This window comes from Carassius carassius, chromosome 11 (assembly GCF_963082965.1).
Source record: "Carassius carassius chromosome 11, fCarCar2.1, whole genome shotgun sequence".
NCBI lineage: Eukaryota > Metazoa > Chordata > Actinopteri > Cypriniformes > Cyprinidae > Carassius > Carassius carassius.
The window spans coordinates 25,116,022-25,237,917 of NC_081765.1; the positions used below are offsets into that span (position 1 = coordinate 25,116,022).

The 121,896-nt window shown below is 36.4% G+C and overlaps 1 protein-coding gene across 4 annotated transcripts; it reads left to right on the forward strand.

Annotated features, from left to right (window-relative positions):
* The first annotated feature begins 47,366 nt into the window (after positions 1-47,366).
* LOC132153080 (zinc finger protein GLI2-like) lies at positions 47,367-118,547 on the forward strand. Of its 4 annotated transcripts, none has more exons than XM_059562261.1 (14): positions 47,367-47,789; positions 61,999-62,120; positions 88,493-88,595; positions 95,267-95,469; positions 97,813-97,992; positions 107,545-107,746; positions 107,851-108,049; positions 108,828-108,938; positions 109,902-110,030; positions 112,398-112,547; positions 113,712-113,876; positions 114,001-114,282; positions 114,834-115,170; positions 115,274-118,547. In XM_059562261.1, the coding sequence occupies exons 2-14, from the start codon at positions 62,006-62,008 to the stop codon at positions 117,418-117,420; spliced, it is 4,323 nt and encodes a 1,440-aa protein (XP_059418244.1). In that variant the 5' UTR covers positions 47,367-47,789; positions 61,999-62,005; the 3' UTR covers positions 117,421-118,547. The 4 variants fall into 4 exon arrangements, with proteins under 4 accessions (XP_059418244.1, XP_059418245.1, XP_059418246.1 ...); XM_059562262.1 differs by having other exon boundaries at positions 97,816-97,992; XM_059562263.1 differs by lacking the exons at positions 47,367-47,789; positions 61,999-62,120; positions 88,493-88,595; positions 95,267-95,469 and adding an exon at positions 97,037-97,275.
* The last annotated feature ends 3,349 nt before the right edge of the window (positions 118,548-121,896 follow it).

The window sequence follows — 121,896 nt, forward strand, 5'->3', positions numbered from 1 at the left end:
AGACACATTGGACATCCAAACCGTGAGTAACAAAATAACAAAGGATCCAAAAGTAGGGGTTCACAGCAATGCCATGGAAGAACCATGCTGGGTTACCCAACAAACCTTTCAGTAAGGGAGTCTTTACTTTTCTTTTTTTTAAGAGACTAAGAACCCTTTTACAATAAACAGAACACTTTGTGCAACTGACAAGTTCCATGTATGTTAAATGTTTTACATGGAGATACCAATAAAGACCTCTTATTTAAGATATATCTTTAAGTGGCACTTATGAAATTTTATAAATTAATAAATAAATAAAACTTGTAAATAATAAATAAATCACCTCAAAATCGATTAACATAAAGGAAGCAAATAACAAATAATACTATTTAACAAATGTTTCAAATTCAAAAAGAACATTTCAGAAATTGGTACTATCATACATGTTTTCTGGTCCTGTAAGGAAATAATAAAATTTGGGGAAAATATACAGAAGTTTGTCTATACTAATTACATGTAACACATTACCAGAGTTTGGAAAAACAAAAATAACTGTATTGACCATTGTTTCTTATTGTGCAAGAAAACTCATATTGCTTCTTGATTGATTATAAAGATGTAGTCTAGTCAAATGTGAATGCATAGAACTTTAAATCCTGGAAATCACTTCATATGCTATACAGGATCATCAAGAATAAACTGGACCAACCAATCAAATGAACCCAAAACATTACAGGAGGAACAGTCCACTCTTTTACTCTGACAATGGCAGGTGATTCATTTTTTATTTCTAAGTGCCCACTAGAGACCAATCTGTGTTTGGCCCAGCCAAGGAGATATCGCTGGCTAAAAATAAATTATGCAGTATTCTTTCATGCTCTTTTCTCCCCTCCGGGTAATTTTTCAACAATAAGCTCTCCTGCGAATAACAGAACCTCCTTTGTGGTAAGGCTCCTGGGAGGGCCCAATTTCTGCCAAAACAAACAACGGCTCAGTGCTCAAGGCTGGTAAAAACGGAGCAAGGGCCTCACAAGACACTAGGGCTGCATAGCACACAGCAGGTACCTGGTTGCATGCAGCCCGACTGTGGTAATCAAGTCATCAATCAATATTGCACACAGACAAAACAAAAGACCGTTACTTCAAATCAAAATGAATCAGTTATAGACTTACACAACTATCATCATGTAATCATTTGCTCATACCTAGTTTGTTCCAAACCTGTATGACTTGTTTTTTTCTTTTGTTGAACACCAAGAAGTTTACAAAAAGCTGCTCTCTTGCATACAATGAAAGCAGATGAGGCCAACTGTCAAACAAACTCCAAAGAAAGTCTATAGTTGTGCATACTATTCAAAGTCTTATGAAGCAGTTATTTTAGTATATATTTTTAGCGTATTTATCAATACATTAGATTTCATTTTAGTTTAAATTTTATTTAAAGTTTTAGTAAATTTTGTGTTTTAAATCATATTTATTTCAGTTATTAGGCTAGTTCAGTTATTTAAAGGGGGGTACAATGCTGTTTCATGCATTCAGAGTTGTTTACACTGTTAAAGTGTTGGATTCTCATGCTAAGCATGGACAAAGTTTAAAAAAACAATTTAGACGTATGAGTATTTTTGTGCCAAAAATTTTACTTCCGGGTTCCTATAAGTTTCAAGGAGGGTTTTTTTTTTTTTTGATCATGGCTCTTCATGACATAGAGGAGGGTGGAACTCCTTATATGGGCATTTCTCCCAGAAAAACAAGCCGGCGCATGCATCGACCAGGGGTGTGTTTCCCAAAAGCAACTATGGTCACAAGTTCTGTCATTACCAATAGATTTCAGTGGAACTGACTACCATAACCATAAGCACTAACGAAGCTTTTGGGAAACACACATCAGAGTGAGATTGCACCCACCAATGTGCTTCATCCAGTGGCAGTGCTGCACGGGAATCACTTGGGAAGAATGTCTCCACAGAAGTGTGTTTTTGGTAGTAAGAGAAAGATAACTTTGTTCAGCTTCCTAAAGAACGCAGCGGTATGTTAACAGTGGATACAGTTTGTTTTTCCAGGGCAGCAATGGAGTTTCATAAGTGTGTTTGTTGACGAACGCTTTATAAACAAGGCCGAGATCAACACTGCCTTTATTACTGTGCTATACATTTAAAAGAAATGTCTTTTAGATTTCTATATAAATGTATATACTTGTTTTTCATTAATTTATTTTACAACAATACAATGAGCAATGTGTAACATTTTACCAGATTTTTAGATTTTATTTGTAAATAAACTATTTTACTAGATTTTTCTAGAGTATCTTTTGCTGCTGAACTATCCACTAACCTAATTTATAATAGTATTTTTGTCATAGATCGTGATTATATATTTTTTTCATTTGTTATTTTTCATTCAAATTAAGTTGTCTATATGTAGCAGATTGTGTTTAACACACAAAACCTTTTAGCTATTTAATAGATCAATTCTAAAACATCAATAACCAATCTGTTTCAGTGTCTGTATTTCCTGTACTTTTTTATGGGTAACAGTGAGGCTTGTGCACACACTTTCATTGACACAGCAGGTAGCTGAGAAACTCAAGAACGAGCCTCTTTAAATGAACGGTTCTCTCTGTGCACTTATTTCTGTATTGGCTTGTAAAGATCAACAGGGACTGTGTCAACACTTTCCACTGTTCTAATGTGTTGAGTTTTACAAGCTAATTTTATGCCATTTTGCACCATTTGCCTTAATAACAAAACCTCAGCTGGAAACAACAGCAAATCCTTCAAATTAATCACCCTGGTGCTGCAGGCCGGCAGTCAAAGGCTTTTTATTACAATGCTTTTTGTTAATGCATCTGGAACATGGCCTTCAGCAACAGGGCGCATTCCTCTCACATTCCTGTGCCCTCTGACACTGCCTTGACCATATCGGGGTCACAACACTGGACATGCTTGTGTCCACACAGGTCAATGACAAACACAAAGTGAGTGTCAATAGGTGTGCATTATCAGTGTTAGTTCCTGACATGGTTCACTATCACTATCTAAACAAAAGAAAGCCAAAATAATGTTTACAACAAAATATATCGGGAGCGTTGTTTTTTTCCCTCATAATTTTAAGGTTGATAATGATTTTGCTATTTTAAAGAGTTCATTGATGGAGTATGGATCTCTTGAGTATCCATATATCAGTATATCCAACAAATAATGGGAAACTATCGCCATCTGTATTCAAAAAAAAAAAAAACACGCCTAAACTTTCCTGACAAAGACTTCTTTAGTCATGGTTTTGTCAAGACACTTCTTAATAGGACCTGAAAGCTCCCCACGGATGCCTGTTTAGTTTCAAGGTCTCTTATTCCTACATAAGGAGCAGAAAATATAATAATGACAGACTCATATATGACGCCCTTTTATTAGAGGACGACAATGTCATAAATAGGATTAAAACAGGCCACCGTCTGCTACTGGAGCCTTGCATCCTGCTTTATGTAAGGCCTACTGTATCATGGTTAACCACATGTGATACAATAGCCAAACCACATGTGAGGGAGCATGTCAATAAAAGACGCATTTATCAAACGCTGCAGCTCTGTGTTGTGTTTGCTGAGGTTTTCAGCATCTAAATGAGATATATGAGGAATATAGGTGAGGTTTGGCTGAAAGAGACATACGACATAGAGGACTTCTGTAAAACACTCCCATAAATCATACATCTGCATGGTGTTTCATAGCGAAGACAGTGAGGAAATGTTTCATTAATGATTGAAGAGGAAATTACACTGCATTTTAAGGCTGCTAAACATTCCACTTCTCTTACAATGAGGACTTGTGTGGAGTACTATTGTATGTCAGACACTTCTAAAGCACATGTGGTCTTGACCATGCATATTTTTGACCATAAACTCTCCCTTGATCTTTCCATGATGATGTGGATCCTGGGGGTGCTAACAAACCCAGGTGTGATTAAGAGGGACTGACTGAATAGATGCAGAAAATAACCCTCATGGCCCACATACAACAGGCTTTCCGAGGTAGCCAACACCTGGTTTATTTCTCCTCTATAGATATGTGTGCTTTGACCCAACTTTGAACTCTGCAACCTGCCCAACACCACTGATCTCTAGTTGTTTATGAATGGCAGTTGGTCTTTCTTCATTGTAAAGCCTGGCGGGTGAGCAAATGGAGTTTATCTTCAGAGGAAGGATCCTCTGCTCTTTGCCCAGCCCCTATGATGAGTCTTGATAACAACAATCTTTTTACACGTGGCATGATGTTGCTGGCAAAAGTAATGTTCCAACCTCAATATCTTTAAAAATGGATTCTTAAAAATCTCCTCTTGTTTCTCATTCGCAGCTTTATGTCTAAATGGAGAGAAAATTGTGATTGTAGCCAGTCTTCTGCTTCTCACATTTTTCTCCCTAAAAACTGTAAAAACGTTTTATGTCTCTCATCTAGACTTTTAGAAAAGATCTCAACAATGACTCACACTTTGCTCAGATTTGTCAAGTCAGTCAAATCTCATCGTTTTCAATATTAATTCACTCACTTATCATAAGTCCTTCCATTATCTGACATATGCTGTCAACATTAATCGGAGAAACAGTTAATTAAGTTGATGATTGCACATATCTGAGTTCTGAAAATAAAATTCTGCTTATTACATTTTCCTCTGGACAATATTATTTGCTTATGCTTCCAAAAATAAATCTACTTTGTGGCAATTGTAATGCAGCTTCAACCAACCAGAATTAAAAATTCAATGATGCCTTGAGCATGATTTATAAATGGCTTTAAAAGTTATCAACTGGACACAATTTTCTTCAATCTTCATTATTTTCAGTTGCTCTATATTTCTATTGTTCTACATTGAATTTGAACCACTATTGTCTCATATGAGCTGAACAGGCAGAGAGGCATAAAGTACAAAAGTAAACTGCCTGTTCAAAAGAGATGAAACACCACAAACACTGACATCTGGATCCTCTAAGGGTTTAATCGTATAAGGTAAATGAGCATTTTCAGACTTTAGGATTAGCACTAAATTGAGGGTCTGGACACTTTGTTGCCTATCATTATTTTTTTCCAATACTACTTCTTTTCCTGTTTTTTTTTTAGCTGCAGTGTTTATTTAGTTTGTTCAGTTATTTACTTTATTTAGTTATTAAGTTCAGCTCTATTCATGATATTATCAAACAACAAGCCATTCACTAGTGCTAATCGAACACCATGAAACAGCCATTCATAAAAAAAACACATTATAGTTTGGTCATTATTAGTCTTGCCTCCTTGCCTCCTATGAACTGGAGAACAAGGTGAAAAGTGTGAGGATTTTCTGAAAATAAGAAGACTAATTTAGGAATGCTAGCCACTTTCATTCCGTTTCAGCTCTAGGGGGAATGTGGCACTATTTAAAAACACAGAGGATGGGAACAGGGCAATGTTCGAGAGGAGGGACAGAGGGAGGGGATATCACACAAAACAGTTTGTATGACCTTGCTGCAGTATCATAACCTCAGACACATGGGGATACAAAGTGAATATAAATAAGTTATTTTATATACGTATCGGATACTACTGGGCTAAAGGCCCCCTGGGGTAAAGGTCTTTTGCTGAAAAAAATTCTCACAGCACTAAATAGCAAGAGAATCCATTATAGCACTTTCTAAACAGCAGCTTGTCACTATGCGCTGCAAAATCATCTTGGTCCACAAGCTTATCACATTGCATGTCTAAAAGTACTAATATTTTCATACCATTTGTGCTGCTCCATCAATATTCCAGTAAAAAATTATCAAATAATAATTAAATAATTGAATAATAATAATAATAATAATAATAATAATAATAGTCATAATAAATAAGCAAATAATAAAAATAATAAAAGTAAGTAAAGATTTTTTTTAATGTTGTTGAAAGAAGTCTTCTATAGTTCACTAGTGCTGGAATTATTTGATTAATGTTATTTTATATATTATAAAATGTATTCCTGTGAAGGCGTAGCTGAATTTACATCAGCCATTATTCCATTCCTTGATCATGATCCTTCAGAAATCATATTAATATGAAGATTTGGTGCTCTAAAAACATTTCTTACAATTACAGTATACCAGTGTTGAAAACAGTGCTGCTTAATATTTTTGTGGAAATCGTGTTTTATATATTTATTTATTTACAAAAGAACAAAAGAGCATTTATTTAAAATCATTATATATATATTCTTTTAATGATGTAAATGTCTTTCACTTTTGATTAATTTTATTCTTTTCTGAATGAAAATATTAATTTCTTATGAAAGGAAACAAAAGTGTAATGATGTTAAACGTTTGAATGATACAACACTGTTTTACATTATGAATCCCCAAAAAATATGTTTAAGCTATTTTTGCTTTGTTTATATTTCCGTCAAGGCAGCTAAAGGTAGAGAAATATGACCAAGTAAACTTGTCAAGCTTGTACGTTTAACAATCTATAAGCCTGAAGGTTACTTGTAAGAAGCTGAGGCTATCCAAACAACTATTATAAAATTACAATCCATAACCCAACAGTGAACCCCCACACTGAACTGCAGTTAAAACAAACATGGGGACACACAGGAGCAAGAGAGCAAGGGTATAACACAACCGCTCCTTTATGAAGAACGAAAAAAAGGCACATACTATAAACACCATCTGACATAATAATAACAAGTTGTATATGGCAATAACTGTTCAGTTTCATGCATGCTGTCCACCCAACACTCAAGAAGCACACAGAAAAACAAACAACAGCTTAGAATTGTGTTCCTCTAAGTGAACGTTTGCAGCACGTTTAATCATATAAAGTACAATGCCACAGGTTCACATGTTTCACAAGCTCAAAGAAGAGACTCAACCAGACCCAAAGAATGCAGCCCTATTTAGTGGTCAGCCTTTACATGTTAATTTGCTTTAGATTCTTGAATAAATTATTCAAATAAGATGAAAATAATGAATGAAATAAAAGTGGCAGTTATAATGTATTACAAGGTGTAAAATTTCAGATGGATTACAGAATTAGTAGGTGCATTGCTTTCTTAGAAATCCCTCTCAATTCCTAAAGCTCTATCTCAAAGAGTAGTAGGCAGATTACTTTTTTGAAAACAGTTTTGTATTAAGAAGCCTAAGCAGTAGTCCTCAATGAATGGCTCAAAGCATTTGCACAAATGCCTTTCAGTTTACCTTGGGGCTTACAGAAATGGTGATTTAACAAATCTTATATAAACTCAACATGCCTTTAACTGCCCCTTTGTTTAGTTAACCTCACCAATATCAAAACCTATAGGGGGGGATAAATAATTGTGAGGAGTGGGGCGGGGCTGAGAGACGTGGGAACAGAGCGAGGCCGGTGGAGTGATTGGAGATGAGCGACACCTGTTCGACCCACCGGTCTCGAGTCCCACGGAGGAGATGGAAGGATATAAAACTGGAGCGACGACAGTGAAGGACGAGAGAGGACCAGGCCTGGGTTTTAGCTTGTGTTTTGATTTTTATTCGTGCGCGTCAGTCGTCCGTCCGTGTTTTGTCTTTATTTTGATTATTAAAATATCATTTGATTGTCCACCGGTTCCCGCCTCCTTCTTCCCGATGATTATGAAGGTTTTTATCGTTACAATAATAAATAAAAGTAAAATAAATACTGATTGTCACACAACCTATGAATCGGCACGGAGCAGTGTATTAACCCTGATCAGAGTTATTTATCAGTAGAAGCAGGTCACTGTTGTACGTGGTCATTTCCCTGTTGATTGTCATGAGGAGTCGAAGAACATAAGCCACTCTGAAGAGAACAAAGAACATGACTGAACAGGACAAGCCATCAGCCCCTCACTCTATTCAAGACACTCCCTCTCCTTTCTCTCTCTTTCGCTGTCCCTGTTCCCCAATCAGACCCTCCTCCTCGCTAACATCTCTTGGTTTCAATGCATATGATGCTAAATTCCCAGGGTGAACAGGGTTGTTCCTTCCATAAAGTATGAGTAACAGTCATGACTAGATAATTCAGTGATGGTAAGTATAAAAAAATAGGGATTGTTTTCAAACAGGATTCAGGTTTTCCCATTGGTCGGCCAAACAGACAGTTTTGATCCTAAGTCATTTTATTGATAATAATATGTGACCCTGGACCACAAAACGAGTCTTAATGAATAAATAATATTTCCATTGATATATGGTTTATTAGGATCGGACAACATTTGGCCGAGATCTGAGGATCTGAGGGTGCAATGCAAAAAAATTTTAAATACTGAGAAAATCGCTTTTAAAGTTGTCCAAATGAAGTTCTTAGCAATGCATATTACAAATCAAAAATGAAGTTTTGATATATTTACATAGGAAATTTACAAAATATCTTTATGGAACATGATCTTTACTTAATATCCTAATGATTTGTGGCATAAAACAAAAATCGATAATTTTTTACCCATACAATATTTTTTTGGGCTATTGCTAAAAATATAGCCCAGCGTCATAAGACTGGTTTTGTGGTCCAGGGTCACATACAATATAAATCTATGCTCACCAAGGTGACATTGATTTGATCAAAAACACAGTAACAACAGTCATTAAAAAACAGGTGTGGGTGCTCAATATTATTTTTCTGGAAACCATGATTTTAATATTTATGTATGTATCTCTCTCTCTCTCTCTCTCTCTCTATATATATATATATATATATATACACACACACACACAAACCAGTTAGGCTACCAGTTATGTCATGTACTATGCAATGCTGAGCTATGTTCTCACAGTGTTATTTTCCAGCATGTTTTAACAAGACATGATATCGCTGTTTATGTCAGCCCTGAAAATGTCTGTTTGTGTTCTGTATTATCATAAGAGACAGCAGGCATGTTTGAAGCCCAGATCATATATTTCAAAGGGGATTACCAATATGTTGATAGCTATAGGGCAAGATCGTGTAGTCTTGTATGACTGGTAAACCACATTGAATGAACAATGAGCTAAGTAATTGTTGTGGCGTATGCCAGGGATAACAAGTGAAGTATTACACCTTTGATATGGAAAAATACTTGGGCTTAAATTACAGTCAGGTTTTGAACATGAACATGATTTTTTTCTCTCACTCGTTAGCTAATGACTTAAAAGTCCTAAGAGCTAAAGTAAAATCCGTTTGCCTAACAACCACCATTGTGATGAAAACCATTTTTTGTCAATAGAACAGGTTTAAGAGATTTCAAGCCTTGTCACAGAGGTGTCCTGAATTTATTCAGTGACCTAATCCTATGAGCTCATACTCTGTGTGTTCACTTGTGAGTTCTGCATGACTGCTGCTGCCCTAAGAGATGTAGGCTCCGCTAGTTCCCTCTTCGACACTGACCTCATTCACATCATCAGTGTGGTGTGAGAGAGGTGAGCTCTCCCAGTCTAATCCCTTGACCCCCAGTGCATTAAAGTGACCGTTAGTGGACACGCAAGGTCGATCTGCCACCCCAACCCCCTCAAAACCTGGCTAGCGGTGGGGATGGGACCATGTAAGTTGGTGTGGAGGGGTAATGGAGGCTGACATGAGGCATAGCATGGCCAATGAGTGATGTGGGAGTCTGTGATAGTGCTCATTTCGGGAGGCCTGCATCTTGAGCAACTCACACACCTCAATATCGCTTTCTGATCCCTGCGAAAGCAAAGACCTTTCTTGTTGATTCACTTCCAATGCACCGAGTTGATTTTACATGCTTCAAAGAACATAACCGATGTATTTCATGAACGGCATTTTCTGCCAACATAAACAAATAAAAAAAGGTAATTGTGACTTTTGATTTAATAATTCAGATCTTTATTCCCTACAATTATAAGTTAATATCTCAAAATTCTGTTTTTTCTTCACATAATTAGAAATATAGTCAAAATTGCAAGGGTACAAACTCAAAATTGTGAGAAATAAATTCAGAACTGCAAGATATAAACTCAGATTTGTGAGATGATAACTCACATTTGTGATATCTTGGAATTCTGACTTTTGGTAAAAAGTGGCAATTACCATTTTATTTTTTATTCAGTGGCAGAAAAAAAAATCTGAATTGCGAGATGTAAACTAGAATTAAAGGGGGGGGGTGGGTCATAACTATGAGATTTAAACATACAATTGTGAAGAAAAGATTTCAGAATTCCAAGTTTATATCTTGCAGTTCTGACTTTTGTTGAATAAACTTAGAATTGAGTTGGGAGATGAAAAAATAAAAAAATTAATTAAAAAAAGGTTAACAGAAATGGGCTTCCAAAGAATTTCAAGGAGAATTCAATGCATAAACATTTATACAGTACCTTTCCTATTCCATTTCTTAGCATTTAAAGGAGTAGTTCAGCTGAAAAATTAAACTCTATCATGATTTCATCATCCTTGTGCTGTTCCAAAGATTTTTTTTTCCAAAATAATATATTTTGAAGAAATGTTTTTGTCTACACAATGAGGGTCCAAAACATTATTAGACCTGATTGACTTTCATTATATGAACAATGAAACTTTCATTAAACTAAGAACAACATGTGGGTAAGTTTTTGAGTGGACTATCCCTTTAAGGCCTTTTATTTTTATTTTAAATCTTCTGAAGCTTGTGAGACATTTTATGTGGTGGTAAAGTGCTCCAATAAACTATTTCCACAATGTGAAGCTCTTTTAGCGGTGTACTCATTGTTAACAATAGTAAACAGTTGGAAGCCCCTTTCAAAGGGGATTATATCAGGTCAGGTGCATTTGGACCTTGATTACCCTTGACATATGTTTGACCATTCTGTTACTGCTGCAGAATCAAGACTTATTAGGGGCCAAGGGGGGAAAAAACAAACAAAAAAGAGGTCAACAAGGCCAAGACACTCGTAACTTCACAAGCAAACAATCCTCCGGTTAGACCAATGACTGCTTCCTGTTTTTCAGACAGAAGAAGCTGCAACTGACACATGAGGATTCACCGAATGCATGTGACAATGTCTATTATCAACATCATACTTATGATTAGAGTAGGATTTTAAAATTTAAATGACTTATTATTCACTCTGTGATTATTCAGATATATGGAGATGATGCTACATCAAAAGTGTGAATAACATGAGGAAAAAATGATGTCAAAGGCAAAAATAAATGAAAATATTAAACTAGAGCTGTTAGTTCATCTTCATGTAGTTTAAAAACTGTATGATTATTTTATTATTATTATTATTATTATTATTATTATGATTATTATTATTTTTTTTATTTTTTTTGTGGAGCAGAAAAGAAGATATGATACATTTCTCAAAACATCTTTAATTTTCCACAGAAGAAGAAAAGAAAGTCATTTGGAATGACATGAGGGTGGGTGAATCATGAGATGATTTTTATTTTTGGTGAACTATCTCTTTAATTCCCTGTGATTAATTACTGTTTTATTTATTTATTTATTATTATTATTAAAAATCACTTATTAATGTAAAGTGCCACCTTAAAAATTATTTGCTCACAAGATCTGAAGATGCTGAAAAACAGCAAAATGTGATTCTTTGGCTAAAGATGCCGATATGATTCATAAGTATATAGAGCAACAATTAAAAAAAAAATGTGCTGACAAAATGCAAGAAGAAGATTGTGATTTTTTTTATATATATATAAATAAATTAACACTTTTTTTCAGCAAGGATGCATGAAGCAGAGCAAAAGTGACATTTTCATTTAGAAATATAATAATATATAAATAAAAAAAGTTATTTAAAATGTGTAATCATATTAAACAATGTACAATTTTACTATATATTTGATCAAATTAATGCAGCCTTGGTGAGCTTAAGAGATTTAAAAAATCTTACAAACTTTTGAACAAAATAGTATACTGTATGTTCAATTATTTAATAAAGAAGAAAAACACAGTATATTGACTTCAATCTTGTTTTCATTTGGCAGCTTTTCTCTGCAAATATTTATAACTGATTCATAGACAACACATTTGATTAATTGATCAGCACATTATGTGATTAAAGCACAGCCCTAGTTTAAACTCAAGTGTCTGGCTCAGATAATGCAGTGAGTAATTACAGAGAAGCGTTCATGGGAAGTTTAAGAGAGTGGCAAGAGGCTCAGAAAGAGTAAACAGTCTGGAAGACCTTGACATCACTTAACCAGCTGGGCCAGGTGGACTTTTATGAAGGCTTAAAACAAAACCAGTGCTACAGGTGTGCCACACATTATCTCAATGACATGAAACACAATCACACAAGACTTGCAAAATGCTGTATTCTCTTGTCAGAGAATGAGGCATTACACTTGTTTCTTATCTAAACATTCAATATGAGGCGTGGGACATAGGGAGTAGAGCCAAAATTAACTAGATTATACATTGTATCTACATACATTGTATCTACAGTTGTTTTCAGCCTTGTATCAATTTTTTTTCACTGTTCTTTAAAGCTTTAATATGCAAGACTATTGTATTAGATCTGAGAATGAGAAGATAAATGCTCCTCAAGGTCTTGTCAAGACATGTGAGCTATCTAGAAAATTAGCATAATGTTCCTTCACATTAATCACAAGTCGATGAGTCACTGCTTGACATGCAGGCAAGGGTGTACAAGGGTAAAGATGGCATAAATAACATAAAATATTGGTATGGCCCATTTAAAGCATATGTAAATTGAATCATCTTTAATGTCTCAACAGGCAACCAAAGTAACAAATGAAATACAGCTGAAGTAGGGCACACGAGCTACACGAGCGTTTGGGTTGCTTAGAAAATTAATACGGGCATGAAAATTATTTTCTTATGAAAATGTAGTATTTTTTTTTTACATAATACATAACCATACAACCAAAGACAAATATAAGAAGAGAATAGAAGTGCTCAAAAAAGGAAAAGTATAAAATAAAATAAAGTAAGTAAACTTAAATAAATACAATTTTTCATATTACTTAAAAATATGCTTAAAAAAATAAAGAAAGAAAAAACGAATTGGCTAGGGGAGTTAAAGACAAATAAATATTAAAGGCTAGAATCACTGTACAGTAATTCAGGCCACTTTTTCACAAATCTATAGCTGCTGTTATGTCCATTTAAGACACAGTCAGAGTCAATGCTAAATTAATTTCAGTTATCCATAAGTGAACCTCTAAATTATATTTCAATACATCAACTGAATAAAACTTCAAATTCCATATGAAATGTGCTATTCATTAACTATGGCACACATGGGGCAAAATAACAAGTGCTTCAGATGTACACTACAGGCTTTTCTTGACACATTTTCAGAAATGGTTTGACGTCACATATGCATTTGACACTTTCTTAAACCCCTCCTGATAGAGAATACAACAGCCTGCTTTGTGTAAAGCAGTGGAAGGAAAGACTAATTCAAAGATTTCACAAGGAAACTATAACTCTACAAGGTCAACAAAGAAGAGCTTTATGTACAGTACACACATACACACACAGAACAACAACAGAGCATCCATGTCTGAAGTACTGTAGAAGAACCCCATCTTGTCAGTTAGAATATTTTTGTTTTTAAAAAATTAACACTTTTTGCAGCAAAGATACATTAAACCGATCAACTGTGACAGTAAAGACATTTATAATGTAACCAAAGATTTCTATTTCAAGTAAATGCTGTCCTTTTGAATTTTCTATTGATCAAAGAACCCTCGAAAAAAATTTATCACATCACACAAAAATATTAAGCAGCATATCTGTGGTCTGCATTGATAATAATAAGAAGTGTTTCTTGTGCATCAGATCAGCATATTAGAATTTCTCAAAGGATTTTGTGACTAAAATTAAAGCATAAATTGCATTTTAAAATACATTAAAATTGAAAACAGGTCTTTTTTTTATTATTATTATTTTTTTTTTTTACAAATCTAACATGTGCCAGATGGTTTTCCAACAGGGCAGTATAATTATTTATTATGCGTTTTATATGCATTTGGTTTTATTGCATTGATGAATAAGTTCAAAAAAAAGGGAATTTCTACGGCTCTGAATTCAAGGGAAAGAAAATAAGTTTCTTTCTACCCAACTCCCATATTGCAAAATGATTGTATAAAAAAAAAAAAATGAAATAGAATAAAAAGTCAAAAGAACATTTATTTAGTAGGTACATTTTATCATCAAACTACAATAAAAAAAGGAAATATCTCACACTTCAGACCCAGACATCACTATATATATATATATATATATATATATATATATATATATATATATATATATATATATACACTAAACAACTTTCAATAATGCTGTATAAAGGCACCTCTTGTGTTTTCAGCAGGATGTTTTCCAGATTTCTTTTTAAAAGCACAAGTATTTTCCAAAAATCATAAAGACTGCAGCAAACCACCCCAAATCATTTCTAAGATCTGTTCAGAAAGTCAAAGAAATGATGTCAACAGAGATGTTCAAACCAGTGCACATGAAGAGAGAGGACACTGGGCGCAATGGGGCCTGAGATTCCCGCTGCAGTCACAAGACTAATCTTGCAGGCATGTGGCAGGCAAATAATGACTGCATGCCATCAGCTTGCTCATTTCTACAACGGGGCCATCCGAGGACGCAAATCCGACGCGCTTAGCTTCTGCAATCTCTGACCCGAAAGCCTGAGGATGCAGTCCAATTACAGCCTTCTGATGACATCTGATGACAGTATTGAGCTTTCCTGTGTGCAGCTTATAATACAGTAAAGACATATTGCTGGCGCTGGCGCCTCTACTCCGTGCCAGATTGGCCACCTCTCAAAGGGCTCAAAATCCCATAGTTCTTTTTTACCACTTTCTTTTATCTCTTGATCTTCAAGCTGTCCCCGTATATCCTTTTCCTCTAGGTGCCTCAATTCAGCCTGATTAATCCTGTATAATGTACAGTCTCTATTGACGTGATAAATGACAACTGAAAAGTGAAGGTTCTGACCCCGACTCTTTCTCTTCCTTTGGAGATGGATCGGATCAGGGCCTCCCAAGGTGGCAGTCTTTTTTATGTCAGGTTTCATGAAGGCGTATTCAATGATAACGGCCATCAAAATGACAGGAGCCTTTATAATAAGTGCGTCCCGCCCAACGTTGAATAGATGGACAGTGATAGCGATGCTCATTGTTAGCACACTGGCGGAGTAGTATATCCTATAGAGTGGGTGGAGCCTGCGAGACACGACGCTGAATAGGCGTGTAGGGTGTCCATGCCCTTTGGTGCCCTTCCAGGTGTGGGAAACACAGGGCAGAAAGCACCTGCAGGGCCTACACGCTAAATCGCATTGTATCGCGTGCCAATATGGTGGATGATGGTGTGATATTCTGAGCCCGGAAGAGTCTCGTTTCATTCATCACATTGTCCGTGAATGGTCCGAGAGATTCCACCTAATACACTGACAAAGACGCGGGTGCACATCATTCAAAACCTGCCTGTTCAGTGGGACAATGAGCAGGCTCCTTAGATGCATGAGATAGCATTTACACAGAAAGCCAAATGAGAATTTATCTCTGCCACATGTCCCAAGCATTAAACTGTGGCATTAATCATTATGTTTATTTAGAGCACAGAGTCGGCAGCGATGTTTGCTTTGCTATTCCTCACATTCCACGAGGAATCCTAAACAGGACAATTTGAAATGTTTTCAACACTACATGGCAGCATTCCTCAAGACAAGTTTTAACAAATAATACAGCTAAGGTTACATAAGCATCATTAGATATCCTGTAATTAGCACCTATAAGGCTTGAGCTTACACTTAAAGGGATTGCTCACATCAAAAACCATCACTTACCTTCAAACCAGCAGGACTTTCTATCTTCTGCAGAACACAAAAGAAGATATGTTGTTGAACTACTTTGGCCCATATCCCCCCAAAACATAATTTCACCCAATTTCACCTATAGTTCACCCAAAAATCATAATTTATGTGCCTTCAAACCAGCATAATTTACTTTGGTAGAATGACGGTGAGTAAATGTTGACAGATTTTTCATAGTTCACCCAAAAATAATTTACTCACCTTCAAACAAGTAGGACTTCCTTTTTTTCTGCATAACATTTTAACTATTTTTGCACATACAGTGAAAGACAAAAAGCTCCAAAACAACTCTAAACCCCTTTTTCTACATGACAGAATTTTCATTTTTGGGAGAACTACCCTTTTAAGAGTCATTTCAGGGGGATTTTATCAAACCTTAAACAGTAAATTTGGGATATATTGTACATACAGTGGCATTTGATTGAAGGGGATGAGGAATTTGATCTGTTGTGCATCTGACAAAGGGACTAAGCATAAGCTTTGGCTTTGTAAGCCTTGCACAAACCACAATGCATTTGTTGTTCTAGGCCATCCGCCATGCTGTACCCTTTCTCCTTGCCACCTCTGCCCGAATTTAACCTCAAAGCAATAGAAAAGCATCCTGTGGGGTTATTTTCCTGACCAGAACAGAGGCAATAATTGACTACAGAAGGGCAAATCAGACTTTTTCACATTTTGAAAGAGTTGCAGTCATGCAAAACCTGTGCTGAGAACAAACGACTATCGTTAAAGAAAAATGTTCACTAACATTTGTAAAAGGCTGAATGTCAGTGACAATTCTGCGTCAGGAGAATATTCCTGTATAAACAAAATTTTTAAGGATGAAAATATTTAGATAGTGGGATGTAGTACTGTATCATTCACATCGACATCAAATTAAAGAAAATAAGTCATTGCCATGACTAAGTGCTTTCCCAGATGCACAGACTTCCATTCAAAAAAACATGCAGATTTGGTAGCCTATATTCATAGCACTATGCTGATTTTTTTTTTTTACATAACTCTTCCTGACCTATTTATCCATGAGCAAGAAAAGATGTTTGGGATGTCATTGAGAGTCTTTATCTCTGTTTTTAGACTCAATTTACTGTCGAACATTGCAGAGTGGCTGAAATATGCTAATCTCTGTAATCTGTTAATTTGTTTGTATATAAATCCAATATATATATGAAGTTTTTCGAAACGCTCTTACAAACAAACATCCACACCCTGAAACAAATGATGAGAGGATTTGCAAAACCATCTGTTGGACAAAAGCCCTTCAAAAGAACACTAATATGGACTTAAGATATTATATTTTATCCACAGGTGGGAATCTACAGGCCTAATCAAGTAAATGAACAGATATATTACAATATTTGATTATTACAAACAATCAAAACAACAACTGAGACAATGCTGAATATATTCAGGTTTAGGAAATTTGCAAATCATATTGTCTTACTAATTCTCATTTAATGACCCTCCCCCTCAATCTGAGATAATAACTAATTAGATTCCAGGAACAGCAGTCTTTAGAGAACAGAATGAGGCATGTCTGTTGACTAAGGTGGGTGGTATAACCAAAATGTTGTGTGACCAAAATTATTAATTTCATATTCCGATAGAAAGAAGTATATCTCACTATATAATTATTGCAGCTGGAATTTATTATATAATACATACAATACTGCATATACCATATACCATATGAATAACCATGTGCAAATTCCCAATTTTGATTTTTTTTTTATTTTAGGGGGAATTTGATAGAAACAAACCAAAAGATAGGATCTTTCATAACAAAATACGTCTGGCATCAGTGCAAAAACAGCTGCTTCACATTATGCAGCATTTGAGATAAAAACAGTAAAAACTAACATAACAGATTCGGTTGACAACAAAATAAATACAAATAGTATTTAATATCTAAAATGATGTTTTGACTCAATATTAATTATTGAATGAAGTCTGTTCAATCCCAAATGATATCTAAAATATAAAAATGTAAAAAACAAGCAAATAAATAAATAAAAACTTCAGACTGAAAATCTCACTGAAAAAGGGGCATACAAAATGTAATGGATTAATTCAGCTTTGTTTCCTGATGGTGCAGCTCTTGATGCTTAACAGGAGGGGAGGGAAAAAAGGCTCTTATGAGATTAATTGCCAAAACATTAAGCTATTACAATCTTATCTTCAAATGAATCATTTAGAGAAGTCCCGGAATTTATTCATGCTCAATAAAGGGGATTAAATCCCAATTAGCAGTCTTTGCTTCCATCAGATAGGAATCGGTCTGCTGCATGGGTCTGAGCATGTGGAGGGGCCTTACAGAACCTAAGACTCCTGCGGTTTTCCTGATTAGCTGTGTCCTCACTAAAGCTGACGGTTATCCTGATGACTTTCAGTAAACACCAGATCTCTACATAACTAAACTTGACAGATGCTATTTTTCTTTTCAGACCCAGAATTTTATAAACCTAATTTCTATAAACACAGGAGTCAGCAGTTTACGTTCAATTTAGGATCATCCTTTCGAAAACAGCCTTGTACTACAACAGTGCAATTCATACCAATATTATCGTTTTCCCTTTCATTCATTTTTTTTGATTGGTTAATCGTTTACAGATTCATCTGCAAATTGACAAACCATTTGGATTTGTGGATGTTTATAGAGGGATCAGACCAAACTTAATCCACTGATGTGTCCAATGTTTTTACTTAAATTACAAACCAGAAGTACACAACCATCTTTGCTCAGTGGATAACAGAACTTTATAAGCCAATCAGCTGAGCTGTCGGTGACATCAGACTAATCACCATCTGAGCTGCAGCAAAATGATGTTATAATAATGCCTATCATAATGTGTTGTCAACATTAGTTAACGGCAAAACATCTTCTAATAAGATTGATTTCATTACAGTATATTGCCAATTTTGAATGACTGTCAATGGAGAAAGATGCATTTTGGCAGCAAAAAGTTGTAGTTACAGCTTCTACCAGTAGAGGCTAACTGGACCATGCAAACCAGTGTAGACTAAGCTACAAGCCGGCAACGTGACATCTAGCAAAGTAAAAAAAATTACCAAAGATTTGTGTATAACAGCATGACTGTGATTGGTTATAATCCTCAACCGCTACACCAAAACATTACAAACTTTTGGCACAACTGAAGTAGACCTAAATAAAATGTTACAATTTTCACAATTATTCAAAACACTGCACATACAACTACAAGCTCAGTTAATGCATTTGAAGTATAAGGTTCTCTTGTCAACTTCAAAGCAATGTAAAAAGTAAAGGGACGATGACACTAGATCTCCAAATAAAGCTGGATGATTGAGGGGATGGAAATCGATAAGGTGTACACATTTGAAACCCAGCCAAGTATCTGTAAGAAACAGAGTGTTCTGCAGGTGTTTTTCCCACTGCTCAAGCTCTAAAGAGCCAGTGTCATGATCAGGTGTTGCTCTGCTGATGACTGTGTTGTTCCAATGCCCATTGATGGTGACACAGTTAGTCACCTTCCAAGGCAAGAACTGATACAATTATAAATGATATAGCCAAAAGTATGCGGACACCTGGAGACTACACTCACATGCGCTTGTTGAACATGTAATTTTCTAAACTACTGGCATTAATAGAGAAATTTGTACACAGGGCTATTCTCATGCTGGAGTAGAAAAAGCCCCTTCTTCAAACTACTGCCATGAGGTTAGGAGCACACAAATCTCTAGAATGTCACTGTATGGTGTAGCATTAAGATAAAGGAGTTGAAACAAACCCGTTAATTAGAAGGGGATGCTCAAATACTTTTGGTTGTGTAGTACACTTCAAAGACATCTTAGGTGTTCCATTTGTTTTTCAACTTGACAATGACTTGAAATAAACCTTAAAAGTGCACAAGGACTCTCTGGTGAACAAGAAACACAAAGCATTCTGCAGATGTTTGTTTTGCAAATAACCAAATAGAATGTACTTGTGAAGCTGTTAAAATGATGGAGCCAATTGAGAGAAATTTTAGATACCTTTGAAATGCTATTATAACTCATTTTAATTTTATCCATTATAAGACTTTTCTAAAACAGCACATTCTGATAGAAAGTCTTTATGTCCTAAATATGCTCTGTTCTCTACTGTTTGGTCCAAGATCCAAAAACAGAATGCCAGTCACTGTAATGCAGGGGGAAAGGACAGGGCAAGCAAACACAAGCATGCTCTTACTTGGCTTTGACTCTGATTTCAATTGTGTGAGCCGGTTTTTTTTTGTTTTTTGTTTTTTTGATGGTGGTAAATATATAATGTTCACATTTTTTGGGAAAGACCCATAAGTCTTGCTTGAGAAACTGACTGAATCATTGCCATGAAGTAACTGAAGATGGGACAGTATCATACACTGAATAAATAGTTATTTTGTCAGGGGGATTTTCTATCTATCTATTCTAACTATTGCTCAATTTGTTTTTAAAATTTCCTAGCTTTAAAAATGGTGTGTATGTACACTGCTGTTCACAACTTTGGGGTTAGATTTTTTTATATGAAAGAAATAACTATTTTTTTATTAAACGATGAAGGATTAAATTGGTTACAGTTTATTACATGGTTACAAAAATATCTATTTCACTTTTTTTCTTTTTTTTTTTTGTATTCATCAAAGAAGCCTGAAAAATACACATATATAAAGGTTTCCACAGTATTATTTACCAGCACAACTGTTACCAACAAGTTTCTTGAGCAACAGATCATATTAGATTGATTTCTGAAAGAACATGTAAGTACTGGTGGCTGAAAATTCAGCGTTGTCATCAGAGGAATAAATTAAATTTTAAAGTATATTAAAATGGAAAACAGCTATTTTACCTTCTTAAAGAGGCAAACATATGCAGGAAGTGCTTGTAATACCAAGTTTTAGACATTGTTCAAATAAGTACAAGCTAGAAAGAGAAGGAATAAATAAAGATAATTAATATATCTAAAAAAAAATTTTTATGATGACGTCAAGTAGCTTCAAAAGAGAAAGTTTGAAGAAAGAGAAAGTTGTCAGAGATTCCGCATTTTGGTAAGGGGTAGGAAGATCATTCCACCAGCCAGGAATGGTGAACGAGAATGTTCTGGAAAGTGATTTTGAACCTCTCTGTGATGGTACCATGGCATCGCTCACCAGCGGTTCTCAGACTTCTGGAGGGGATGTAGATTCATAATAGTGGAAGTAGGAGGATGCTGAATCTGTGGCTGTTCTATATGCAAGAATCAATGTCTTGAACTTGATACGAGACGCAAGTGTGAGCCAGCGCAAGGAGATAAACATGGGCTCTTTTGGGCTCGTTAAAGACCGAGTGCATGCCGGTGCATTCTAAATCATTTGTAGAGGTTTGATTGTGCTTGATGGAAGTCCAGCCAGAAGAGCATTGCAGTAGTCCAGCCTAGAAATGACAAGGGCCTGGACAAGAAGTTGTGCAGCATGCTCAGTTAGAAAGGGCCTGATCTTTCTGATGTTGTGCAATGCAAAGCTGCAAGATTGAGCAGTCTTTGCAATGTGGTCTTTGAAGGTCAGCTGGTCATCAAAAGATGCACCAAGATTTCTGACTGAAGTTGATGAGGTAATTGTAGAAGAACCTAGCTGGATGGAGAAATCATACTGTAGAGTTGGAGTGGCAGGGAAGACAAGAAGCTCAGTCTTTGTGACTGTGTCCACCAGGCAGCCTGAGATCCGTGCAGCTACCGTTGGATCATCTGGTTGAAATGAAAGATAGAGCTTTGTGTCATCAGCATAGCAATGGTAGGAGAAGCCATGTGCCTGTATGATGGGACCCAGTGATTATGTGTATATGGAGAAGAGGAGAGGTTCAAGAATTGATCCATGAGGAACCTCAGTGACAAGCTGATGTGCTTTGGATAGCTACCCTCCCCAAGCCACACTGAAAGACCAAACAGTGAGATAGGATTCAAACCAGCGAAGTGGAATCCCTGTGATGCCCAGTGATGCGAGGGCAGACAGGAGGATCTGATGATTGACAGTGTCAAAAGCAGCAGATAGGACCAGCACAATCCGCAGGGCTTCCATGAATGACAGTAGCGCAGTCTCAGTTGAATGGCCACTCCTGAAACCTGACTGGTTAGCATCCAGTTTGTTGTTCTGTGAGAGAAACAATGATATCTGGTTGAAAACAACTCTTTTGAGGGTTTTCGCTATGAATGGAAGGAGAGAGACAGGTCTGTAGCTATCTGTAAGTGAAGTGTTTAATGTAGGTTTTTTGAGCAGTGGGGTTACCCAAGCCTGCTTGAATGCAGTGGGGAAGGTGCCTGTGAGGAGAGATGTGTTGATAATGTGTGTGAGTGCTGTTAGTGTGGGAGAGATTGCCTGGTGGAGGTGTGAAGGGATTGGGTCTAGATTTTTTAAATTGTAAAAATGTTTCTTAATCTACTACTGTTTTTACAGTATTTTTCATCAAATAAATGCGGCCTTGGTGATCTTTTTTTTTTAAACCATTATAAAATCTTACTATGCCCCTAACTATGAATGGTAGTATATTATTTTACAAGTTTAAGAACAGAACCATAAAGACACCTATCTAAAAAAAACAAATCAAGGATCAAACCTAGCAAAATATTGCAAAAAGAAGCATTCTTAAAAGTACACAGCCGACACTCCCAGCAAAGGCTTCTGCAGGCCCAGCTACAATTTTCCCTTTGCCCTGCAGCCAAACAAAACGAAACTCTTAAAATATAATGATTATCCCCTTCAAAGCAGGAGGGATGAACTTCGAAATTTCTAAAAGTGGCTATAATGGTTGCTACGCCCCTGCGTTCTCTACATCCCAAGCACATTTGATGACAGAGTTTCTCACGTAACCAGAAGACTGACACTATTCTGTTACGAGACATGCGCAAACATGTATGAAAGTCATGAACACATGCTCACACTTACATGTTGCACACACAAATACTCTCATGCTTTGACATGCTCCAGATTTGTCAGCATTAAATTGCATCACTAAGATGTGGTGGGTGACCTTTCAGCGGACTTAGCTGCTTGAGCTGCTGCTGCTGCTTTCATCAAAGTTATATGAGGAGGGGCATGAAATTGGATATAGTGGGCACTGAGAATTACTATCAATGGCTTATTCACCAAGAACTACGCAATGTTGGGGTTTTCCCTTTGTTTTTTGAACAATTAGCAAACAATGAGCCATCCAAGGTGGATTGTTCTTTAAGATTTATCTAAGACTCATGAGTCAAGTCAAACATTCTTTTACCATTTACTCACCCTCATGTTATTTAAAAAACTTTTTCCTCCTTCAGTGGATCACTAAAGAGATTGTTACCATGGTGGCTATAAGCCATGATGTACTGGCTGTAAATCGGTACTTGGAAAAAGTTGTCAACGCGTTTGAAAAGTTCCACTAATGCTTTTACATTCAACTACACATCAAATAATGTGTAAAAGCACATCAGAACAAACCCATGCTGTTTTTACTCACTGCCTTTCAGAAAGACAGCATAACCACCTTAGTCCTCTAAAGCAAAAAAAAAAAAAAAAAAATCAAAGGAAAAAGCAGTTATCTGAGGTTATCAGATTTAAAAACAGCAATAGTGCTGCTGAACAAAACACGCTACATGTGTGCACACGCATAAACACACAGCAACACGGACACGTGAAGCAAATGCTACAAAAACAAGAGACGGGGAAGGAATGCTAGCACAGATAAGGAAAGTCTTTTAATGGATTTTTGTTGGGCGAATACATTTCTACAATTTTAATGGGCCATTTAATATATGCTTCTTAATGCAGCTGTGTTTAAAGGCACCAAATTAAAATGTAAAAAATAATGACTTATTCTAGACATCCCTGTCATTGGTGGGCCAAGCAGATAGTTCCGCCCCCAAAACATGTGGAGACACAATGTATACAGGTAGGGAAATTACACTTTACTATTTAAGATGCTTTATGTTTTAGGCCCCTGGAATCCATTTATTGCTGCACAGCAAACACTTACATGTATAAGTGAGCAATTATTTTCTAAAGCAAAGTGTAGGATAATCATAATGCCATCAGTTCTAGTTTGCTAACTTTAAATAAAAGCCATTGATATAAACAGTTCATCACTGTTGCTTACATATGAAATCAGCTTTAACCGGCTTGATCTTTTTCTCGTTCTTTTTATCCTGAGGCGTTTCTTCCTGACTTCTCAAATTTACAAACTAAACCACAAAAAGTTTCTAAGTTTCTAATTGCTGACATATGCAATTCATTTAATAAATCAAGTGGGATGTCTCATGGACTGATTCACAATGATTTTTCAGATTATCCTGATGTTTTATATTGAAAAAATACTAGTATCGTACTAGTGGGGTAAAACAAAAGAGGGTGGGTTTTTAAAAGAGATTATGTTGATTATACAAATACAGTGTCTTATGACTCCAAAATGCCTTGCATTGAAAAATCACTAACTTGAGCCCAGTATGTTATGAACAAATAAATTAAAATTGTTTTTGCACACTAAACTGGGACAGAAAAAAGTATTTTGCCATAAAAATGATCAACATCACCTTCAACAGCAGAACAGGTATGGCTCAGAGCTATTTTGATATTAAATTGGTAAATTCCCCAGCCAATGGCATATTAATCTTATATATTAATCTTATCTTAACTCCACATATTCTTAAGGGTCCAACAAGATGAGTTGAAACATGCTTGTTCTTGCGTGTTTGTTCTGTTGTTCTGCTTAGTTATCTGATTCCACACCCCACACGTTCTCCTTGATAGACATACATAAGCTACAGACTTGAAATGCCTTCAAAGATAAATTACAAACTTCTTGCACTGACTTAACGAGCCATGGTAAGGTTTGACTTTATCTGATTTTGAATCTTGTTTCATGAATACATATTGCCCTAAAAAAACGCATATTTCATTTAATTCCTTAAATGCTATGAGAGTAAAATAACGCTCAGAAGACATATCAGCCAATGTGTAATTCATAAGTCTCAGCTGTTGACTCCACATGAGCTGTGCACTGGTTCTGGTTATGTTCCAGTTAGAGTAAAAAAAGTTGTCTAGAAACTCCTGAGGGGGAAAGAGAGAAAAAAGACTAAATAAGTTTATTGTCAATTGAGCTAGTTAAACAGCCAAGTATACTTCCCAGCATTCCACCATATGAAGCAGGCAGCAGAGAAAGGAACATCGCAATTGTGGTGTCTAAAAATGGTTGAGACATATCCGAGTCTTTGAAGTCGTTTCCTGCTCTCAGGCAGTTCCCGTTCTTTCAATTTGGGTTTCATTCCAACAGGTCCATGTTCTTGCTCCTCCTTCCAAATATCTTATTGTTCCCTCCTCAGTTTACTGTAAAGTACTCCACAATATCCCTGAACAACAGCAAAACCACCATCCATTGAACCAATTTGATAAATCGCAGATATTTAGGAATCGGCTTTTAAAAATTTGCCTTTTGTAAGCCACAGGCGGCAACCTCACATTCCAGTTACAGGAAATACAACAACATGAAACCACTTTAAGATGTCTGACCCAATTTCAGAATGTAGAGCGTAAACCATTTGGTATATTCGCCTATATTCTATAAACATCTGAAATGTGCGTCTAGCCACATTCTCGTTAAGTTGTCATAGCAAAAGTGGGATGTTTATGAGGTAATTTTCTAACATGTTTACACGTTTAATAAAACGTTGATGGCTGATTTCAGTCTGAGAACAGCTGCAGAGCAAACGTTAACTTCTTAATCAGCAGAAAACTATTTTATAAAGACCGTTATTAAAAATGTCTGATGTGGGAATGTAAATTCTGTGATACAGAGACAAAATGTGCCAGAATATGATGATGATTAAAGGAATCAATGTAAAACGAGGTAGTAGGGACCATGAATGCATGGTAAACCATTCGTGGTTACCTTTAATGGTTGAAGTGTATAGTTCATTGTCACAGGGTGTAACAGAGAGGAAGAACAGAACAGCACATGCTATTCCTACAGTCGTTATAATTACAATCTCACTTTGTATTAAATTAGCAAGGTGCATTTAATGGAAAGATAAATATTATTTCAATTATCCAACTAGTAACTTTAAATGTAAAATTAAAATGTAAAAAATAATGACCTATTCTAGACATCCCTGTCATTGGTGGGCCAAGCAGATAGTTCCGCCCCCAAAACATGTGGAGACACAATGTATACAGGTAGGGAAATTACACTTTACTATTTAAGAAGCTTTATGTTTTAGGCCCCTGGAATCCATTTATTGCTGCACAGCAAACACTTACATGTATAAGTGAGCAATTATTTTCTAAAGCAAAGTGTAGGATAATCATAATGCCATCAGTTCTAGTTTGCTAACTTTAAATAAAAGCCATTGATATAAACAGTTCATCACTGTTGCTTACATATGAAATCAGCTTTAACCGGCTTGATCTTTTTCTCGTTCTTTTTATCCTGAGGCGTTTCTTCCTGACTTCTCAAATTTAAACTAAACCACTTGTAGCTAATGAACTTATTGTCTTCGTTTTTTAAATGCTGTTTGAGTTACAATTATTAACACTATTACCTGTGATTTCATGGCTGGGATTGGGATTGGGATGTCTGTGGATTTTATTTAAATGGGAGTGGCTGTGGACCTCAATGTGGGTGTTACGAAGGCCATGTGCTCTGGATGTGTGCATCACAAAACCCAATGAAACAACATGAAATTACTCATGTAATTAAGGGAAGGCTCTTCTGGATTTTTAGTTTCTATCGCATCTTTTTTTAACAATACATAACACAGAGATAACAGTATATTAATGCTTTGTAAATGGAAAAACTAGTTATATCCAAACAGGGCTTAAGATTCTAAAGAATTTTTTTTTTAATTGGGACTGAGCATCCTTTTTATTTTAATACATTTTAAATTCTAATTTATTCCTGTGATGGCAAAGCTTGTGTCATATGATCCTTCAGAAATCATTCTAATATGCTGATTGGGAGATCAATAAATATTTCTTATTATTGTCAATGTTTAAAGCAGTTGTGCTGCTTCCACTGGAAATTGTGATACATTTTTACAAAATTATTAAAGTTCAAAAGAACAGCATTTATTTTTTATATAATAATGTAAAAGTCTTCACTGTCACTTGGTCAATGTAACGCATCCTTGCTGAATAAAAGTAAAAATTTCTTGTGAAAATGAAAGCCAATAATCAATCAACAAGTGTACATAGAACAAACAATAAAAATACTACTAATAATAATAATAATAAAAAGAAAAATCCAAATACAAGAACGCCTTCTGTGCAAACTGCTCTCAAGTCAATATTTACATTCAAATTTATTCATTAAGCAGATGCTTTTAACTTGAAAATAAAAAACAACACAAGCTATATCTCACAGGAAGCAAAAATATTTGCAGTACAAAATGCTGCTACATCAAACAGACTAATAAACTCAATTGCAAAAAGGATTGCTGTGGGCAAGTGATATGCTAATGTCCAATGATATGAAAACAATATATTGAATTCTATATATGTATATTAATTCATTAGCATAACATGTATTTCAATCAAAATTTAATCGAATGACTGTCCTAATATAAACACACTAAAGCATCAGGTACCGCCCTAAATGATGCAAGAGGCATCAATGAAAGCTCAACGGCAGCTGCTAAGACTGATAAGAGCAGAGAGAAAAGGAGGGAAGCGGAGAGGCTGCAGAGGGTGAGCTGAGGCCGTGCAGGCGTACAAGGGCCCCAGCTGCCCAGGTGTCAGGGTTAGTGGGACTTGGAAGCAGAGAGATAATCAGCTTTATTATTGCTGCTAAAACCAATTTAGGAGCAGACTCAGGGGATCAGACGGGCCAGCTGTCCACACCACCCCCACTCACTTCTCATTACAACCCTGTTTCAGTTCATTCAAAACACAACCCAAAACAACAGGTATTAGAATTCAATTAATAAGCTTCAGTTCATCCTTCTATTATAATTTAATAATAAATAAAAGAAGAATTCTTGCACAATTGTTGTTACAAAAATATTGTACCAGTTACATAATGAGTACACAAATGCTAGCCATTTTGCGAGCTAAAAACAATAAACAACAAAAAAACGAATTCATAGATTTAGCATTCCCTGTATGTAGATTTTAAAGAACCCAGAATGTCAAGACAATATGTGACCCTGGACCACAAAACCAGTTTTATGTCACTGGGGTATATTTTTAGCAATAGCCAAAAAAACATTGTATGGGTCAAAATTATAAATTTTTCCGTTATGCCAAAAATCATTAGGATATTAAGTAAAAATCATTTTCCATGAAGATATTTTGTAAATTTCCTACTGTAAATATATCAAAACGTCATTTTTGATGAGTAATATGCATTGCTAAGAATTCATTTGGACAATTTCAAAGGTGATTTTCTCAGTATTTCGATTTTTTTGCTTCCTCAGATTCCAGACTTTCAAATAGTTGTATCTCAGCCAAAATATTGTCCGATCCTATAATAAACCATACATCAATGGAAAGTTTATTTAGTCAACTTTCAGATGATGTACAAATCTCAATTTCTGAAAAAAAATTGACACTTAAGACTGGGTTTGTGGTCCAGGGCCACATATACGTAATCAATAGTGAGTGTGATGACATAACAGCATTCCCTTGACTGGTGTCTGCCTTGTAATTACACAGTCGAAAGGAAATGGTGGGGGGGGGGGGGGGGGGGGGGTTGGAGGTGAACCCAAAATGAGGCCGTTGTCGTCTTAGAAAGAGAGGCTGAATTTCCAAGAGTCTCGTGACGAGGTGGCCTAGACAGGCAAATTTAAAACTGTCTCACCTAAATCACTTTCCAGTCGGCGAGAGAGAGAGAGATAAGTCTACACCATCTCGCTCTCAGCCACAACAGTCCATCTGGGAATGAGAGCACGGTCTACTTGCAAGTGGAAGTGAGGTAATTAGCTTATAAAAAAGCTTGCACAAAAGAACTGCTGTCAAACACATACAGGTAGCAAGTGGTGTCATTATTTTAGTAAACTGGGATTAAGGGAAAATGAATTTTGCAATTTGGTTTTGCCTTTAAAGGCAAAGCAATAACTTTTACACTACTGGGCTAAAACTTTTATACAGGATCAGACAACAGTGAGAGATAGAAGAGTCAATAATGCACATACAGATTAGATAATGCCCATATAACCTGTCACAGCTCAAATCGACACGTTGACACGACAAGATGCAAATCGACACGTTGACACATTCAACATAATGTAAATGTGTGTGTATACAGTATATATGGTTATGGGCACATCAACATTTGTTGAAGTGCTCATTTAAAAAAGAATATATATATATATATATATATATATATATGGGGAAAATATTAGTTTGATCCCCTGCTGATATTCTAAGTTTGACCACTTACAAAGAAATGAAGGGTCTGTGATTTTTATGGTAGGTTTATTTTAATGTATAGAGACAGAACACCAACCAAAAAAATAAAGGTTATATAAAGGTTAGAAATTGATTTGCTTTTCAGTGAGTTAAATAAGTATTTGACCCCCAAGAAAAACATGACAGTTACCCTTGTTTGCAATCACAGAGGTAAGATGGTTGTTGTTGTTGTTGTTGTTTTTTTTGGAGTTGGTCACCAGGTTTGCACACATTTCAGGAGGGATTTTGATCCACTCCTCTTTACAGATACTCTCTATATCCTTAAAGTTTCTTGGATGTCATTTGGCAACTTGAAGTTTCAGCTCCCTCATCAGATTTTCTATAGGATTGAGATCTGGAGAATGGCTAGGCCACTCCATGACATTAATGTGCTTCTTGTTGAGCCACTCCTTTGTTGCCTTGGTGGTATGTTTTGGGTCATTGTAATCCTTGAAGACCCATCCATGACCCATCTTCAGTGTTCTGGCTGAAGGAAGGAGGATCTCATCCAAGATTGTACAGGACATGGCCCCATCCATTAACCCCTAAATGCAGTGAAGACGTCCTGTACCCTTAGCAGAAAAACAGCTGTAAACCATAATGTTTCCACCTCCGTGATTGACTGTAGGGATGATTTCTTTTTAGGTCTCATCTTTTTGGTCTCTTTTTAGTCTCATCTGACCACAGCACTGTCTCCCAATTCTTCTCTGAATCATTTAAATGTTCACTGGCGTACTTTAAACAGGCCTGTACATGTGCCTTCTTGAGCAGGGGGACCTTGCTGCAGGATTTCAGTCGATTGCGGTGTAGTGTTTTGCCAATGGTTTGCTTGGTGACTGTGGCCCCATATGCCTTAATATCATTAAAAAGCTCACTTTTCTTTTGGTCATCTGTACCCCATGAGGCAAGATATTGCATGGACCTCCAGATCCGAGGCAGACTGATGGTTGTTTTTTATTTCTCCTATTTCCGAATAATCACACCAACAGTTTTCTCCTTCTCACCAAGCTTCTTGCTGATGGTCTTGTAGCTCATTCAAGCCTTTTGCAGATCTACAATCTTGTCTCTGACATCCTTTGACAGCTTTTTGGTCTTGCCCATGGTGGTGGGAGAGGTTAGAATGGAAGATACAGATACTGATTGTGTAGACAGATGTCTTATACACCTAGTGAGCTGACATTAGGAGTAACTTTTATAAGTGGCTGGACTAATCTGTGTTCCACAAGTAATACTTGCAGATAAATGTCATTGCATTGAACAAAACATTAAACCAAATGTTTTTTTTTCAAATAAAGATAACAGAAGCAAACTTCAAAATAAAAATATCACAAGCAAATAAAAATTTGAAAATAAACTTATGTATGTAAATAGCATTATGTAATAGTTTGTTTATACAGTATTTCTAACTTTAAAAAATATGGATATATATAGATACATTTACATACTTGTATGTGTGTGTTATATATACACACACAATACAAACAACAGACCAAGCAAGAACAGAAACCCAGGTATTTTGTTCAAAATTCAGATTTTTAAAATGTTCTGGTTGTCAAACCTAATGAATGTACTACACCTGTGGTTACTTAGCTAGAGCACTTGTGTGAACTTGAGGAAAACTGACTTCATATATTACCTAAAAATTAATTGTTTAAAAAAAAGCAAAAAGGAAAAATCCTCTCAGAAATGTGAAGTCACTTCTGAGAATATTTCTAATTTGTTTGCATGCCATTCGGATATAAGTATCAAATTCCATTTGTTTCGAATGTAATTATTTTCTTTATTTTTTTTTATTCAGGCAAAACCTAAAGATTCTGGAATATATCTGATTTCTGATTAGAAAATTATACAAAATAAAAATAAAAAATAAAAATTATATTCTTACAATTAGTCCTAAAAATTGGATTCTAATAATTTGTAAACTGGCTGAGAGCAATATATGTTACAGGTTTCATGAGGGGAATGTCCTCGTGAGCTGACTATTATATCTCAAGCCAAACAGTTTAATAAACAGGATTCAGGAATGGATGACGCAGCAGAACACACTAAGCATGTCGTGTGGCACCTTTCCCTCCACGATATGTGTTTGGGTGACCCAATGTAGCACATCCTGACTTTTGACACCCTAAGCTCTTGTATACCTTCATCCACCCTACATGCATATGTGTTTGTGTAAACATACACAGAGGGAAAACACCACTCCCCCAAGCCTGCTTGAGCCAAATCCAACTTAATCCGCTGTTTAACAGTTGTTTAAATAACGTCTATTAACATTAACTGGGCTGCTGAATGGGGGGCATTTACCTAAGGCAAAAACAGACAGCGGGGCCTCGAGGGGCGCCTAGAGCAGCATTTCATTTGATCAAGAAAGCAGTCAGTCTCCATGTTTGTTTATGCTATTTGATTCAGATTAGATGAGGAGAGTTGATCATACCTGTCTCCATTTATTTGTTCAGAAACGTGTTATCTTATAAAATTCATGCCACAATATAAATCTGTGTGCATATATATGTCTGTTGTCTGTAAGAGAGAAAGGAAAGCGAGCTGAATGTGTCCTTCTGTTCTAAATAGCTGCTTTCAGAGGTAATGTGGCAGCAGGTCTGACAGCAGTGGGTTAGAGGTGTGGCACATTAACTCGTAAGAGGGCAAACATGGCTAAAAAAGGCTTGCTTTCTAACAGGGCTTTAGGGGATAGAGTGATTTACTATGTCTCTGCTGCATTACAAACGCCTCTCGGCTTTAATGAGCTCTTGACAAGCAGCGTGTTAGCACAGCGTTTTCTTTTATTTTGGGAGCATGACTTTCTGATTGCCGAATATTAGGCGAGTATTCATTCTCGTGCCTGAACGCAACCCTTTCAATGCTGCACACGTTACGAGGAGCCTGTTTACAGCTCAGCCACGATTGCAGAAATACTTTAGTCCTGATGACTCTGACAAACTGTAGAATTACACAGAAGTGTAGCATAGTAGACAGAACAGTCTCTTACTGTATCCTTTGAGGTGAATCAAAAAGTTTCCAACACCTCATCCATAGTGCAACATCCATGAGGATGAATTTCATTCCCTAATAATAGCTGGATACAAATACATATATCTTATGAAGCAGATCTGTTTCTCTGTGACTCTAACATAAATTTGATTCAAATAGCATACTGGGTCTGGCTGGATATGTACCAAGAGCCGAGGACTTTTGGAGTCTGGGCCAAGAACAAATAGGGCAGATGGCATTTGGTACAATAACATGGATGTCATCCAGGTCTGCTCATAGGGTCAAATCCTTCGGTCTGGATCCTTCCATCACCATACAGACTCCAAAGATGTATACCGCACAAGGCCACAACACTTACTATACTGAGGTGAGGATTATATTATTGTATGTAGATGTCATGCTGGAAGATCATTAAGAGATTCTCCATCCCTCACAGCACTACCTAATGGAAAACATTTCAAACCAAACATTTTTAAGCAAGTTAATGTTTACAGCTGCTAAAAGCTTAGCCAAAATAGCATGTGCCACATTATTTGTCTCACACCACCTCGGCTGCCAGAGGTCATCACCGCATAATCACCACATTTCTCGACTTAACACCTACACAGCCTAAAGCTGGGTGTGACTCCCGCGTAAGTGTGTCACCCACATGCCGAACCAAAACAAAGCATACTTAGACGTAGTCTACCTGAGGTAACCAGATACCTCCTTAAAGGAGAAGAGCTAGCCTCAAAGTATTTGCAAATAGGAAGCATATTTAAGCCTGACAAACAGTAAATAAGGGAATCAGCATGTAACATACTGATTACACTAAGAGATTGTTTTTTAGGTTGAAAAGTAGAGACAATACAAATCAGATTTATGAACTGCAGTGCAAGCAAAATAATTATGAAATTATTATGAAATGGGGTAGATGTGTTTACTGTTTGTTGGATAAGCACACATCCAGTGCACATTTCTTTTTATAGAAGGGGGAGGAAAATTACTTCAAGACGAGCCAAGAACATGTTCTGAAGAAACTCAAGAATGTTCTAGTCACTTAGGCCTCCAAGCCTTTTTGTCAATAAACACAAGAGATGTAGACACAATAATACGCCTTATTGACTCACTATTTGTATATGAAAGCAATACTTAAGTGATGCAATGTGCAAATAAATGATTTAGATATTTCCGAGGTAATCACAAAGCATTAAAAGTATGAAAAATGCAAGCGGTCACAGCTCACATAAAGTCTTTATGATAGTCAGCAACACAAAGAATTAGAAAAATAATTGACAATATCTTTAAGAAACAGAAACGTACAAAGCTACATGCTAATTGATATCCACCAATACTGAAAGCACAATCCACAGCAAAGGCAGCAGCTATGTGAAGAAATTCCACAGCCTTTTTTTTCTCACTATCAGCAATAGCGCTAATAGATAGCAGGTGATGAAGAGATAAAACAATGTCAACAGTTCTCCAAAACTCCACTTGAAAATTAAAGTTTAATACTTGCATCAATAGTTTGAAATATCCAACACAAGCTACACAAAGGCTAATGACCAGCGCTATGGAAAGTTACTTTGCAAATTAATGTTACATTTAAAAATAGTAGCAGTAGTAGTAGTAGTAATATACTTTTATTTGATGCCATGTCAGCATCTGGGGCTATTTTCATGACAAAAACTCAATTACAAACAGGCAATTATCACATATAGTAAATACAATAAAACCAAGCAAACAAATAAACACAACAAGTGATATTATACAATATATTTTTTAATGAATATGATAAAAATTCTAATATCTTACTAAATAAGACCTAAAGAGAACTAACTTCATAAAAGAGCTTTCTACTTGCATTAAAACCAGGATTGTTGTAAAATAAATTTTAATAGACATTTGGTAAAGACCATTTGATCAAATCTGATTTTAGGTAAGATTAAAAATCGGTTTGAGATTTATGTGATTTATTATTTGTGCACTTATCCCACTCTTCTTGCCATTTATTGATTATATAACGATTAATAATGGGTCTGATATCTGATGGAGGAATTTAACGTTAATTTACTTCATGATTAAAGTCTCCTTTGCAGCTGCATCAGCTCGCTCATTTCCGAACCCAGCAGAAGATAATACCGATGAACTGATTCTGTTGATGATCCACTTTAGTTGAAATGAAGTCGGTGTAAGATGATCAGTTTATAGAGAACCCATCGCTTGAAGGCATGATTTGGAATCCATAAAAATGATAGAATCCTTTTGTTGTCGTTTAAAAATAGTAACTAATTATACAACTTAATTCATTTTATAGAAGTCAATGTTGTGGTACTTTTTCTGTCATATTTTCTCATTGGCTGATGTACTGTTATCCAGTATGGTAGATCTTGGTAAGTCAACAGGAAATCAAAATCAACCTTATTTCCTTTCTTAAAAGAAGTTAAAATGTATATAGGCTTATATATATCAAACAAACAAACCAATGGGTTACATTAGATTGTTGAGAAACATTGCCAAATAACCCTTCTTCTCTGCCAGTAGTTAGGTGCTGAATTTGCCTTTTTTAAAGCAATGAACGAGTTTTGTACTACCTATGGAATGCATCAAGAATGCAGGATCCTTCACCGCTTGGATCAGATAGAAGAAAGTGTCTCTCTGGCTTACAATGTTGCTCGTGGCTCAGACTACCAACAAGCCATGATCCTCTGCTATTTGAATAACTTACACTGCACGGTACAGTGCTCACAGGGCTATAGATCAATGAGCAACTTGATCTCTGGATGCTTTGTGGTGAACTCAACCTGCAATGCACACTCCCTGTTGGTTTTTTATTGAGGCCAGGTAGTGCATAAACGGACATTACAGAAATTCTCTCTGTTGTGGAATTCTTAAAAAGGTCAATTTATGGTCAGTCCATTTGAAATTACAGTTTGGTTTATTTGTTTCATGTGGTTTCAGTAGTGATGCACTATATATTGTTTAGCAGCTGATATTTAAGGTTTATCTGTATTCAGGTTACATTTGTTATCATTTAATGCTAATTTAAAGTTAATCTTAAATTGCAAATCTTAAACTAATATTCTTTTTTCATAATGTTCTTTTTAATGTTGTGATGCCTAATTTCAGTTGTAGCATTTTAAATTATATTGATTTTATTGATAACAGAAAGACGTTAAGAGACAAGTGCATAGTTAACCACAAGGTCAAATTCCTCAATAGAAAACCCTAAACAATTACATACAATAAAACAGAATAAAACATAAAATAATAATAATAATAATTGACCAAAAAATTAACCAGCATGGTTCAATTTTAAACTCTGATTCAGATCGATCAATCAAAGCAAGTGTGAACACAACATAAAACTATACTTTAGTGCAATTTAGAAATTGAAATGTCATGCTACTCATAATAATCATATTCATAAGTCTCTGATACAGTGTGAACACTGGCTGTAGGCTTTTTCCTATAATCTACTAGAGGGCAGAGCCAAGATTTCTGGGTAGCCTATTTCAGCATACCTGTCATAAACTTGGGCTGTAGACAGGACAGTCCATCTGAGAATGTCCTGGGGCCTCTTGCTTGTCTTAAAGCCCACCAGCTGCAGTCATTCCTCTCATTGCTGGATGTCACTTAACACCTCACACCACTGCTGTCCACCTGGGCCCATAGCAATGGCTGGCAGAAGCCTTGAATTACCTTCTTACTTTCAAACATGGTGAAAGATATAATGCCTTCACTTTCAAATGGCAGTGAGACATATTTTGTAGCTTGACCAAATACATTTTGTATTTTTTTTTTTTTTGACTGCATGCTTGTATATCTGTATGGTTGAAAAAAAAAGTGATTAAAGTTGTCTTGGTGTCTAAGGTTGGTCAGTTTGCTGCCTTTATTATGAGCACTACCTTAATCACAGCAAATCTTATTAAAATGCTACCGGAGTCTAGACTGTCTCTATGAGCACAGCAGCCTAGGCAACACAAAACTAACATCACCAGGACGGAACACTTACTCCATCTGCCCCCGTTTCAGAAGCACAGGCTTAATCCAGGAAACACAACCCCACTCTGAGGTCACAAAACATCAGCCAGACAATGACCTGTGATCTGCTAGGGGGAAAAGTAGACGCTAGAAACTTTAATCCAGGAGAGAAAGCTGATTTTTTCCTATTTAGACTTGTTTGTTCACTTAAGGGTTTTATGTTTTCCTGTGTTTTTTTAATGTATTTATTTTTTTTTTCCAAAGGCTTGGGCTTTGTGCGGTTGGGTGGTAAGTCAGATTTATTGGGAAGGAAATGTTCCAGACAGGCAAAAGGATTAAATAAAAAACACAGTGAACACCATGTTTTCATATCAGAACACACAAGCAGATTACATCTATAGAACAATAAGTCAAATGGGCATAACAGCAGTGCTATCCCTATTATTGCCATTTTTGCTTTGTTTAGTTTTTAGTCTCCAGGTTTTTACAGCAAGACTGAATTTCCCTTTTTGCTTAACTGTTGGGTGCCAAATTCAAATCTTTAAAAATGTATTTTATTTTACAAAGCATAGTACCTAACAATCCAAACAACTGAACTACTATTTAAACCTACACATTATTTATTTTTAAGGTGCACCAAGAAAAAATATATCTTTTAATAAACCTGTTGCAGTGATGCATTTTCACTGCTTAGAAAAGTAAGCTTTAACATTCTGATAAGAGACTTTGTGATAAGTAACCATCAGCTCATTTTTTGTTTGCAGTTGCTCGTGGAGGATGGGGAATATACCTAGCATCAACTTTTTAGGAGGCCTTTCGACCAGAATATGGAGGCTAAAGATCAAGCTCATCCTTGACATATTCCAGGGTTCTTGACATATTCCAGGGTTAACCTTTTTTCAAATTTAGCTTTATTTTATTTATTTTTTTGCTATACCCTTTGTAACATTACCATAAACTATTATGTTTTCAGAAAAGCTGCATTACATACAGAATCTTTAGCCAATAGCTTTTTGGCTACTTGTCAAGATAAACCAACAATCTCTCTTGTGCTAGTTTATCTTTCTTTCTTTCTTTTTGGAAAATGTGCATTGATGAATAATGCACAATAGGACCAGAGAAATACATTCAAGGAATAGTTCACCCCAAAAAATGTTCTTAGGCCATCCAAGATGTTTCTTCATCATAACAGATTTGGAGAAATTTAGTGAATGGGTGCCATCAGAATGAGAATTCAAACAACTGTTTTAGCTAGTAAACAGTGTTTGATCTGTGCAGGTTTTTTCTGCTGTTTCAGATGAGACAACTTGGATAGAGGACTCTCACTTTCATTTTGAAGTTAACAATGTCTTCATGAATTTATAACAAACCTGCAGCTTTTCGCTTCACAAGATGTTGTGTAGATTATGAGAACATATTTAGAGAAATTTAGCATTACATCACTTGCTCACCAGTGGCTGCATTAAAAGAGTGCTGTCATAATGTTCAAACATCTGATATAAACATCACAATAATCCACAACTTCAAGTAATCTACACAACTCCAGTCCATCTTGTGAAGCGAAAAGCTGCAGGTTTGTAAAAGCAGTAAGAATGTGCAATATATTACTAATGTATTACTCCCAACAATCCATAGAGAACAATTCCCTAAATATTAACATACAGTAAATGCAAAAGGAGTGTTACACGTGATATCTATTGGTGATGTGCCAATTCGGTTAGAGAAGTCACACTCAGTCCAGGCTACTCTGAAGATAGTTGAAATGACATGTTTGGAAAAGGAATGTTGATTGATTAGGGAAAACAGGTATGAGATGAAAAAAGATCTTAAAAAAAAAGGAGTAGGTGGGATGTTGTACACAGAGTTGCTGGACTGTGAGACAATGCAGCAAAACGGCATCCCTGAGAATCTCAGTGTGTAGGCAGATTGGCATGGAAATAGTAAGATAACGTCAAAAGCAAACAGTCAGAACCAAGATGCAATCAGCTGGTTGTTTTCACATCATGCACCTTGACTCCAAAAGAAATGCAAAAGCTACCAAATAATCTTTTTTTAAGTCTTTTCTCATGTAATTGCTTCGTTGTCCATCAAATATATATATATAAAGGAACATTTTACATTCTTTTCCCCCTCCATTCTAAATTCTCAAATGCCTTGATTTCAAGAGCTCTGATATTTCATCAAGCCTACCTTCCAAAAGAACAATTGTCCTTACCCTTCGGCAAAAGGACATCAAAGAAGCCACAATGCATGTATGCAAAGGCAAGTAGTGAAGAGTTCATTCATTCCTCTAACAGTGAAGCAATGGAAGGGTTACAAAAGCACAACAGGGCAACCTAACAACCTCTGACCTTCTCTTCCTGCGGCGCTCCCAGGAGGAATCAAGTAACTCAGATGAAGCTTACATGATCCCAAATGAGATTCACACACCATTGTAGCTTAACCTTAGCTTGGGGGACTTGGTTAAGTGATCTCAATTCATAATATTCAAAACAAAGCTCTTGAACATTAAAGAATCTTCTACCAAAATTGTACACAAAAGCACTGATTATTGACAATACAGCTAGAAAAGTGTGGCTGTTCCCACTTAGTTCCTTAAATAATGCAGTTACACTCTCTATCATTATCAGGCACATCCTTGCGTAATGCAGAAGCATGAGCGTGTCATCAAGGGTTTGCAGTGAAACAGAGTTGGAAAGCCTCACCCAAGCGACTGGCCGGCAGGAGGGTTTCCTATTTTTATGCGAGCAAGATGCATATCTCAAACCAAACTCATTTCAAAATGTGGCCTCACCCGAGGTCCCTTGCAACTCTCCCTGGTGTTTGGGACTGAAAGGGAGAAGATAGTTTTCAAAGAACTATGCCCAGAGAGTGACGCACGAAACTTCAGCATTTATCATCACATCAGACACATTCCTGTCAGGTCACCTTTTGACAGTACCACCAACACTGAGAAGTGAACAATGAGCATCACAATTCATTCAGCTTTAGACAACACAACACAGAAACAATGTAGAGTTACAGATATATATATATATATATATATATATATATATATATATATATTAAGGGGAAGTCGTGGCCTAATGGTTAGAGAGTCGGACTCCCAATCGAAAGGTTGTGAGTTCGAGTCCCGGGCCGGCAGGAATTGTGGGTGGGGGGAGTGCATGTACAGTTCTCTCTCCACCTTCAATACCACGACTTAGGTGCCCTTGAGCAAGGCATCGAACCCCCAACTGCTCCCCGGGCGCCGCAGCATAAATGGCTGCCCACTGCTCCGGGTGTGTGCTCACAGTGTGTGTGTGTGTGTGTGTTCACTGCTCTGTGTGTGTGTGCATTTCGGATGGGTTAAATGCAGAGCACAAATTCTGAGTATGGGTCACTATACTTGGCTGAATGTCATTTCACTTTATATATATATATATAGAGAGAGAGAGAGAGAGAGAGAGAGAGAGAGAGAGAGTTTTTTATAACAAAATAAAAACATTTTTATTAATATATAATTAGTATTTATATTAATATATAACATAATATTTGTTTCAGAAATAAGATTTATATTAATCACAATATACAGTATATATAGAGAGAGGTCATTTATTTGAGTAAAATTTTCCTTTAATCTCCATTTAAAAAAATAATAATAATGTAATAACACTGTTAAATATATTCTTCAGTAAAATATTTATTCATTCATTTATTTTAGTTTAGTTATTTCTGCCAACTACTACAGAATTGTAATATTGGCAATTACAAAAAAAAAATTATCAACTTATCAGATTTTTTAGATTGTGTATGTGAATATATACATTTCAGACATGTTCTCCTTTTTTCTAGTTTTATTTTTTTTTATTTTTTTTTTTGGAAAGCCTAAAGTGTAAAAATCTTCTAGAAAGTTTTTAAAAGCAGTACCCCTACATTCCATTATTAATTAGTGGATTTACTTAAAGAACTTGATCATAACCAGATTTCAGTGATAAAACAACAGGACATCTCCTTGAATACATCGTACCAAAGGCTATTTCTGTGCTATCTTTTAGGACACACAGCTGTTCAAACCACCTGTTAACAACCACAGTATCATTGGAATGTCACAGGAAAAAAGCTGTTTGTGCTAAAAAGTAAGGGCTTGGTCTTTCTCTCATCCTTGTAAAGTGGAGTAGGATACACCAGCACGAGGGACATGGCACAATTTAACACACAAAAAGTGTGGAGTTCAAGGAGAAATGGGGGTCAGAGGTGAACTCCTCCCACGACAGAGGTTCTCACAAACTAGAATGTGGGGGTAGAGGGGGTCCGGGACATGTAATCAGAAGGGTGGAGGAGACCATGCTATAAGTTACACACCTGTCAGGCTCGAACATGGAGAGGTGAAAGAAGGTCACCATGCAATTTGTTTGCTCACTGTATTTTCTAAAAATACTGTGGCAAAGTTGCTGGGTGATTCTTCTCGGTGTCAGCGCTTAAACAAGGTCACACAATACATTCAATGTGTGTGAATGCATGTACACAAACACATACACCCATAAATATCTAAACACCTTCTTGGAAATATATAAGATAACACTGGGTAAACTAAACACAGTCTTAGCATAATTTGCAAAGGCATACACTCAATGGCAATTCACACAAGATCAAGTCTTGCGATTTATTTGGTTAGAGATCTTTGTGAAACAAGGGGCCCTTTTATGCTCTTTTACAAAGTCTTGATTTTGTTTTGGGGGTGTATTAGAACAGGCTCTCATACTAGGTTGTTTGAAAAGCACATTATGTTTCACATATTGTACATTATAACAACACCTCTCTCCCCAGTCTGGCACGAACTGCCCGAATAGTTTCTGTATCATATGAAGGCCCGCCTTCTGAAAAACGAAATGTGCTGTGATTGGTTAGCTGGGCCAGTGTGTGCTGTGATTGACTCCACTCGGCGCCTGGTCGGGAAATGCCAAAGCGCCTGCGAGCTTCAGTCTAAATATTGCATCAAAATAAAATCAGTTTCAGAGTGATTTAAACCTGGATGATTGATCACTCTAAATTCATCTGCCTTGGGAAAGATAGCATATCTCCGAGATAGTGATAACAACACTCGTTGCCCTCTCTAGTGCAGCTCAACCAGGTCTCGTCCCATTCATCGAAATTTGTGACAACACAAATCCCAGAAAATATGCGGTGTAGTACAAACGAGTCATTCATTGTAGTTTTTGAAAAGTGGTTTCTGTCAAATAAAATATCTTCTTTTGAATTGGACTTTGAGCTTTGTAACTTTGCACATCTTTTTCAAACAGCAACATTAAAGACTAACTAAAGTTGAAAAAGTGAAAAAGCATAATAGCACCCCTTTGACATCTCACACAATGAGGCAGTTTTTACGCTTTTTGTGTGTCAATATAAAAGTCATATCCAATTTTATGGTGTTACCATTGCAACATAACATCTAAAATTACTGTAAAATTTATCTTAACAGCTTTATATATATATATATATATATATATATATATATATATATATATATATATATATATATATAAATAGGCTTCACTTTTTTGCGTTTAAAATACACCTCAAGACACCTGTGTTCTATTCTGTGTAGCTGCTTTTGAATGCAAGAATGATTCAGGTGTGAATGCACTCTTTTGGTGTTTGAGACCTTTTCCATAAGTAATCAGATTCAAATTCAGTGCATGCTTATGATGCATAAGAATTGTGAAATGTGGTTTTGAATTTGGTCTACATCATATTCCAATCCGATTACTCCTCTCTCTGCCACCACTTCCATTTACAGAACAATTCAGTAATCTATATATAGCAGAACAGCACCTCATCTGACCTAGTATACAGTAAGTATGCAAAAAATATGATTTTGTATTGTGTTAAGCATACAAAAACAACCTTACAAAATCAGAATCAGACAGAAAATGTAGGTAAGTTTAAAAAAATTACTAAAGATAAAGAAATTGTTGAATAAATGTGTTATTTATATTTTCTTTTTTCTTTTTCACGCAAAAAGTATTCTCGTTGCCTCATAACATTATAGCTGAACCAATAATGCCATATGGACTATTTTATCAATGTCCTTACTACCTTTCTGGGCCATAAAACGTTTCAGTCGTGCTGCTGTCTATGCAGGGTCAGAAAGCTCTCGGATTTCATAAGAAATATCTTAATTTGTCTTACGAAGATACAACAAAAGTCTTACAGGTTTGGAACGATATCAGTGCAAGTAATTAATAACAGAATTTAAATTTTTGGGTGAACTAACCCTTTAAATATGTGGCAAGCAGTACATGAACAATACTGCAATCAAAAGTTCACTCCTGCCCTCTAGTGGCCAAATCAAGAGCTTTTCATTTTCGGCTTTCCAAACCATGGCACTCTCTTCATTCAGGTTCTCAAACTAGTGATACAACATCTCTATCATTAAACTAAAAGGCAGATCAAACCACACGGAACCACACATTACGGGAAAACCGGAGGCATTTTTCCAGGTCACCGTCCCACTTCAGAGGCCTTTAATTTTTTTTCTTTCTGGAAGCGTAAGTTTGTCATTAGCAGAGAGGATATTATAGTCGGGTCGGGTGCTCTGGCACAGGCACTGCTGGCACGACATGGAGGAAAGAGTCGTTTATGAGTCACAGATGAGTGTCGCCTGCCTGGTCCAAACATATTTAGCACTAGATAGCATCTAGGGTCAGAGAACAGCCATGTACAGCCCCACACTCATTTTGGCCCTCAGACCAGATAAGACATCAGTGGACTTTCAGAAAAACAATGTATAGACATCAGATATTGTGCCTAAAATCAGCAAGATCTCACTTAATCTGTGAATATGTTTCAAATATTTGTATTTATTTATTTATTTGTGACTTTGTCTAATCAAAATGTCATAACTGGATCTTACTGTGAAAGACTTCTCTCTGGTTACGTTAGTCATGCTTCTCCAATTTAGTCTTGCTTAAACTTTGTCCCTACAAGCTCATGTTCATTTGCCTCCCAAATATCAAAACTGAATCAATGATGAAGAAATAAAATGTAGTCAGAACAGATTTAATATAAATGAACAAACAAACAGAAATAGAATTTACAACTGTTAGAGGATGCTCTTTTCTGTCTCTAACTACTGTAGGTTGGAGATCACAATTAGTGTCAGCAGAATCTGCTTTGAAGGGACAATTCACTCCATTTACTCACCCTCATGTCAATCCATACCTGTTTATATAATGAAGTCAAGACAAAGTGACTTTTATTGTCATTCTAGCCATATACAACTGTTACAGCACACAGAGAAAATAAAAAATAAAAAACAACGTTCCTCTGTGTAAACAACATAAAAAATACAGACTAACATAACTGACTTTCATTGTATGGGCAAAAACAAACCACTGAGACATTTGTCAAAATATCTTCTTTTGTGTTCCACAGAAGAAAATAAGTCATAAAGGTTTGTAATGAGAGCAGTGCAAGTAAATGATAAGAGAATTTTCATTTTGGGGTAAGCTATCCCTTTAAAAAGAACTATTGAACTATCTTTTGGCATTCATAAAGATGGCGACGTCTAATTTGCCTAAAATAAATGGGGAAGCCACAATCTAAACCATGGGCATGAGTCAGTGGAGGGCACAGTAACCCTCCGATTTTCCTGTTCTTTGAAGTGGCAACACTGGTCAAAACAAAATAAACCTTCCCATGACAAACCAGCCCAATCACCACCTCCTGAATGGCCCTTCCGTTAGTTTCATGGAATCTTTAGCATGAAAATGTTAGACTTGCTTTGTGATAACATCGCTAGGGCTGTAAAATGATGGGTATTCATTTGGGTTTCAAAGAAAGTCTAGACATGATGGGCCTCCATCTCAAAAATCCACCAGCATGACCAACCTTAACATGCATTCAACCACTTATTCACATTTAAAAGATAACAATACCAATTTCTAAAATAAATCTAAACTGATACAAACAAAAGAGCACTACTAAAACAAATTGTTTAAAATACTACTTAAAAGCCAAATGTGTATAGTTCAAAAAAGTGAATGAAATGTTTTTGTTATTATTATTATTAAATATTTACATGGCACTCTTTGAAAAAACAAGGGAAAGTAAATAGTGTCTTAATAGTGTTGTCTTAATAAGAACTTTCAAATACAAAATACCTAAACAGATCAAAATTCAGTTAAAACATAGAATGAGAACACAAAACATAAATTATTTTCCATTATCCCAGTTTGTGACTCTTCTGAAAATTTTCCACATATTTAAAACCAATAGATATATTGAAACTTTTGTGAAGCGTAATAGCACACAAAGACCTAACTATTACATATGGGGTTTCAATTTTCAAATATAAAACTGGATCTTCTGAAAGTGAATGAAAAAAACGTTTTAAAATAAAATAATACAATTAAAATTGCAAAAAAAAAAAAACTAGGGCATTTGCATATTTGTTTTGTGGTATTTTAGACTTTAGTTTTGAATGTTAACCTTGAGGTAAATTAAACCTGGGCTAGCAGCACTTTTGTTCATATTTGACGCCTCCTAGCGACAAGGAGATGAATTGACGTAATTATCTTGAAAGTTAAATATGCAGTGAACAAATAAATAAACTAAAGAAAAACTAAAATATTTAAAAGCAATGAGAGGTCATAATCTTTTATGTATTCTATTTTATTTTCATTTATTATGCAATTGTGTGTGTGTGTGTGTGTGTGTGTGTGTGTGTGTGTGTGTGTGTGTGTGTGTGTGTGTGTGTGTGTGTGTATATATATATATATATATATATATATATATATATATATATATATCAGGGATGTAGATTACGCGGGGGACGTCAGTGAAATTTTGAAATATTTTTACTAGCCTATTTATAATAGCTGTTTTCTATTTTAATATATTTCAAAATGTTATTTATTGAGATTCCAAAGCTGAATTTTTTTGCATCATTACTCCAGTCACACGATCCTTCAGAAATAATTCTGATATTCTGATTTGCTGCTAAAAAAAGAAAAGAAAAGAAAATCCTTGCTAAATAAAAGTATTAATTTCTATAATTTATTTAACAAGAAAAAAATATATATATATATATATTGTATATATATATATGTGTGTGTGTGTGTGTGTGTGATTTCTGTCCCCTCACTTCTGAAAAGATGGCTACGCCCCTGATATATATATATAAGACCTTTAACACTAGCTTGCTCTATTCTTTTTCTATTCTATCTGTTTTCTTTTTTGTTTATTATATTATTTAAAAGCCTTTGCTAGGTGTACTGTGTTAAGCTAACTGAGACTTGTTATAGCACTTATATATCATTGCTCTTTTTGTTGTTTTTGATTGCTTCCGCTGTCCTTATTTGTAAGTCGCTTTGGATAAAAGCGTCTGCTAAATGAATAAATGTAAATGTAATGTAAATGTAAATGTAAGAGCATCTGGACTGAATTTGAGCTAGAGTGTGTACCACTAGATGGCGTAATCTCCATTTGGTTGCTTTTACAACCGACATCTACTGTAGATATATTGGAGCAGTCTGAGAAAAGGTGAATGTACTCTACAGATGTGAATCTACTGCACGCATCCAGATGGAGTATCTCTACCTTACATTTTATATTAACATGCATTCAAAAGTTCAGAAATAAATGTACAACATGCAAAAACTATGTCTTTACCTTTTGCTGAAGATAATATTTGACGCATGCCTGAATGACGTCATGTTTAGAAAGCAAGATGTCTGGGGCTATGTGAGTCAGGAACAGACATTTTAAAAAGGTTAGAGATCCCCTTTAGGGATGAAACTTTTCAAAAGCCAGCCTGCATGAATTTCAGAAGGCCTTTTGTTAAGTCTTGATAAGTTTTACAAGGCATATCATGGAATCTTTATACATTCATATATATAAATATATGAATACTAATGTACTAATACTAATACTAATGTAAAATGAACCCTTATACACCAAACAGGTCTCTTGAATTGATATATATATATATATACATATATATATATATATATATATATATATATATATATATATATATATATATATATATATATATATATATATATATATATATATAAATTCAAGGGACCTGTTTGATGTAAAAGGGTTCATTTTACACTAATTAAGGAATTAACTTTTTTAAAAAATTATATTTTCAAAGCTGCACTTCTGTCTGTCTACTCAGCATTGCCTCCAACCAAATGTCTCATTTAATGTCTTTTAGAAGTATGTAATGTACTTCCAGAAAAACATATATGCAAAAAAATCACTTGTGACAGCCTACAATATTTGTTAAAATAATAGCTTGATTTAGCTTTTTATTATTAGCCTATTATTATTCCTTTACTTTATGTACAATATTTTTTAGCATTATATTCTCAGTGAGAAGTGAGAGTTTAACCCAATTGGCAGGAGGTTAAAAATTTGTTTAAACTATAATTAAGATTACATTAATACGGAATTGTTTGTAATCCATAGATGATTTGGAATTATTATTAAAAGTAGTTGCGAGTAGGCTATTTTTCCAATCCATTTATTAATTTGAGTAATTTTATACATTTGTAAATATTTGGTAATCCTGCTAGGAAAAACACAATTGAACCAATCCAACAAACAAACCTTCTCCACTTTCCACTAGGTGTCGTTGTATTGTGTATATCGTTTGGGAAAATACATTATTACTGAAAAAAAATCTTAAAGCAGACTGGTGGGTTTTATAGTGGGAACCAGCTGACCTCCAGATAAACCACCCGAGGTCAGCATGGCTTAGTTAGGAGACGATCTTGAACCAGATGACCAACAAACTAGCTTAGGTTGGTTTAAGTTTTTTTTTTGTTGTTGTTGTTGTTTTCTTCTATAAAAAAATAAAATAAATAAAATAAAATCAGTCAAAATACAGTTAATTTCCCTTTTAGACCATTTTAATAAAAAATGATTACTAATAATAATGATTGGGAATTTTTAAGTGGAAAAAGAGTGGAAAAGTGAAATAGGAAAAATGTTGGGATAATATTTTAACAGTGTAAATTATGAGTTAATAACACATGAGGTAGGCTATATAAAGTTGCATATAGAAAAGAAAAGAAAAGAAAGAAAAGAAAAGAAAAGAAAAGAAAAGAAAAGAAAGAAACGTTATTTCAACAAACCTTTAATTGCTCATTGAGTCACTAGAAAACATTAAAAATATTCTTATGCAAAGGTTTGGCAAATCTCCAGTGAAACTTGAAAGCGAAGTCCTCTTAAGCTTCAACTACCTCTGGATTGATGTAACCCGGCCCATCTGGTGAAGAGAGTGGCCCAAAACTCAAAGAACTGGGGGGAGAAGTGGAGATAGAGGAGGGCAGATTGGATTGAAAACAAATCACGCCAACAGATCTCCCATCGCACATACATCTTACGATTCAACAAACTTGCTTGGGCTACATTTCAGCCGTGTTTAAAAATAGTTTTAAATGTTCGAGTAACTAGTCTTTTGAAGTCGCGTATATGATGGATCGTCAAAGTTTGCGAGTTTGCAACTAGCGCTTTGTCGTCCGCGAATGATGTAGTTTTTCCTTGAACATTTGCTTTTGCAAAGCAAAATAATTCGCTAATGGAGTTTAGTGACAGAATCCAAGGCACTTTTAGCATTTTTGTTGTAAGTACAGTTGCATTGTTTTTCGGATGCACGCTGGACAACTGAGCAACTGACGAACTTTACAGCATCAAAACAGGTAAATGTGTATTTCGTTATGATTTAGCTACTCTTAAATTAGCAAATACAGTGTGCATGCAGATTTAATGAGCTTACATTTCATTAACATTGTTTCAAATGTAGCGACATCAACATGCGGTATGTGTCATAAGCTACAATATATAGCCATGCCGACGAGAAGATGATTAGGCAGTTTACTTTGCACTATATATTTATTGACTTGAGCAATCTTGAACTTTTGTCAAGTGCCCCAGATAGGGATGGGAATCGCAAGGAATTTAGCGATTCCGTTTCCGATTCAGATTCTTCTGAAGGGTTCCGGTTCTTAAAGCTTCGTTTAGTTTTCTACAATTCTATTTAGCGCCGACACCTAGCATGCAGCCTACTGTAGTCTGATTGCCAACTACTTGAACCGGTTCTTTTGAAGTGAATCAAAATCATAGTCTGATCCTTAAAACTCGAGTCGGCTCTTTTGATGATTTAAAAACAAACAACGCTACAAGTGAGGTTTGATTCTCGAACAAATGAGACTATTCATCGGTCATACTGAATTAATCTGATTTACTTTCTGAACCAAACTTTTGTCTTGTTGGACTCAAAGTAAACCAACTTTTTATTGTTGTAGGCTGCTGTTATGTTGTATTTAAGGCTAAGGAAACTTCAGTCTGACTAAGTAATTAGTAAGTGCTAATGTGTAGTTATAGACATTGCGCTTATATAATATTAGGGATGTCCCGATCAGGTTTTTTTGTCCTCGAGTCCGAGTCATTTGATTTTGAGTATCTGCCGATACCGAGTCCCGATCCGATACTTCTATAATACATAAAAAAAGAATAAAGAAGAGCGAAAAAATGTTCAGGATGTTCAAAAAATTACATTTTGAAATATATTCAAATATAAAACAGCTATTTTAAATAGGCTAGTAAAAATATTTCAAAATCTTACTGTTTTGCTGTACTTTGGATCAAATAAATGCAGGCTTGGTGAATAGAAGGGACTTCTTAAAAAAAAAAAAACCTTAACAAGCTTACTGTTCAAAAACTTCTGACTGGTAGTATAGGCAACTTTATTGTTTTTCTAATTTCTAGCTTTTAATTGGCTTAGAAATCTATAAATGCTGGACAATAACAAATAATAATGATTTGTTTATATACTACAAACACTGTTTATCACATAATAATGCAGAATAGTTTCTATACTGTTATAAATACTATGTCAATCAGCACTGCATTGTTCATACTTTATTTATCACCTGCTGGAGATGACTTGAAGAACAATTTATTGTCGTGATCGTATATTAACGTCTTCGTGTTTGCATAAGCTTCTGTTTTCCTGTGAGCACCACAGCATAGCTGGACGCTTTTGTCCATATTAGGAATATCCTGATATCAGCGCGAGAGCGCGCTCCGGCTTCGAGTATGAATGAGACACACACTGCGTGTGAGTTTTTATCGCTCTGTGATGTTCATCTCGCTGTATTCTGGGTCCGAATGAAATATCAGGTCATGCGCAAACTATCATGTCTCTTTGAGTTTGAATCTATATTTATTCACACCAGCTCTTGAAAACAAAGTGATGTCATGCCGCACGCGTCGCTGTTTCTGTGTGGAGTCAAAAGGGTCTAACTCTGTGCCACTACATAACAAAAGATGTGTTAAAAATTAATGAGAATATATATATATATATATATATATATATATATATATATATATATATATATATATATATATATATGTATATATATGTATATATATATATATGTATATATATATATATATATATATATATATATATATATATATATATATATATATCCGACTCCTGATCGGTAGGTAACGTCCGATTCCGATCGAGTCTGAAACCACGCGATCGGGCCCGATTTCCGATCACGTGATCGGATCTGGACATCCCTATATAATAGGCCTATATATATATATATATATATATATATATATATATATATATATATATATAATTATGGCTAAGATTTGGACTGCATAAGTCTTTTTGATTTCTTATATCCAGATCTCAAATCATCTAGTCATCCGGCGGCAGATTGATGAGAATAGTTAATGCAATAATGCAATTAATTTCTGCAATAAAAAAAACAAAAAGTGTTGGTGACCCAAAAGCTATTAAAATGATTCACTTATGGTTTAGAAAAATGTTACTATTTCTGAATAAAAAAATAAATTAAAAAAGCAGTTCTCGGCTCTCTTAAAATAAAGTCTGTCTCTAAATACCATACTTTTTTTCAAGTTCTCAAAGAAGATTTTTTGTTTTTTTCTGTTGACAGACAAGCTCAAGTAACTAGCTGCCAGTAACTACATACAAAAAGTATTGCAAAGAATTTAAAGTATTATCCAAATTTCACTTTGTGTGTTTAAAAGATTGGCAAAAAAAGTGCGGCAAGAGCATGCCTTGTTTTCCTGAAAAACAGAAAAGTGTGCATGTGTTAAATTTAATGTGATGTCCAGCTGAGAACATTAGCATAAGAATAAAAGGTCTTAGTGAATCTCCCATTGTGTAGAATGAGAAGCGGCAGCAGTCAGAGGCAGAGCGAGTGAAAGGATTATAAAAAGAAAGAAAAAAAAAATGATGGTGCATTCAGATTATTCAGTCTGGTTTGGGCTACGGTCATCAGCTTCTGAAGCATGGGTCGACCATGTCACTTTCATCTTCCTTTCCTTGCTGCTCTGCACATTTTCACACATTTCCCTCTTGTCCTGCTGCCTAAATCAGGCCTTGGAATTCCGCGGGAGATTTTAACAAACGCTCATAAAGGGGGTCCTTGAATGGCACTGCACATGCACCAGCCAAGGACAAGACAAAGCGATGACATTCAAAGAAAAAGTTTTCGAAAATACCTCGGATACAAAAATATCAAGGAAATTTCTATAAAGATTTATTTATTTTTACATTTGCCTTTTTTGACATTTTCCCAATCATTGTCATATTCTTGAGAATACAAATCAAATCATTTATTATTATTTTTTTTTTTTAACATCCTCAGCAAACTAAATTAATTGTCAAGTGAAAAAAAAGGCTTAACTCTTTGGAATCTCAAAGAGTTGAACTAGAACTAGACTTGACTTTATATCTCGGTCATCATTGTGTGTCAGGCAAGACCTTGAATCTCTTTAATGCCAAGGAAGAGTGCCTGAAGTACACTTGTGTCTCAAAGTGAATTGATGAGACTTTAATGGCAGTTAAAAGTGCTGCGAAAGACAGCTGTGTTTCAGGTTTGTTTGTCGTGTTTCTAGTGTCGTTCTGAATTGAAGATGAGGGCAGTGTGATGAGAAAACAGAGGTGTGAGAAGTGGTAGCTGCTTACATTCTTTTGCTCTCTCAAAGGATGTTCTTTGAAACCCATCTCCTTGGCTTTGGCCCGTAGGACACAGGACAATCCCTGCATTTTAGTAGCTGGTGTTGGACACCCCTCCAGACATCCGCCTCATTCTCTCACAAGTGTCTGGGGTTAATTAGGATCACATCAGATCCGGTTTATGAGTGTGGATGGGGTCCTTGACAGTTTTTTTTCTCTCATGCAACTATCGGCATTGTTAAGTCTGTACCGATGTCATGAAAGAAACCCATGAAACCGCACACACTCTTATATACATATAAAAGACTTTACTAAGCCATTAAATAGCATATGGCAAATCAGAGAAAGGCCAGAGTTTGATTGATTGACCTCATTAGTCATCGGCAACTATGGCCAAGACGAAATAGCAAGTTTCATTTCGAGTGAGTAGTTGATCTTTTACATATGCTGGAGACTTAACATATGTGTTATTTTTAATATTGCAGCAATGCATTTTATATTATTTCCAGATCCCAATGGTCATGCTCATGTGTGCGGGTAAAGAAAGTAGATGGGCAAGAACGCCGTTCAACTTTTTCTGATGCCTGTTAAGCTGTAAACTTTCTACTTTGTTCTCCATCACATTTTTTTGGCTCTCATGCATGCACCCTTTCATTTCCTTTGGCCCACCTTTTAAAGAACAGCTGAAAAATGAACAGTTGAAATGTATACTGTTTACATTAAGTTATATTTGACTTGCCATAGCTGTGACTCTATACACAGTGAATGGCTAACGTTCCCAAACCACACGTCCACCTGTGATTCATGCAAAATTCCAGACACAGTATGCGGAGGACAGTCCTAAATCTATTTTATTAGCTGACCATGAATATACATCATACTTGACCAAAATTACAAGTCTGTATTTGAATTTTAGATGAGGTGTAGTTACAGCTGAGTATGTTGGAATATCCATAGAACATGGAAACAAGCTGTGGTGCTGGGAATTATATGTAGATAACAGTCAGAATGAGTTCAGTGGTTTTCAAACTGCATAGGAGTTTCCCACGACTCAGTATAGTCCTTTATTTATTTATTTATTACTGTATTTCATTCTTTTACATATTTAATTTTTTTCCAATTTGGCTTATTTAAATATTTTTCAGTGTTATTTCTAATGTATGATCTAAATACAGATTTATTCAAGAGCAATCAAAGTCCATGCACCACATTTATATTCATGCACTTAATAAGTACAATTTTATGTTATACGTTACATGTGATCAGTGTAGTTTAATTCTTGAAAGGATGATTCTAATGATTCTGTTCTTGCTAGTGAAGCAGAAAAACATGCAACCAGTGTACTCCAATTCTCTAACGATTAACTCTAATAATGAATTAGTTCAATAAGTTGATTCTTTTTAGTGAATCCAAAACCATATAGTGCAACCTGTGTAAACCAATTTGCAAGTGAGAGACTGTTACTTAGTAGTTCTTATTGAATTAAAAATATATAATGCAAACAATGTAGACTGATTCAAACAGATGACTCTAATGAGTCAGTTCTTGTTAGTGGATCTGTGTAAACTGATTCCCGAAACAAATGACTCTAATGAGCCAGTTCTTTTTAGTGAATCAAACACACACAATTTACTAATAATCAGTGTAGTGACTGGTTGTTCATATGTTGGTGATATTTAAGAGACACATTTTGCATTTTGCTAGTAGTATTTTATAAAAATGTAAATTTGTATTTGTTTATTGTAGTTGTTAAATATTCAGGCCAATTATTGGATTTTAATTATGCCGTCTCTAAAAAGTCTGTGACAACCTATTAAAATGGTGTTTTTCAATTTATTACTGAAACGATTCAAAGGAATTACATTTCTTTTTTTTCCCCAAATACTCCTTAAAACTACTAAAAGAATCATCGATAAAGCTGTTAAGGAACTGGAATTGTTAAGATGAATAAAAACCCAGAACAGGAATCGATAAGTTCTTTACAAATCCCAGCACTGTCTTGAAATTATTTTATTTTTTTTTGGATCAAAGGTGGTACTTATCCTGAAAAGTTTGTGAACTACTGAGTTAGTAGAAGTTTTACTTCTCAGTAAGGGAGGACAGAATGTAAACCTGTGTGTGTCAAGATAGGCATTATGTGCAGCTTACTATCAAGTCCACAGCCAGCGTTAAATCAAAGTACCGTGTGACACTGTGGCCTCAGAGGATTAGCTTTGATGTGCTAGTTAATTAATTCCTGAAGGGCTGCTGACAGGCTATCCAGTTCTCCATTATGGGAACCTCTTCCCAGTAGCTGCCTGGATCATTATTACAGTTATTGTATCATCTTCACAGCCTCTGAGTTGCAGTTTACCTTCTCACTGTCACAGGCTGAAACAATAGCACACTATTCCAAGTGTTTGTTGTCAGAGCTAATCGGATGCAGAAACCAAGTCTGAATTGCACAGAGGCCACCAGCGGTTCGCCAGGGTAGTCTTCTGTTTCTGGAGTTATTGGAAACGGAGAAGTCGATGCAAGGGTGTTGTGATATCAGACAGCCTACCAGCTCCTGACCAGACCTGCTAGGAATGGAGTGGGTAGATAGATCAGTCTCATTGCATTCCATAGGATGAGCAGGAAGATCCAAAGTGTAGCGCTGAATCCCTGCCAGGTCACAGACTCCTTTCCAACACACTGGAAGACGAGCTGGATGTGTTGAGCAAGGAGAAGCCATGTGGTAATCTTTAGCAATCAGCCCGCTCCGTTCCCCAGACACACATGTCCACTCCCGCTCGTGGCCTCTCACTGAACGCCATGCTGGCCCTCGGCCAGGCTGCGCCGCTCGCTGTGGAATTCTCTTACTACGCTGTGCTGGATGTCATCATCTCGCAATTCCCGGTGCAGCTTAAATATATGACACCCAACACTGGGATCTTTAGGACAGTGTCTCCAAGATTAGAAACATTCATGAAAAGGGATGGGAAAAGGAAAAAATTCTGCTATTATTCTGTGTATAACAATGTTCAGTTTTGATCTATTCTATTCTAGACTATATATAGCCTACTCAAAACAATAGAGTGCTGAAGCAGTGAATCCTAAAAGCTGGAAATGAGTTAGCATTAATAGGTTTTTTGAATGGGTTATTGGTTAATAAGGTCCGTGCTTACCATAAGCTCAAGATATTTTCACAGCGATGTAAAACACATCAGTAATGCCACAGTCATCATTTTTATTAAGCATTTTTTGTGTCTTAAATAAAAGGCCATAGCTAATAAGTGGCTAGATGGGACTACAGAGGTTATCTGGGATATTAAACACCATCATGCAGAACAGGGAAACTATTCTACTAGTTTGTACTTGTGCACTTTCATACTATTCCAACTCAAACTTTCCAGCTTGTAGATTTTAAATAAAGATTAAAAGATTTGTCAGAAGCTTAGTGGTGGTAACATTGAAGTCATTCGACAGTGGTGTAATTTGTTCGTAGGATAGCTTTAGCTTTTTACTTCTGCCACTTTCATAATTCATAAAAGTTGTGTTCATTTGTGAAGATTACATTGAGGATCAAAACATGGAAGTTTTATAAACATTTGTTGGTCACAGAGCTTTATTTTTTCTTCAAAAGACAATGGAAAAGTCCTATTGACTTTGTGTAAAGGGAACCAGAGGGATGCATACTTACGGACTGGCCTTCACAATGTCATCATTCTTCAAGCACTCCATTATATGGCTTCAGAAAACCTTTGTTTGGACCTCAAATGGATGCTTTTATCATCTTTTTGGGGGGTTTTGGAGCTTCACAGCTCCTGGTAACTAATAACTGTTGTTGTTATATGCAGAATAGTTTATGGGAAAAAGGTTTGGAACAAAATGAGGAAGAGTGAATGATTACAGAATATGTATTATGGCCTGATATTTGAAATTTATATTTATAACAGTGCTGTCAATAAACTGAAGATCTTTTAAGTGGCCAGTAGGTAATCACAGCCAACTCACAGGTGGACGAAGTTTCAGGGTGTAAAGCAGCTGGTAAAATTAGGAATCCGTGCAAACACCCTCACACGTTACAGATACCAGAGTATCTCCACCCTCCCGACCCCTGCACAGCTGACAGAACACCGACTTGCAAAACAGACAACAAAAAAAGCTGTAAAATAGACTCACATGTGCAGACACCATGAAGAAATCATCAGAGAGACCAAGATAACAGAGAAGCATCACACTTTTGAAGATGAAGATAGGAGATGTGTGGACCTTAGGGTTCAGAGATGACTTTATATAGTAGAATGATGGACTGATATTTTCAAGACGGGACTGTGCATGCTCATAAACAAACAACAGTGAAAGGATTATTTGAATAGTTCTAGCACTAAATTCTGATCATACAAGCCATGTTAACTGCTGATAAATTAAATGCTGATAAATCTTTATGATCACTTTAACCATAAACAGTCTACAGATAGGCTGAAATTAAACAATACATTTAATTTGATTAAATAATGCATAATGAACATTTCTGTATTTTATCATATTGCTTTTTCTGCAGTTTTATAAAAGCAAAACACACTTGAGGTCTTGCACCACAGTGATTTTATACTATGATTTAATTTTTTATTTAGACTGAATATTAATAGAGCATCAAAAAATAAATAAATAAATATATATATATATATATATATATATATATATATATATATATATATATATAAATATGATAAAATACAGAAATGTTCATTACACATTATTTAATCAAATTAAATGTATTGTGTGTGTGTGTGTGTGTGTATATATATATATATATAAATTAATTATTAATAAAAAAAAAATATATATATATATATATATAAATAGTTTAATAATAAATAGAAGAATATAAAGTTTGAATACAGAATTCAAGTTAGAAATTAACAAAGAAAATAGTTAATAACAAAAGGCAATACATAAATAAATGTTGGACTTAATTTAGGATTCTATTTGTTTCATGAAGGCATTAATTAATTAAATTTTCTGTAGCATTACGCCTCCATAGTTATTGACTTGTTACAAACAGAAAAAAAAAAGATTTGTAACATTTGTTCAAATTGGCTGCTTAAAAACATGCATATTTGCAGAAACAGCCATGTGCTGTGTATGCGGTCGGCATTCATAATGTTTCCTTAGCCTAAATGATATTTACCCATAATGATACAGTACACCCTCAAGCTCCCGAGCCAAACTGTACAATCAAATATGTCCCATTCAGTAAGTTAGCTGCTAATTACACTGAAACTACATTACACCACAACTATAATTGCTTTCACAAGCGTGTAATTAACATTTGTGTCTGTTTCTTTCTGGGAGGACAGACGGAGGGATGACAGCTGGGCCTGAAGCGAGAGAGCGCTAACTACCCATTTGGTTTAGTGACCCGAGCAAATGGTGTGCAGAGAGAACAAATTCTTTCCTGAGATCTGTGATGTGACACGCAACAGCTGCACCACGCTCTGTTAAAGTATCCTCTCAGAAAGCCTCACCTTATTTATAAACACTTGTAGTATAAACACAGCTCTCAACGATTTAATTAGGTGCACAATCATATACAACTACATTCTCAGCACACTCGACAGAGCTCCGCTTTGACCCTCGCTGAGATGGTTTCTTAAACGTTAGACTTGCTTGTAAAGTCAACATCTGCTTCAGATTTTTAGGAGGACAAAGAGATCAAGCACAGGATATTGCATGTGTGCAGGAGTTTTGGGGTTTGGTGGGGGAGTGGGGTGTAAAGGTCATCCTCTGCTCTTTCAGACATTTTCCTTGCTGGTCAGAGGGGTATAACTGCCTGCCAGCTCATCATGTCTGTCAGTGCTAAAACGTGCTTTGCTCAGAAACATCTGACTTCCACGATCATTCGTATTCATCAGTGCATCAGGTTGTTATGAAGGTCAATAGTGAGATTGAGGTTGTGCGGTGTTGTTAAAACAAGCTCATTCATACGTACTTATGAACAGTAAACAGCTAAGAAAAATGAAGATTTAAAAATGAAAATTGGGAATTTAGTGTCATATTTCAATAAGTCATTAATTTGGATTTGAATGCCATGAAATATAGTTTATTAGAAGCATTTTGACTTTAAACGACCAAGATCTACTGTAGGTAAAAACTGACTTGACTTTTTTCTCTTTTTTTTCATAATTGTGGTTCAGTGACCCCCTTATGTTGCATTAGTGCATAAGCAGTGTTTTAACTTTTTACTATAAAAAAGGGTTAATGTAATCAGAATAATTTAGCAACTTAAACAGTTTATACTGCACGTCATTAAGGTTTATTTCAGTCATAAAAGTCATTTTTTAGTTTTGGATAGACCAGAATTTATTTGAAATGGAAATCTTTTTAACATTATAAATGTCCTTTTTGGTCTCCTTTGATCAACTGGATGCATCCTTCTTGAGTAAAAGTATTCTTTAAAAAAATACATTTATAGAAGACATACGATAATGGAAAAGTAGTAGAGTGTATTAAAGTCATTACTCAAAAGTGATGTAATTATGGCTCAGTGGGAGTAATTAGCAAAGTGATCCCATTATAATATAGAGAAATCAATTAGTAATCTATTATTGATAACCATTTTAGAATAACTTCCCTGACCCTGTTGACCTCATGACATTAGATGCACTTCATGTTTGTAATGTTATCCATGTTCCCTGGATAACAAGATGACACTTTCCAAATGCAAACTGACACTCAGTGTAAAGAAACAGTCTTGTCTAATCACTTAGTATTGAGCTAGAAATGAGTTATTTTGAATATAATTCACACTTCCATTTATGACTGCACAGATGTGATTTATATCCTCAGCTTGGTTTAATGCAAAAGATAAGATGCCAAAGAAGACTGGAGAGATCTTCAAATAGGAAGCTTGCATTCCATTGTGTTGCGCGAGGCAAGTCGTAACACAGTTGAAAAGGAATGAAGCTCCAAGCCAAACATGTTAATGTCACTGTCATACAGAAAGTGTTTATTTCTTAATTTAGCTGTTTGTTTATGTATTTATCTTTTGGTTTCTTTTTCCGCTAAGATCTTATGATGCTATCAGAGTGTTGAAGAAAAAAAAAAAAAGCATGAGCTTCTGGAATTGCACTCATCACTTATTGATAGAAAATGCTCAGCTGTATAAGACAGAACATGGTTTTCCTTCAGCATCCATTTGATTGTTCAGAAGGGCCACAGGGTTTTCTCTCTCATTATCTCTGGGTTTTGTCGACCTGTCCTTTTTTTCACCCTCTGAGTCCTGTGGGGTGGATGATTTTTTTCACACCTGTTGCTTCCTTTCAGACTGATTACAGGCACTGAAAGAAGCAGTCAGAGCTGCCTGTCATGCATTCAGGGGAAAATGAAGAAAAGTTCATGGAGCTCCCTGGAAGAAAAACACTTTTGACACTTTGGGTGTCCACATAATTGCTAGTGTTAAGTAGTCGGTGTAATTGCATTCCTCAAAATTGGAGGGAAAGTTGCGTGAAGTTAAAGTGGATTGTGTCCAGCTTTATTGCTTGACTTCACTCGCCTTTGTCAAACTATTGGGTGGAAGGAAATCAAATTTACAACAAGTATAAAGTGAATCACATGTCCTCTTTCTGCTCTTCCCTTGCAGCACACTTTTGTGGAATTGCTCAGGTCTTATCATTATCTGTGATGGACAATTTGTAAAGGTTGTCTACATGGTCAATCTATGAGTAGGAGTGTTCAAAGGGGGGATTTTGTGAACAAGCACGCCTGAACTTTCTGGCCCAGCAGTAGGTAGGGGAATGCGGTCGGGGGCGGCTATGGAGGATTAGCCCGCAAGACTGCGTGGTCTCACACCACTCTGTCACGCGGATCCTTTTCACACGCTACATTTGTCAAAGCAGCCACGCAGAAGAACAGAGTAGCTTTCTCGTCGGTTTCCACCCTCGCCGCCACCTGTCAACTTGGTTACACACACCTGTACTGTCAGAGCTTTTTGTCAAAGGGTCAGAGTTAGGCTTAGACAGACTTGGACAAGAAAAGAGTAAAATGGGGAATTTATATCTCGACTATGCAAATGAGTTTATCGAATTTTTCATTTTTCGGATGACTACGTATAGCTTAGAACCACCCCAGCCCTGCCATTGAATTTTGCAAATAAATAAATACATTTTATATTTTTATATATATATATATATATATATATATATATATATATATATATATATATGTGTGTGTGTGTGTGTGTGTGTGTGTGTGTGTGTGTGTGTGTGTGTGTGTGTGTGTGTGTGTTTATTTGTGTGTATTTGTGTGTATATATATATATATATATATATATATATAGCAAAATTGCATATATATTGCATATATTTCTTTATAAAGGAAAGATTGACCATTGAATATATATATATATATATATATATATATATATATATATATATATATATATACTTTTTAAGCAAAATTGCACATATATTGCAGATATATCTTCACAAAAATCTGTATATATATATATATATATATATATATATATATATATATATATACATTCAAATTTATATTTGCCAATGATTCATTAAAGTAACAGTAAAAACATTTAGAATATTACAGAATATTTTATTTTCAAATAAATGTTGTTCTTCTACTAACTTCTACCTTTATATTTCTATTAATGTATCCTGAAAAAAAATATTATGGTTTACACAAACATATTAATTTCAACATTGATAATAGTAAGAAATATTAAATAAGAAAATAATTTTTTAAAATATATTACAATAGAAAACAGATTTTAATATGTACAATTTGTAAAAATACACAATTTTACTGTACTTTTGATACAATAAATGCAGCATTGATGAACATAAGAGACTTCTTTCAGAAACATAAAACTCCAGGCGTTTGAATGATAGTGTTGGTTTGTTCGTTTATATTATATTGGATCCACACTCTAGATATCGGTAATAAGAAATGTTATGGTGCATGTTATTGAAATAATTGATTATCATCTTTGACAGGTATTTATGAGTCATTTTTACTGTGTGTCGGTTCCAAGGCAGATTTGGCTGCAGTAATAGATGTTACCGGCAAATGAAGGTGACCAGTGCCAGTAAAAGCATATTTGTGTTTGTCTAATGTCGTCAAAAGTGATTCATTTCATTTAATATTCTTTTTTAACAATCATGCTAATGATATGTAACAAGAAAAACATTGAGTCCTGGAAGCTGTTTTCCATAAGAGACATATAGAAATGTCCCAGTTGTTATAATTGGCCTGTGTAGATTTGATGACAGCACTGACTTCACAAGCAACATTAGGAGGCCTCATTATTAATGTATAAATGAATCCTTTGACATCTACAATGTTTAGTTACATCTCCAAAGAAAAGTGTAAAGAGGTGTCAGTGAGACAGGACTGCAAATGTACCCTCTTGGCTAACACGCACTGAGACAGATGCTGGCCAACTCCAACAGTCCACCTCTAATCGGCTTACCTTGGCAAAGGGATGTTTGACTGGCACAAGAAATGGCTGATGAATGTGGCCACAGGTACTCTTACAGGATGCTGAACATAAGAAAATTATATTTTGGATTAGCATGTAGAAACAACATTCAGAAGGTCAAAAGTAAAGCATCATTTAGTTTGCATGCATCATTTTCATTTTACAGCACACTAATATGTACTTATTTTCCCTAAATAGTGCTTGTGGTATGAAAAAAGCAGGGTTTTTTTTTTTTTTTTTTTTTTTTTTTTTTAGAAAAGCAAAATATAAAGTATGTGACAGAGTTCGTTATTTCATAGTTGTGAATGTATTTCCATCTTAAATTTTATCTCACAATCTCCCGATTTTGATTTTTAATTTGAAGGGGAACAGGCTTCCAAATAGCTGGTTGATTATGGTAAAAATTTTATAATTTTAGTCAGTACTGAGATCAGGATTATTTATCACGATTAATCATTGACTTCAGAAATAAATTAGCATTTATTGAACTTAAAAATTGTTTTAATTCAACTAAAAAACTACAAGAACATAAATTTAAAAATAATAAATAAAAATAATTAACTATGAATTTGAATAAATAATATACAAATATTTTAAATAAGATCAACAGTAGTGCACTTCCACAAGAGACTAAAAACTATTAAACAATTATAGAAGTATAATCTTTTATTATCTTGATGATTTTGTTTTCATAATCATTGCACTATAAGTCTAAATCATAATTGAAAACAAAATTAGATTAATCACTCAGCTCTTCAGTCTATTCAACATTTTGTTGTTTAACTAGGCTAGATTTTATGTGTTACATTATACAAGTGTTTATGTGGAAATTATTGTTGCCCTATTTATTTAAGCTAATTCTGCTTATATCATGCTATGCAAAGCATATTAAACATACTTGTTCATTTGCTGAAGAACAAACAACATGGGCAGCCACAATCAGAGACTGAATGGCCTCAATTCGGACCTCTTTTCAATCCTAAACCACTCACTGTTTGCTCTGAACCAAGGATAATCTTGTAGGTTACACAAAGTTAAACAAGCGGCGTGCTGCCAAGTCATCTGCCTTCAGCTCAGGCACTTGAGCGCTCCGACAGAACTGCCATAGAGGAGGTTCTCCACACGCACTCTGCCTTTTCTCTTCTGGTAACATGGCATTTCTACAACGGCTCCTCTAAGCTCTCAAAATAAACAGACAAGTCATGAGACAGAAAAGAGGAAAGTGAAGGATTTTTCTTTAGAATTGTAGTTTATGTAATGGATACATTTCAGTCACAGCCTCTGATCGCCATTTGGAAGATTTCATGCATTTTTAGGACTTTGGAGTCCAGTTGCAACCCCTCTTTTTATTTGCTAACTAACTGTTTCATGGCATCTGTTTGTGTGACTGACATGATTAAATCTCACATAACGCTAAAAATCAGTTGTTTTTATTCTCTTTCAGGCTCATCATGGAGACTACGAGTCCAACCAGCACAGAAAAGAAGGAATGCAAGGGGTCAGGCCTGGATGGCAGCAGTTTCTCAGACCTTCCCAAAAAGCCCTCACCGACCACAGCATTGCGAGGTACAGTGATCTCAAGTGTAAAATTGCCCACTACATTAGTAAAAAAAGGCTATGCACCATTGAATTACTTTCTTTCCTGTCCTGGTTTATTGTGTAAAGGCCATTTGTAGTTTGACTTACGAAGTGTTTGTGGTGCTTTAAAAAAAACAAATTGTTTGTTTGAGTTGTCCAACCAGGGGTTGAGTGGTATTATAATGTTATACTAAAACTAAAAATAGAATAATGGGAAAAACCCTTAAGATCACATGAATCTTTAGCACATAGAATAACATAAGTGGACTTTGAACGATTACGTAATTGTGGCATCCATAATTGCAATTAGAAATTAGATTAATTGTGTAGCCCTAATATATACATTATGATATAATTTTAAGTTGAATAAATATTAGTAATTTTGGGACTTCAACTATATTTACATTATATTTCATTCCAGTTTTATTTCATTAACAAAAAACTAAACAAAAACAAAAAAAAAGTAGTTTTAGATTTGGTTACCAATAACTATGCTGTTTTGGAAATTGTTGTTGTTAGTCTAGTTTAAATAATTTAATTAAAATGTTTTAAATGATTATTAAAACAATTTAGCCATTTTTTTTTACAAAATAATAATTTTAAATGATTATTAACACCCTAGATTACGCTGTACCCTAGGTTGTCATCTGAGGTATGTACAGAAATGTATTGCATATTGGACCGGTTTGCTCATGTATCACTTGTTGACTCAAAGAAGCAAAGGAAAGAGTGAAGAGAACGGTGAGAGGCTGTACATGTTTAAAAGATGTCAGTGAATGTGTGATGAAAAAAAACCCTTCTCTAACTAGGTTGAAAGACCTTTTTCTTACCTCCAGAGTATAAACGTTATAAATTTCTTAAAGCTTCAGGGAGAGCAGTGGACTGCGCTGTCCATCTGACAAACATGAAGATGGTGAAAGACCTTTGAAATGCTAATGACCTGCTCATATTATGGCATCTTACTGTTTAATGAGGGGTTTGGTGGCCTGCCATAAGAAAGCAATGATCATAAATTGTTTAAGACAAAATGAGAAATAGGGCATCGGTGTGCTTGGGCTTTGGAAGGTTATAGAGTTGGTTATATTAGAGTTGGTTATATTTTGTCTCATTGTATGATGTTGTGGCATATTATGAATGTTAAAAGAGTTCATTTGCATATTTAGAAAATCAAAAAGTATGATAACATGAAATACTTAAGGAATAGTAATTTATTTTGTTGTGTTGTTTATTCATTTCTGGCTGTGTTTGAATACAAACCTCAGTGATAGTGAAGAACCACTGGAGACCAGAAGTTATGTATTACTAATCATGGCTGTCTGCGCTTGTTAGCATCATGGTTTTTGCCTGCTGGGTCTGTGCTGAGATGGTAATGCACTTTTTCATAGTGTTTTGGGTGACACCAATAAAGTTTGTTTGCCTGCCAGACAAAATTCATGTAAAGATAATGCTTATTTTGAGAGTCGTCTTCAATATTAAGATAATCTTTTTTCATAGTACATTCTGGTTATTGATGACAATGCAATTCTGTGTTGCATCATACCCATATAATATTAATAAATCAACAAATATGTGCATTGATTATGCATACATTTTTTGTATGTATGCATTGTCCGATAATGCATATCAGTAGACTGTTGGATAATAATTACATCTGTATAGTATTTAGTGTATAGTGTCCTTACGAATGAAAATTGAGTCCTTCTTCAATGGAAATTGTGATGCATCCTAGCTCTTCTTAACTTAGTGATGGTCAGTTCTTGAACAAATTATTCTTATTAGTCTGCAATTTATTTGAACAAATGCAATATATGAAGACATTCTTAGTTCTTCTGTAAAAACAGTAGGACACCCACACACTCACTAAGTCTCGGCTCTGGAGATCTGCCTCTCTACATGGTTTATTTCAGACTCTGCCTGTAATTGCTAATGAATTTGAAGACTTGGATTCACTGGTTCAAGTGTGTTTGAGTAGAGTTAGAGGATCTGAATCCTGCTAGGCAATAGATCTCCAGGAGCAGGTCTCAACTTAAGGGCCTTTCGCACCGCTTTAGTTCCAGAACTAAATGTACAGTACTAAAGTATTGGGAAGATTTTGTGTGAACTATTTCCCAGTACCATTTAAAGGGTTGCATTTGCATCTACAGTGTGTACATATGGAGTGACGTGACGTCAATTGTGAGTGGCGTTCAACAATGTTAATAAAGAAAAACAACGTTAACAACAGCAGGATGGAAAACACTGTGATTGGAACTGTGTTTTTGTTGTGTCTCGCAGGTTTCACAATAATGGACATGGAATACGTATACGTGTGAAAACACCAAAAAGTGGGTAGTTCCAAAATTAATTCTGGTACTATTAAAAGGTTCCCGCGGTGCGAAAGGCCCTTTAGTTAAAGCATTTCTGAGCCATTCTATCCCCCGGTTTCAGAGACAAGGCTTAAGCCTAGTCCTAGACTAAAATGTAAATCAGCTGTTTCAGTTGAAAGAAACTGACACTGATTGATCTTTAAAACATCTCAGTGCCTTTGTTTTGTCTTAAGATGGACACCAGTAATGCTATTTTCTATGGTATGTTTATAAAAATTATTTAAACGTCTTTATTGAATTATGGCTTAATCCTGGTTTAGGCTAAATCCTGTCTATGAAACTGGGCCAATACCTTTTGTTTCGTCTTGTCTATTTATTTACAGCTTTTGCTAGGACTTTTATGGTGCAGAATTTCTTTTATTGAGGTCAGTTTAGTGGTTACAGGGGATCAGCAGGATTTATTAGCTGCTCGGTCCAGCTTTTGTTCAGTTCCCCCGAAACAATGTGTGCTCGGTGTAGGTACATGATACCTAAAGTTTCAGTGTTTCACAGGAAAATCTGCAAAGAAATTCCTCCAACCACCACACATTCCTTCCCACCAGTTCAGACCAAATTTTAAACCTGTGTTCTCGAATTTAATGTGTCCTGACATGATCCTGACCAAAGTCAGTTTGCTTGGCTGTATTTATTTAAAAAAATTGTGAAAAATTATTGGAATTTTAAATAACTGTTTCTATTTTAATATATTGCAAAATGTAATTTATTCCTGTGATGGCAAAGCTGAACGCCAATCTTCAGTGTCACATGAGCCTTAAATTATTCTAATCTCCGCCTTGCCTTTCTGTTTCTCTAAATGAGGCCCTTCCGCTGCAGTGGGTTTTCTGATCCAGAGAAAGGGGATCTCTGACAGGGTAGCATGAGCAGGCCACATTTATTTTGGTGTTGTAGGTGTTTTTGACTTGTTGTTTTTTTTTTTTTTTTTGCTCCCTCAGATTCCAGATAGTCAAATACAGTAGGTGTATCGGAAAATTGACCCTTATGACTGGTTTTGTGGTCCATTTAAAACCACTGGTGTCACGACCACTGGGCGATGTGATAAGGCCACCATGTAGTAAACTATACGGTAGCACAAACTATAAAAATGTAGTGCATGAAACAAATAGTTACTTTTGTATTGGTTTTAAACTACCCCAGTCAATACTGACCCCACCATTGCCCGACACCCGAGAAGTCACACAGGCAGCTTACAGGAAGGCCTATTGACTGAGTCAAATTTTTTCTTCCTGTCAGATGTATGACCGCCCACTATCAGGAACAGACTGCAGTCTTTGCAGAAGATTGATACCATTTTAGAGTGGGAAATACTATCATTTCGGCTTCCCAAATGGTGTAAAAGCACCTAGCCTTGATCCTACCTTGGCAAGAAAAACAAAAAGATCATTTTATTGCTGTCGGTGGATAGTTTGCTTCATTTTTCTTTCCATTTTGTTCCCTTCCAGTCATGCTGCTCCTTCTGTCCGTGTGGAAACAAGCTCTTTCACAAGCGGTTAAGTGGATTTGTGCAAAGTTTCCTTCATGTGGCTTTTATAAACAGTTAAGTAAATGGCTTTCCAAGATCCCCCTGCTCTCATCATCTTAAATTTCACATGGGGGACTGACCAACCCCAAAAGGGGATTTAAAGAAAGCAGGGGGATGGCTTGATTTTGTTTTATCGGAAGGTCCACAGGCATTTGATTGTGGTGTAAAGTCTATTTGAAAACTTGAGATTCTGATCAAGAAGTTGAAGAAGTAGCTCCATTCCCTTCCACGCTCATTAAAGAAAGTAAAAGTCAGAGAAGTTGTGCCCTACATATGGAACGAGACTGGAAAGAGGAAGTCCATTGCACTTTTCCTTTTTTGAGTTCAGTCACATGGGTTTTAATCTTTTTACTTTTCGACAGTTTGATGTTAAAAATGTCTGGTGTACTTCCAACATTAGTGTGCTTGAAAATAAAGAATAATATATGTATACTGTTACCATCTGAGTTCTGAGGAATATTTAAAGTGCTCTGAAAGTACTACTTCTTTTAAAATGCACTCTTATGCATTGCAAACTTTGCGTGAGAGAAGATTCACAAGTACAAGGGCAATGACAAACTCATTTTGACCTATGTTTTATCTGCCAGACATGACACGTTGACTAAGATACAGCCGCCACACAAAGATACAATGCATAACTGACTAAGAAATGAAAGAATGTGCCTCTGATATTACTTTAATGCTGGAAGACTCTACCCTTGCTTCAAAGCCCTTGTTAAAAGTCAAAAAGAGGGAGCTTTAGGCAATGTCTGCACACATAAATCTCTCCATACTGGAGACATCAACACACATGGGGTCCAAAGACAACGTTACATTCCAGGCCGTTTACAAGCAGTGGGAGAGGAGTAAGGAGCAATATATGGATGCTTCAGGGGATTAGCCCACTCCCTTCTCATTCCCTATTCGTCTCTGCCTTCTTTTTTTTCTCTTCTTTTTTTATTTTAATAGCGTGCCATTCCCATTATGCACCTTTTAGTCCTAACTTCAAACTCTGAGATAATTACACTGCATGAGCGTAACTTCATTGGAAACTTCCGGATTTATATATTATTACTTTTGTTAAGAAACAATGTATCAGCTTTCAAAGAATGTCAGTTTTCTCGGGAGATTCAAACAATAAATGCCATTTTGATGCTCTTTGATGTGGCATGACAGCTTGCATATAAACGCCTCCATTCAAACAGCAGTGAGTGCGATCATCTCTTCCTCTTTACTACTAGTTTTAATGCAAAATAAACATGAATGAACATCTCATGCCCCATGTAATCACTCAATCAGTGTTTCAACTGCGGAAAGACGTCAATAAAACAGCTCGTAAACAAAATGTCACTTAGCATTTCATTTACCTCAGTCAATTTGCAAGAGAAAAGAAGAAATGAAATTAATTAAATTGTGGGCATTATAATGACATCAAAACCGAGGTACGTACCGAACCACCATGATTGTGTACAGTTACACCCCTACTAATATATACAGTACAGACCAAAAGTTTGGACACACCTTCTCATTCAAAGAGTTTTCTTTATTTTCATGACTATGAAAATTGTAGAGTCACACTGAAGGCATCAAGTGCTATTTGACCAAGAAGGAGAGTGATGGGGTGCTGCGCCAGATGAACTGGCCTCCACAGTCACCGGACCTGAACCCAATCGAGATGGTTTAGGGGTGAGCTGGACCGCAGACAGAAGGTAAACGGGCCAACAAGTGCTAAGCATCTCTCGGGGAACTCCTTCAAGACTGTTGGAAGACCATTTCAGGTGACTACCTCTTGAAGCTCATCAAGAGAATGCCAAGAGTGTGCAAAGCAGTAATCAAAGCAAAAGATGGCTACTTTGAAGAACCTAGAATATGACATATTTTCAGTTGTTTCACACTTTTTTGTTATGTATATAATTCCATATATAATTCCACATGTGTTAATTCATAGTTTTGATGCCTTCAGTGTGAATCTACAATTTTCATAGTCATGAAAATAAAGAAAACTCTTTGAATGAGAAGGTGTGTCCAAACTTTTGGTCTTTACTGTATATATACACTCAGGGTGTCTGGCTTGGGCTCAGGCAGCATGCGGTGAAATGTAGTGTTCAGTGAACAGACACATCTGGACTGTCATTAATGAAAACAGGGTGTTAACCTCTACCCACACACAATCCTGAGCCAGACCCGCAGTCCAGTGAAGCATGACAGGAAGAGAACGTCTGAAGTCTTCCAGACATCAATGGAGGATAAACAAAGACAATATTCACTTTATAACACTCCATCATTTACAGTACAAAAAGAATGTGCAAGGTGGGGTTTTCTTTAATTGCTTAATGATACAAAATAACTTTTATAAGGCTGTGTAATGCTGCATTCTTTTTATTTAGGTTTTGGTATAATAGGTCGGTAGGTTTGATATTAGACAGTTATATTTTTTTCTTACACTAATGTTATAACTTGTAATTGCTACAAGATGAGGCTTCTTTCCATTCAGCTGATTGTGAGAAGCATTAGCAACAGGAACTTAGAGGGGCGGAGCCTTTATCAAGCCTTTATCAAGCAAATCAAGTAGCATTCAACTAGTCTTTCAGAATGTTCAATGCTGTAGGATCATTTCATTATGTTGTTAAATATAATATCTAGAAAAACATGTATTACTACAGTTAAATGCACAGCTGCAGAGCCTCTGTAATATACTGCTTTCCAGCAAAAAAATTACCACAGATTGGTGTGTCAGCGCGGTGGGGGGGGTTTACAGTAGTAGTCATAACTGGACATGCTCCAAGGACAGGGCCTAAACACACTATAGTAAACTTTGCGACCAGCAAAATAATCAGCGGGGGTTGACTGTGTAAATGCAGTCGGTCAAGTGATAACAAACAGAGCAATCCTCCGACCACTGGTGGACAGACAGTTGCACTGAAGCATGATGCAGCTCTTTTCACCATTCACTGAAGTTCTGAATGTCAGTGGACAGTAGCTCTGTCATATACTTTCTTGCACAGCATTGCAAATATTTTGGCAAACTGATTGAAGCCAGTGCTGTATCAACACAATTTTATGTGCCTTTTATAAGGGTGGCAGTTACCCTACTGATGGAGCTGGACTACTAACTTGACTTTTTTTCAGGAATGAGTCCAAGTACAAGTTGTTGTAGTCCAAGAACACAGAGGCACTGAGATCCCATTGATCTCATTGTTCTTTCCAGCAAGTTGCTTTGGATGACCAAGTAACCAACACTCTCATATGCTAAATTCCAGTTGTTCAGAAATTGTAATTTAGCTTTTGTTTAGAAACCAACTGAAATGTAAATCTTTATTCTCTTATAGTCTTCCCCTCTCCCTACTGCAACTGAATCATTGAGTCAGTTATTTGAACTTGTGAGCCAAATCGGTTTGAGTCACTGAAAAGATATGACTCACAAGAAAGATTTGTTCACAAACCAGACAGCTACTTCTCTCTGAATGAGTCAAGTAGAGCTAGAATGTTTTTGTGAATAACAAAGTTAAACAGAAAGACATATTATATAGCCTATTTACCACTTGTTGATATTTCTTATATGCTTTTGCAATCTTGTTTTTTTTTTTTTTTTGAAAAATAATTCATTGTAATTGCATGGAAAAGAGTGACCAGTTCAGTCATGAAAACATCTCTTTTTATGTTCTACAGAAGAAAGTCATATGAGAGTGAATAAATGATGACAGAACCATTCCTTTTAGACTAAAACTCAGAAGAAACCAAAGTTCATTCAAAGAGAAGATTGTCTGAAAGGTACGGGGAAATATGTCACTTTTCTTCATTTTTAAAAAGAAATTTGGAGCCTTATGTGGGGCTAGTTGGTTCTTTGAATTTCCATCTTGCAGAACTGTTTGATTCGTGCCCATAAACCTGCTGGTCAAAATGTCAGGGAAAATAGTGTTAAGAAAATAATACATGTATGGCTATTTACTCAGATTTGCTGAAGCATTGGCTTCTGAAGGAAGCCACAGGATATACAGTATCATATGTACTGCTCACTCCTCTCCTTCTGTGTGGCCTGTGGGCAGCAGGGAAAAGCTGCCAGAGACCAAAATCTTTTGGAATTTTGAAAGCTTGTACATGGGAAATGGAATCAAAATGTTTCCTTACTCATTTGCTTCTTATAAAAAGCCAACTCACTATTCTGGCAGCAGCGTAACAGTCTCAATCATTCTTAAAACAATTTCCCCAAAATAAGTCTGGCTTATGTTAAGAGAAAAAAAAAAAAAAAAAAAAAAATATATATATATATATATATATATATATATACATATATATATATATAAAATTGTAGCTTTCAGCAAAATTAACATGATTTCCAAATGAAATCCTTGCCATCGGAATACTTATTCGGCTGGAACGACCGCCTACACACCCAAATTCAAATTGTTGAGAAAGCAGGTTTTTGGTCATGCAAAGTCCAAGTTCAAGGTCCGTCTGATTCTTGAGGTATGAATCAGTGTGAATTTAAAGTCTTAGATAATTTCCCACAATGTAAACTATGCATTCTTGGTCTGTGCTTCAAAGAGAAAAAAGGTCATCCCAAGGCACCAGCAGATACGGACTTGTTCCTGGCCCCAGTGTTCCCTCTAACCCTCCTCCTCCTGGAGCCGAGTGGTTTAACATGGATCCAGTAGGATAGTATCTTATCTTTGACTCAGACGGCATGAGACTGATGAAATAAACAAGACATGCACTTGACATGTCGTGGCATGGAGCCATGTAGATATCAACACAGGTATGAAAGATCCAAACAGGAAGCAGAGTAAAATCTCAAACAGTTCAGCATGTGTTTAATTGGAATGTTCAGATCATGTACTGTGAATAATGGAATTTAAAGTTTTGTAGAAGAGAAATATCTTTATGGAGAAAACAAACTTGACAGTATTTAATTACAGTGGTCACTGTGATTTGTATTTTTTTTTCTCATAGAAGTGACACGGCAGATAAAAAATACACTACTGTTCAACAGTCTGGGATCGATAGGATTTTTTGTTTTTAAGAAATTAATATTTTTATTGAATCATTGATCAAAATTGACAGTAAAGACAAAAAAAATCATAAAAAAAAAATATATATATATATATTTATTTTTTTTAATAAATAGTAATTTGAACTTTCCAAAGTTTCCGCAAAATATTAAGCACAACTGTTTTATTATTATTATTATTATACACTTTTTTTCATTTCTTTTATTATTATTATTATTATTTATACGAAGAAGAAATGTTTCATGAGTACAAAATCAGCATAATGATTCATTTTTTTAATAGTTTATTTTGATCTGTTTTATTGATGAGTTATTGCAGTCCCAACATTGTACATTTAGTAAATTCGTATGACTTAAATGAATGTTTACTAGTGTTTTTGTTGATTATATTTGCACTGTAGATGAGAGAACAAAGAATATGACTTTTCTTTGCCCCCCCCTCTTGTTTCTGTAACGTTCAGTTAATTTGTTGTGTGTATTCATTAGTTGTACACTGGTGTTTGGGACATAGCCAATTAGCAGACAGCTCCAGGTAACGTTTTCTTCTGTCAAGCGAGTTTCATCCTGCTGGCAGCGACATAGAGGCGTCTGGAGCCAGATGGAGCTGTGCCGGCACTGCCAAGAGCAGGAGGCAAAAAAGGAACATAGTTTCTCCCACACTACTTCACAGCATAAACATCATTGCCTTGACAATACCATTGTTTGCACAGCCACAGAACAGCTAAATGGATTGAGAGTACTGTTGACTGAGACCTTGTCACTGACAGACTGAATTGTAGTGTTGGGCCAGTGTGTAAATATGCTCTCTCTTATCTAATTTAAGCAGTCAGTGAATACGGCAGACATACAAACCAGGCCTCCATTGTGTCATCGTACAGATATCATCCAGAAGTGTTTTGATTTGCCTTCTACTCTGCTGATAGATTTCTGTGGAATATTATTTAGCAAAGCAAAGCAAGTTCCATGAACTTCATGTGAACTTCACACCCTAAAGAAATGTTATCATATGCATATGTATGTATTTATTTATTTGTTTGTTTATTTATTGCTTGCTTGCTATCAGTTGATTCTGGATATTTAATATCGATTTAAACTTAAACTAATTTTAAACTATTAATACCTCTTTATTATTTTTATGTCTAAGAACAGATAGCTAGACAACCTTAATATAATGCCTGATGCCCATTGAAGGATCTGCTTGTGGATGTGAATACATCGTTGACACTTTCGCATCATTACACAATATTTTCCTAATTAATGCTGCACGGTTGCTTTGACTCAATCAGTATTTTTAAAATCGCTATAAAGGTGACTTGACTTGACATCTGTAATACATTTGTATCTTCATCAAGGCGACAGCCTGGCCCTGGGAGTTTACTTTGCAAAGGGGGAAAAAATCTTTTTAATCAAATTTCTCGGTAAAGCATGGTTCTGTTTTACGCCACTGTTTCTATCGCGACAGAAGTTAGAAAACCAGATGTTTATTTTGTGTGTGTGGATGTGCTACTCTAATTGCCGTCTCTGTTTACATTTGTAAACATGTGATTGCATTTAATTTGTTCTGTGGGACAAGAAAAAAGATGTTTTGAGGAATGGTTTTTGTTCAAACCATGAAAATCAATGGGGTTTAAAACAATTGTACCTCAATGACTTTCATTGTATGCAACCCCGCCACCCCCCAAAAAAAGTAATATAGGTTTGGAACGACATGGTGGGGAAATTTCAATTTTTGGATGAACGATACCGTTAAAATACATGACTAGAGTTGGCACACCCTCCTTAGCAAACTCTAAATGGAAAACAGGAAACTTTTGAGGCACTTTGATTCCAGTCTAAATATCTTTGCTTGAGAAAACTTCTGGTTGTCATTTAGATTTTTGGCCGACTGACAAAAGCTGATGCAGAAAAAAAAGTTAAAGGCATCATGAGCAATGAATGCAAAATTTGGGTTCCATGTTTTTTTTTTTTTTTTTAAAGAGGCTCATATGATGCTCTGCAGGATAAATCCACAGTCCGGAGCCAGTCTTCAAATGAGTCATTTTATTCTGGTAAGTCACCTGGTGTTGCATTTAGATACTATAGAATAGGTAGGACGAACCATTTTCTTGTGTCATACTGGCTGAGGGCACAGCAAACTTTCATATCCCTTATTCTGTCATCCTTCAATAGTGTAATTTTACCTGTCACTAATTATCAAATTAAGGTGTCTAAAGTGACACCCCTCTCTATTATGTGTTAATGACCTGCCTCTTAGCTCAGACAGAGTGTATTGTATTGCTCTTCTTGGCTGTCAGGCAATGACCAGTGGCTTTTAGTCTCCACTTGTTTTAAGTATTCACAAAACATATCTTGAAGCTTGTCGTCTTCTCTTTCTTTGCCTTGAGCTAATTGCTGACAATTATCAATCTAATTTTATTCCATCATCGTTTCTATGACCACAGGTAATGAGAACTGACTAATTCAGACAGGTCGGGGCTCTTGATGCAGACTTTAACAGTTAAAAGAATCATTAGATTCAAAGGTGTTCTGATAGTTGTGCTTGTCAGTTTGATCTGGAAGTGTAAGGTTTGACCATGTACAATGAAAAGAAATCCATATACAATTCAAAACACTTTTACAGGCTTATTGTGTACAGGTGAATCTCATGCAGACCTGCAACAAATCATTCCAAAATTGACCACAAAATAAGATTATTTTTACATGAACTTTGTGCATGAATCCAATATATATATAATTTTTTTATTTTTTTTGGGGGGGGGGGGGGGTGATTTTCATGACTATTTAACAATTCATTCTCATTACCGTAATGCATACAGGTATTTCACATGAAAGACAGTACAAAACATATTTAAATAATATATATTATATATATATATATATATATATATTTATATTTATATATATATATATATATATAAACATATTTAAATAATTAATATATACATATTGGACACACATTCTCATTCAAATAGTTTTCTTTATTTTCATGACTATGAAAATTGTAGAGTCACACTGAAGGCATCAAGGGCTCTTTGACCAAGAAGGAGAGTGATGGGGTGCTGCGCCAGATGAACTGGCCTCCACAGTCACCGGACCTGAACCCAATCGAGATGGTTTAGGGGTGAGCTGGACCGCAGACAGAAGGCAAAAGGGCCAACAAGTGCTAAGCATCTCTCGGGGAACTCCTTCAAGACTGTTGGAAGACCATTTCAGGTGACTACCTCTTGAAGCTCATCAAGAGAATGCCAAGAGTGTGCAAAGCAGTAATCAAAGCAAAAGGTGGCTACTTTGAAGAACCTAGAATATGACATATTTTCAGTTGTTTCACACTTTTTTGTTATGTATATAATTCCACATGTGTTAATTCATAGTTTTGATGCCTTCAGTGCGAATCTACAATTTTCATAGTCATGAAAATAAAGAAAACTCTTTAAATGAGAAGGTGTGTCCAAACTTTTGGTCTGTACTGTATATATATTCTTAAAAAAGACATTAAATAACATATTGTTTTAAAATAAATAATATTTTTCAGTATTAATTTTAAATAAAACATCATTGGGTTTTGTTTTTGGTATTCATGTCAAGTTTTAGCATTGTGGTAATGAGAATTGGTTAGATGATGTGATTAGTTGTCATGAAGTGATCATTATCCCGATTAGATGGCTTCATAACAAGTAAGAAAATAAACAGATATCAAATATTTTATTATTAGAGAAGAAGAAGATTGTGTTGGAAGGGACAACAGTCTTGGTTTTTACAGTCTTTTTTATTGTCAGAATAAAGTATTTCAGAGAGCCGTGTAATAGTTTTGTGGGGGTGAAACATTACCTGGACAAGTGACGACTGTAACCACTATATTAGGAGAAACACAAGTTGTCTTAATGCTACGCTCTAATGCTGTAAATTACAGCTTCGGTAGAGTTTGGGCATTTCCCCCCCATCCTCCCGTCCCCTATTTAGCACTGCACGCTCTATCTTCAAACAATTGGCTGTTTGCCCGCTTTGTCTCTGTCCTATTTAGCACCGCACCATTGAGCTGTGAGGTCAGTCACTGGCACTTTTCAGTAAAGTGTTGGAGGGCTGTCTCAGACCATTCTGAAGTGTTTACCTAGACCCCTTTCTTGTGCTTTAGCCCTCCCTGCGGCCTGCACTAAGATAAATATTGCTCTATGTAGAGAGCTCTCTGAGAGTCAGACAGAGGCAAGCTTCTGCTCGTCTGACAATATTTACAAGATCTCTAAGAGGAGTTAAACGAGTGTGTGAACAAAACGTAGTAGACTCACAGTTGACTTTTGTCCCGACGTTAAACACAAGGATGTTTTGAACTTTTAGCTTTGATACAAGACACCACAAAAAAAAAATCCCAGGGGTGTGCACAAAAAATTAGGCCGAAATTTAGTGAATCGCCAATACAGATGGCATTTTAAGGCATTATAGGCACTCTCCAGATTAGAATGCAGTTCCAAAAGGTAGAAGGATAGGCTAGTAGATTATAGTTACCTATGTAGGTAACTTACTATGTTTTGGAACAGAGCCTTTGATATAAATTAATTAATTTACATTTTTAGCACATTTTTTAAAGTATGTAAAACAATGAAAATCATTTCATCTCATTTCTTTGGAGAAATGCTTTAAAGAAACCGTGCCCCACACGGTAGCAACTTGTAGCTTCAGTCTGTCCAGTTAAATATTATTAGTCAATCACAATGACAAGGCACTGTCATTAATTAGTCTTGTTTGTGTTCTTTCATTTAGACTTGAATGAGGAGAGACATAAGGACTCCCTCACTGACCTCCCTACCAGTGTGGGTAGGAAAAAAACTACATATGTTACTCATGGGTTCTTGTGTATTTAGTTTTATGCTTTCATTGCCGCCAAGTAAACATTTCATTTGCAGTCTGGTAGAAAGTCACTTTAGCAAACTGTGGTTTCAGAGGTATGGGGGAGGATAGCAGCTTGCTCTGTGTGCTGCATTCATGAGACCCTTACATTAGAGCTGCTCTCTAGTGCCTCTTTACCTGGGTTCACCTCAGCAACCACCAAAACATAGGATTAGTTTATTTACAGTGAGATTTTTGACTGAAAACGAACAGGATTTAAAGCTGACACGTTTAAACATTCATTAAAATTTTGTCTGGAACTGTATTCATTCTGTACATGGGTATTAACGTAAAGCTCCTACCAACCACTTAAATTGCATGTTCAGCATCCAAAACATCTTGGTCAGGTTAGGAGAAGCCAACTGAAAAAAAAAATGGGCCTGTGTAAACATTTAGAACACTGAAAGTAGTAAACAGGTGGGCCCTAAAATTGGGAACAATGGTTGGTAAAGCATGACTTGACTGAAAGGTTTCCCACTAGAAAGGACTACCACAATGATTGATGGGCACCAGGCGGCACGGCACAAAGGAATACGTAAGTTCCTCAAGTCTTACTCATCACTGGAAAGAACCTAAAAACAATAGGTCTGCTCCCCTCTACTTCCCCCTTCAAGCCTGTTTTACGGCAACAGGTCTTATCCTTACTAGAGCCAACATTTTTGGGAAGTACAGCTGGGCAGCATGATGTTGTCATATGTATGAACTGATGCTAGAAATGTGTCGAACAGTAGAACTTGTGCTTAATGTTGGATATTTTTAAAAGTATAACTAAAGGTTGTTTTACAGTCCTTGGGCAACATTTTTTTAAATTGTTTCAATCAAATATTACCTAATGTGACATAATGTAATTTTGTATAGATGCCTTACTTATTCTTTTGTTATAAATAATCTTTTGGTTGACAGTTATCAATTTCCAAAACAAATAAATAAATTAAAACGACATTACATTATTTATTTGAATTTTTTTATGATATTTAAAGTATTATTAGTATTCATTTGTTAATATATATATATATATATATATATATATATATATATATAATAACATAATTACACAATACATAATACATAATAATTATTGTGTATATTGTGTATTGTGTATATTTTATGTATATATATATATATAAATACACACATACTTTATATATTTAAGAAATGTCATATATACATATTTTTATATAATATAAATCACACCAAAAAAAAAAATATATATATATATAGAGTATATGTATATATATATATATATATATATGTATACATATATATATATATATATATGTATGTAAATATTTCTTATACATGTATTTGTGTATTTATATATACATATAAATATACACAATACACATACACATATTATGTAAACATAAACTTTTATTTTGGATGTGAATAATCGATTTGACAGGGCTATTAAATTTATAATTTAAAAAAAGTTTAAATGTTTACATTTATATATATATATGTATATATATATATGTATAATTTTTTTCTGAAGTAGGTATAAAACATATACATATATATATATATATATATACAAACACACACACACACACACACACACACAGATACATGTATATTTTAAACCGTTTTATATAAAAACTTCTGTAAAACTTAATTATTGTTATTATATTTTTAAAGATTATATGATAATATAGATATATTCTTTTGCCATGATATACAAACTTACTCACACTATGATATAAGATTTTGGTCTTGTGGATGGTTTGACCTTATATAATCTTATACAATGATATGATATATTATGATAATTTGCTCATTACCTCCATGACACCGTATATTCAAGAATCATCCAAAATTGGAGGCTGTTGTACACCCTCCTCCTTTGAAAAACTTAGTGAATCAGAGTACAGGCAGAATGCACCCCTTTTGTCTGGGAGAAAGAAGCTCTCATCCTCCCATCCCCCTTTCCCTTCTCTAATGGGAGGCCCCCATTCCAGCCTGTTAGACATTTTCCTGCACCCCCCCCCCCCCCCCCCCCACCCAGCACTCTGTTGCTATCCCGTAAATTGAGCTTTCCCTTTGGAGGCACTAATTAAGAGCCTAATCCTCTCATCGCAGAAAAGAGGAGGGCTGACGGGAAACATTTCCTTGCAGTTCATTATCTATGTGTCCAATGGCGCTGATGCTGGCAGTGCCACTCCTGGTCGTAAATTTTGTAAAAACTCACAGCCATCTATAAATCATCTCACTTTCACAGAGTGATGGCATTAGGCGGTTATCGTGAGCCAAGGCGCTTCTGGTTAAAGTAAAGAACACTGCCAATTTCGGTGCTGGTGGTAATGACGGGCCTCTTTGAAGCATGTAGGGTCCAAACGGCTGAGTAAAAAGCAATGGACAGCACTGAAAGCCACAGGGATATGGCAGTAAGAGGGGAAGTTTCATCCACGGGGAGTGATGCATTCACAATGGAAAAGAATTTTAATGAGGGATCTTATTGTCAATGGCTCCCAGGCAAAGCAATTGTGACCTGCAACTACACAAAAAGGATGTAAAATGCTGAGTAACAGGAACAAGTGTTTTGCTATGATTGCTTACTTCATTCCAGTCTGCCAGGAAGACCACTGCCTGGGTGTAGAAGAATAACAAAAAGGCTGAAATGGAGAATGGGCCAAAGCTTCTTTGATTTATGAAAAGGACAAAATTGCTTAGCGTTTGTGGCCCGAGGCATCTGAAGTAGGAGTACAAACAGAAAATGAAGGGCCCCCTAGAGAGGGCAAAGAAGAGGTACCACAACCAGCCTGTCTGACCCCCAGCTGAGGCATCTGCAAGACCAATAACAGTGTGCCTTCACAGATGTTTTCAGTTTAAGAGTTTACAACAAATTCTTTAACATAATACCCCCAGAGCATGTTGAAGTCAGAGCCAGGTTTGGCTAGATAGCCAGGGCCATGTTTTGTGTAATTGGACTATTACCTTAACTGAATCTTATCACATATGAAAACCTCTCTCAGCGCATAAAAGTCTTGTTTAAAAGGGGCTGTTGACCCAAAAATGATTTACTCGTTCCAAACCTGTATGACTTTCTTTCTTTTACACAACACAAAGGAAGATGTTTTGGTTCATGTCCATGCAATGAAACTCAGTGGGGTCCAAAACAACATTGTCTTTCACCGAGACATTTTTCAAAACATCTAATTTTTCATATGCTCAAATTAATTTTGGATGTCTCTTTTTATCAGTTCATGAATTATGAAATTAAAAAAACAAGATTATTTTCGAATTTTATGATGGAACACCTTCAAAATATGGATAGGAATAAACCTGGAATGTTTGGTGTATGTACAGTAAGTGAAGAGAAGAGTTTTGGCTGAGAAAAAAACAGAAAATATTTTGAGAAAACAGCCTTAAAAACATGTATCATAATTTAAATCTTCTGACTCAAATTTATGATTATTAAAAGAGTAATACGTGCAATAAAATAAACACTTAAATGTTACGCTATGGAAGCAATATACAGTTGGCCAAAATGTCCAAATTGACCAGATTATTTTTTTTAAAACTATGTATTTTCCTTAAAGTGTCGAAAGCCTCGGTGAGTTTTGAAATGGGTCACGGTGGGTCTTGTTTGGAAACCACTGCTTTATGCAACACTGGAGAAAACATCATCTCAATTTTGAGTGTTGACTTTTTCTCCTCCACTGTTGTATTTTTCCACCCCCCAAACATCTCAGATAACAAGGTCTCACCTCCATGTGAACCCAAGCAGGGATTCCCTCTTATGAATCACTGTGGCTCTTGAGTTCCTGCTTTGTCTTGATGTAAGAATACTTCCTCCATAGCCATCATTCCTGTTGTAAAAGACCTTTTGGTGGACCAGTAGTGCTGAAGCAGCACTTACCACTGTTAGCACACCCATTGTGGTAATGGACATCCTTTGTATCAGCCGCAGTTCAGAGGCCAAAGGGCCTCATGGAACACCATAGAGACCAACGTTCCCAAGACAAGATCTTCAGATGAATTCCCTTTTCCGTTTTTAGATTTGTAGAGCTTAAGGGAGTGCATAACCATGAGCCTGTATTGGAAACCCTCAATCATGCTAAGCTGATGTTTTCTGGGTTTATATGGCTAAGGAACGATAGTGTGTACTCTAAGGAGCAGTAAATCACTAATTCAAGCAAGCACCATAGGCACAAAGTAGCTCTTAAGAGTAAGTCTAAGTGCCATTTTGAAAACCACAAATATCAGTGCTGTGACCCAGGAACCCGTCATCCAATGAGATTTTGAGATCTTCAGTATGATTGTTTTAATCCACCCATTTAAATGATTAACTTTGGTCTGGAACTCTGCAACCTTCCAATATCAGCCCTGCAGACAGTAGACCAAAAGTATTTACTTAATCTTGTCGAGACACATGTGGTTTTTTTTTTCTTCTTCTTTTTTTTGAATGATGCAAATATCCTTTAAATTTTATATTTTGTCATTTAAAGATATACTTTAAAGGTACAGGTTTTAGGACCTGCCACGAGAGGGCGCACTACCAAAACAATAACAATCACGTGGTTTGGTGATGCTAAGAAGGAGCATGGAATGATGGGATTTGTTGTCTTCTACCCAACCACTAATGGCCATCAATCAGAAGGAAAGATAAATCATGGATTTAACGGATGAAAAGACACGATAAGACTATGGATCAGACGCGTCCTCGCACGGGAAGCGAAGCTCTCTCCATATAGAAAATGCAACACCGATATTAATCCTCGCTCTTTCTCTCCTCTTGTCCCAAACTCTTCTTGGGTCGTTTGGTTGGCCCGTACGCTTACGTTTACAGGAGCTGTCCTTATTGACAGAACCAGCGGCAGACGGAAAACAGTAATTATGTTCCATAAATAAGTAACACAATCCACCATAAAACATGTAAGAAGAAGTAAATAAGGAACTGCTTGAAGCAAGATAGTGGTTTGCTGGACGCTAGACACTACTTCCACATTTGTCCATGACACTGTTGTCATGTGGTTTCTACATCAGTAAAGGCGGTAACAAAGGATAACTAACGTCATTGACAGGCGACTGCACTGCCCCGTGTCACTGTTTAGAATGGGAATTTTCTCATGATTTACAAGTAGTTGAAAACATTAGAGATATTGTAAGTAATCAGCTGGACAAAATATATAACACTAGCCTAGTGGTTTTTGGATATTTTACTACAAATATCTTACAAATTGTACCTTTAATACAATAGTAAAAATTTTATTACAAATGCATTAAATTGAAAAATGACCCTAGAGACATTTATGAAGTTACAAAAGATTTCTATTTCAAATAAATGCTGTTATTTTGTAACATTTCTATCCAGATTTTTTTTTCCAGAATTCCCTTAAAAAATATTAAGCAGCACAACTGCTTTCAACATTGATAATAAAAGAAATGTCTCTTAAGCACCAAATTGTCATTTCTGAATAATTTGTAATTTTTACAGAATTACAATATGATTTGTGTTTAATTTTGCTATATTTCACAATATAATTATTTTTTTTTTTTATCAAAAATGCAGCCTTGGTGAGCATAAGACACTTCTATCATAAAGATTTTAGCTTATCCAAATTAGCTTATTTAGCGAACAGTAGTTGTTTTATTATTAATTTTGTTGACAAGATAAGCGACTCTCATGATAAATCAGGTGAGGGATTAATTTGTAATTTGTCTTGTTGAGAGGTTCATCATCATCATCATCTAACTAGCACTGTTACACCGAGAGCATCGTAATGTGTAGCAAAGCACACACTCAAACATATGTCTAGCTCTATACCTTGTACTGTGATGCATTAGGGTTATTTTCTGGTGACCCCCTGCCCTGATAGCTTTTGTCCCAGGACTAAGACACTGTTGAAGTATCGAGACAATTAAGGTAACTGGTCCAGTGCCTCAGAGAGGCTTAATAAATCACATTCAGCTTTCAGGGCTTAGAAGGGCCAGCAGCTTGCTGGAAATTATGTGGGTGATTGGATGAATTTGGCCAGTTGTTTGACATGGCCTTAGAGTGCCAGAGAAGCCAGTGAGACCCTGCTTTATAAACATGAACAGGAAAGGCACATAAGGTCTGCTGGGGCTACTGTATTTATGACAGGGTTTTGTAAACAAAGGTCCTGTCCTGCTATGCACTATACCTCTATTTAATTAATGACATTGGGATAACTGTCAAAGAACTCCCAAACAATAATATATATATACATTTTTTTATAATAACTACAAAAACAATAATAAATGCTAACAATTTTGTAATATGAACAAGTAAACAAAGATGATATAATGCATGCCAGATCATTCAGCGGTATGTGCTATGGTTAAAAATTTTGGTGTCGGTAAATGTTTTTTTTTTTTTTAGTTTTTAAAAAAGTTACTACTTCTATTCAAGGACACATTCAGTTGCTCAAAGTTGATAGTAAAGACATTTCGAATGTTACAAAATGTTTCTATTAAAAAAAGATATATATTTTGAACTTTCTACTCATCAAATGTTCTAGAAAGAAATATTAACGGAATTCACAAAAAATAGTACACAGCAAAACTGTTTTCACCATTGATAAGAAATGTTTCTTGAACACCAAATAGAATTAGAATGATTTCTGAAGGATCATGTGACACAAAAGCAGTGGCTTCAGAAAATTCATGCTTTGCCATCACAGGTATAAATTACATTTTAGAATATATTCGAAAAGAAATATTCGTGTTTTTTTTAATTGTAATAATATTTCACAATATTACTGCTTTTACTGTATTTTTTATTAAATAAATTATTTATTAATATTATTAATTAAATGTATTACAGGTGATTACGAAGGCAAGCTTCAGTATTTATATTAACAAATGATTCTATTTATTACCATTAATGAGTAACTTTTTACAGCATTGGTACGTTTTGGTGAATGTTTTTATATAAGAAAATTAATATAATAGTACTTATTGTTTTTATACAACTTTCAATGTTAAAAATGTATAGGATTAACATTAAGAGAGTAAATGATTTAAAAGAATTATCCATTGTTAAATCATATAAACTATCACACTAAACTACTAGAGTAATGCTAATGTATTTTTATGTGTCAGACTGCTGATAAATTCCTATTGAATTACACTGAAGCCTGGAGACCAGAATATCATTGAGACTTGGGGATGGCCACTTCGAGTTTAGGCTGGTAAACAACCACAGAGCACTGAAAAGATACTCAGAACACTTTAGCAACTGCATAGCAGTTGGACAGATTTCCTTTTCCGTTTAAAATACAACCAAGCAGCTACTCTGAAATACTCTAAATTGGCACATACTATCTTAAAGGATCTACAATGAACAAGAGGTTTACCAGTTATGATTGTGGTATGGATGCCATAACTTAATCTACTTGGCCTTTGCCAGAAATCCCCTATAAATAAGAAATGTATCATTTTACAAAGCCCCTGGAGTGTTAAAAGAAAAGTAATTCACTTAATACTTCCTTTCAGTGCTGGAAGCGGTTTTCGTGCTCTCCCCTAAACCCCTAATCCTTCTGCCGCCACAACTAACGCCTTGGGAAAAAACCATCAACACAGACTAAATAGGGATGTTATACGGTGTGACATTTCCCAGGTGCAGGATGGATAGAGAAGACAAGCCTTTTTTTCCCTCCTGAGAACTTAACTGGTGCGTATTGCTGTACACTGATGTGTGACATTAAAGGATAGTTCACCCAAAAATGAAAATGTTATGTTTATCTGCTTAACCATAGGGCATCCAAAATGTACGTTACTTTGTTTCTTCAGTAGATCACAAACCAAGATTTTTTTAAGCTCAGACCGTTGCAGTCTATCAGTCTTATAATGTAAGTGGATGGGAATCACGGCTAAAACATACAATAAAATGAACCAAAAAAATATACACAAAACCAAAATAAACCCTCTGGCTCATGAGAATGCATTGATGTGTAAAGACAGAAAAAAATCAGTCTGTGCAAGAAACTGAACAGTATTTATATCATTTTTTTACCCCTGATTCACGCAATGCCCAAACTGTTAGAACTCTTCTGAGTGTGTCCTGTTGTGCGTGACCTCAGCAGTAGGCGCGTGTGGCGTCTTCTTCTTCTTTTTGCTTTATGGCGAATCACAGACTTATAAGTGCATTACTGCCACCTATCCCTCAAGTGGACCATTGACACTCCTAATTGAGATTGTAGATAGAGTGTTAATGGTCCACATCTTGGATGCCCTGGGGTAAGCAGATAAACATCAAATTTACATTTTTGGGTGAACTATCCCTTTAAGTCAAGAAAGGTCTCACTAGGTTGTTCAAAAATGGGAACAAATTGTATGCTACCAGGATCGGCTGACTCCACTGGTGGCTCCTGCTCGGCCTGCGGCTTCCCAGGGTTCGACTCCCTCGTGCTCGCTCCCCTCTTGTTCCTGGAGTGAGACAGAATAGCCTTTTTTAATTACACTGCTGCTGCCTGGCCTCTCAGGATATTATTATTGTTCTTGAGTGCTTCCTCTAAAGATGAGCGACTCTCAGTACAAAGCTGCCTGTCTCTCAGCTCTGTTCGGACATGAAAAGTTAATGTTTTTCCTCTACTTTGAGTAGCAGTTGATAATGTCTACCACCTGCTATTGTCTTTAAAAGGGCATCAAACCACAAGCTAATCCTGACCTGCAACAGAACATGAATGTCTGGTTTTCACCAGGTCCTGACAGGATGTTTTGCACATATTAAGAAATTATAATGAGGGCATGAAACAATATTAGCTACTTTTCGTAACATGGTTTCTACTACTAAAAGGGTTTAAAAGATGGATTATGTTTTTATTGTATTGCAATAAAAATATATGTATTATTTTTCATAAGGAAGGGGGTATTTGAGTAGGCTAGAATACATTTAGAAATCATCTATCATTTTATTCTAAAGATTCAAATTAAGATGTTCTTTAAAAATATGTTTTTTGATAGAACATCTAAAGATTTTTTTAAAGAATTTTTCTTAAGAAAAACCATTTGCTCCACCCTTACGAAGCAAAAAAATATATGGGAATATACTGCAATATATATATATATATATATATATATATATATATATATATAGATATATATATATACATATACATATACATATACATATATATACATATGTATACATATGTATACATAATACATTTCCATAGTGCTTATATTTTTCAGTATACTACAATACATGCATTGACCATGTATGCCTATATATAGATACATATAAAATTATTTAGAAAAGACAAAAATAGCATTACATGTAATATGCATAAAGTTTTATTCTTTATAGCGCACATATATTACACATACATGTTCCCATCGAAATGTGAATATATATACACACATATATACACACACAGACTGAGTTACAGCAGATTCATAGTTCCCTGCATGTTTTGATAAAGGAGAGTAAATCTTAAATTTACATGTTATTTAATGTGTTTTTGCTCAATATTAATATAGGGGAGATCTTTTAATGTTTAATGTTCTGTTATTTTAGAATTTAAAAGGGTTTCTGATATCTGATATAGTTTTTGGCGTTACCATTGTGCTGAAGAGTGAACCCTGTTCCTTATGTATTATTCCATATATTGTATTATATTAACTATTGTATTATATTGTATTAGATTTTCAATATACAGTTAAATTCTTTAATATATTGATCATTCATATATAAGGAAATATAGTTTCTTTGTATAAGGGCACACTGGTGTTTTTTGTTGGGAACAGAGTTGGTCAAACCATATGACCTTGGCCCTTCTTTTGGCCCAAGAACAATGAAGCTGTCTGGGTGAGGGATAAGCCCCTCTCAGGCCATCCCAGCCTCTACATCCTCATGAGGCCTTGTCCACTCTCTAGTCAGAGTCACCTGTATCCAAAATTCAGTCTTTCAATTAATTTCTGCTCACTTTTTGTGTTTTGAGAGGTTGCCATGTGATGGTTAGTCTTTTGCAGTATGTGAAATATTGCATTAGCTCAGTGAGAGAGAAAATGAAAAATTGCTCTTAGTAACTTACTAAGCATTTTAGCTCATACATGATTCTCCACACATTACAGCACCAGTTCCCATCATTCTTAAACATACAGGAATCCCATGAGTTTCCAAAGGCTTACTCAAGCGCTGACATGCTGTGCACTTGGCCAAAGCATCAATGAATGTTTTATGTATATGCATGCTTATCCTCCCACACGCAAACCCTCATTACGTTGGCTTCTATACTCAGATTTGAGAAATGCCTCTCCATATCCAACTTGCCAAGGAAAGGGAGTCCACCTTATTGGCAAGGAGAAACGCACAACACCAGAGCCTAAGAGTATGCAGTCACTTTGAGCTTTTAAGATGGATTTTAAGCCACCACACAATGAATCCCTCACAATAGCCTGCTTACCTGTCAGTTGTACTTTCCACTGTGACAGTGATGAAGGGGTTGAAGAGCTGATCATTCCTCCAGGACAAATTCCACTGGAAATACCAACATTCAAATGTAATGCAAGCTCACAAAGTACAATATCATGAACTGTTTTTTTTTTATTTTTATGGAAAGCTTTGGTTCCATAAATATGCTAATTATTACAGCTAAAAAAAATACAATACATACACACACAAAAAAAAACTTTCTTATGATCCAAAAGACCATGACAAGTAGCCATGTTAAAAGTTTTGACCATTACTGCCCTCGGTATAAAATCTGCGCATAATAAATAATAAGCACAATTTACTTAGAAACAAGGTAACCTGCTAATTTCAGGTCAATGAAGTGTGGGTTTTCATGCCAAAATATTGTGCACAAAACTGCAAAACCCCATATTGTTTGACATCTTCCTTAGTCTTAAATCAGAATAATGAATGCTAGAGAGCCGTGGTGATGGTTGGCGTGAGATTGGCAGCTCTGGAATGCTGACTCATACAGGTCTCCTCTTGATGGGCCCCTGAGAGGCCCTTGCGGCCCTTCCCCACCCTCATCTACCCTCATCTCCACACAGGTAGAGATAATGATCTGAGAACTTTACCCCAAAGTCTTTGTTCTTAGGTCAGACCTGACTCACTGGTGCACATGATGCCCAAGAATTTTAATATAGGCAGGGAATGGGCACAGACAGGCACGCACAGCAGAGGATGAGGCCATCCAAAAATAGCCTTAGGAGCTCATTAAGAGCAAATAGTAATAATAAATGCACATTTAAGAGTCAGACAGTAAACTCTATTTAGTGCTTACTCAAAGATCTATAACCACCACCTTAAGTAAGTCCAGTCATTAATGAATGCATGTTGTCTTTTACAAGACCCCCTTAAAGCAATCAACCTTTTTATGACAGGAAGGGCATGTTTTGGCTCTTTTTTTAACCCAGACAAATGAAAACTCATCATGAGAAACTGTAAACCACACGTACATTTAAGACCACTAATATTGAGGAACCGTCTGCAAGTTTTCAATTATCTTGGAGATGAGAGGAAAAGATTGCGGCTCAGTAACTGCTTTGCTGTCTCCTGTGTGTCACACATAGAGTTTGTCATTAGCATGCTGCTAAGCTTACAACATTGTTCTCTAATGTGCTTAAAATATATAGTACTTTGTGATAAAAGTACATTTAAAAAAAGAATGTTTCATGTAAGTGGCTTGAATCAGGGTTATTATGGTTAACTCAAATTAAAACCTTAAAAAAACACTTGTTACATAATAATAATTCATTACATTTATATAGCTAAAACTCAAAGCGTACTCAAAGCGCTTTTACATAGACAGGGGGTATCTCCTCATCCACCACCAGTGTGCAGCATCCACCTGGATGATGCAACGGCAGCCATATTCGCCAGAACGCCCACCACACACCAGCTTTCTGGTGGAGAGGAGACAGAGTGATGAAGCCAATCAGCAGATATGGGGATTGTTAGGAGGCCATGATGGTCGGAGGCCAATGGGTGAATTTAGCCAGGATGCCAAGGTCACACCTCTAATCTTTTCGAAAGACATGCTGGGATTTTTAATGACCTCGGTTTAATGTCTCATCCGAAGGACGGTGCTTGTTGACAGTATAGTGTCCCCATCACTACACTGGGGCGCTAGGACCCACACAGACCACAGGGTGAGCACTCACTGCTGGCCTCACTAGCACCTCTTCCAGCAGCAACCTAGTTTTCTCAGGAGGTCTCCCATCCAGGTACTGACCAGGCTCAGCCCTGCTTAGCTTCAGTGGGAAACCGGTCTTGGGCTCCAGGGTGATATGGCTGCCGGCCATCAATTTGTATGAAATAAACACTAACTGAAATAAAATAATTTAATAGATATTTAAATATACTGTATATATATTTCAGCTAGTTTTTTCACATTTTCATTTTAACTTGATGTACTAAAATAACTCAAACTAAAACTGGAATAAAATTGAAAAAAAAATAAAACTATCTAGCCTTAAAAGAACAAAAGCAAATAAAAATGACAAAACATAACAAAATTAGCAACACTTTAAAATTCAAAAGAGAATTTAAAATATATTAAAAGAAATATATAGAACTATTTTTTTTTTTTTTTTTTTTTGGAATAGCGCCTTTGCACAAAACAGCCATCTTATGTCGTAGTTTAGCCTTTATTGACATATTCGACTTTCTTCTGTTCTGTCTTTGATTCCATAGCTCCTCACTTATTCTCAACTTTCCACACGCCGATTCCAATTGACCTGCGGCACTATGAGGGGAGGTACCATTACGAGCCACATCCTCTGCACCCCATGCACGGGTAAGTTCGTTAACTGCTTCGAAATTCATCTTCTTCTATTTGCACTGATGGAGTTCTCATTATTCAAGAAAGACCCTGTTAAGTCATCATTGATATAAAGCACACAGATTCAGAGCATGCCATTGTCAGGTCTTGTCCAGTACATCTGTTTGCCTTTTGCCTGAAAGATTGTTGAGATCTAGTCCAAGTAGTGAGAAACAAATGCCAATGTTTCAGTCAGTTTAATATCAAAGACAAAATGAGTGTTTAGTACAAAGCTGACAGAATGTTAGCATCACTCATCCTTGTAGTATTTTATAGCTTTGGACAGCTTCTGTAAATCTAACATTAACTGAAACAATGTTGGCAAGTTTTGTTGTTTAAACCTGAAAACAGTCTTAGGATGAAAAAAAACTATGCAAAATGAACCAGACAAACCAAATAATAAGAAATTATTTTTATTTCACTATTTGGATGTTAATCTATCTATCTATCTATCTATCTATCTATCTATCTATCTATCTATCTATCTATCTATCTATCTGTATATATAAACACATATATATCATGTTCATATATATACAAAGACTCACTTGTGAAACAAGCAGTGCAAATGTGCTTTTGCATTTAATATCACAGATAGCAATACATACTGCGAACCCAGTGACAATTTATCATAAGAGCTGAAGCAGCCAGAAAAAGAGAATTCCTGCCTTCTCTGTCTATGTACTCAGGCTCCTTTGATTAATGTGACTCTGCCTTGACAGAGGCCCCCTAATTCATCAAGACCCTGATTTAGCGGTCCTTTTCACTGCCTGTGTCCAATTCACCTAATTGCATGTATATTGCACATCAAATTAAGCACAGTGTTATTTTTTGGAGGTGTATGGCAAGGGTCTGATATGGGGAGCGGACCCTATAGAATGATTCATGGTACGTGTGTTTTATGTTATCAGTTAGGATAGACATCTTTGCTACATATAAACATAGTTGTTAGAGGTTTAAAATAAAGAATACCATTACAATGTGTTGCTTGGAAATGAAGGTGGAACACAAATACAATGCCAGCACTTTTTCTAAAATTAACTTACAGTGGCAATTGTTTGACTTGTGACCTGCTGATTAAAACAGTGGTTTCTGTATATTCAGATATCCCAAAAGAAGCCTTCCATACCAATCAAACCTCTCCCCATACGTGTAAATAATAGAGACTTTACCAATTTTGAAGATGAATGTCTAAATCTGGAAAGCATCTAGAATCTAGCTTTCCTTTCCCAGAACTTCAATGACAGCAGAGTGAATGAGGAAAAAACACATCCTCCCTTATTCACTCACTAGTGTTTTTCTTTTTGGAAAATAGTTTTGGATTGCAGTGGTATCGAGAACCGCCCAACTTTTTTTTTTTAAACAATGTACTAACAGAAGTTGTCCATTTTGATTAGTGTTTCTGTACAGTGAGGGGCAACTTTGCACATATCTTTTGGGTTAATGTGATGGTAATTTAGATTTTACACTCCAGCTGGATTCACAGATTTGCATATTAAAGTTAATGCATGTTTGTAAAGTTTGGACATGCAGTAATACTGCACAGAAAGGGAGAGACTGGAGAGCATGCCTCGAGAAAAGTTTCCCATGCCAGTGGCAGTTAACTGCAGTCTCTGTGGGATAAGACGTAATTCATCTAAATCAGAGCACCTGACCAGGAACACTGTTAAGATGTGTCATACTGATATTCTCACAGGACTAAGCAGGGAATATGCATGTACTACAGTAGATATTTCCACAGAAACTGCTTAATGAAAGAACATATTGTCAAAATAAAACATTTCATATGAATTGAAGGGGTAGAATATATGAAGTATACTGAATATATATATATACAAATAAAAGATGTAGATACATATACAGTATACAGAAACAGTACCTTCACTGCACAAATGTTAATACATCACTTATTGTCGGAAAGGTGGCTGCCACTTCTTTTATTAATGCAGACACTAAAAGAATTTCAAATGGAGTTATTGTGTTGTCTTACTGGTACCACCCATGGTGCAACAATAGAAGACTGCTAAAATGACAGGTAGCTATTAAGAAGAAGCTCTCTAAATGCACCTTGACATACAGTACCCTGTCTATGACTAAGGTCTCCTTAACCATTCAAGTACCATCTTGTCAGAGAGAGAGGGCGTAACAACAAGACCTCAGTTATCAATCTTGTCAGTAGAGAGGCCCTCTTTTTCTTATCCCTTGAAAGGTAAAGTTGTAAATAATGGGTCATTATTGAGGGTTCAAACACCCTGAGCAGTTTTCCTGATTTATTTATACGTTGACTTGTTGTCTTGTCGTCTTGTCGTCTTGTCAATTTTGTCAATTTTAACTGTCTGGCAATCACTGAGAAATGTGAGAATGTACCCAAAACTGGGTTAATATATGTTTTTGTATATTTAGGAGTTCTTTCTTTCTGTTGTTGGTATACTTTCCCATATTCGTGCAATTAGGGCAGGAAAGATTTCAAAAATTGCTGAAAAAGAGTTGCTCTACCAACAGAAGAGGTGGTGCAACCAAAAATCAAAAAGTCATGACAATAAGGAAAAGTGCAACCCTCACTCTTGAAGAAATCCAACTTCACTGGTTAAAATACATGCGACGTTTAGGCCATTATCCAGGCCTTCATCAGACATTAAGACCAGCAGTAACAAACTTTGCTTATACATTCTTGAAATCAGCAACAGGTGTGCTACTTTGCCACTTAGGGGATTGGCTTCCAAACAAGACTGAAAAAAAGTAGATCAGTAGAACATACCATAATCAATTTCTTGATTGAAACCTTTGGGAAATAATGTTTCTAAAGTAAAAATCCAAAAAGTCTTCCTGGGTCTCCCAGTCTTCCTATTGGGTTTCCAAACTTTTATGAATTTTAGGCAATGTGTAAAACCTTCAAAAACATTGTAAATATTATTTGTATGCATTATATATGTATTGACATCTGTTGATCTTCAGCTTGTGACACTGTAACCAATGGTCACTATAATTACAACCGTGCTGTCATTTTCTGTGGTGATGCCATCTTTTGTGATACTGTTGTCAATGGTCAAGATGGCAAACAAAATCACACGCTTATGTGGCCGCATACTGATAACAAATCTTTACTGGCAGTTTGCAAAATCATAGCACTATTGCAGGCGAATATTAATTTTGAGCACTTGCTCCAGCCTTCCCCCCTTTCCACAAATGGGGGGGGGGGGGGGGGGGGGTTTGGTGGTTTGTGTATGGCGAGTCTGTTTTCTTTCAGCTTCTCAAGAACAGAGACGTCTTTATGGCTATCCTTTCAAGGAGGCTGATGGCAGAAAGTTGGCAACAGGACAAGCTTGATAGTCTGCAGGCGTTTACTGGAAATTGAGCACGGCTCAGGCTGGGTGCAAGTTGGCCTCAAAACAGAGATGGTATAAATAAGAGACTGAGATGAAGCCAGACTGTGCCAACCATAATGCATCTGATACCCGCCGCTCAGATAGTCACTGTAGGCTTTGCTCACATCTTATTAAAGGTACACAAAAACTGTTTATCCATTTTGGAAAAATGCATGTATTAAAGCAATGGTTTCAGATTCTGTCATCAATAACATCCTCATGTCATTTTAAACCTATAGTCTTTCTTCTGTGCATTTGCAAAAGGAGGTGGCAATAACCTCTCTTCAACATCTCTTATGAAGTCATAAAATTGCTTTGAGTGATGAACAGACCAAAATTTAAGTTATTTACTAAAGTCACTGAACTTAACCCCACCCCCCACACACACACATACACACTCTCACACATCTCATTTTGTGCCAGTTGAATATGCACATATGCATCATAAATAATTACAAAACAAAAAATAACCAATGATGTTTGTCATCATCAAACTACTGTAGCATTGATTTCATATTTGAAGATTTTTAAATGAATAGCTACTTAAATTTCAGTCTGTTTTCCACACAAAGTTATTGTACAGCGCAAACATATTTAAAATTGAGTTATCTTAACTACTTTTATAGTACATGAATGGTACTTTTAGTCAGTTTTTGCAGCTTGGCTGCACTGGTCATTGTTTAATTTTATTGAATGCCAAATAGCGAAATGCAACTTTCTGCGCAATCTGCAATCCTCTTCATTCAAATGTCAACGATATACACTTTCATTAAAAAAACATCCCCCTCTCATTGAGGCAAAAGCTTTTTTCTTTCCCATTGAGTACAGTCTAATTTTACTTGAAACAAAAGGAATGTGCAGCTATAGTTGTAGCCTGCTTGCCATCAAATCTCCAGAAGAACCGACCATCCCCCTGCAATTTGCAGCCCAAGTGCAGAACACACCCTTGTGGAACGCAGGCTCTGATTCATACGCATGGTCATTTCCTCTCCCAGTGGAAAGGAAAGTAGTATGGGGACATAGACGGGTCTGCTTTATACAACACTGTCTGACATCCCCTCTGTGTTCAAGAGCACTCCATTTAGGGACTCGACTGCAACAAAAGAGCTCTCTGGGATACTTGCTTCTGATTGGTTAATCACAGCATTAGCCATTTAGAATCAGTTTGATGTTATGGTCCATATCACATTTTTGGGTTTATTTTACAATAATTACTTTTTCTTTCAGGATCTTTGTATAGCTCAAAGATTATGGTGATAGCAACACCAAGGTCATGGGTTTGATTCCCAAGGAATAAATAAACTGAAAAAAATTACAGCTTGAATGCAATGTAGGTCGCATTGGATAAAAGCATCTGCCAAATGCGTACATGTACTAGTAGGACATCAGATTCTGATCTTGCTCTTGGCCAGGTGTTCAACCACTATACATTAACATGTAGTTGAGGGAACCACACACAAACATCTCTTCAAACATCTCTCTGATTCAGAAGATCAGACTGTGTACTCTACTTTCAGGAACTGTTAGAGTTACAGCTGCCCCCTGGCTGAGGTTTTTTGAACTAGAGTGCGGGAGGCGTAGATACCTGCAAAGACATGACACATTTATATCCTCACCATGACCTGTGGGCTATCTGTGAACTTCTGCTCCACTATCTTGTTTTACACATCAGTTTCTTTAAACAGTGTCTGAGAAATAGAAGGGGTAGTATTAAGCAGTCTCATCATAACATTTCAGGCTTGTGAGTCTTCAGAGATGTCCATCCTACACAGACATTACAACGACCATGTAATGGCACTCTCAGTCTTGACTTGTTCAATGCCTCAGGTGTAAAAGGAGGAGTAGCTTGTCTACATATGCGAGTCATGAAAAATAAAAACATGACCAGTTTCACAGTTCACATTGATGCCAAACCCAGTCTGTGAAGGCCCTTTGACCCAATTAATACTGTCAACTGACCTGAACCAAAAATTGTTTGCCAGTAACTTGCTAAGTTCTGTCAAGAATGTAGAGTGTGTAATATATATATATATTTTTTTTTATCATTTTAATGTAAATTTAATATATGAATTTGCTTCTCAGATAAGCTTATTTTAGATTTTTTTTCTTTTTCTTTTTTTGACATTTTGAACATCATCTAAGAAGGAAACTCAATGTATCGTGCACCATAAAATCAATATTATGCATTGAGGAAGTAAATGGTCATTTTTGATTTCCTGGTGACTATAATAATGAGTTCTGAGTTCTTTTAGTTAAATAATTAAGGTCTGTCTTTGACACAGTGAAGAAGATTATCATGACATTAAAGGGATACTCCACCCCAAAATGAAATTTTTGTCATTAATCATTAAATCGTTCCTAACCCGTAACAGCTTCATTTGTCTTCGGAATGCAATTTAAGATATTTTGGATGAAAACCAGGAGGCTTTTTTTACTGTCCCATAGACTGACAAGTAAGTTACACTGTCAAAGTCCAGAAGTATGAAAGACGTCATCAGAAAAGTCCATCTGCCATCAGTGGTTCAACCGTAACATTAAGAAGCGACGAGGATACTGTTTGTACATAAAGAAAACAAAAATAATGACTTTATTCAACAATTTGTCTCCTGTTTCTCTCCACATCACTGTAGCACCATTTTGAAGATTATGAGCTGAACGCAGGCAGCGTACGCTCTTCTGAGTCAGTCGTGCTACAAGGTTGCACTGTTTTCTTTCAAATCAAAGCGTAAATATACATAAAAAATGTATCCTTGTGGCACCGCTGATACAGAAGAGAGTATGCTGCCTGCATTCAGCTCATAATCTTCAAAATGGTGCTACAGTGATGTGGAGAGAAACAGGAGACAAATTGTTGAATAAAGTCATTATTTTTGTTTTCTTTATGTACAAACAGTATCCTCGTCGCTTCTTAATGTTACGGTTGAACCACTGATGGCAGATGGACTTTTCTTGACAATATCTTTTATACTTTTCTGGACTTTGACAGTGTAACTTACTTGGCAGTCTATGGGACAGTCACAAGCCTCCCAGTTTTCATCCAAAATATCTTAAATTGTGTTCCGAAGACGAATGAAGCTTTTACAGGTTTGGAACGACATGGAGGTAAGTGATTAATGACAAAATTTTCATTTTGGGGTGGAGTGTCCCTTTAAGTATTTTACGTGGACATGGATTTACACAAAGGGTCCCTAATTACACTACCCTTAAGTACTTAAACTATGTGGCAGCTTGTCTTTGTGTGAGGAACTAATTGAGGTCTTCTTTTTCTTTGTCTTTTGCTAGACCACATGGATTAGCTGGCAGTCCAGTTATCTCTGATATCTCGCTCATCCGACTATCGCCTCACACTGCATCAACTGTAGAGTCACCCTTCAACCCACCTCACCCGTATGTCAACCCACACATGGAGCACTACCTGCGATCAGTCCACAGCAGTCCCACGCTCTCCATGATCTCTGCAGCACGAGGACTGAGCCCACCTGACGGTGAGTCTCATATTTTTCCCCATGTACCACGATACACTACCATTCGTTATGATTTTTTAATGTTTTGCAAGGTCCCCTTAAAATGATAAAAAGTGAAAGTACAGAACTATAATGTTAAGAAACACTTTTAAAAGAGTCCTGAAAAAAATTATCACGATTTCCCTATAAATTGTTAGCAGCACAGCAGTTTCCGGTTTTCAGCATTGATAATAATAAGAAATGTTTCTTGATTACCAAATCAGTCTTGACTAATGGCTTCTAAAAATTCAGCTTTGCTATTACAGGAATAAATTACATTATAAAATATATGAAAATAATAATAAAAAAACGTTTTTCTTTTTAAGTGTAATAGAATGTTACAATACTATAAATGCTGCCTTGGCGAGCATAAAATACATTTTAAAACATTTTAACATCTTACTGACCCAAAATCTTTAACTGGTATTGTACATTCAGACATATATAACAATTTTATTTACTTAGCCTCATGAATTTCTGAATTTCTAAATATATATGATGTTCCTTTGTGAAACGCCCCAAATAATGTTTTGCAGAATTGGCTTGTTTTATGTAATAGAAGTGAATGGTGACCGATCTTCAAAAAGGACTCATGTGCTGTAATGAAAGTAATCTCAGGCCATATTATAACATTGTGTGGGGAAAGACAGACAGTAGGCATTTTACAATACTTTTATTGTGCTTTTTGATGTTTTTTGCACTTGACAGTCCTGTGAAACCATTCAGAGTGAACATCCTATCTAGCATCTTATTTTATGCTTGAAAGAAAAAAGGAAGTCATAGGTTTGGAATGGCATGAGGGTGAGTGAATTATAACATCTGGAACAGTCAAGGTATTTCTACAATGGCTTACTAAAAACATGCTTCTTTGTGATGCTACCTGCATGCTGTTAGGTGCCAGTAGAAATTCAAGAGCACTTTTATATTATCTATTATGCGGGCTGAAAGTGGGTTTTATGTTTGTGGGGGTATGTCTGGAAGAAGGAATAAAAACATTGGGCAAGGAGAGAAAGAAAGCTAATGGTTCCCACTCCTCCACAAACTCAAACACAACAGATTCTCTCTAACTTTGTTTATCTCCTTTATTGTGTCAGCAATTTGGACATTTAGCATGCTAAAAAACTTTACTGTAGATCTGTTCTTATTTTTGTAGGCCTGAATATGTAAAATGATCATTGTCAGAAAGAAAACCGTTTACTAAAATCTCCCTTGCCAAAGCCTGGGACAGGCGGCCCAAATCAGAGATAAGTCACCAAGCACAAAGTCTTAGCAATAATGGCTCTTCTTTCTCATTTAAGCAATGTGAAATAGATTTGTTTGGTGATTAAATGGTGGTAGAGACAATGGAAGAAGTTGAGCTTGAGTGAGTCTAAATAAAAGCTAAATAGCCTGTTTTCATATTCACCTTAATCCCAGCAGTACACCAACACTTTTAAAGGTCTTGCATTAAAGCCATACAGGTGATAAATTCAATGATTTGCATAAACGTCCACACATTATACAATCAACTAATATCATGACAGAGCAGTCTTGCAGAAAGCAGTCATGTTCTCATGTTTAACAGAAGGCCCATAAAAGAATCACTGATTAAGATTGGTGGAGATATCCCCAGTCCCAGAGCAGTCTTCTGACTCATCGCTCCACCGCCTCAGGGCTTTTTCAGCTCCGGCCTCTGCTGCACCCCTCCTCACTTCGATTCTGAGCCCCTCTAGGGATGCAGTTATACGATCCAGCGAGCATGGAGAAAATAAACGGCCTTGTTCTGCTATGAATCCAGCACAAACACAGGTCTGTTCTTTTTTAACCTCGCTGGGGCCTAATTGTTCCTGATAGAGCTGTTATGGTATGAATGGCCAAGCAGGCAAGAATGGGGTAGAACCCACCCCCCACCCCCAATCCTGAGTGTCCTATAACATAAGCAGCAAGGACTGAACTGCTGTTATGTCTTTGTCATAGGCGAGTGTAACGGAAATGACATAGGAGGCACTAATGGTTATCTGACCTAGGCAGAAAGAAAAATAAATATATCCATGGTATTTATTACCTTTGACACCTTAGTCTGGGGTTTACTAGGAGCTGATGTTAACAAATGTACCTAAGTGTAGGCAAGGAGCTTAAGGGGAAGGAGAGAGTAGAGTGAGCTGCGCCACTTTTTAAACTATATATCTATGTGATAGAATAAAATTTTTATTCAGCAAGGTCAAAAAAACTGATCAAAAGTGATAAAACTTTTTGCAGTGGATGGTACATCCAACCCCACCCTCCGCTATCCATATGTGTGTGTGTGACTGCTGAAATACTAAACTCTTCTCTTCTCTGTCTTAGCAGTGACCCACGAACACCTGAAGGAGCGGAGCTTGTTTGGCCTGCCCCCTCCCCCGCCAGGGGCCAACCCTTCAGAGTACTATCACCTCATCACCAGTCACCGAAGCCCTTATGGAGACCTGCTCATGCAGACGGGGGCCGCGGCTGCTCATCTTCCTGACTACATGAGCCCAGTGGACAGTGAGTTACACACCCTGAGTACAGAACCAACCCACATAAGTCGTGGTCTAGTGGTTAGAGCGTTTGACTCCTAAGGTTGTGGGTTCAAGTCTCAGGCTGGCAATACCAAGACTGAGGTGCCCTTGAGCAAGGTTCTGAACCCCCAACTGCTCCCTGGGTGCCGCAGCGTAAATGGCTGCCCACTGCTGTGTGTGTGTTCACTGCTGTGTGTGTGCACTTTGGATGGGTTAAATGCAGAGCACGAATTCTGAGTATGGGTCACCATACTAGGCTGTTTGTCATGTCATTTTATAATACATCCATACTGTCACCTTAAAGGTGTGAGATTTTTGTTTGTGTGCTAAAATGTTTGCTTCTGACTCCATTTAATGTGAAGAGACCGCTATAAGTAAGCCTTGAGACTGATAATATAATATACATTTGCAACAATAAAATCAAATCTAATCAATGTTAGCCACAAACATTAAAATTAAAGAAAACATTTGTGCCAGATTTTATCTGGTGAGGACTCTAGATTTATGCTAGACTTGCAACCTGAGACATTTCGGAATGCAGAAAGACACAAACTTGAATTAGCATAGACAGAATCGTTTATGTTCACATTCTTTCATCAAGTCTGATGAAATACAGACTTCTTGTTCATATGGCAGCATGCAGTTAATACTTTAAATTATATTATTTTGTAATATATATAAAAAAGGAAATTCTAAATCACATTAATTGCAATTTCAGTTGTATAATTTGCCAAAAAAAAAATAGTTAATGGCTCCCATAGGGCTCTTTTTTTTTTTCGGACCCCAGCATCTCCGAGAGTATAAACACTGTGGCTTTGTGGTGATTTCAAAATATTGCTCTGTTGGTTTGAGTGGGCCAACATGTCAACTTCTAGTCTAATCAACAGTGTTCTGAGCAGGAATACTTCCTTGTTTTTGTTTTTTTTGAGCAGACAATGGGAGTGTAGGGAAAACCTGTCTGGAAATAATTTTTAGTTTTGCTGTATTTTATGGTAGCACCTAAACTTTAGACTTCATCTTAAAAAAAAATATTTGTTAATATATTGAATGGTTTTCAATATATTTTCAGTTTTCACTTTAGTTAGTTTTAGTAATTTTTTTGAAAAATGTTCCCCTTGGAAACTAAAATTAAAATAATAGCTGAAATTATTTTATTTCCAGTAACAATAATGTTTATTGTTGGTTGGTTTAAATGGTTTAAATTGTTCTTTGGTTTAACAATAATAACCCTGGCCAGTACAAGTAGCTAACAAATTTTTTACAGTCTGCAAAATTTTATAAAATTTCTATTTAAAAAAATAGTTTACAAGCTTTCCACATCAAAGAACAAGTATTTCGATCTTCACCTGTGTATAAAACTTGACTCACATGGAAAGCGCCTGTAAACATGAGCCATTTCAACAATTTATGAGGCATTTCTGTCATGGCTTCTAATTCAAATTGGGCTGCAGGTGTGATGTGTTATTATAAGTAACATTCAACTTTCCTCCAACCTCACCTTAAAAGGGAAATACAATGTTTAGAGGGAGGTTTTTTTTTTTTTTTTTTTTGCAGTGGCTGTAATGCCAGGTCTTTCATGTCTGTTCTTTGTTTTCAAGGATGTGTTATGGCAGTTATGTACCCACTTCTGCTTCTTTGTAATGTGATCCAATTAGTCATGTAATGGACTATGCAGTATGCTCTTGATCTTGTAAGGTCCTGATTACACCTGGTGTAATAATGTGGCATTGTTAACAGCTGCCCAGAGGGTCGCTATTGCATGTCATTGCGTAATGTATAGGGGTAAACTAGGGCGAGCAGGTTGCAGGTCTCATGGTGCCAAGCAGGTTTTCGGCTCTCATCCAGAGTTTCGAGGAGACATACAGTGTTGTGAATGGGTATCACTGTAAGAGAGGATGAAGGGGAAGTCAGTGTAGGGTGTCTGCTCAGGAAACTTGTGATCGTAAATAATCAAGCTGGCATGCACTCTTCCTTTGATCCAGTCCAGCCACCCACAGTAACTCTTAGTGCCACAAATCCACACACCCTCTCAAATCGCATGTCCCAATTATTTCCAATCACTAATCAAACACCAACTTCTGCATTTTTATAACCGTAATGGGTTGGTCATGAGAGTTGCTGCATTTCTGACCACTAACGCTGGCCGACGCGGAGCTGACTGCTCACAGTTTGTGTAGCGAGGCTTGTTACCTCAACAGCGCAGGGCTTTCTTCTTCCCGGCTCGAGTCTTTGGCCTTCTCCTCCACCTAGATTGATGTGGTCTTACTCTCTGGGCACTCCACACCAACCCACAGACACAGGGCTTTCATTGATTGCTGGTGTCAGCTCATGGTGTGGTGGCATAAAGCAAGCACTTTAGTAAAGCAAAGCCCTGATAAATATGCATTGCAGAGCTTAGCGTTTGTCTTGGAATGGTGTGGTGATAAAATTTGTATGCGTATTTAAAAATCAATTTATGTTCTAATAAATTCAGCAGACCCACCACAAGAGTCAGTGTTCAGCATGCACAAAGTGGCCCTCTTGTTTTTTCCCTTCACGATTCCCATTTGCCCATTAGCTGACTTGGAGAGAGAAGGTACAGGATTTTCCTGTAAATGGTGATCGTTGAAAATGTGCACATGGAAAGTCTGTCCGGCTTGTCATTAGAACCAACATGTGGAGTACTGTACATTTATTTTTGGACGTTCTGCAGTTTTACATGGACTACTGGGTCAAACTGAGACTTTAACTGGAGTCATGCGACATTGAAAAGGTTGTTACAGACTTCACTGTACTGCAAAATAAGCATTCTGACATTTCACACAGCTGTAAACCTCATGGTTTCTACAAATTCCACTTTGCATAAAAGCCACATGTAAGACCTCATGTTTTATATATATATATATATTTACACACACACTCAGAAAGACACATATGAATTGTAACTACATGAGTGAAATTTTTTTTTATATATATACATATACATTTTTATCAAATCTCAGCATTTGGAACAGACACAGACACAGAAACAGGAAAAGTTTCTTCCCTCAGGCAATCCATCTAATGAACAATTGATAAAAACTGTGGAACACACTACATTATTTATATTTATATATACATACACTTATTTATCTAACACACATACTTAGCGTACACTTAAATTTTTTGCACATAATATACCTGTACATACATAATGCTCATTGTAATATACCTGCCATACATTGTCAATTTGTATATTTTCGTTCCTTATCTACCTATTTGTATTTTTTTTTTTATTCCATTTTGTGTTTTTTGTTCTGTCACTGTCATTATGTTGCACTGCGGAGCTTCTGTCACGAAAACAAATTCCTCGTATGTGTGAACATACCTGGAAATAAAGCTCATTCTGATTCTGGTTCTGATTTGTTACGCTATAATTATATTATTACTTTAATGTTTGTTTTTTATTTTTTAAGTTTTTATTTTATAATGATATTGTTATTATATTTTTACAATGAATACATAGTTAAAATATAATAAAATAATATTTTAAATATATAATTATATATATATATATATATATATAAACATTTTATTTACAAATAGCTTTCATATGTAGATTAATGTAGTTTTTTGTTATTTTAATAAACAATTTCTACATTTATTTATTTATCTATATTTAATTTATATTTACTTATGTTTTAACAAACAATTTGAAAAGAATATATATAATGAAGTGAATCCTGACATTTTTCACTCTTGCAGTAGCTCACATGGACAGACTTTGGCGCTGATAGCAGTAATTAAAACAAATCTCTTGTCATTAAATATGCTTAGTATGTAACCCACATCAGTCATCCATGTCTATAAAGATAAGAGTCAAATCTTAAGATGTAAGAATGATTGATCATCACCTCGTTTTGAATTCAAACCCAAAAAGCTTTGAATACATGTAGCTGACTCCTGCGGATCACTGCCTCTCCTGCCAGTGATGTGAACGCCAAACGCATTTGCCCGAACAGGCCCCAAAATAACAAATAGCAGCAAACAATGAAAGGAGTCGGCGTCGGCTATGAGTGCATGTCTTGCTGAAACGCTCCATTGCAGTGCCAAGTGCATGTGCATGCCAATGCCGTGCACTTAACATGTTAATAATGATCTTCACCTGACAGGGCGACATGCTGATTGAAAGCGCATTCGCCACTAAAAACAACACAGCCTCATTTCCCCATCACACCCAGATGGGTTTTTACTCAATGGGCACGTTGCTTAGGCCCGCTTTGTGTGCTTTAAGTGAATCGGTTGCGCATGCAATGTTATGAAAAGTCTCACTCAATGCTTCTCAATAGGTGAGATGGGAAATGCTGGCCTTACTCCCTCTGGATGGATGAACACGTGAATAAATAAATCACCACAGCCTCCGGCTCACAGCCAGACTCTGCCTGATACCCAAAACAGCAGGATAATAGGTTGAACAGCCCTCTGTTTCAGTTCAGCTCTGCTTCTGCTCTCTGTGTTGAAGTGAAGAGGTCTGCAGCACCTAATTGAGTTGCTTACACAGGAATGCTTTAAGATTATGAATGGAAAGAGAAGGAAAACAAATCGTTTGTGTGGCATAACCAGCGGGGAACAGTTTAAGGTCCCTTGATAATAGCTGCTGCCAAAGTAAACGTCTGCTGTCCGACTGCAGGCAGGACTGTTTGGGAGAGGAGGTTTGGTGTAAAGGGAGGGAGTCTTGTACACAACAGACGCTAGCACAAGGCACTGCTGTTTCTGTCTCATTGTGATTGCCTGGTGCTCAAGTACACATATATTATTTATTGATTTATTTATTCAAATTAATTTGTAATGTGCACTGCTATTCAAACACTTGAGTCGGTTGAGTTAGTAGGATTATTTATTTTTTTGTAATTAAGATTTATTCATTTATTCAGTGATAACTAAGTGACAACAAATGACTTTTTATAAAATATTTTTTTTTTCAGTGAATGCTTTTCTTTGGAATTTTCTATTCATCAGAGAAACCTAAAAAAATATTTTCCACTTGTAACTTCTTCATATTTCAGAATGTCCTTTATAAACTATATATACACACTACTGTTCAAAAGTTTTTTTTTTTTTTTAAGAAATTCATACTTTTATTCAGATTCAAATAAATGTCATTCTTTTGAACTTTCTATTCTTCAGAGAATCCTGTGTGTGTGTGTGTGTATATATACAGTCGTGGCCAAAAGTTTTGAGAATTACATAAATATTGGAAATTGGAAAAGTTGCTGCTTAAGTTTTTATAATAGCAATTTGCATATACTCCAGAATGTAATGAAGAGTGATCAGATGAATTGCATAGTCCTTCTTTGCCATGAAAATGAACTTAATCCCAAAAAAACCTTTCCACTGCATTTCATTGCTGTCATTAAAGGACCTGCTGAGATCATTTCAGTAATCGTCTTGTTAACTCAGGTGAGAATGTTGACGAGCACAAGGCTGGAGATCATTATGTCAGGCTGATTGGGTTAGAATGGCAGACTTGACAGGTTAAAAGGAGGGTGATGCTTGAAATCATTGTTCTTCCATTGTTAACCATGGTGACCTGCAAAGAAATGCGTGCAGCCATCATTGCGTTGCATAAAAATGGCTTCACAGGCAAGGATATTGTGGCTACTAAGATTGCACCTAAATCAACAATTTATAGGATCATCAAGAACTTCAAGGAAAGAGGTTCAATTCTTGTAAAGAAGGCTTCAGGGCGTCCAAGAAAGTCCAGCAAGTGCCAGGATCATCTCCTAAAGAGGATTCAGCTGCGGGATCGGAGTGCCGGCAGGTGTGAGCGCATCTGCACGCACAGTGAGGCGAAGACTTTTGGAAGATGGCCTGCTGTCAAGAAGGGCAGCAAAGAAGCCAGTTCTCTCCAAAAAAAACATCAGGGACAGATTGATCTTCTGCAGAAAGTATAGTGAATGGACTGCCGAGGACTGGGGCAAAGTCATATTCTCCGATGAAGCCCCTTTCCGATTGTTTGTGGCATCTGGAAAAAGGCTTGTCCGGAGAAGAAAAGGTGAGCGCTACCATCAGTCCTGTGTCATGCCAACAGTAAAGCATCCTGACACCATTCATGTGTGGGGTTGCTTCTCATCCAAGGGAGTGGGCTCACTCACAATTCTGCCCAAAAACCCATGAATAAAGAATGGTACCAAAACACCCTCCAACAGCAACTTCTTCCAACAATCCAACAACAGTTTGGTGAAGAACAATGCATTTTCCAGCACGATGGAGCACCGTGCCATAAGGCAAAAGTGATAACTAAGTGGCTCGGGGACCAGAATGTTGAAATTTTGGGTCCATGACCTGGAAACTCCCCAGATCTTAATCCCATTGAGAACTTGTGGTCAATCCTCAAGAGGCGGGTGGACAAACAAAAACCCACTAATTCTGACAAACTCCAAGAAGTGATTATGAAAGAATGGGTTGCTATCAGTCAGGATTTGGCCCAGAAGTTGATTGAGAGCATGCCCAGTCGAATTGCAGAGGTCCTGAAAAAGAAGGGCCAACACTGCAAATACTGACTCTTTGCATAAATGTCATGTAATTGTCGATAAAAGCCTTTGAAACGTATGAAGTGCTTGCAATTATATTTCAGTACATCACAGAAACAACTGAAACAAAGATCTAAAAGCAGTTTAGCAGCAAACTTTTTGAAAACTAATATTTATGTAATTCTCAAAACTTTTGGCCACGACTGTATATATATATATATATATATATATATATATTCTCTGAAATATATATATCACATTTCGCCCCAAACATTAAGATGCACAGCTGTTTTCAATATAATAATAATAATAATAAATGTTTCTTGAGCAGCAAATCACATATGATTTCTGAAGGATCGTGTGACACTGAAGACTGGAGTAATGGCTACTGAAAATTCTGCTTTGTCATCTCAGGAATAAATTACATTTTAAAATATATTTACTGAAAACTGTTTTAAACTTGAATCATATTTCACAATATTACTGGTTCAGCCCAGGTGAGCATAAGAGGCTTATAATAAAGCATTAAAAAAAAAAAATTTCCTGCCGTATATTGCATAATTAAATTATTCACTGCATACTATTTTTCGATATTTTTATTTAGGTATTTATTTATTTATTATTAGTTGCAGTTTATTATTTGCATGATAGACTTTTTTACTGATTCCCAAAAGGAAATTAAAGAAGAGAAGGAACATAGGAATAACACCCTTTTTCTGTCATCCCAATAAAAACATCAGAGCAGATGCCTAATATAATTGCCTCTTTTGTAAACGTGCAGAAAACGGCTATAATTATAAAGCCATACATCAGGCCAGATCCTCATTTAGAAGCACCTTCTCCTTCCCACCATTCCCTGTCCCACAGGGTCGACAGAGCTGCCTGAACCAGCCTCTGCAGTCAACACTCAGCACTGCACATCTGGTTTAGCGCTCTCCCAGGAACCTGTGCACCCCTAAATTAGAGACACTGCCTATAAAAGCAGACTATTGCAGAGTGTGTGGGACTCAGCAGCTGAGGACGGGACAGACACTGCTACCCCCTGCTGTTCTCTTCACTCTGTGGACAGTTCTTTGACAATCTATTAGGGTTTTTAGATCGATTTTTAGGTATCGAGAGACATTTTTTGCTTTTGTTTTTTAGTTCAACTAAATGAAAAACAAATGTTACAAGATATTACAAGAATTGCAAGATATAAACAAATCTGAGGAATAAAATTAAGAAAAAAAGTCTGAATATTCAGAATTGCAAGATATAAACTAAAAATTGTTCATGCTCATTTTGACAATTGTAGTTGGTGTTTTGGTTATCTCACGCATACAGGAAACTTCCATAATGTATAGTAAACATACTATCATAAACATTAGTAGTATGTAGTATATATACTACATACTTCATCAAGAGTAGTATGGTAACATGCTGATTTAAACATAGCCAGTTGTTATGTTTTAATCCTGTTTGATGTAGTAGTGCACGTTTCACCTTTAAATGAAGCACTGAATGTGCATACAGGCTTTTGGCTAAAATTTCTAAATCTCATTCTTTCATATTTTGCATAACAACTTATAATAGTTGCTGGTTGCATTGTAGATTCAAACGATTAACGAATGGTAGGGGAGTAATCAACTGGTTGGAGGTTGTAGATTTGTGAGAGTTTGACAGGCATCTGTTTGAAATGTCAGTGGAGGGTTTTTTGTGAGGTGTTTGTGTTTGTGTGTAGTTTAATGGTCCCATTACATGTTTCCTGTTGAATGTTGCTGTTCTCTGTCCTCTTACACCAGGCTTAATGCGCAGCACCTGTTTAGTACAGCGCATGGCACGTGTACATGGAAACATGGCCTTTGAATCAGCTCTTGAAAGGCAGAAGTCAAATTCTACAGTTTATACTTTTTTTTTTTGAAATTTGAAATTTGATAATATTTCCCTTCAAAATGTTAGTCAAGATTTCTGCCTCCAAAAGGTCATAATGTGGTATGTTTGGGGAGGTCATTTTGTAATTGTCCGCCCTTTTTTCACCCCTAAAATGATCATGTGTGAACGAAGGTATTGTGATCATTTGCAACATAGTTTCAATGTTTTATATATACACATGTCTGCATAGCACATTGAGATCTTCACTTTTATTTCATGTGGTTGTGAATATAATCTACTGTTAAAAGATAAGATTTTTGTTGTTTATTTTGCAAGAAATTCAAACTTTAATTCAGCAAGGATGCATTAATTTATCAAAAGTGACAGTAAAGAACATGTTAAAAGTTTTCTATTTTTCTATTTCAAATACTGTAAGTGCTGATCTTTTGAACTTTCTATTCTTTAAACTTTCTATTCATCAAACATTCTATCCATCATTTACACAAAAATGTTTCCATCATTAATAATACTAAAAAAATGTTTCTTAACCACCAAATCAACATATTAGAATGATTTCTGAAGGATCATGTGACACTAAAGACTGAAGCAACAGCTGCTTGAAATTTTACTTTTCCATCTCTCTCTATAACGAAATTTTAAATTGTATTAATATTTCACAAAATTACTGTTTTTGCTGTATCTTTGATCAAATGAATGTAGTGAACAAAAACATTAGAAATCTTTTTTTTAATGGTACTGTGAACAAATCTATCTTTCCTCTTTTTATTTTTTGAATACACAGATATGCATTTCATTGCTAAGTAAGCTTTTCAAAGTAGTTGTAAAAAATTATATATAGTATAATAATCAGAATTATTATTCTTGGGTCCTTGATAAACCTTTAAAAAATGTGTGGAGATAATTATCTGAAGAAAGACATAAAATATAGACTGTTCAGCATTCCACACATTATTTGGTAACTTATTTGCCTTATTTTCCTCCCAGATCAATGTTGTTAAGCAGCATCTGTTTGGCATGCTTCAGAACAACCCATTGGGTGAGATTGGTATAATTAGGCTGATAAATTATTCATAGTGAGTTTTATGCAAGCCAGAATAGGAGTGATGCTGGAGATAAAGATAATTGAATATCCATCTCTTTTAAGGTGAGAGTGAAAAAGCTTCTTTTCTCTTCAGTGTCCCGTTTCCCCAGTCCCAGACTGACGCCGAGGTTGAGCAGGAAGCGAGCGCTGTCCATCTCTCCAGTCTCGGATGCCAGCATCGACCTGCAGACCATGATCCGCACCTCGCCCAACTCTCTGGTGGCCTACATCAATAACTCCCGCTCCAGCTCGGCTGCCAGCAGCTCTTACGGCCACCTCTCCGTCGGGGCCATCAGGTACAGGAATGGCCATTTTCTCCCATCTGTGTTGATTTTCTTTCTGAAGGTTTTTGCAGGTTGCCCATTATTTGTGATTTTTTTTTTCTCTTTTCATGTCTCAGTCCCTCCTTCACGTTTCCACATCCTATCACGCCAGTCGCATACCACCAGCTGCTGTCCCAACAGAGAGGTCTAAATGCGTTTGGACACACTCCCCCCCTCCTACATCCTTCTCCTTCCCTCAGCAGCAGGCAGACGCTGGTGGCAGCAGCTGCTCTGAATAACAACAACAGCGCCGACACCAACACAGACTCCGGCCAGGTGATTTTACAGAGATTTATGATTTCTATACATGTTTTAGAATTGCTTCTATACATATACATCTAGACTGAAGGTTCTTAAGATTTTGAGATACCTGGAGAATGTATAATATAGTTTATATATAAGTTAATAACATTAAGCAGCACAACTGTAATAAGTTTCTTGAGCACCGAATCAACATATTAGAATGATTTCTGAAGGATCCTGTGACACTGAAGACGGGAATAATTCAACTTTGCAATCACTGGGATAAATTACATTTTCAATTATATTATCATAAAAAACAGTTATTTCCGTTATTGATATTGATGTTTTGACTGTTTTTTTGATCAAATAAACGCAACCTTGGTGAGCATAAGAGACATCTTTCAAAAACATTTAAAAAATTGTATTTTAAATGTTTAAGGATACATGAATAAATATTGGTTATTGAGTGATAGAAAACACGGGCCTCTGCCATACTGTAGTGGTTGGGAGGAAAGGCACCACTTTAACAGAGAGACTGCTTGTTCAGAGAGACTGTCTGGTGAATTATGAATCCATCTGAGGATCAAAGTCTGTAGCACTCTCTGGGTGTAATAATTTCTTCCTTTTCATATTTCCATCTGACAGATGCTCATAGTGCAGTCTAAACTGTTTAGTCTCTGCGGCGAGTTGCTTTGTGAAATATGGCATCTGGAGCATGGTGCCTTTTTTTTAGGCGTGAAATCACTGTTCATGCCAGCAGCCAAACCGTCGACATGGTGGCTCCAATGTCTCTTCTCCTGTTCTCTTGCAGAATGCTGGTGGAGACCCGGCGGTCAGCAGCACGGTCAACCCTATGATCTTCAAGAGGTCAAAGGTGAAGACTGAAGCAGATGGACCCCACCCCATCTCACCTAGATCTCAGGTCTGTGGAATCTTATCCACTTTCACTTTAGGTCACATCGAGGGTTTTTAAGCTTCAAATGGACTCAAAAGCACCATTAAAGTGTTATAGAATTGGTTTTTTGCTTTTATTTTCTCTGCTCGTTTTCAGTTCTGTGACAGTGCAATGGTAAGATACATGAGGGGAGGTGCGCAGTGTGATTGGGGCAGATGTGAATGAATGAGAACACAGAAGTGGGACTGAGATAAACATGCTGTAGTCAGAATGGACCTTTTTCCAAACCCTTCAAATTTGAGGTTGATTGGAATGCAAGAAACCAAACTCAGAATGGTTTCAAAGAAACTATTATCAGTTGTTGCTTCAGTGCTCTTAACAACACTGATAAACATACCCTTGACTTTGACTGGATATCACACAAATTAGCATGTGGAAGGTGACTATATTACATCTGGCCATGAAGCATTCTGTTCTCTCGCCACATTAGAGAGGTTTTGAACCATTTAAGTTTTAAGTTCATTAGACCTCAAAAGCATTCTTAACATTCCCCTTAAGCGAAACGAGGGTTGCAATATAGTGTTGGAAGTCAACCTGACCACCAACATTAGTTCCCATCTGATTCTCAATAACTCAAGACCAGAATCTGCTCCCATAAGAAATATAAAACACTAATAAAATCTCTTTAATTTCTAATATTTTCCCCTGAACCACAGTGAGATTAAATGGTACCTTGGGAGCCCTGTTTCTCAGATTTTTCTTCTGAGAAAAAGACTCAACGTTTGACTGAAACATTTCTCATCAAATGATTGGAGCTACACTATCCATTTCAGTTTTATAGTGCTATGCTCTTACTATATTTCAGCTAAATTTAACACCATTCAGTTTCACAAGCTAAAAAGCAACCACTGAGCTATAAAATATTCTTTTGACTGACAAGTATGACTTAATATTTGCAAATAAAGTTTACCAGCGCTGTTTCCTCTACAGGATCACATGGAGTTGCCAGAGGAACTTGATAAAGATGAATGCAAGCAAGAGCCTGAGGTGGTGTATGAGACCAACTGCCACTGGGAAGGATGTTCCAAAGAGTACGACACCCAGGACCAGCTAGTTCAGGTTAGTCACTATTTGGTTTCGTTTAATTTATTTTGAAATGTCTTCTATCTCTAAGTGCTGTTAACTTCCATAACACAAGGGCTCTTTTTCAAATTCTTTTAAGCTGCCTTTGCTGTCTCCTGCCTGTATAGATAGCATTCAAATTTAAATGGAACATCAGTAATGTCTCTACATACACATTCAAAAGTTTGATACATAAAAATACCTAGAAACTTACATTTTTACCATGGTATTAAGGTGCTATATGTGTGGTTTTAGCTGTGGTTGGTTATCATGGTCTAAATATATGCTGCTATATTTGGGGAAGTCGTGGCCTAATGGTTAAAGAGTCGGACCCGTAACCAAAAGGTTGTGGGTTTGAGTCTCGGGCCGGCAGAAATTGTAGGAGGGGGAGTGAATGAGCTTCGGGTGTGTGTGTGCACTTTGGACGGGTTAAATGCAGAGCACGAATTCAGAGTATGGGTCATGTCACTTTCCACTATGGAAGACCAATGGTTAATTTAACAAAACTATAACAGAATAGTTTTTAATAATGAACATAAATGTACTATTGTCAACTCAAGCTAGTGTCATATGTGCATTTCAAAGAGACAAAAAGATGTAATGTTATTAATATTTCAGCCTGCATTGCAAACTGTGCTAAAGATACATGTCATCAAAGTCAGGCAGCACAAACCTGTTTCATGATTTGAAACAATATCACTCATAAGAACTAAGAACTAAGAAATTAATTGTATTAAGATATTTATTTTGTTAAGGAAAAAATGCCTGAAAAAGTTTAAGGAATTCAACAACGCGCAGTGTTTGTCATGTTCTGACCATAAAAAGTCATTTAAAACCACAATCAATGGTCTGGTTTCTACAGCTTTCACATGTGATGCCCTAAAATGCTGTCTAGCTAGGTTTTGGAACAGCTTTTGTCTTGAAATAGTCATTATGACTAAACGGAAACAAACACCAATTGCAAACAGCTTTCCTGCCTTTTTAAAGCTGTAAATAATTAGAAACACTGCTCTTTGGACAAGTTTTTCATCGTCAGTTTTAGCCAGACTTGTAACTGATCCTTTCCTGTCACTGACACGTGTAGGGTTAATGAGCACGTTGATACCCGCAGAGGTGCCGAATGTGTTCATTTACGCACATATACTCTCATATGTGTGGCTTCTGCCCCTGTGCACCCTCTGACCTTTTTTTACCTTCCCTGAGGCCATGCAGTAAATCCGTCGTCATGCCAGCAGCTCTGGAGTGGCCCTCTCCACCTCTGACACCTCAGCTGCTCTGCTGGGTGTTATTAACAATCTGTGAGCCACAATGTGACAGATACACTTGGGCCCAGAGTCAGACTCACTGCCCTGACAGGAACACACCGAGCCAGTCTGGCTCCTCATGAGACCTAGACCTGGAGCTCTGGAATCCTTTGGGGTTATGGATCAGTGGAATTGGGCTCCTGCCATTCTCCAATTCCAGAACAAGCCCAAACCAGTCTTAGCTGAGTCTAGCATGTGTTTTATGTTCTAAGACCCACATTAGACTAAAATTGAAGGCACAAACAAACATATGGTCTTAAGTAGTTGCAAGTGAATTGTTAGTTGGGATTACAAGATTAATGTTCATCATTACTCAGATTTCTGAGAAACCTGATAAAGTGGTTTTGGAAAGCAAGAGCGAGTGTAAGGTGTAATTACATTCAGACCAGACAAGATAAAGGAATCAGAACACACAGAGAGCTTGGTCTTCCTCCTTACACACCCTTTTTAATCCTAAGGCTACAGTCTGAGCGCTCTGCTTGCAAATAATATACCCAGAGAAACAAAATAATGGCATGGCGTTTGATATTTTTTTTATGAGTTCTTCCCTGAAGAACTTAATTCAGGATTATTTTAGGTGCTTTAGAATAATACAAAGCGAGTAACTTTCATGGTACACATAATCTAGTTATTTATTATATTATTTTGTATAATATTATATGTATATTTACACATCATTCAAAAGTTTGGGGTCAGGAGTATATATAAAAAATAAAAGATTGCTATTAATTATTGCTATTAAATATTAAACAGCACAGCTAACATTGATAATGAGACATTTTGAGCACCAAATCAGCATATTAGAATGATTTCTGAATGATCATATGACACTGAAGAATGGACAAATGGCTGCTGAAAATTCAGCTTTGCAATTACAAAAATAAATGTAATTTTAAAATATACTAAAATAGAAAAGAATCATTTTAAATTGCAGTAACAAGTCTTTACTGTATATATATATATTTTAAATATTGTCAAAACGTTATTAAAAAACAGGATTTACCCTTTGTTTGCATTATGGCATTATGACTTTCACATTGTCACTTTTCTCTACTTGCAGCATATCAATAATGACCACATCCATGGGGAGAAGAAAGAGTTTGTGTGTCGATGGGAGGAGTGCTCACGAGAACAGAAGCCTTTCAAGGCCCAGTACATGCTTGTGGTCCACATGCGCCGACACACTGGGGAGAAGCCCCATAAGTGCACAGTAAGTGATGCACCACTGCTCATCACGCCTTCATTTCATTCTTAAATGACCTCACCCCTCCCTATTTAAAACCTATACGTTCTTTACCTTTAATTGCAAGAATAAGTACATCTATTTCTGGACCCACAAGTAGAGCAAGTTATTGCTTTACAGAAATACATTAACATTTATTCATTTAGCTGACGCTTTTATCCAAAGCAACTTACAATTGCTACATATGTCAGACGTCACACGCCTCTGGAGTAACTAGGGGTTAAGTGTCTTGCTCAGAGGACACATTGGTGTCTCACGGTGGATTCGAACCCGGGTCTCTCACACCAAAGGCATGTGTCTTATCCACTGTGCAAACACCACCCCAAAATAGGCTTGATTCTTATTTCAGCAGAACACCTGATTTTTAATCTCCGTTACTTTTACTCTCCTTTAACATCATGAAGGCATGCTGATCAGCTGTTTTGTGTTTTCAGTCTCAACGTCAGTTTAATTTGCTTGAGATCCTATTAAAAAGTGAACTTCCGAGCGTGCTGATTGGCAGGATGGAGACATAATTAAAGTCTGAGGAGAGGAAGGTGCCATGGGTCTTTATTCAATTTTACTGAAGTTTAGTGAATACGATACAAGAACAGGCACCTGTGACATAAATAAGCCCTTTTTTTGCTTATCCAATGTGATCTCTTTTTACACCAATGTGTAATTATTCATGCAGAGGCTAAACTATTCTGAATATGAAAGCATTCTGTAACACAGAAGGTGGGGATCTTAATAATTGATGACATGGTCTGAACGAGCAAGATTTTCAAAGCTATAACAATTTAAAAATATATATATCTTTAAGGGTAATTCTCTCAAAAACTTGTCCAGGAAAAATGTTGCCCTATAAGCAAAAACATTTTTTCATTGTGGTGATGAGAATTGTGTAGAAAATATGTATTATTATAATAAAATATTGCCAGAAATCTTAGTAGTCCCAAAAAAAGGCTCCATTGTTTTTAAAGTAAAATATAATTTTGTATCTTGCCTTTAAATCAGGGCTGAAATGTAACCCAAATGTGTTCTTGGCGGTTTTTATTAGATTCACTCAGAAAGTTGTTTGATTTTAGGTTCAGATTGATGATAGCTGAGGTAATGGCTTTCTTTTCTCTTTCTCTCACTCTCTCTGTCAAGTTTGAAGGTTGCTCGAAGGCTTACTCTCGACTGGAAAACCTCAAAACTCACTTGAGGTCCCACACAGGGGAGAAACCTTATGTATGTGAGCATGAGGGTTGTAACAAGGCATTTTCCAATGCTTCAGACCGAGCCAAGCACCAGAACCGCACGCACTCGAATGAGGTTTGAGCTTTCAACATCCGTTTCATTATATGCATTTTGTTTCCTATCTCAAGACTATGACCAAGAGATTTGATTTAAATTAGATTTGATTCCACTCTGATAGCTATCTGTCACTCCTTTGCAGAAACCATATGTGTGTAAGTTCCCAGGTTGTACAAAACGCTATACAGACCCCAGTTCTCTCAGGAAACATGTGAAGACCGTTCATGGTCCAGAAGCACATGTCACTAAGAAGCAGCGTGGTGATGCACCACCTAAATCTCACCCTCCTAAAGGGAATGGAGAAAATGAGGCACACACAAAGCATGCAAGGGGAAGAACAGACGGGTCAGGGGAAGCCAACAGCACCACCCGAGGAGTGGAGGATTGCCAGCATGTCAAATCTATCAAGACGGAAAACACAGTGGTAAGAATAATTTTGTTCTTAATAAATTATTACTTCACTGACGAGATGTTCTGTCACAGATTTTGACTAAAAGCAGTTATACACAGTGTACATTAACCACAAGTTCCCAGGTTTGTTTCATTGGGAGAGAGGAAGCACAAGATAATGAAAAACAAAATATTTTTTTTTTACTCTGGTATGTCATTGAACAGTCAATGTACTGTGTGAAATGCTCTTAATGCACAGTTTAAACTAATGTACTAACCATTGCCTCATCTAATACACTAACCCTTTCCTTTCCTCTTAACTAACTTGCTTCTCTTTGAAAATAATGGACAGACTTTACTAAGGTGAGCACTGCAGCAGTGTCTTTTTATGCATGGCAATATCAGTACTTTTTCAAAAACCCAACTTCAGTTATGTTTGGTATAGTTGTGCTGTCCAAATCTTCAATAAACATCAGCAGAACAATATCAGTTTAGACCAATTACTTTAATTCCACAAACTTTACTGAGATTCTGTGCCAGAAATGTCAGTGGAACTGATGTTTGCTCATTACTGTTTCTTTGTAGATGTATCAGTCCAGCCCTGGTGGTCAGTCATCATGTAGCAGTGAGCCATCGCCACTTGGCAGTGCCACCAACAATGACAGTGGAGTAGAGATGGCTATGTACAGTGGAGGCAGTTTGGGGGACCTGAGTGGTTTAGATGACACACCTGTAGTAGATTCTACTGGTTCTCCAGGTACTTCTGCAGGAGTGGGTCTTCAGCTGCATAAAATCAGGGGAGGACTACTAAATATTGAGAACATCAAGAAGGAAAAACTAAAAACTGTAAGAGACCCCTGCTCCTGGACAAATGCATCACCTCAAGTCCGAAATACCAAGCTGCCTCCAATTCCTTCTATTGGTGAGTACTGCAGCCAAAAAATTGGTTTATTTATTACTTTGTTTCCACATTGTGTTCCCATGCATTTTGAGAAAGTAACTACTCTCATTACTGTGTTCTTCAGATTCACTGCTGGATACTCCAAATATGGGCATTCAGATGCCTGGACCTCCGAACCAACATTTAGGAGACTTATCTTCTTATGAAATGACAATGCTTAATCATCTGCAAGACCGCAGAGACAGCTCCACCAGCACAATGAGCTCAGGATACATGCTAAGTCGTCGGTCCTCCGGTATTTCACCCTGCTACTCCAGTCGTCGCTCTAGCGAAGCTTCACAATTTGGTGTCCGCAACAATAACGTCAGTTCGGCAGACTCCTATGACCCCATCTCAACAGATCTGTCACGCCGTTCCAGCGAAGCTAGCCAATGTAGTGGTGCTGGTGGACTCACAAGTTTACTAAGTCTCACGCCAGCTCAACACTACCGTCTCAAAGCAAAATACGCTGCAGCCACAGGGGGTGCACCACCAACACCTCTGCCCAATATGGATCGCATGAGTCTTAGAACTAGAATGGCCCTGTACAATGATTCACAGGAAAGTTCAGCACATTTGCACCATTCCCAAAGTGTAGTCAACTCAAGGCGCTGCAGTGACACTGGCTATGGCGCACCTGGCATGATGCCTCATGAAGTTCCGGCTAATCTACCAAGACGAGCGAGCGATCCTGTTCATCGGACAACTATCAATCCGCTCTCCTTGCCAAGGGTTCAGCGTTTCAACAGCATCAGCAACATGACCCTATCACGTCTACCTGCTGTAGATAGACGTAATTTCAACTTGCAGAGCAACACCTGGTCTGATGGCAGCTTGCATCGTCATCCCTTCATCCAGAGGCCACCTAGTATTTCAGAGAATGTTTTAATGGAGAACATGGCCACTGATGGAGGTGATCAGCAAGAAGAGGATTTGGTGCTACCAGATGACATGGTACAGTACCTCAAGTCCCAGAATGGTAGCTCAAATCAGGACCCAGGGATTTCTGTCAATGATGGTCATGCAGTAGAGTTACATGGTAATATAACCTCCCAACAACAACAGCAATTCTATGGGCAGCGGCGAATGGGCATGGCAAGCAACAACGGAAGTCACGTACAGTCTGTTCGCTCAGATCTGGAACAAATGGCCGATCTGCGAGGCATAAACAAGAACAACATGCCTGTACAATGGAACGAGGTCAGTTCTGGTTCTGTGGATGCAACTGCAAGGCTTCCAAAGCAGCAACTACTCCGAGGGAACTTGACAGTGGTTCAGCAGAAGCAGAACTTTGGCTCTTATCAAGGCTTTAGCACTAATCAACAGATTGTACCAATGAGCCAGAATCTTGCTAGCCTGCAACAGGAATATCCACAGAGGGTCACCCAAAGGATGAATTCTGTACTGCAGTATCGGCAGTATGTTACCAATCCATGTCAGAATCTCGGCGAACAAGTAAACCCTCAATCGGGATATCGGCAGGACCTCAATTACAACACCAGTCAACGTCTAACATGCAGTGGCATGGGTCCACCCAACGTGAGAGCAGTGCAAAACCAGGAGATGCAGAATTACAGATCCAACTTTTCACATCCAAATAACGTCAACCAGCAAAATTACGTCCCCCTTACTCAGACAGCCGTTCAAAATGCAGGCAGAGGACTGATACAGCCCAGACCTCCATCCGAGCCCAAACCTTTAAATAGACAACACTCAGGTTCGGGTATGATCCAGCAAAATGGTTGCTCAATGTCCAACGTTAACTCCTTAGAAGCTAGACCAAAGAGATCAGGTGACTTCGGTCAACACAGCAATGGGAATGGCACTATGTACTATTCAGGAAAGATCCATATGTTGGACAGAAGCGTGGATTATGGTTCTCCCATGTCTCCATGCACAAATCAAGCCCCTGTTGCTACAGTGTCTACATTGGCGTCTCCTGGGGTTAACCAGGTCACCAGCACAGTGGACTCCACCCAAACGCTTGAGCACACTCAAATAGACTTTGATGCCATTTTGGATGATGGAGACCATTCGAGCCTAATGTCTGGCACATTAAGCCCAGGCCTTCTGCAGAGTCTTTCGCAGAATTCCTCACGACTCACCACCCCGCGTAACTCCGTTACTCTAGCCTCAATACCGGCAGGTATTAGCAACATGGCCATTGGTGACATGAGCTCCATGTTAACAGCCCTTGCAGAGGAAAGCAAATTCTTAAACATGATGGCTTGAGAATTTAAAAAGTTATTCAGCAATCAGGGGTTGCTTTTTATGTTTTTTTTAATGCAGAGACATTGAACAATAAATTGACACAGAATAAAATGAACTGTTTAGGAACACTAACTTCTGCTCTAAAGGGAGAAAAACATGTTTATGCATTTTTCTTTAATGAGCAAAGGCACTGAAATACAGTTTTTGACAAGTTAAACTTGCAGCATTTCAGGTGAACACAGTCAATTACATTATCAGACATTTGCTAACACAGCTATTGTATGCAACTTGGCTGGCAAAGACCTCAAGACGACATGTTTCACAAAGCCATATGTTTAATGAAAGTTTGTTTGTTAATTCATATTAGTGTATATCAGGGTAATGGTTACTGGGCTTGTACAAGTCTGATTTTCCCTTTCTCAACAGTGCACTGAAATTCACTAAGTGCCTCACGTAAAAGAACATAAGAACATTTTAAACTCATATAATGCTATGTTATCTGGTATGTAGCTATGCTAATAGAGTCATTGATATTTTTGTTTATAGGTATTGCATATTCATCATGCTTTAAATTATGTGTAATGCATATTAACTGCACAAGCTTGTTCAATATGCGCAGTGTTCAGATTTACCCCCTTGTCACTTCTATGGGGTTTTATGAAAAACTAGTGGAAAATAAATTCCCGGTTAAAATTCCTCAAATATAGTCAATTTAATCTATATTGACAGATTCCCTTGAAGCACGCTCCAGGAGTTACAGATTTCTGTAGTTGCATCTGATCTGGCTGTGTGTTGGTGAAGGACAGCATTACGTCTCTAAGCTTCAGTCTGTGGAGGTCTGTCAACCCATGTGTCCTTTGAGATGTCTTTAAAGGAATATTCAAGTACTCTGTGTGCTCTCAGCGGAGATTGCATCCCAATTAACGGGTTCATCAGCCTCTTGAGTTTGTGATAAACCACAGGCGCATACTGAAATGACTTCTGCCTTTGATTTAGTATCGTTACAAGAAATTTCCACCAAGGACAGAGCAATTCTGAAGGTCTGAACTCTTGGAGTTGGTTGGTATTTTGTGACGCCATCTGCAAAACTCAACATATGTATAGCTTTTGTACATTTTCAATACACCATCTGCATTTCTGTTTTAAAACAGTCTGTTTGTTTTGTCTCTTATTCGTCTGCTCCTTGTGGCGAAGGTATTGTTACAGATGCTCTGTAGCGCACCCTATTTAAGAAATAAGAGTGAAAAAAGCATGCTTATTCATTAAGATACAGTAGAAAAAAAATTAAATAATACAGGTAATGTGTATTATTAGTTAACTGCCTTAATCATTTGACCACATTTATTTCTAAATTTGAATGAAGAAGAACTTTGAATGCTGATCTTTAAATAACTTAAGACCTAGTTTAAAACTGAACAAAAGAAAAGTCCATAATGAGCACTTTCTATAGTTAGTTGTGTACAATGTAGTTGAATGGGAGTGATTCATAGGACTGGCTGATGCGTATATAGGGAGCAAATTATTTGATTCCAGTCTTACAAAAAATTTTTGCTGAGGATTTATTAGATCCACATCCAAATTATTTCTCTTGCCTTGTAATTCTGTATTCTCTCAGAGAAATGATGGAACAGGAGGATAGCATGAAAGTGGAGTTGACAAGCAAAGCACCACTGATTATTCCAGAAATTTTGCTGGGAATAAGATCCTAAACCCCTGGATTCTAGGATATCTGTTGTCCAACAGTACCATGCCATTTTCTGTCATATAATGCAATGCATTAGAAATAATTTTAATATGCCGATTTGGTGCGCCGGCAGCCATATCACCCTGGAGCCCAAGACCAGTTGCCCACTGAAGCTAAGCAGGGCTGAGCCTGGTCAGTACCTGGATGGGAGACCTGGGAAAACTAGGTTGCTGCTGGAAGAGGTGCTAGTGAGGCCAGCAGTGAGTGCTCACCCTGTGGTCTGTGTGGGTACTAGTGCCCCAGTGTAGTGATGGGGACACTATACTGTCAACAAGCACTGTCCTTCGGATGAGACGTTAAACCAAGGTCCTGACTCTCTGTGGTCATTAAAAATCCCAGGATGTCTTTCGAAAAGAGTAGAGGTGTGACCTCGGCACCCTGTTTAAATTCGCCCATTGGCCTCTGACCATCATGGCCTCCTAACAATCCCCATATCCACTGATTGGCTTCATCACTCTGTCTCCTCTCCACCAGGAAGCTGGTGTGTGGTGGGCATTCTGGCACAATATGGCTGCCGTCGCATCATCCAGGTGGATGCTGCACACTGGTGGTGGATGAGGAGATACCCCCTGACTATGTAAAAGCGCTTTGAGTGCCTAGAAAAGCGCTATATAAATGTAAGGATTATTTTATATATATATATATATATATATACAGTACAGACCAAAAGTTTGGACACACATTCTCATTCAAAGAGTTTTCTTTATTTTCATGACTATGTAAATTGTAGAGTCACACTGAAGGCATCAAGTGACTATTTGACCAAGAAGGAGAGTGATGGGGTGCTGCGCCAGATGACCTGGCCTCCACAGTCACCGGACCTGAAACCAATCGAGATGGTTTAGGGGTGAGCTGGACCGCAGACAGAAGGCAAAAGGGCCAACAAGTGCTAAGCATCTCTCGGGGAACTCCTTCAAGACTGTTGGAAGACCAATTCAGGTGACTACCTCTTGAAGCTCATCAAGAGAATGCCAAGAGTGAATATGACAAAATATGACATATTTTCAGTTGTTTCACACTTTTTTGTTATGTATATAATTCCATATATAATTCCACGTGTTAATTCATAGTTTTGATGCCTTCAGTGTGAATCTACAATTTTCATAGTTATGAAAATAAAGAAAACTCTTTGAATGAGAAGGTGTGTACAAACTTTTGGTCTGTACTGTATATATATATATATATATATATATATATATATATATATATATATATATATATATATATATATATATATATAAAACAGTGGCGTTAAGCCAGTAAAAACCTGTTAAAGTTGTCATTTTTAATTTTAATACTATAAAATATAAATGGCACTAGGGACAGAAGCATTTTTTTTCTGTGATCTATCAAAGATGTTTTCCTCTTTACTGACTCTGCACAAGAGAATCTTTTGCCCCCCAGAGATCCTGTTCAAACACCACACTTAAAAAAAAAAAAAGAATTAAATGCTTTCCAAGATCTCAGCACACTAATGAACATACTTTCCATTGTCAGGCTGTGGATTAAGTCCAGGGTGAACTGTGAGGAAAGAGTTGGCTGTGTAATGATGGATATCAGATTGACTAGGTTAATAGCCATCTGGAACTCTGTAAGTGTGATATGATGATCAGAAACTGAAATGGTCTCATTTGATAATTGACAAAACAATGACATGAATATTAACATTGCAAAGTGACCCCTGTATGAATAAGTGATATCCAGTGTTAGGGGAAAGTTAAAAGTAATGCATTACAATATTGCATTATTCCCTAAAAAAATAAAATGTGTTACTTTTAATGGAATGTTGTAAAATTATTTATATTCCAAGCCCTGTTTAGTTCTCCAAGCTAGTTTGCTTTATCTTTATCTTAAATGCATTTCATTTTACTGAAGAGATGTTTGACTGACATTATGACAGAGTTGAATACAACATTAAAAAGTACTTTAACAGAATTGATGTGTATTAGCAGGCCTAAAATAGACAACAGATTCAGTTGTCTGGTGCACTGTTCTGTGCTTAAATTCACAGATCAACGTGAGGGCTCTCATTGTTCAGCTCACACTACAGCCACAATGTCACCATTCATGCATGCATGTCTTTTAAGCCAAAAGCCTCTCAAAACCCAAAGCATTGCTGGGTAAGGAGAGGAGGATGCACTTGCAATCCAAACCCTGACCAGGTCAGAGATTTTTGATCCCGAAACCTGTGTTACTCACAAGCATCCTTTGATGGAAAGTCTTTAATAAAAAAAAAATAGTCCAGAGGAGAAGCTAATAAAGTGATGAAATTTAATGTGATGATCTGCTTCTGAGGGTCAGAGGTCAAACTGAGGCACACTTTTTTAATACACTGAAATAACACTGGAAGCCTTTGGTGGAAAAGATGATGCAGATAAATATGCATATATGATATATACATGATATAATTTAAAATCAAAGAGACTGGTTGCAGGTGCTGTTTAACAGCAAAAGCAAGAGGCTAAGATATTCCTAGAATAAATGTTAAACTTTGTCCCTTAAATGGTCTATATTTGGGGCTCTGCCTAAAAATGAAGCCCCTTGACCAGACAACTGATCTTTTCTCAGCTGTTTGATGTCTTCCTAAGATGGGATTGTTGCACAATGTCCTTGGAACGTCCAAAGATGTCGAGTTGACCCTTATTTGGTAACTGCTCTTCTTTTGGAGGGGGGTACCCTTCTACTAGATATTTTAGTGCAGAATCATTGCCATTCAAAGTGTGGGGTCAGCAAGGGTTTTATTTTATTTATTT

What these genes read in the sequence shown, in the direction of transcription:
- LOC132153080 (XM_059562261.1), top strand. Translation starts at nt 62,006, where the DNA reads ATGGAGACTACGAGTCCAACCAGCACAGAAAAGAAGGAATGCAAGGGG. An exon ending in CCCAGGACCAGCTAGTTCAG is followed by an intron (nt 110,031 to 112,397) that starts GTTAGTCACTAT and finishes CTCTACTTGCAG; the next exon opens with CATATCAATAATGACCACAT. An exon ending in GCCTCCAATTCCTTCTATTG is followed by an intron (nt 115,171 to 115,273) that starts GTGAGTACTGCA and finishes TGTGTTCTTCAG; the next exon opens with ATTCACTGCTGGATACTCCA.